At 47.6% G+C, this 143,722-nt stretch overlaps 1 protein-coding gene across 1 annotated transcript; it reads left to right on the plus strand.

The window, feature by feature from the left end:
- The first annotated feature begins 27,756 nt into the window (after positions 1-27,756).
- Nuak1 (NUAK family kinase 1) lies at positions 27,757-94,320 on the plus strand. Its single transcript, XM_051172694.1, has 7 exons — positions 27,757-28,373; positions 57,312-57,432; positions 74,108-74,259; positions 76,111-76,176; positions 87,478-87,597; positions 90,113-90,245; positions 93,137-94,320. Exons 1-7 carry the CDS (start codon positions 28,131-28,133, stop codon positions 94,291-94,293), a joined length of 1,992 nt encoding a protein of 663 aa, XP_051028651.1. The 5' UTR covers positions 27,757-28,130; the 3' UTR covers positions 94,294-94,320.
- The last annotated feature ends 49,402 nt before the right edge of the window (positions 94,321-143,722 follow it).

A 143,722-nucleotide genomic window follows, 5' to 3' on the forward strand; every position in this document is an offset into this window, starting at 1 on the left:
TCTTCTTTTCTTCCTTCCGTTCCCTCTATACCCTGTGACCTCTTGCTGGGGCCTGCCTTCTCCTCCCCAGCCCCTGGCCACCGCCAAGGCTCTGCCCTCCCTGTCTTTTCCGGATGCAGGATCCAGAATGGCCACCTTGCCTCTTACTCACCATCAATTGGATCAAATGCCAACAGTGAGGAACCAGACTTCTGGAGTGTCAGCTACCAATCTGAAAAAAGAATATCCGGCCTAGTTTGGTTTAGGGGTCTTGTATTTGGGGCCAGAGTGACGTGAATCCAGTGCATGCATAGGGTGCTCTTAAGTCCATGCTGAGTCCAAAACAGGGCCTCCACTTGGAATTAGAAGGCTGGTGTGTGTCTCCTCTTTGACTCTCGGCAATTGTGGGACCTTGAACAAGAAGCTCATTAACTTCTGCACCCAACCCCTGAACCTCTCCTCTGTGATTAAAGTAAGGGTGCAACGAGAAAAGGTGTGTGCATTGCTTGGTACCCCACATGCTGAGGTACTGTTTAATCTCCTGCACTTCTCTCCTTCAGGTACTCTTGAGAAATGCCTTCTCTGTCCTGAGTCACCTCCCCCAGGAAGCCTGCCCAGTTGCAAGTCAGAGTGAGGACGAATTTCTTCTGTGCTGACCACAGCTTATGTACTGTCCTTTCGTAAGGGTCCTCTTGGCATGAGAGTCTAAGAGAAGTGTTCTTTTTGGAGGGGGTGGTGGTACAGGCTCCTTGGAGTGGTTCACTTAGCTTTATTCATGACCCCAGCCTTCAGTAATAGAGCTTTTATCTGGCCCCAGGGCTGCTAAGTCTTCTCTCACGTGGGTGTGGGTGACATGGGAAACTTCTAGGCAAGAAGATGTTCTTCTCTTTCTCCTTTTTCTACCCAGTTGGAAGTCACACAGTAGCAACCCTGTTGGCCAGTGTGCATTCCTAGGCAGAATCTGTGGAGCTATTTGCTGGGGGTTCATCCATAGCAAGGCATCACTGTTAGGTCACAAGCCGATCTGCTAGCCTGCCTCTAGGTTGCCTCACCACTGCCAGGGGCCCAGGATAAAAAGGAGAAACCTGCCCACTTGTCTCTCTCTCTCTTGCACTCTCTCTGCCCTTCCCTCTGATTCCCTGTCTCTCTCATGGCTCACTCAGACTCTATGTCCTCATCCTCTCTCCTTTGCCTTTCTCACGAGAATAAACACACCACACCTGGTTGCACTGCGTGTAATTTCATAGTGATAACAATCACAATGTTGGGGTTTACCTGACAAACATGTGTTACCCTACAGCCCATGAGGTTTCAAGCCAGCGATCATGGCTATTCTAAAGGCTGCTGAGGATGTGAGATGCTCGAGGCCTCTCTCATTGGATCTCAGATGACTATCATCTCTCTGTGGCCTCATGTCATCCTCCCTTTGTAGGAGTGGGTGTGTAGATATTCCATCCGTATGGGGACACTGGTCATAGGGCATTACAGGCACATCTGGATGACTTCATACTTACTTACCCGCATCTACAAACGGCCCTGTTTTCAACTAAGGCTATGTTCTGAGGCCCTGGAGGTTTGGAGAAGCAATGTAGCTGCTATAAGCCTTGAAAACAGATACTCTGCCTGGATACCTGGATTACCTTTCAGGACTGGGTGGCTGCCTCTGCAGCTGCCAGCCTGCAGCCCTCAACGCGAATTGCTCCCGGGGTAGCCAAGTGTCTGTCTGCGAGTGTACAGTCTTGAACATGGACAGCCCTAAAGGCCACCCCGGCTTCAAGGTACCCCTGGCACTGCGGCATCTTTATCTGTAACCGAGCTCCTTCGCTGCAGGATGGCTTTTACTCCTGCTTGATTGGCGCTGATCCGAAGGCCAGTCTTCAGTAAACTTGAGGTCAGCTTGAGTTGCCTCCCTAGATTTACCACCGAGGACCCAGAGCTGAGAAGATGCCTGTGTACCTGGCACCACCGAAGAGAATTAGGGTCTCAGACTGCCTACAGCTGGCTGCTATCCTCAGACTGTCACTGCATCAGAGCCTGTGCCCCAGGGCTGCAAAGGAACCTGCTGAGAGTAATTTTCCAGATCTCCAAATTCTGTGGACCCAGCATAACACACGCTGCAGCCCGCCCCCGCCCCCCCCCAGTATGTCTACACACCACTAAAACATGCTTGTTTGCGCGTTTTACCCAGGATGTTGGAAAACTAGCTGGTTGTGTTACATGCACTGAGCCCAGTGGCGTGCAGCTGGCATTTGAGGTTCACCGGTGATACAGAACACACTGAGCTTTGACTGAGAATACCAGTTCAGCTATAAGTCATCTCTTCCCATCGCTAGCCTTCAACTCTAAAACATCACCGGGTTATCTGAAATTCCCTTGTTCTGTCGGTTTCAGAAAGTTGCATGAGGCTCAGTGGAGCCCAGACCAGGACAGCAGAAAGGTCAGTAGCGTACGTCTAAACACAAGGTGCCATCACCACCACGGCTTTTGACATTAAAAGGCTGTGTTGGTCGCATGCAGGTTGTGAGGATAAGCTTGACAGATGGCACTTCCTTCATGCGCCAGGGGCCTCTTTACCCGGGGGGGATTTTCCACTGAATGCAGCTTTCTTTCAAAGTTTTGTTTTGAAACTGGAGAGGCAGTGAGGCGTCTGGGCTAACCCGAGATGGTGGGCTGAGCCACTCAACCAGCAGAGCGTGCAGGGCAGGCCTTTTATCCCCACTTGAATCAATTGAACCTTCAGCTGACCTGTGAGGAGGTAGCTTTTTCAGTCCCTAACACAGCTGGCCCTGATAGACCACGTGCAAGAGGCAGGCTTACAGCATTTCCCAGTGATAAACGTGATCGAGGTGCCGAAATGAGCTAATTTATGACAAGTTAAGTATATAGATGCAGGTTTATTGGCAGCACCTCATTAGTCTTTGCACACTCAGTGAGAGCAAGAGAGCGAGGAGAGAGAGGAAATGCCAAATGAAGGAAGGGCGAGGAGGGAGGTGGGGTGGGAACCAACAAGGTGAAGAGCCTCTAGGGAAGGAAGCCCCACCTCTGGGTTGGGGAGGTCAGGATAGAAGGCAGGGTCTGTAAGACGGGCCCTACAACAGGTAGGGCCCAAGGGATGCAGGGAGAACCTGGAAGTCAGGTCTGCCTTGGTTGAAAAGGCACTCCAGCTGCTTGTCCGGGTCTGAAGGCCAGCATCCCAGCAGTATTAGGACTGAGCTGAGCAACATAACTCCTGATTTTTATCTCAGTGTATCTTTGAGAGGGCAGATTTGGGGGGTGGGGTAGGGTGGAGGAGAGGGAGAAGTAACTGAGAGGATCATAGCAAGACTGGGCTTGGGGAAAAATAGTTATCCATCTAAACCCAACCTTCCCTATTGCTGTCAAGGCCCAGAGAGGTTTTGGCGCTTACAACCTGCACCCAGCGCTGCTCTAGGGAGACCAGAGGACTTCTAACCTCTTAGCTGCTTGGTCTATTTACCACTCCTTAGGGGTTGTTGGGGGCAGCTACTGAATGGTTTTATCGGACTTGGTGTGGGAGTGGACAGGTTGGACCCTAATTTCACACTTCAGTAACAGGTGTGGCCAGGTCTTCGGTAGATGGGTCGATTGGTGTATAATGGGACAGCGGGGGTGGGGCGGGGCACCATGGCGGGCAGTGCCAAGGTGTGCCTCCTGAGGGATTACATGCCGATCAACAAACAGATCTGGTATAAAGGAGGTTTACTGTGGTAAAGGGGGAAGCACTCATGACAGAAAGAGGGCAGGGAGAGAAGGAGGGAGGGAGGGAGAGAGGAAGAGAGAGAGAGAGAGGGGAGGGGGAGAGCACGAGCAAGCTGGGGCAGGGTGTCCGTTTATCTGTCACACACCTGGCGGCAGCCACAGCTGCGGGTGATGATGTAAGCTGTTGCTAGGACCCTGAAGGCAGGCTAGTGTGGTTGCCTGTGAACTAACACTGATCCCTAGCCATTGTTAATGGGCAGTGATCTCAATGATCTAACTTGGAAGTGCTACAGCAAGTTGAAGTCAGGCTTCTTACCAGAGCTCGGGTGAGACCTTGGGCCCTGATGCTTCCTAACAAGCCAGATTCTGTCCCCCACCGCCCACAGTCCAATTTAAGACACAATTACTAATGACAAGCAGGGAAGGGGAATTTATTCAATGTAGCCACACTGGGAAGAGGAACAAAGAGGCACAGTGAACCTTGGGAACCCCATCTTGAGTGTCATGAAAGAAGTTTAACGTTTAAACAGAGGGCAGGGGGTCTGTACAGCTATGCAGACCTGGCCAAGGTGTGGCCTCGCCTATCACCATTGTCTAGGCTCCAGTTTCTGCGGCAAAGCAGTCTGACAGGTGTCAGATCTGTGTGACACATCTTTCCAGGAGACAAGTTCCTCTTCTGGCTGACCCTAACCAGGCTTCTTTCTGGTCTTTTCCTTTAGCCATTACAAAAGTCCTGGAGAATTCTAATTTGTTGGGATCCATTGCTTCATTAGTCTGATAGCCAAAGGGAGCAAGGACACAGGTGCCACTCTGTAATCTCTTCATTCTTGCCAGGATGGTCACAGTCAACAGACCACCCGAACCCAGGGGAAGCATCCCTCCATGAGATCCCCATCTTGGGATATCCTTCTAGAATCTTCTAGGGGAAAAATTGTAAACACTCCTGGAATGCAGTTGAATTCTGTGACAGCTGGTGGTTCTGTCTGCCTGACGTTGCCTTGGGGGGAGGGACATCTGTCCTTCTTGCTAGATGATCTTAGCTTGGCTTTCAGCTTGGCTTGGCAGCCTGGATAGCTGAGACTAGCCTTAAATCTTCCTCTGACTCCTCTTATGGATGAAGGAGTGAGCTGGGCAAGGGGTGGGGGGTGATGGAGTAGTGGTCCTATCCCTCTAGAGCTGAGATGCTGGCTTAGACAGAGGGCCGGATAAGTCTTAAGGCCGTTTCCAGGCCACAGAGGGTGCCAAACAAAGGTGTGGCTCTGTTGTGTTGGTCATTTGGGGGAAGGTCTTTGCAAAGAGAGGTGGGGTTGGGGTTCTGTTTCAGGAGGTGGATCCAAGGGAAGGGGAGTACCAGTACCGTGACCCCTAACTGTGTCCTCAACTGCCTCCTCACCAAGGGAATCAGCATGTATTGATAAAACAAGGGCACTGGGACAAAACCAAGCACAAGATTATCACCGAAAATGTAGGAATTCCCAAAGGAATTAAAACCAGGCTCCTGGAATCTTGCCCCAGAGCTAGCTGCTATAGCTGCTGGGCTTGTGCCTTCTCGATATTTGGCATTTATGTGCATGCACAGAGGCTGACCTAAAACAACCCTCTTTCCTGTGTAATGTTTGAGCCTCCTGAGAGGTCAGGCAGGGTAAGTGCAAATAAAGACGAGTGATGCCGGCATGGTGAAGGTTAAGGACCAAAACAAGAAATGGCTCCACAATTAACAATAAAGGATTCAGCTTCCTGTGGGGATTCTAGAAGGGCAGAGGCTCTTGGAGAGGCTGTGGCTATAGGGCAGGATACCAGGCTATGAAAGGACCCAGAGACTGCTGGAAAGAGGGCACGTACTGCCCTCTGCTCCCTGCTAAAGCCTTTCCACTGCTGCACCCAGCTGGAAGCTAAAGGTCAGCAGAGCCCGGATGGAAGGGACATGCCACAGCCGTCAACCTCTGGGGTAAGAGAAGGAGCAGAGAATGGATTCAGAGGAAGGAGGTGGCATGTGACAAGTCTTTTTCTCCTGGGAGAAAGGAGTGAGTTTGCAATCAGAGGGGGCCATGGAGATATTGTGCAAAGAAGTGAAACTCAGAAGTGAGAAAAGCCATTCCAGTCCATTGTGTGTATGTGTGAATACATACATACACCTAATATCTATTTATCTACATTTCTGTCATCTATCTAATTTATCTGTTTATCATCTATTTACCTACCATCTGTTTATTGATAGACATTAACTACATTTCTACCATCTATCAATTATCTACCTATCATCTATCTATCTATCTATCTATCTATCTACCATCTATCTATGCTATCTCTCTCTCTCTCTCTGTCTCTCTCCCCCTCTCCCTGTCATGCTATCTGTCTCTAAATCCTAGGAGACAATGAGAAGCAGTGTAGATTAATATCAGTGCAGTTATAGAACCAGAGCAGGATGGTTTGAGCTGAGCGCTAAGGGGTCACTTACCATCTGTTCAAGCTTGAACTGGTGAGTTACTTCCAAGGCTCAGTTGTTTGTTTGTTTGTTTGTTTGTTTTTCATGTCACAATGAGACTCATAGTGCTTAGGAGACCTGGATGAGTAAATAATATTAGAAACATTACCTGGCACACACTAGGACGCCACACCAACAAGTCACCTTACAGAGAGTGGTGATTTCCCCATGCCCCCTTACCCCCACCCCCCTACCCTTACCCCCACCCCCCTACCCTTACCCCCATCCCCCTACCCTTACCCCCACCCCCTACCCTTACCCCCACCCCCCTACCCTTACCCCCACCACCCTACCCTTACCCCCACCACCCTACCCTTACCCCCACCACCCCCACCCCCCAAGACAGTATTTCTCTGTGTAGCCTTGGCTGTGCTGCACTCAGACTAGTGAATATTTAGATAACACTTTTTGGCAGAAAAAAAAAAAGGCCAGTTGTGTATATGTGTGTGTGTGTGTGTGTGTGTGTGTGTGTGTGTGTGTGTGTGTGTGTTCTTTTCCAGTTCAATCTTTAGAAAGATCATCCTCCAGGAAAGAAAAGATTGAGTGATTCTCACAGAGGGGCTAAGAATTCACCAGACCCTGGCAGGTAGGAAGGTAAACTATTTGTTTACCAGACCTAGAAAAGAGAGAAAGAGAGAGAATGGGGAAGCGGGGGGGGGGGGGGGGGGGGGGGGGGGTGGGGGGGGGGTGGAGGGGATGGAGAGAGGGGACCGGGGGATCTCCAAAGGGAATATTATATTGGAGACATGAAGATCAGCTTCCTGGGCCACGTGTCCTCTAACTCTCTCCCCTGTGGCTCCTTTCCCAGAGAACCTGCTGTCTGAACTGCTGGGTGACTTCATGGGGCCAGCCAAGCCTGCCTCAGCTCTTTCTCTGCCCGACTTGGGTGTGCACTGGGGCAAATCATTAAAAAGTCCTCAATTTCATTTGCTAAAAAATTGGAACAACATTCTTTACTTTATTTTAGAAAATTTAAATGACTAACGTCCCCATGGGGCTGCCGAGGAGCCTGACAGGAAGTCTGAAAGCAGTATGTGGTCATAGCAAGTCAAGCCAAGGAACGTTTCCTCACAGAGAAGTGGCTGTGTGTACAAGTGGCCAATGAGGATAAGGTGTAATTGTTATAGTATATATGAGGAATTGCATGCACACAACAGGTCTGATCAAGGAAGTTTATTTGAGGGAAAGGAAGGGGAGAAAAGTTAGAGCCTGCTTGGACCATGAGAGCAGAGAGAGAGAGAGAGAGAGAGAGAGAGAGAGAGAGAGAGAGAGAGAGAGGAAGAAGAGAGAGAGAGAGAGAGAGAGAGAGAGAGAGAGAGAGAGAGAGAGAGAGAGAGAGAGAGCGCACAAGTGGGTGGGATGGTGAGCAGGCTCTCATATAGGACACACATCTGCCGTGCACCTGGCAGCCAGGTGTGTCAGAGGTTGCTAGGTTCCTAGGGGGTGGGCTATTGGGGCTGCCTGTGTATTAACAATAATTAACCATGTGTGGAATGAAAAAAATAAATGGACTGCCATTTCAAATCCATTAGGATAGCCATTATTACAACACTAACAATAAAGAAAAAAAAATCAGAGAACAAAAGTTGTTGATGACAACATAGAGGAATCAGACCCTCTGTGCCCTGCTGGTGGGATAGTGAGATGGTTATAGCCATTGTAGAAAGTAGAGTTGGGGGAAATCTAAAAAAAAAAAAAAAAAATTAAACAGAATTAGCACATGATTCGGAAATTTAACTTTTGGGTATAGATGTAACTCAGAAGTGACAGCAGGAGCCAGAAGTGATATGTATACACAAATATACAAAGCAGCATTGCTTACAGTAGCCAAAGCATAGAAATAACCTAAATGCTGACAGAAGGATGGATGGACAGATGGACAGACAGACATGTAGACAGATGGATGATGGACAGACGGATGGATGGATGGATGGATGGATTGACAGATGGATGGATGAACAAGATGTGGTCTATACAAAGGCCATTGTTAAAAAGGAAGGGCATCTGAAAACTGCTACAATGTGGGTGAAACTTGAAGTCAAGCTTATTGGAATCAGTGGCACAAAAGCCCATGTCCAAACTGAGGTCACTATTTCAGACACACAGTACAGCCAGATCCACAGAGACGAGAACAGACTGGCCCTTGCCAGGGACCAGGGGGTGGGAGCCAGATGCCGATGGTGGGTGTCCAACGATACGAATAAACTTCCTGAAGTTACACTCCCAACATGGCTAAGATGGCAAATTTTGCTATATACATTTTATCACCAAAAGCAAAACAGTGGCACTGTTACTTAGAGCAATTAATCTCATCTTTCTGTGGTAGGTCCCATTTATGGATGTTTCTGAGGTCACCTTTGTGTTGAGCTTTTAATACATAAAACCTCAAAACTTTCCAAAACAAAGCCCACCAGTCAAAGAACCACAAACCCAGATGCAGGAAGACTCTCTGCCCCTTGGGTGTGTGTAGGGGTTTGTGTGTCTCCCAGAAGTTGCACCCTGTATCTCTTTGTCATTTTATTTCTGGGGTCTAGCAGTAGGCCAGCTTGCTAGAAGCTTTTCAAAGAATAAAGGAAAAATGCGGTCTAGCTAACACAAGGTTGGTCTGTGCCCTCCTGACTCCAGGGGCACACACCTCAGCGCTACTGAGGCTGTGTGACTACAGCTGGGAGAAAGAAAATAAAGGAGCTAATAGAATACACTGTTCCTCTTCTCCCTGAGCCACCAGAAGTTTCTCCTTCAGCTTTTTGAGACTTCCGGGCAGAGAAACCGGAAGTTCTGGGCTGGCGCGTCAGTTTGAGAGGGCTGCCGTAGAAGTCAGAGTCCTGATTGCTAAACAGAAAAGCCGTCCTCTCCAAGGCCCGAATCACTCCGGAGGGGCTGGCTTCATGGCTTTCCAATTACTCAAGAGCCTTCCGGGTACTTTCCTTTCTTCACTGAACATTTCTTTGCTACATTCTAATTCTGGGCCATACAGTAGTCACTTCCTGGTAAAGCAAGGCCCGTCTCAGGTTGGAGGTCTGCTGTGTTAATACTTTTGGAAACTGGAATATTCAAATCCTGGCTCACGTGTGTGGCTAATTTTCCAAATGTGTGTGGGTGGAGGGTCGGGGCAAAGGGGGTAGGGTTGGCACACAAAGATGGTCCTTTCCCATCCTGGTGGTCAAGTGACTGGCCCCCCGAGGATAAGCAGAGCGGAAGAGGCCAGACTGGGCTCTATAGCTTTCTAGGTAAGTAAAGTAAGTGTCTGTCCACTATATTGCACCCCACCTCATCCCTGTTGCTAGCAATCAGGCATCTCCACTTCCTGCCCCAGGGGACCTATTGACAGCAGGATAAGTCATCACTAGCGGCCGAGATGTGACACATTCCCACTGCGGCCACGAATTGAGCATCCTTCCCCTGCATGTACCTACATCCCCTTATAAAAGGCTTCCCCCCCACAACTCTCTTCTTCCTTCCAGGTTTGCCCAGAGGCAGCCTCTGTGTACCCTGTCCCTAGTAAACTTCCCATGAGAGATCTGTCACATGGTGTGACTTTATGGCGTCAGTCGCGTAGATTGTAACACCTGTTCTCCCGCATCTTGTACAAATCCAGGCTGCCTATGGCTTTAGTAAGCCCTTGTACGCAAAGACGTTAAAACACAGTGACTAAAATCAGCGGCCATCCATTTAGCTTACAAGATTGCAGTGTTTGTTTCTGCTATCTGGGGTGAGATGGGACTTCTGTCTTCTGGGCTCATGTATCTGAGGTCAACTACAGGCTGACCCAAAGTTTGGCTGCAATGCTGACTCATTTGATTGTCCACCCACGTGGCCGCCCGGTCAAGGTCATGAGCATAAATTTAAGTAGGGGAAGCTAATACTTATGGGAGAAGTAGGAAGTCAAAAGCACTGGGTTGTTACTGTTAGCATACTGCCCTAGTTCTGCCTAGCAACCCATGATGTCACTACCTGCCTGCCACTAGGTGTGGCCCTCCCCAAGATTATAAAAAGGGCAAACCCACCCCCCTCTCTCTTGTTCCTCTCTTGCTCTCCTCTTCCTCTCTCTCTCTCTCTCTCTCTCTCTCTCTCTCTCTCTCTCTCTCTCTCTCTCTCTCTCTCTTGGGTGCCCTCCTACTTCCATGATCATATAAGAACCTTTTCCATGACATGTATATTGTGCGGTGCATATTTTATTTTTCATATTGAAAAGTTAACACCTCCCCTCCCCCATTTATTTTTATTTCCTGTGAATTTGGTGTTTTGCCTGCATGTATGTCTGTGTGAGGGTGTCAGATCTCCAGGACCTGGAGTTACAGACAGTTGTGAGCCTCCTTGTGGGCGCTGGGAATCAATGCTGAATCCTCCGGCAGAGCAGCCAGTGCTCTTAACCACTGAGCCATCTCTCCAGCCCAACCCCCAAATTTACCCAAGGGATACCTTAGAATATATACCCATGGGGTTGACTATTATTATTTGTGTATGTGTTTGCATGTACGTATACACATGTTTATGCATGTACAGGTACATTTGTGTGTGTGTGTTTGACTGTGCACATGCATGCATGTGGAGGTCAGAGGACAAACTTGGCTGTGCTTCTTCAGGCACCCTGTGAGCTTGGGTTCTATGAGACAGGGTCTCTCACTGGTCTGAGATTTGCCTGATAAGGACAGGCTGGCGTGCCACTGAGCCACTGGCATCCACCTGTTGCTCCCTCCACGGCCCTAAGATTTTAAACTTGTGCCACCACATCTGGCTTTTAAACCATGATGAGGAGAAATAGAAAGATAAAGTCATGGAACTGGGGCTCTGAAACTAGGCTGATGGCACACTCTTGTCTCAACCTCCACAGTACTGTCTCCTCTGTGTTAGTCTAGTCACACCGCTACACAGCCCCAAGGAGGACCTGGGAAGCTAGTCTTCACTCTGAGTGGACATTCGCACAGTTAAAAATCAAGACTTCTAGTAGGACAGAGAAAAGACCCAGAATGGTGGCACACACTTGTAATCCCAAATACCTCAGGGGGCAGAGGCAGGAGGCTCTCTGTGAGTTGAGGCCAGTTTGGTCTACATAGAGAGTTCCAAGCCAGTCAGGTCTATATGGTGAGAGCCTGCCTATGTCAAAAACAACATCAACCAACGTCCTTTCTATCTGTTTCACTATTTCTTTTCTTTTCTTTCTTTTTTTTAAAAAAGATTTGTTTATTATGTATACAGTGTTTTTACCTGCCTGTTCCCCTGCACGCCAGAAGAGGGCACCAGATCTCATCCCAGACGGTCATGTGGGAATTGAACTCAGGACCTCTGGAACAGCAGACAGTGCTCCCAACCTCTGAGCCATCTCCCTAGCCCCCTTTGCACTATTTCTTGTCTCTTTAATTGGTGACAGGAGGCCAGGCTTGGCTTTATTAGGGGTTTCAGATAGGCTCTCACCTGAACAGCACCAATAACACTACCACAGAGCAGATGGCAATAGCTGTGGGACAGACAAAAGTCCTGTGGGAGCTTACTATTGCTTCAGTTTTTGAAAATTATGAATACTTATTTTATTTGTGTGTATGTAACTCGCGTGCTCTGGGGACTCAAACTCAGCTCCGTAGACTTGGGAGTAAATATACCCTTAACTGGCTAAGCCATAGCTGAGCCACAGTGCCCTGGAGCAACCGGTCTTACAAGCTGTTCTGACACTGCAATGGCTTGAGGGGATAGGAAACTGGAAAGCTGAATCCAACTGTCAACCTCCTGTCAACCTCCGCCTTGGATATGAGCCAGGAATGAGATTGAGAGTCTCCACTGAGCTGTCCTTAGTCTCTCCCTTGGATTAGAAGTCTTTCTTTGAACTCCACGAAGGGCTTCATCCTAGAGTGAGTGCAATTTAACCTTTCTGGATCTCAGTTTCCTCAAAGAGGGGGGAAAAAAACGAGGCCCACAGTGTGGCTGCCCTGTGATGCTGAGTTTAATGATGGCACTGCGTGCTAGGGATTTGTAGATAATCTGGTACCCAGTGTGCTCTGATCATTTAGGATGCTCACTGCCTGATTCCCTCCTCAGCCTCAAACTGGAGTTTGGTTTCTGGTAGAGTCATAACTGTGAGGAGCGCTGTTCCTTCCCCGGCAGGTGTCTCCTGACCTTTTTTTCTCCTTTCCTGTCTTGGATTGTACAGTCCGAGCGAGCCACATCCCCAGCTTGCTTTGCTGGGCAGCTGTGTGGCCAGATGGCACTGATCCGTGGTGGGGAGGCATTTATGAGCCCTCGCTCCCCAGGCCGATCTTCTACTCTTGCATTTTAAGCTGATAGTATGAGAGTGTGATGTCTGGAACCTCGACAGCTTTCTGTGACCATGAGATAATAACCTAAAGGCTTAAAATGCAAAAAAACCAAAAACAAACAACAACCCACCCCCCCCAAACAACAGCAAATCAAAAAGCTAAGAAGACTAGGAAGATGCCTCCATCCTTGATGTCACTGCAAAACAATTTACCTCCAGGCTGCCTCTCCTTCTGTGGCAACAGGACGTCCATCCTGGTTTCAGGCTTGGTTAGTTCCCTGAGGTTGAAAACTCTTCTGTAACTCCCTTTGTGACAGGAGGAAAGTGCACCTTCCCCGAGGCTATTCCAACAACTTCTGAACACTAAAAAGGCTTCACCCCCAAAGGTTTCTCCCCCACCCCCTCCCCCGCCCTTTTTTGCTGGCTAGTTTGAACTGGACATGTTAAGATTGGAGTTTTGAGTGTTTGTTAAAGGAAAAAAAAAATAAGCCTTTAGCTTCTTCCTCTTGTTTGTGTGTAAGCAACTTAGCTTAGTTCCTATTTACTTAGTGCTGACCTAGTCAACGGCTGCCATAGCTTCATGCAGAGACCCAGACCCAGACACGGTGACTTCAAAGGGCTCAGCATTTAGGAGAAAGACAAACAAGCTGAGCAGATAACCCCGACAAAATCGAAGAGGGCAGAGGCACATGGAAATATGAAAGTGGTGCCCAAGTATGCTACAAACCAGCCGAGAAAAAAGAATATTTGTTGCCCACTCTGGGATGTATAGTTTGTATGGACGCTTTTGTTTTTTGTTTGTTTGTTTGTTTGTTTTAAGACGGGGTTTCTTTGTGTATCCCTGGCTGTCCTGGAACCCATCCTGTAGACCAGCCTGGCCTCGAACTCACAGAGATCCACCTGCCTCTGCCTCCCCGGTTCTGGGTTAAAAGGCCTGCAACCACTACACCCAGCCTGAGAGCTCACTGCTTTTAACTTGAAGTCTTAGCTCTATCAGCGTAAGAGGGTTGCTGGCGCCACACCGGGATCGCTGTATCTTATTAGCCTGGACACTGTAAGATAGCCAGGTTGGACTCTTCAAGTCCGCCCTCTGAAAACAGCCATAAGAGAGCGAGGCATGGGCGGGCGGCTGGGCGGGGATAGCCTGCGCGGCAGACAAGCTTTGCTTATTTGCATATGGCCAATCAGAGGAAGAGTGTGAGCCATAGGAAAACCAACCACGGAAAATTAAAGTCCTCAGTACAGAGCTCTAGACCTCGGTGATAGCAACCACCAGTTAGGGGGGAGGGGGGGGGAGCTATGCTCACCCTTTACCCACTCTCCTTTTGCCCTGATAAGATCTTGGAGTGCAGGGCTCTTGTGAGTGCCTTCCTAGATATTAACGGATGGATAGAGCCTTTGATCCCAAGGGAATATAGTCAGCCCTCAACCTGTAGATTTGCATCTGCAGATTCAACTGATCACCGAGTCCAAATGTCTCAAGATGATCTGTTCGGACCAGCTCTCTCGCTATCTATCAGTCTCTAAACACTAGTATGATGGCTGCTTACATAGTTTGATTACGCCTCAGTAAGTTATCTAGAGGGGACTTCAAGTTTATGGAGCATGGTCGTAGACTAAATGCAGACTATGCCTTTTTTCATAAGTCACTGGAGCATGGCTCAAGGGACTTTGTTCTCTGTAGGAGGTCCCGGAACCTTGGAGAACACCGAGGGACGTGTGTGTGTGCGTGCACATACTAATGAGAAGGCTTTATTTAGACAGCTTGGATAATTTTTATATTGGATGATTTTTCTAATGTTAGAAGATCGTGTGTGTGTGTGTGTGTGTGTGTGTGTGTGTGAGAGAGAGAGAGAGAGAGAGAGAGAGAGAGAGAGAGAGAGAGAGAGAGAGAGAGAGAGAGAGAGAGAGAGAGTTCACTCAATAGATACCAGCCTCACAAGATACCTAGTAGCATGCTTGCCACACACCTCAGATCCCTGTGGCTTTGTAAAAGGGATCTTTCCAGACGTTTCTGCTAAACTAAGATGGTTTCTGTGGCATTTATTAGGGTCTCTGGAGCTCCCTTGTCTGGAGGGATCACTAACCAGAGCAGAGCCAGTCCAGGTTGGATTCTGCAGGTCTACCTTCAGACGGCACGTGGCCTTTTGCCTGTGCTTGCTTTCAAGGGGCAGAGAGTCTCCTGCTCACCCGCAGCATCGACGTCTCAAGCTTCTTGGCTCAGTCCCAGTTTTACATCTTCTTGGTTAAGCTGAACAAGAAGTCTATCTGAGTCTTACTAAAACATAGGGCCAGTGGGACGGCTCTGCAGGTAAAAGTGGCTTCTAAGCACTGCTGGTGACATTAGTTCGATCCCTGGAACGGACATAAAAGTGGGTGAAAAGTACTGACCCCGCAAAGCTGTCCTCTGACTTGCATGTGTGTGCCATGACAAGCACGCTCTCACACATGTACAATCGTGTGTGCACACACAGATAATAAGTAAGATTTAAAGAAAATATTGAAATACATTCCTGCCTGGAGAGTGTGCCTTTGCACTGAAGCAGGAAAGGGACGTTTCTGCACTCCCATCCTGTCATCAATGCCCCAGATAATGGCATCTGATAAATGCTGATGATTGTAGCTTCATTTCTGGGAAAAACAGAGGCCTCCAAAGAAACTAAAATGCAAGCCCTTGACTAAAGTTCCAAATTTCTATGGATGATATAAGTTCTCAAGCCTGCACTTTGCTCATCTGCAAGTTGGACACAGCGATGTGTCGTCTTCCTAATGGCCCACATTTCTCTTTGCTTGCGAGTTCATTCATCCATCCATCTGTCCATCCACCCATTCACCCATTCATCTACCCCTCCATCCACCCACCCACCAACCCATCCATCTATCCATCCATTCACCCACATAAACATGCACACATTTCTTTTTCTTTTTTACTTTTATTGAATGTCTATGATTTACACATCATGCATCAAAATCCCTCTCCTCCCCTGAGTAAAATAAAACAAGCAGACAAACAAAAAATCTTGTCACAAAAACTGTAGTGTATCATGCAGTATAGCCTTTAGTCCACATATGTTTACTTTCAAATGTTCCTTGGGTCTGGTTGGAGGCCTACACTGTCATTACCAGATCCTCCCTGGGACTGCTGTTGGATATCCTGTTGTTGCTGTGTGTCAAGGAGATCTTTGAATCATCTTTGAATCTGCAGGTCTGGCCCCTTCATGTGTTCCAGCAGGGCATACATGGGGCAGATGTTGCGGTGAGGTTCACTCAGAGCCCTGGATCAGGGCCCACTCCCTTGTCCTCAGGGCAGGGCCAGCTCTCCTGCCCCCATGTCCTCAGGGCAGGGCCGGCTCTCCTGCTCCCGATGCACACATTTCTTCATCCACATTTAGCTAGTGGTCTTCGAAGCCTTGATTTGAAGTGCAAGGGACTACCAGGATGCCCAAAGAGAAATCACTGCCTCAAAACAACAACAACAAAAAAACATAACAAGCCCCTTTACTTGAGCTTTATATTTTCCCCAAATTATCAGATTTTATTAGACATCATCTCCATTTTCAAAATATATATATATTATTCTATGTATGTAGGGGGCACATGCATGCCATGGTTCCTATGTGATAGTCAGAGGGCAACTTTCTGGAGTCAGTTCTATCTTTTACATGGGTTCCTGGAATCGAACTTAGGCCATCAAGCTTGTACAGCAAGCTCTTTAAACACTGAGCCATCTCACCAGCCCGCCACTCCCATTTTGTAGATGCAGAAACCGAGCCCCCAAAAGTTAAATGATTTTGTCCAAAGTCACACAAGTAGAAATGGATGGCTGGGGACTGGACTCATGTTTCTTTCTCAGTATCCTGCAAGCTTTTTCACATTGGAATTCCTGACAGTCTTTCAAGTTTAGGCAGCTGCAGCTGCAGGTGCAGGGGCGTACGCAGTCATGGGAAGGTCTGAGATGCTAGCTAGACCTAGAACTGTGGCACTCAAAAAAATCTTGAATATTAAAAAAGAACTCTTATAAGAAGATATTGTATGTTGAACATATCTTAGCCCTGTTCTTTTCCCTCTACCTTTCATTTTTCTCACCTCTTCCCCCCTCCCATTCATCCACTTTGTTCCTCTAGACAACTTTGCTTTTACTCTGGATATATACACACGTGACTTTATGTGACTGCATGAAGTCTAGAAACCACCGATGACAGAGGGGGCAAAAAATCCATGAATTTGTCTTTCTGAGACTGGCTTCATATGATCATCTCTATTTGTATCCATCTTCTCTCAAAGGACATAATTTCATTTTTCTTTGAGGCTGGAAAAAAAAGGGCCACACTGTGAACATGTATATGTTCTTTAAACAAAATATGGGTTTATGCTTTCACATGTATGAATGTTTGCCTGAATGTATGTGGACCATGTACGCATGTGCACCATGCTCGTGTCTGTTGCCCACGCTGGTCAGAAGAGGGCTTCAGATTCCTTGAAGCTGGATTTAGGAATGGTTGTGAACTGCCATGTGGGTGCGAGAATGGTACCCAAGTCCTCTGAAAAAACAGCAGCCGCAGCAACAACAACAACAACGATACTCTTAACCACTGGGCCATCTCTCCAGCTTACACCCTACGCTTTGCTTTTCCATTCCTCTGTTGTTGCCGGACACTAGTTGCTTCCATAACTTGGCTAGTGTGGACACAGCAGCGGTAACATGGATGTGCATGTATCTGTGATATGTTGACTAGGAGTCCTTTGGGCAAATACACAGGCGTGGTATAGCTCCGACCCAGGCATTTTGATGAGCCTGTTTGGGACATTAAGGTTAAGGAACAGAGGGATCCAAACTCCGGATCACTGCTGCATCCGAACTGTGGCTAGGGCTGATGAAGGGGTTGCTCAGCCTCCCGTCTTGGCAGCAGACTCTCGCCTCTTCCCCTGGACCACTTGGGGATGTGCCCATGTGCCCTTTAGCTCAGCATGGGGACTTGCTCCTTGGGGACACAGTCTACACCTTACCTGCCATGTCTCTTATAGGTGTGGCTGGTACCGGCTCTGAAGATGGAGCCCAAGTTAACTGAGAAGATCAGTAGTGAGGGCTGACTAAGGAAGAAGGGACTGCTGGGTAGAAATACCTCACAGGAACTTTGATTTCCCGAGTTCCCTTCCAGGAAAGCAAAGGCCCCATGAATCCAATCAACCTCTTTTCAAAAACAACAGTAGGGTAAGACAGTTCTTCTGGCATAAGCAGGCGTCAGGCTGAGCCAGGCTGAGCCTTCTGTCCTTTCCTTTTTTTCGGCCCCCTGGCTCATAGTATTCTAACCTACCGGTTGAACACTCATTGTATTCCATTTCATTGTAAAAAGAATATTGGGGACCCAAACTAGACTGCTCTCACCAGGGCTCATTATCATTCCTGCTTATATGGAGCTGAGGCACAAAGAGATTGTATTATAAATTTGGTGGAAGTGTTAGGAGACCCTGACTCTCACTTGGCTCTAACCTAATAGTGGACTCGGACATGTAGTCCTGCACTGTGGGTGGAGTGCTTTATTATATGTGTGTGTGTGTGTTTATATTAGATTATATATATATTTTTTTTCTTAACCTACCACTCAACAAAGCTGATGGCTAAGGCTCTGATCTTGAAGACCACGTCGTGCTGGGTGTGGCCACCCTCCCCTCATATCACTCTTTCCATCTCAGCATGCCTTCATGGTTCCACAAGCTCTTTGAGTCTCCATCCCAGGATTTGGACATTGTCCCCCTCACTGTGACGGACACATTCTCAGGCTCTGTGAGTCTATGCAACTCTGCTCCTAGAACTCAGAAGCAGGCACAGACCTGCGACTCAGTAAGTGTGCACAGTTGGGTTTCTGAATACTTTTCGTTTCTGCCTCTGTATTGAAATCTGCCTCTGAAATCTGTATTGAAGTCATCAAAGATTGTTCTCATTTGATTTGCCAGCTAGCAAAGAGAACAGCGGTTTGTTTGTTTGTTTGTTTTCTTGTTTGTTTGTTTGTTTTTTAGCACAGTCAGGTAGTGAATCCTCTTAACTGCAACGCTGGAGAGCTAATCTTACCTGGCCCCACCTTGAGGATATCACACCCCCTGACTTTCCACCCATTTCTATTCTGTCAACTGCTTTCTGACTATTGTCAGTTTTGTGCCTGGACCCACCGGGGTTGGGGGTGGGGTGGGGAGGGAGGCGGAGGAGCAGCTCCTTTCTCTCTCTCTCTCTCTCTCTCTCTCTCTCTCTCTCTCTCTCTCTCTCTCTCTCTCTTCTCCCTGTAACTGGGAGTTTGCGGTGTAAAAAGGCTCAGCCACTGGGTGGCACTGTGGGAAGACATTTGTCCTGGTAAAGGCATCTGAATACTTCTCTGAGAGAATCTCGGCTTGAAGAGATGGGGTGGTGGGGGTGGTGTGGTGGGCGTGGTCAGAATTGGTGCAGGCTGAATAGAAAGATTGTGGGTTGTGGTGGAGATGTAGGGGCAACGTGGCATTGGTTTTCTTGTGTGCTTTCACGGTGTTTGTTTGTTTGTTTGTTTGTTTGTTTGTTTTACAACCTGCTAACTTTGGCAGTCCATGCTCTTAAGTCAGATGTTTCATGAAGTTTAAGAACACTTGTGTTGAAGGAACCTGGGAAAGCCAGAGAGGTGGCTTCATCCATCACACTTCTGGAAGTTTCTCAGTTGCTCCCATCTGTCCTGGAGAGAACTTTTCTCCACACTATGTATAACCTGAGATTTCTCTTGGGGTCACTATTATACAACTCAGTGGCCCGTGTGAGTTTTGAACACTTTTCTATGACCGTGTGAGAGATATCATGTATGAATGTTAAGTGACAGAGAAATAACTGAGTCCCGGCTCCTCCTTTGTAAGCTGCAAGACCTCAGGGTGGCCGCTCAATTTCTTCACATACCTATGAGAAGTAGGGAAGCTAAAAATATCAAATCCCCAGTTAAATACCCTTACAAGTGTTAAAAGATCACTGGTAGTAAGGTGTCCTACAAACTGTAAAATATTCCCCCAGTGGAGGTGTCAGAAAGCCCTGGAGGGCAGAGATCTGCTCTTTTTATGCCAGGCTTGACATCATGAATATCACCACCAACACTTTTTGTTGTTGTTGTTGTTGTTTTTGGCTTTTTGTTTGTTTGTTTGTTTACAGGGTTTCTCTGTGTAGCCTTGGCTGTCCTGGACTCACTTTGTAGACCAGGCTGGCCTCGAGCTCACAGTGATCCACCTGCCTTTGCCTCTCAAGTGCTGGGATTAAAGGCGTGTGCCACCACGCCCGGCTACCACCACCGACACTCTTCTGTTAGGTGAGTGAGTGAGCAGGAAGGTCCATAGCTCCATGCAGCAGGGGACAGACTGGATCCGTGCCTGGCAAGTGAAGAGCATCTAATGGTGAGGTTGGGAGAAGGAGGCAGGGCAGCAGGCCCTTGAAAGGAATCTGGGGCTTGTGCCTCATCTGCTGGGAAAGCATTTAGCACGTCCCCAGCCAGTTGGCCCCTGGATAGCCTGGCTCTGCGGAGGCCCAGCTGCCAGGCTCAGGCCATCTCAGACCACAGTGGCTTCTCTCAGAACAGGTGGACCTAGAGTTTTGTCATTTATCATGGGCACTCTGATGACCGGCCTGGAATGTCCTTCGTCTCTTGCCTATTTTGAAGGCCTTAGTCCCTGGTGACCGTAAACATATTGGACGCAGGGCCTGACATTGAGACGCCATGGATCTTGGCTGGTTGGGTCCAAGAGACCTGTCTCCCAGTGCTAACAAATATAAACAAAACAGCATAGGTAAACACATACAGGCGCGTGTGGAGGAAAGCTACGTCTGAGTCTATTTTTCCTGACCTAGTTTTTTATTTGTTTGGGGTAGAATTACTTGAGAAATTGTCACTGCCTCACGCGGTAGTCATGGGCCTAATAGCACGTTTATTATGTAAATAATAATAACAGCAACTGTATTTTAGCAATATATAACCACATAGTTACTATACACTTCATAGGCATTAACTTAATTAGTTTCATAAAATGATTATAAACTCTATAGGATTCTTTCAGGCTATCCCAAAGGCATGCTACTACTGTAGCTACTTTATGGATAGGAAATTTAAAGCCCAGCCACTTCCTGGGTCATAGAACTAGTGATTAGAACTCAGACCATCCATTTGTCCCATTAGTCATTCCACAGAGTATGACTGGGTTAGTACTCTGTGCTGGCCACCAGGGGCCTCGCGCACAGTAGCTCAGTCAGATCCCTGCTCCGCGCAGGCAGGATAGTAAGTAAGCAAAGGGGAATACAGCCATGAAGAATAAAACATCCATTTGCCAATCTCTCTATCCATCTATCCCTCTGTCTGTCCATCCAGCCATCCGTTTGTTCATCCATTCACCCATCTGCCAATCTCTCTATCCATCTATCCCTCTGTCTTTCCATCCTTCATCCAATGTTTATAAGGTGACCAACTAGCACTAGTCAGCTTTATGCTCCTGCTTGAAATAAGAATGAGATATAAGTCTATTTTGTTATCTAGTAACCAGTAGCTACATGTGCTTTTTCAGTCCTTAAAATGCAGCTATACAACAAAAGATCTTAACATTTTATATAATAGGCTATTTAATATAAATTTATATATAAGCTAACATTTAAATGGAGCAAACCAAACAACCAAACAGAAGCAATCTAAACTTTTTCTGTCAAATGTAATTTCATTACTTTGATAGGGTCGTATCCCGGTGTCCTCATTAAACATTAGCCCTGAAATGACATTTTTGTACACAATCCATTTTAGAAGACAGCATTAAAAAGAATAAAAACTATTACAACAGTGAGCCATTTATTTATTTATTTATTTATTTATTTATTTATTTATTTATTCACTTTACATCCCAACTGCAGCCCCAATCTCCTTTCCCCAGAGAGGAGGAGAGGAGCCATTTTAATAAATTAAATATTGAAGTAATGTTTTGACATACCTATTAATATCAGATACATTATTAAACTTTGTTTCTTTGCCTTTGATGTGACATCCATGTAGCTCACACTGAATGTCTACTGGGCTTCACGAAACCTGCCCCTTCCAGAGTGACAGGCAGCTGGGGGCAGCCAGGCAGGCACACAATGGGGGGCATTGGAATGTCATGAGCTAAGGGCTATAATAGACCCAGGAGCTGAGTGCTCTGGGGACAGAGATGCAAGACCAGAGAGGTGACGTCTTCTGCCAGTTTTTGAGATGACAGAAGCCTGTCACCGAAAGACAGGAGGCATTTCCCAGAACTTAGTGTGGCATGTGCAAAGGCCACTAGGCACGGGTCATGGAGAAGCGTGCGGGGCTTTGCTGGGAGGAGGCAGTGTGGCTGAAATCAGAACTGCCAGTGGCCGTCTGCCTGAGAGAATAAAATCCAAAGTGCTAACGTCATTCCACAAAAGCCACAGGGACGCTGTCCACTGTCCCCTCTCTGGACTCAACTCCTGCCACTTTCCTTGTGTTTTATTCCTTCCTCGATCATAGCAAAGATATCTGGGCCTCGGGGTCTTTGCTCACACAGCAGTCTGCTGGCCTTTCGGGTTCTTCCTCTGAGTTCTGAGGCTGCCCACTGGCTGATGTCTTTGAGGCTTGTGCTCAAATGTCACCTCGTCAGAAAGCCCTCCCTGTCCCACATCGTCCCTATCTTCTCCCTCTTACCCCACCCTCCTGCGCCCCTTTCATTGCTGCTCTCTGCAGTGTCCCCCACACACATCCTAGCACATCTCTGAATGCCTGTTTCAGCTCTCTGCTTCCTGCGGCTACTCTTCCTGCTTGCTCCGGTTGTCTCAGTGCAATGAACGCAACACATGTCCATTTCCTTCCCTCTTGAGAAGAGTGCTCTTATTTTTTTTTTTTTTTCAGTATAAAGTTGAAGCTAGGGAAATAGAGGGGGAGGGGGCATTCAAACCTCTTGCCCCACCCCTTTGTACATGCAAGGAATGTCACCTCTGAAGGAATGAAGACCAGCAGCCCTGGAGGATCATATGGGTCATCTCCTGTCCCACTGATTGTCCCTAAACTAAGATGAATACCTGTTTGCTCTTTCCAATGGACTTGCCTGCCTCTCCACTGCCATGTTCAGCCATGGGAAGGAAAACGCTAACCTGAGTGATTTGGTTTGACCTCCCTGGACTACCCTAATTCTGCATTGCTGACTTTGTATCTCTTACAGGAGATGCTTGGGACCAGGAATGTTGCGGGTTTTTATTTTATTTTTCAGATTATGGAGTATTTCCATATGTGTGACAAGATGCCTTGAGGATAGAACCCAAATGTAGGCCGGCCTGGCACCTGTCTGTTTCATGTTACTTTACACGCACAACCTGGTTGTGTAAATGCTTGGATGATGTAGTGCATGGCACGGAGCAGCCTCCTGTGGGATTTTCCACCTGTGCCAATGTGCTAGTGTCCATAGAGTTTCTGAATTTGGACTAGGGTAGCTCTCTGTGTATCCTTCTCGACTCCTACCTATGGGTCCCATGAATGGACCTGGTCGCTTATGTACAGAACATAATCCCAGTGGGAAGAGAGCAGAAAATATTACATCTGGTATCTATTGCTACTGCCTAGGGCTGACTGTTCTTACTGCCTTTTGTCTTTCTGCCTTAACTCATAGGGCTTATGCTTTCTGCCATTGTAACTTAAAATTTATTTGGGCTCACGATTTTGGAGGTTTCATCTCATGATTGACAGACGACTGCTTTGGGCTTCTGTCAGGGGAGCACACCACCTTTGGGCACTGGGAGGATGTTCACTCTGTGACTGACAGAGGCAGGAGAGAGGAAGGAGAGAAAGCCACAGTTTCCAGTGGTTGGAAAACTTCTCACTCGGTCCCACATCTTAAAGAAGACTATCCAGTGGTCCCACAGTAGGGACTAAGCTTTTCTACACCAGTCTTTAGGGGACAGCTGCCAAACTACATCTATCGTCAACCAAACCTTCTAAAACACCTCCACTTTTAAAGACGAGAAAACAGACATAAAGAGAAGGGGACCCAGGACCACACAGCTGGAAGGACTTGAACTCGGCTTTTGATTCTGAAGCCTGTGCCCTTGGTTGTCATGGTTACAGGCCCCACAGCCATTGGGGGAGGGGGGAGGAATAGGGCTTTTGGCATCAATTCATGAATAAATATTTGCTTTTATCTATCCTATATTCAAATAGCGCTTGGTCGCTGGATGCTCCATGCCCATACTGTTCTACTTACTTATCGTTCGTCCCGAAGCTGAGCACATAGTAGGAAAGCAATATTACTGAATAATTTCTTGTGCCATTTCAATAAAGCTACTGAATACTTCTCTGATTAGGTCTCTCATATAAGCAATGCTAAATAAAATCTCTAAAAAGAGGCGACTTAAGGGGAAATATGATTTCTTTCGGCTCATAGTTTGAGAGGCTCCAGTCCACGGTGGAGAAGGCACGGCAAAGTTCGCAGCAGTGTGAGTGGGCGGCCGGAATTCCTCACATCTCTAGGGAGCAGGAAGAAGAGACCAACTGGGACAGGTCCGTAATAACTCATTGGCTCTTCCTCTTCCTCCAGCTGGGCCTAGTCGCCAAAAGATTTCACAACATCTCAAAGCAGCACCCACCCGCTAGGAAGTGGGAGCCTAAAGGTTCACTATGGAAGAATATGAATTTCTGGCGGACAGTCAGATTTCTTCGGCCATAGCGGAGAACAAACATGTTTCCAAGTCAGTTGTCTATTCGCTCCCAGGTACAAGTTAGAAATGTCATCATCTTTGGTAACTTGTCAAACTTCATCTATCAGCACAGACCAACAACATCAACTTATGTGAGGTGCACTGCAGGCTACTTGGAGCCTTCGTTAGGTGGGTGGGTGAGTTCAAATCCTGACTTAGTTTGTTAGTTTGATAACATGCAACGTGGTCGACATTTGTTGATATTTATTTTTCTCAACATTGAAATGGGATCCCAAGAAAACACACACACACACACACACACACACACACACACACACACACACACACACTAAATGATAGTTGGTATTATTGTCCTTTCTGAATAAGGCTCTCTCAAGAAAGCAAACACACACACACACACACACACACACACACACACACACACACACATTCTCTCTCTCTCTCTTTCTCTTTCTCTCTCTCGTTGCTCTGAAACCAGCAATGTAATAAAGGCCCAGTGATGAGCCTTGTGCTACTATAACCTGTGAGAAGACGTGGATGCTTCTGAGGACAGATGTTGTAGCATCTGACCAGCATCCAGCACAGAAGCAGAAGCTAACACACAGTATGATCAAACTGCTGCTAATTCCTCAGAACTCCGAAGGAGCCTTGACAGAAGGCCCGGAAGCCTAACGGCAATAGCCACTGCCTACTGAGTATGCCGTCCATCCCTTGAAGCCACACCACCCTTGTGGAACATACTGTTACCGCTGGCGGTGACACAGAGTTGTTCCCATCACCACGGGCAGATCAGAGAAGTGACACAAAGACAGGAGGAGGTAACAGTTCAAGGCAGTTATGGTGAATGTCAGGAGAGGATTTGAACCCAGTCTGTTTGATGCTAGAATTCAAAACTCTGAACCAAGGAGCTTGGGCTTGGTTAGAAGAGATGGTCTCTGTGTGTAAAAATAAACCACACTATGGGCTGGCAACGACTCAGGAGATAAAGACACTTGCCATCAAGCCTGATGGTCAGTTTAATCCCTGAGGGCTGCATGGTGGAAGGAGAGAGCTGACCTCTCAATGCTATCCTTTTATCACCACATATGTACACGTGTGTGCATACATACCTACCCAGAATAAAAAAACATGTAATTTCAAAACCCACACATAGAGTCACACAAATATTTTTGTGTTCCAATTATCAGTGCTACAGGAAGTCAGGCTAGGCAGCACTTCCCAGCGTTGAGACATGACTGCACGCCGCACGCTGTGTTGTACTTGGGTCTTGCCTCCCTTCCCATTTAAGGAGAGGTAGCCTGTCATCTGCAGAGTGGGGACAGGTAGAGCTGCCTTGGTCACTCAGTAGAAGCTGAGTAATATTGGGCAAAGTTCTAAATGTTTCTGATATGATGACCCTCAATGGAAACCAGGGTTAACAGCAGCTACCTTGCACAATGGCATTTGCTGTTGTAAAATGGCTACCAACGTATGCATGGTAGGTTCTATCCAGTCAACAGAAAGGGGACACTGCCAGAACTGGCCATGTCACGGAACAAACATCTACATCATCTCATTGGCTGAACACATCAAAAGAATATTTGTTCACTCTGCTTTTCCAAGTCAGCCTTCCTGGGGACTGGTCTGTTCCCTTTATGGAGAGCCTCTGTCTTGCCCCCACTCTGCACTGCTAATGAAGAGGAGGACAGGATGGGGCAATTTACCCCCTAGCTGTTAAAGTTCCCAGGTAGAAGAAACAGTGATGATTTTTTTTTTTGCATGCATTCTATCAACCTATGCAAGTTAAATAGCCAGATATGACTTTGAGGGGGGTAGGGATGAGGTAAGAGTGTCCTACCACATCCTGGGGGAGAGAAGGGGCCAGAACAATTGGCATCTAAATAACTAACACAGACGCAATCTGATTACCTGAAAACCAAACCACACCAGACCAAAACCAAACCCAAACTAAACCCGCCAATGCGTAGCTTAAGAAGAACAACTTAAGAACAACCTGAAACTCTTAAGAGGTTAAGTCATTTGACCAAAGTCATCCAACTAATCCAGTGGGGACCCAGGACTCTACCTGCGTGTCTTTCAGTCTGCATGTACAACGTCGATGGGACTGTATAAAAGCGGTGTGCAGTTTCGGGATGGGGGCGGGGAGTGGCCTTTGCCGTTTGTCTTATATGCTCTTAAGGTAGGCAGGGACTGGCGGGCGGGGGGGGGGGGGGTTCGGGCATCAGTAAAATAAGTAAATAAAGTTTGGTGATAAGACTATCTGCAGAACAGAGCAGAGGTAGGGGGCGGGGGAGGGGCGATATGAGTACTGCAGTGTATTTCAGGCAATGACTCTGAGAGCAGGGAAGGGGGTCTCGCTGTTGCCCGAGTCCAGTGTAAGGTGATAAGCAGACAGGAGTGAAGACAGAAGGAATGCGCAGGGCGGGAGGAACCTGAGAGCCCAGGGCTTGGGGGATCAGCCGACTTGACTTGCAGAGCACACCAGATGTTTTGGTGTTCCTGTTCGCTCTTCCTACCCTAGTCTGAAACAATGTAAATGACATGAAATTACTTTAAAATTTTCCAAAGGCCTCTTTAAAAAAAATTTTTTCCCCTTCACGTCTTCTTATTTTTTCTCCCTTCATCTTAGGAGAACCAGGGCAGCCTAGTTGGGAAGCCTTCCTGTCTGATCTTCACCTGGTGGGGTGAGATCTGGCCTTTTTAGTCAAAGGAAAATTCCCATGGCCTGAGGGGGTTAAGAGGCCTGCAAGTGGCCTCTGGCTTGGGCAAGGAATTGCTCAGTAAAGCTCAGATTCCGGCCAGTCCTTGAGCTATCGTTTGTCCACCTCGGAAAGGGGCCTTCTCACTGGTGCTCGGCAGCGCAGGGGACCGAGCTCCATTCAGAGCCCTCCTCCCCTCCGCGTTGGTTGTCCCAGCAGGACTCCCGGACCTTATGGGGAGACCCACGCCCTGGCGAGTGGCCGAGTTCCTCCTTCGAGATCCTGACTCCGCCTTTCTCTCCCGGAGAACCGGGGTCCCCAAGCATCCCTCCCCGGGACTTTGCAGGGTCCGCAGTAGTCCTAGGACGGTGCTGCTCTAGCCTTGCCAGAGCTGGGGACCTGCAGGGCCTCGGCGGCGGAAGGGGACCGTGACTCACCGCCGGTAACCCAACACCGCTGGGCCTCCTTTTTTCCCCGGCCTCCCCCAGCTCCCGCGGGCCTGGCGGCCGCCGCCGACACCATAACAAACATGAAGGGTGGCGGAGAGGGTACAGCCCCCGGCCACAACGCGCGCGCCTGGGCCACACTGGCTCTGTACGTAGCCGCCTCTGCGGCCCCCAGGCCCCGCGAGCTTTATCCGAGGTCTACCGGCCCAAGCTAGCTGCGGACCGCACGCAGTAACTGCGGAGGGTGAGTGCGGGACGCTCAGAGAGGGGACAGGCGACCTGAGCCGTCCCCCCGCCCCCCAACCTCATCCAACCCGAGACCGTCTGTCCCCGCCCGGCGAGGACAAAGCGCCCTGGCCGCCGCCCGGGCCTGTGCCGCGCCGCACAAAGGGTGAACGACTACACGCACCCCGCCCCCTCCTTGCGCGGTGGCCCAGCGCGGAGGTGGGGACACCCAGGAGCCCGCCCCGCGCTCCCCTCTCGCCCCGCCCCGTCTGCGCGGCCTCTTGGTGCGGGGGCGGGGGGCGCGGCGCCCCACATAACACTCCCCTCTAGCACGGGGAGCCACCCTCTCCCCTCCTTCCTCGCGAACACCACCGCCTCCCCTGACACCGCCGCCACCTCGCCGGACGCTCGGCCGGCAGATTGCGGCGGCCAGCCGGGGGCGGTGCGCTGAGCGTGCGCGCCCGGGGACGCCAGATGTGCAGTCTCCGCCGCGACTAGTGCCCAAGAGGCAGCCAGAGCCTGATCGGGTCGTCTCCGCAATGCTGCGGGGGCGACCTTGAACGCACCCCTGTTTCCCGCGGCGGGGGACCACCCCGAGTCCCTGCGCCCGGTCCTGACCTCTCCAGCCCGGCTCGCCCCGCGCGTGGACATGGAAGGGGCGGCAGTGCCCGTGTCAGGAGATGGCCCTGCAGTGGAGACCGGGTTGCCTGGCTCTCTGAGGGAGGCGGTGGCCGGCGCGACTGCATCCCCAGCGGAGCCCAGGAAGCCTCACGGGGTGAAGCGACATCACCACAAGCACAACTTGAAGCATCGCTATGAGCTGCAAGAGACCCTGGGCAAAGGTACTTACGGCAAAGTCAAGAGAGCCATAGAGAGGTTTTCAGGCCGAGTGGTAAGTATGGGGAAATCCCTGGGGGTTTCTGGCTAGTTCTCTGGGGGATCAAAGTGGGGTCTGGGCACACAACACCACCGGGCTTCCCAGAGCCCCCCTCCCCCGTCAGACTCTTATTTCCAGCACCCCATGACTCAGGTGTGTATCTCTGGAAACACTTGTTACATCTTGTCTGCACATATTTTGGGGGTCCCCCCCTTTTTTTAAAAATCCCAGCTAGTAAAGTAGTGTTTGGGATTCACCAACGTTTTTGCAGCTTTGGGAACATGGAGTCTTCCCCGCAGACACACCTTCGGACCTTGCCCAGGAGTTCCTTATTTGTACAACGCCCCCCGCCCCCAAAACATATCCTTAGTCATGAAGCTAGACTTTCAAGTCGTGTCCTATAGTTGCTCCCGACACCTTCACTTCTTTCATCTACACACAGTCGCACTTCTCTGCATCTCTCCACTGGGATGCTTGGTTACCCCAGATGCTGCTGTTGCCGCGAAAGAAGACAGACTCCTGCCTCGAAAACCTAAAAGCTGCTGTTGAATGTCTGACGTTTTTTGACAGTTTGCATTCTGGCTGCTGGCAATACTGGCATGGCCAGGACATGGGTGGCCATACAGCTGACTTGCAGCAGGCCCGCTTGCCTTCCAGGTCCTGGCTGCAGGGCTACCAAATTGTTCAAAGGGTCTGGCTAGCTGCCCCCGTGACAGCTGAATCTGCCAGGCTGTGGAGGAGTTGCTTGCTTTGAGCCTTGGGGGCTCAGCATTGTCCCAGCTTTGATTTGTTGTCGGGTTTTTTTTTTTTTTTTCTGCCTTTTTTTTTTTTTTTTTTTTTTTTTTTTTTGCAGACCAGGCCCTTGAAATCCACACTGCTTGTGGCTAGAGTTGGGTTCAAAGTGACTGACTGTTGCAGAAAGAGTTTGTGTGGTGTATGGCAGATTTAAAGCGTATCAGATGTATTTTAATCGATTTAGGGCCAAAGTCAGAAACTATGAGACTTCTTGTGTGCAGTTTTGGGGGGTGGGAGGCACTGTTGCTTATAAACCTAACCAGTGGCTACAGGGAAGGGCAAAGTGATCTGTCAGCCTGTTGGTGTTGTTTCCTTTGTATCTGTATAGAGACAGTTCTGGGGGAAATGAGTGTGGTCAGCAAGGTTTGCCCTCGTAATTCTCAAATATGTGACCAGCTGCGTAGCACCCCCTATGCCCCCCCCATTCACTGTCCATGTTGACATAACTTAATCATTAAAAAAAAAAGTCTGTTATCAATGAATTGGAGATTAGGCTTTGTGTTCTTAAAATGAACTGCTCTGCCATTTGTGAAGTCTATGGCAAGTTGTGAAAAAAAAAAATTGGGCAGGTGCCCTTTGCTTTATGCGCTGAGAATTCTGTAGAGGAGGGTGGTTGCAAAGGTGTTCGCTGATGAAGGAAGAGGCTGGGAAGTGCGGTTCATTCATGCTTTTCCTCTGAGGTGCTATGCCCCAGGCTGGATGTTGAATAAGCAAAAACTAAGTGTAGCTCCTTTCTCTTGTTGTCTTAATAGCTGTTGAAGAATCACACTGGGAAGTTGGAAAGCGGAATAATGAAAAACAGACCCAGTTTGAGGTGCAGGTTGACGATGTGAGAATGTGCTGGGTTTGGGGGGGGGGAAGGGTGGGGTTTGTGGTGGAGACCATCACACCTAAGTGCTTGGGAGTCAGCCCAGATGCTTTGAGTCTTTGTGAAATATGCTTGTCTGCTGAGCTCCGCTGTGGCTTCCAGTCAGGCGTCCTTCTAGCTGTCTGATCCACAGATCGGGTTAGACTTGCATTGGTAGGCGGGCGCCTGCCTGCCTTCCTCTTTTGGTGGGTGTCTGGCTCTTAATTTGCACAAAACTGAATGTTCTGCCAGGATTTAGCCTCATGGCCACTAGGGGGCGCCGAGAGAACGAGGGAGGCTCGTTTCTCCTCAGCAAGACCAACCAGCTGTTATTGTCTAGCTCAGCCTCCCATTGTGCTATTAATTTCAGCGAAATCTCTCCATTTTTTTTTAATTCAAAAATTATGTAAAGATTTTGAAGCTGGCAGTAGATACAGGCCCGGGAACTGACAGTTCCCAAACTGCCTCACTTCTCCATTGGACCGTTTTCTACTTGAAAGCTGAGTTGAGAATGTTAGCAAGACCCTCTGGTGGACGCCTTGCTTTTTAACAGATAGGAAACTGAGGTTTGGAGAAAGAAGTCTTCCTGGGCCGTGGGTACGTTCTCCACCCCCACCCCCACCTCCAGTCTCTGAGTGCACTGTTTGCAGCTGGGAATTGGGGAATTGTCAGGTGGAAAATTCCTCATGTCTGGCTGGACAGAAATGAGTACAAGCAAAACCAAAACAAAAATAATTGGTCAGCATCGTGTGTGCCCATTCAGTGCCTGATCGCTCAGTGTCAAGGGCAGCAAAAAAATTTATGAGATTAGGGTGACATCCTCAACTGGCCTCAGAGCATCCGCTGGAGAGGGCTTAGGAAAACACTGCCTTACTTCTGACTGCTCCATCTTTGGGTAGAATTCTGACTGATGCCTCTGAGAGCAGTTCTCAGGGGCAGCTGCCAGGCTCACCTGTTCTGTGAGTGTGAATCAGGTCCTAACTCCAAATCAACCAGTCAGAAGTGCTGGGATGGGGGTGGGGGCGGGGAGGGGGGGGACCAGCATTCCTGCCTGAAGTAGGGGTGCTAAGTGACGAGAGTCATTTCTTGTAGTTTAGGATGTCATACCTGGAAGGGTCTTTGGACCGAGCCATAGCAAGGCACACACAGCATTACCTTCCATGCCTGGGAGAGAACTGCAGTCAGGAGCTTGCAGCCAGCTGGTCCAACCCTTTGCACTGGGGCTGGGCCTCTCCTTTTCCTCATCCCTAAATGTGGTCTCACAGCCACAGTTTAAGCATGCCTGAAAGGCAGGAACTCACAGTGGCTCGAGACGATAAGCCAACATTGGGGCAGTCTTACAGAAAGGCTCGGAGTCCTGGCTGGCATTCAAAGCCTTGACCGATCCCTTATTGGCACTGGAGCTTTAGGGGAAACTATTTAACTGTGAAATGGCAGTTTCTTCAGCTGGAAAGTAGGGTTCGGGCAGTACCAACTTCTCGGACTTTTGAGTTGCATAAGATAACTGAAGTAAAGTCTCAAACGGGAAAAGAAAACATTCTAGTGTTCCTCCCTGGTGGGTTGCCTCTCTTATTCTCATTTAGGATTTCGTCCACATTTTAACGCCACCAGAGAGACAGGTTGCATTGGCCAATTAGCCTTGGATCTTGCAGAGAGGGGGGAGGGGCAAGGGAGCTACTCACTTTGCCAGCACAATTAGTTAATTAGGGAGTCGAAGGCATAGGAGGGCAAGACAGTCTTCCAGATTCAGATAGCATCTGAATGTGTTTCTACATGGGTTGAATTTGGGCCCCATTTATTGCACAACCTTTGTTTGGATAAAGTTTTGGGCAGGCTGGGGGGATGAGCTCCTGGGTCATCATAGGGCATGTGCTTTTTGGGAGCCAATTCTTTGGACCTTCAGGGCATGCAAAGTATTGCTAAAACAAACACAACACAGCAACAACAAAAAAATCGAACCCAAACACACACACACACCTTTTGGGAGAGCATGTGACCCAAGCGAGTGCTGCCAAAAGCAACTCCCTCACCCCAGCCATGGCAAACTGTACATCCGAGAGCTATCTGAACAAGTCGGCTCGCCAAACTAAGGTTATATACACTCATCATGTGCACAATGGCTGCGTAAGGTTCAAGCCCAGTGCCTAGAGTGCCAGAGATCGTGGCCTCTGTGTCATCCCAACCCGTCCCAGAAATGTTCAGTGACTTAGGCATGCCTGAAGTGACTGGGATCAGGTAAAGGAAACCAATAAGAGTGTCTGTTCTTTGTTTAACTATGTGGTCCTCACTCCTTTAGGACTTAATGTCTAGTAGCAGAAACGAACTGCATCTGCAAATAAGTGAGTGGATTCGGTTAGACGGTGGTATACTGCCTTGCCATGTGCACTCACCATGCTAAATGTGGAGCCAGGCGTGAGCGAGGAGCTTACGATCTGCTAAAAAGATGGAGGAAACAGTTCTCAGGCTGGACCTCGTACTCCATGGAGGATTCATCAGTTCAGGGGATGGAGCTTAGGTCATTAAAACAAGAAGCTCTTGTTCCTGCTGTTACAATCAGAAGAGTGTGTATGAGCGTGTAAATGTGTGAGTGTGTTTGATTGTGTGAGAGAATATGTAAGAGCGTGTGTGAGTGTGTGTGAGATAGACTGTGCAATAGTGTGTAAGTGTGTGAATGTGTATGAGTGTGTATGAGATAGACTATCAGGAGAGTGTGTGTCAGTGTGTAAGTGTGTGTGACTATGTGTGTGTGTGAGAGAGAATATGTAAGAGAGTGTGTGTGAGAGACAGATATGTAAGAGTGTGCATGTGTGTGAGAGAGACTGTGTGTGTGTGTGTATGTGTGTGTGTCCCTGTGAAAATGTGGGACTACCTGTTCATGTGAGTGAACATGTGGAGACCAGAGGAAAATCTCGGTGTCATTCCTTTGGTGCGAGTGTCTCATTGGCACGGATTGGCAGGCCAGTCAGCCCCAGGGGCCTTACCTGACTCCACCTTCCCAGTGCTGGGATTATAAGAGCATGCTGCCACGTTGATCCTGGGGCTCAGACTCAGGCAACTGATTACCACCGGAGCCCCCTCCTGGCTGCCACAAGCTGATGGTTTTGAAATCGTGAGGTATGCCATGCTGAGCCTAGAACTTTACAGACATGCGCCCTCATTTTACCCTCACCTCTAGTTGGATCTGTTTTACAGATGGAGAAAATAACACGCCAGTGGGTAGAGAGTTGAGGGTCGCAGCTGGGCAGTGTCTCCTAAATCTATCTGTCTGTCTGTCTGTCTGTCTGTCTGTAAGAGACATCAGGGACCTTCCTTAGGTCACACAGCTGGTGACTCTGGTGACATTCCATGTCGTTGGTGACACCTGGTCAGCTGTGGGCTGATCCTTTATTGAGGCGAGTTCTTGCTGCACTTCAGGCAGTGGACATAGAGGCAGGACTGTGACAGCTAAGTCTTCTGGGATAACACAGAGCAAAGGACTATCCCGGAGGGGTGGAAATTATAGGTTACCTTCCCTGACCTCAGAAAGTACTGGAAGTTGTCGACGACAGAAGGCATGGCTGGTAATGGAAGCAGAAAGTCTGCGGACAGACAGACAGATAGACCTTCCCTATACTCTCCTTTGCTGTTTTATTGACTACCAGCTAAGAGGAAGGGAGACTGTCCCTGGATTTGGGTTTCAGAAGCCTGGACCCTGGGCACATCACAGGAAGGGCAGAGGAGCAGGTCAGATACTGTGGAATGTGAGGTTCATGCTGGGCTGAGGTGGGATGCAAGATTGATCAGGTAGACTGAGGGCCCATAATAACTGATAGTGGCAGCAGTTAATGCTTCTCAAGTATTGGGGTTCATATTCACCGATCTAACTCCCTGACACACTGTATCATCCCATTTTCCAGAAGAGCAAACTGAGGCCCAGTTAGGTTATCCAGCCTCGGCAGCAAGGCCAGTGTTTGTACCCAGAAACCTTAACCGTAACTCTCTTGGAAGTAAGCTGAGCTAGATAGGTCATGGTGGGGGGGGCTGGGAGTTCTATGCCTGGGGGCTTGGGGTGCAGACTTGGAGCAGGAAGGGTCTCGCAAGAGTTGGGGTGTGAGGAGAGAAGAACTGGAAACATCTCGGGAGAGACATGGGCTGAAGATGGTGAGGTGTTGCCTCTTAGACATTTTAACGACTCAGACCAAGGAGCTCTTCCTGTGGACACACACTGCATTCTTTGTCCTGACCCCCCCAGCCCCCCCCCAAAAGCTGACCCTGAATGCCTGGGGAGGGTGTCCATGGGTAGACAAGTTCATTTTCTTAGCCTGTAGTGGAAAAAAAAAAGCACTCACATTATGCCGGATTTCTTGGTCTTCCTTAGGCTATGGTAAGAGATAAGCAGTTCAGTGAAGGTTGCTTGTCCATGTTACAGCCCATCTAACTGTCTTGGACCCATCTCACACTGCCGCCCGCCCACCGGAGATGCCTTGCAGGATGGAACCGAGATGTATAAATCTAGCAAGGGCATATCGGAGAGGTGTAGCGACTGGAGCTTAACTTCCCTGACCCCGAGGAACGTTTGCATTAGTTGGCCAGGAAACACAAGCCTGGAGGTGAATGAAGGGAAGTCCGCAACAACGGGCAGACCCTTCCCTGCACGAATTCCTTTGCTGTTACAATTTGCTCACGTATTCTTTGGGGGGAGACGTATATATCCAGGGCTTGTCGGGTTCCTGGCTGTGGCTTCCTGTCCTTAGTGGCTTCAGAGTCAGACAGCAGAATTCTCATTCGTCTTTCCCACATGAAAGGCTGGGAGCGTCTGTGAGTTATGACTTGCGAAGTATCTGCTTTAAAGCTGAATGCATTTATCATTGCACGGGGCCAGACGACACTGGCAAGAGCAACAGTGAGAAGATCCCAGGCCCCAGGAGAAGGAGGGAGGGGCTGGGCCAGATGACCCACCCGTGAGTGGAGTCTGGGTGAATTGATAAAATTCCCTGGAAACAACCCAGGAGCAGCCAGATGTTGGCTTCATGGCGAGATTCTTCAGTAAACTTTTAACTGTATGTAAAAGCTAGGGCTGGGCAGTTTCACTCCTAGATCTACCCAGGAGAAATATAAACACATGTCCGCATAGAAACGTGCTCACAAAGGGTTGGAACCAAATTACCCATAAGCCTCCCTAAGTCAAAGGCACACATATGTTCCCCTCCCTATGAATGGATACATGAAATATGGTGTGTTCGCTTTACTTAGAATATTCTTAGGCTCTTCTTGTGTAATTTTGCTTATTGAGTATTTGTGGGGTGTTATTCAGCAGTGAAAACAAAGAGTTTCCTACATGCCGGACCACGGTGCAACCTTGAAGGCATCATGCTAAGTGAAAGAAGCCAGTTAGGAAAGACCTACCGTGCAATATATGATTCCACGTCTGTGAAATGTCCAGAGTGAGCAGCCAGTCCACAGAGACAGAAAGATTGTCAGGGCTGATGGCGGAGTTGGCAGAAAAAGGAGAGTGGCTGTTGACTGGTATGTTTCTTTGGGGGGGGGGCAGGTCCTGAAAATATTTTCAAACTGTAATGATGATTGCACAACTTTGAGCATAGGCTAGCCCTCACCGCTGTCTAACTGGTACAAGCATAGTAGGTACTCAGAGTGAATGGATGAATGGATGAGTGAGTGAATGAATGAATGAATGGACAACTGCTGCCGGAATAGTAAATCAACAGTCCCAAGAAGGGAAAGTGTAAGAAGGCCAGAGGCAGCAGGAAGTTCCCCTGCCGGCCTTGTCACCCTCTGTCCTCCTCACCATGCACAGGGTGGACCAGCCAGGATGGCAGCACAGCTCTCCGTTATGCGGCTGTGTGGCTGGAGAGAGGACAATGCAGAATTGTTCGTGGCCTGCTCCCTTGGCATCTGCTATTTGCTTCTTGGGAGCTCTGAGAGCTCCTTGCCTGGGTCAGTCCTGAGCTGTCAGGCTTCCTCTACCTCCCCCCACCCACCCACCCCCACACCCCGCCACTTCTACCTGAGGAGCCCTGCTGATCAGCTCTGTAGCTTGTACAGGCTCTAGATGCAGAAGCCATCTCTGAGGTTTCCAGAACACTCTCCCCCTAGATTGTAAATCAAGCGCTTGAGGAATTCTAAACTGGCTGGCTTGTGGAGTTAGTTTATTACTGGAAGGAAAAAAAAAAGTGCCGTCATGACCTGCCTTTTCGGCTCGAGAGAAGAATTCCACATCATTTGCTTTCATTGCTGACTTAGAGACGTCTATTGGGAAGACACTGAGAAGAGGCTGTGAGAGACTTTATTAGCTCCTTTCCTGGAGGGGCTGGAATTGGGACCTGGTGGCTCAACTTCCATCCCTTTGGACGGCAATTTAGAAAAGTACTTGGTACCTTCCATGGTCCTCTGCCCCTAACTGCCTGTGCCTGGCACTGACCAACAGTGCAGCTCAAGAACCACAGGAGCCTTTTAAAACTGTTTTTGAAAAATATTTATTAATTTTTAATCTTATGTGTGTGGATGTTTGTGTGCATGTGTGTCTGTATACTACCTGTGTGCAGTACCAGCAAAGGACAAAAGAGGGCGTCAAATGCCCTGGAACTAAAGTTACAGAGGGTTGTGAGCCTCCGTGTGGGTGATGGGTGCTAAACACGAATCTTCTGAAAGAGCACCCCGAGCCACTGCCCAGCTCCCACAGAGGCCAGAACGTACCCTTGGCTGTTGCCTTTGCACTGCGCTTTGGGACAAGCTTGATGAACCCACGGACACTCACATGGACACTCAGCATGGTGGCAGGGAGGCAGATGGCCCCACTCTCGAATTAAGAACTGCTCTTTGCAACCTGCAGAGTCAGGATGCGCTGTGACGTGGGACTAGCCACGCACGTTAAGGATGTGAGTGTGGGACTTCTGAGGGAGATCTGTGGCCTTTAGAGAGTGGCTGGTGTTTTTCTTGGGTGAGATGCTGCTAAGGATGCAAGGTACCAGTGGCCTCCATACCTTTGGCAGCCAGCATGCAATTTAGTGATGTGGTAGGCACCTTTGCATCACCTGTAAATGGAGGGGAACCCTTGCAGTGGTTCTCAATCTGTGGGTCGGGACCCCCTTGGGGTAACATATCAGATATGTATTTTATGATCGGTAACAGTACCACAATTGGAGTTACAAAGTAGCAGTGAACTAATTTTATGGTGTTGTGGGGAGGTGTCACCACCACATGAAGAACTGTATTAAAGCGTTGCAGGGCTAGGAAGTTTGAGAACCGTTGTGCTCTTGGGGGAAAAAAATCAGCTCTAGGAGTCCATCAGCGTGATGCTTCATGCTCTGTGGCGGGGCTACCTGCTTGAGCTCTCCTCAGTGGAGGGAGGACAGGTAGCTTCAGTGCTTGGGGGGCTTCCCTCCTAGACAGATGGTCCCACGGGACCTCCGACTGTTTCTCACTGCCCTGCACTCTAGTTCTGCCTTACAGCGTCCCCATGTTTCTTAGTAGGTCTACACTGAGATCTGGAGAACATATACCCTTCACTTCCCTCAGTGTAATGAAATTGGCAGTAGCGGGACTCACTTCCCCCTCGACATAAGAACTCATGACACTTTTCCTTGGGTGTGGTGGCGCAACCCTTTAATCCCAGCTCTCAGGGAGGCAGAGGCAAGTAGATCTCTGTGAGTTCCAGGCCAGCCTGGTGTACAAAGTGAGTCCAGGACAGCCAAGGCTACACAGAGAAACCCTGTCTTGGTGTGTGTGTTTGTGTGTGTGTTTGTGTGTGTTTGTGTGTGTTTGTGTGTGTGTGTGTGTCTGCTAAGATGCCTAGAAAGAATGCCTCTCTTGTTGATGTTCCTAGAGTTCAAGGGGTCTTTGGTTTGAGCTGAGTGAGGCTGGAGGCTGGTGGTTTTAAATGTGAAATATAAGATGCCACTCAACGTACATGGTATAAGATTCATTCTAGAAGCATGGAGAGAGAAGGAAGCGGAGGGGGGGGGCGCTCAGAGAGAAAGAGAGAGAGACTAAGAGATAGAGACAGTAAGAGAAGAAGAAGAGAACAAGGGAGGGAGAAGAGATGGGTTTGCCTTCTTTATAATCCTGGGCAGGGGCACATCTAGTGGCAGGCAGGTAGTGATGTCATTGGTTGCTAGGCAGACTGGGGGCAGTATGCTCAGCCCTCTCAGTGATTGGCTCTGCACTTGGTCATGTAGACACTGTTTCTCCTTAGGCTTCAGCAAGTGATTTGGGGTCAGGGACATTTGGTGTTCCAAGACAGCTTGGCTCCTTGGTCTCTGGTGACACATAGGAAGTGGGTGAGATACCCAGGGTTCCGTCTCTTTTCTGGGGCAACAGGTGTTTTTTTGGTCACCAGGAAGACTCCACTAATAGGCTTGCTACTATTTCACCCTGAGAGGTGAACGGATGGCACCAGTCATTGCTGCCCATTTCTCAATTGTGGAGCCTTATGATAAGTGCCTGACCCGCATCGCCACACATTCGGAACGAGAGAGATGTGGCCGCGAAGGGAGCTGAGTTGCGGGGTCACACCAGTCATCACCTGGATGTGAGGGAGAGAACCCAACCCGTGTTTACCTGAGCTCGGGACCAGGAACTTTCTCTGCTTCCCAAGAAAGAGTAGGACCATCGCTGTCATTTCCTTTTCTTGTAGCAAGTCTCTCCCAGGCAATAGGTTTAAAAAAAAAAAAAAGATGTTTATTCAAATGTTTGTTGATGGGCTTTTCATGTGCTGGGCACCAGGAAGAAGGAGCTAGACCTGAAGCAGCGCATTGATTCTAGAAGGTGTGTCTAATCCTTGCCATTTCTAGATCTGTAGCATTGTACCCTGTCCCAGTCCCTCCCTGATAGTCCACTTAAGAGGATAGATCCCCCCTTCTCTTTTAAATAATCTCTCAATCTCATCACTGCCTGTGAAATACCCAATATGCAGCCTTGGCTTCCTCAGTGTTAGTGGAATGCTGGCAAACAAGGAGTTTGCAGAGGGACCTCCAAACAGCACAGTTCCCTAAATGCATTTCCTACAGACTTGCAAGTAATGTCTTTGCCTAGCAGAGAGTGGTGGGCAGAAGATGGAACAGCCATTGGGTTGTCTGAGGAGTTCTGAGCCCAGCACAGGAATGCCTTCATTCTAAGTGATGCATCCACTCTGGGCGGCCAGAGCCCCACTTTGTGTCTTCCGGGGAGAATCAAGTGGAGGGGGATGTGCGGGCGAGCTGGTAGCAGGTGTTCTGGAGAGGAGAGGGACTAAGCGGAAATCTCGTTGTGTGATGGCCACTTTCTTGGATGTATAGACAGGTCCAAGGCAGAGAGAGAATCCTGGCAGGAAACTTTATTGAGTCACAAGCCTGTGCCACGCGCACAAACGGCCTCCCCCCATTCTTTTTCCATTTTATTTTTATTATTGTATTTCCTTCCCTTATTCCTTCCTTCCTTCCTTCCCGTTTTTATAAAATTTATTTATTGTATATGAGCACTTTATCTGCAGAAGAGGGCATCAAATCACATTACAGATGGTTGTGAGCCACCATGTGGTTGCTGGGAATTGAACTCAGGGCCTCTGGGAGAGCAAGCAGTGCTCTTAACCACTGAGCCATCTCTCCAGCCCCCTTCCTTCCTTTTTTTTTTTAAAGTATGTGTGTGGTAGGAGATGGTTGCTGGGTGTGGGACCCTGTGCAGCCTAGTTCTTTACTACTAAGCAACATCCCCAGCCTTTGCTTTTTTTTTTTTTTTTTTTTTTTTTGACCTTGCTTTCTTGTCTTTGAACCTGTGCGACTATCACAGCCCTGTCGTAGACAAGGATGTAGAGGCTTAGAGGGGGGTGACCAATGGCTCTCCTCGGGTCAGAGCTGGAATTCTAAGGTCATGAGTTAGAGGGGGTGGGGTACTGGCTGCATTTGTGAAGGAGCTGCAGTATCAGACACTGCCCCCAGCGAGAGCGATGTGGTGATGTTGACACGGACGGGTTTCTGCTTCTGTGCAGCTTACAGTGTAGCCTTTTGCGTGGGCTGTATGTTATGTGTCTTGTTCATACGTTACAACACAGCAACAAGAGCCAGTGTGCCTACTGCTCATCCTCTTCCACTGTAAGATGTGCTCCACTGCACAGGGCCTCTCCCCAGCCTTATTTTCCGATGCATCCCATGTGGCTAAGAAATATGGGCAGCGGGAGTATAGGATTGATTGCAGAATCTATTTTGCTAATTGAAGACCAAAGTCAGGCCTGGTCGAGCTGGCTTATAATCCCATCTATTTAGGAGACTGAGGCAGGGGGATTGTAAATTCAAGGCCTCCCTGGGCAGTTCAGCAAGCCTCTTACCTCAAAATCAAAAGTACAAGAAAGGGCTAAGGTTGTAGCTTGATGGGAGATCACTTGCCTAGCATGTACAATGCCCTGAGTTCAATCCCTAGCCCTGGTAAAAAAAAAAAATCCCAGGCTATAAATGTTCTGGAATTTAGCGAAGCCAAGGAAGAAAAGAATTAAGCTGTGTAAGTCCCGTTTTCCTGGAAAACACTGTTTCCGAAAGTTTTTAAAAATTTACTTTTATTTACATTGAGGACTGGTGTCTTTACAAACGAAGGTGCAGCAGGGTAGCTGGGGGTTGTTGCTAGGCGAAGGAGGAGGGGCCCAGGCAGGACCTTTGCTGTTCATCTGGTGATGCCATTTGCAAACCACAAACAAAACAAAACAAAAACACAATTAACCTCCCCCCCCTTCCCCATTTGCTTCAAGTCGGAAAAGCAGCTGCTTCTTAAAACAGCTCAAGAAGGAAAAAATTATAACAAATATTTAGCATTTCTCTGGTGGCGGCAGTCTGACATTCCTTCCAGCCCCACAATGAGTTCTAATTTTATGAAATGTTTGGATCGGCCACCAATTTTTCTGGAGGAATTTAAGAGGCTTGTGTCTGTGCTTTATGCCTGATGGCAGAGAAATGTCACAAATATCTGCCCAGTATCCCAGACCCGGTGGGCTGTGCTCGCCCAGGACAAAATGATCACCAATATAGTGACAGGGAAGACAGAGATCTCTCTCAGCTTTGGCTGACAGTGGGATGCTCTCAGCGTCAGTCCCCAGGGCTTGGCTGGGCTGCGTACCACTTCCAACCTTTCATGGGCTATAAAAACTCCAGCCCTGGCACAATGCCTCGTGCCTGACTTTGCCAGCAGACGGTACGGCCTCAGTAATTGGGTGAAAGGGATTTTGATAACACCTGTATGCCCCTTGCTCACAGTGCATGTTGCCTCCCCTGGCTCCCCATAGTTTCTCTCTCTCTCTCTCATCTGCCCCAGACCAGCACTATCAACCAGGGACACTTATGGCTATTAAGATGAATCACCATGAAATCAAACTAAAGACTTAGCTTCTTGGTGGTACAAGCCACCTTTTAAGTGTCCAGTAGCCCTGCATGGTTGGAGTCTACCACTGGATTGTGCCAAGACTGATCAGTTCCACCAAACCTAGTTAGTTCTGTTTGGCAGAACTTACTGGTTTGTAGATGCCGACTTTAATGAAGTAGGGACAGGCTGCCCCGCTCCCCACAGCTCCCAGTGGCCGCCTGTTAAGCACCTCTTCCACTGCTTTGCTGTATCTCCACCCAACTCCTCCTGCTCCCGCTGTGTCTAAACGGGGGCTTGAGAAATAGCATATAGCTAATGAGTTTTAAGATGAAGGAGAAAATGCCTGTATTAGCATTGTTTGGTGTATGCATGACAGCTTCCAAAAAAACAAACAAACAAACAAAAAAACAACAACAAAAAACTAAATAAATAATTCTAGGGTTCCCATTGGCTAGAATTAGATGGCATTTGTGACTGTGGTCCTATGTGTCAGGTAGTGCACCAGCCTCTGGGGATGTAGTGATGAGGCCCCTCTAGTCAGGGTGCTTTATCTAATCCAACAAGTTTAAATTTGGGAGGACAAGCCAGTCTATAGGATATAGCCGTGAATGTATACAGACTGTCATTGACAACCAACTCCCCCCACCCCCCCCACTGCTGCCCCCACTGCTGCCAGGGGTCTGATCAGCAGGATGGGGGGGGGGGAGCTCTCTCGGGAATACTTAGTAGCGTTTGCTTGTTAACCAGGGTACTCAGGTGAACAAAGCAGAAGGGAGATGACAACAGTTGGCACTTTAAGGACCAGCTCTGGACAGTGGCTGTACTGTCTGGTGACACATGACACAGTTTCTTCTGTCTGTGTTTCCTAACAAGCCGAGTAAGCTGAGCCCCTTGGTTCTCGCCTTGGGTTAGAGGCTTGCGATGCCTTTTCCTGTCATGCCAACATGATGTGATCATTGCACCAAGTACAGAAGAGCGATCACGTACCAGGGACGTTCCGAACGTGCCCGTGGGCACCTTAAGGGACGCACACCACTGTCACTCCTGTTTTTACAAATGGACAAGCTGGGGCAGAGAAAAACATTGCCTTTGCTCATGTTTATAAGTGGATCCGAATCCTGAGCCGCTGTGATACCAGCACTCAGGGCCCCTGTACCTACGCAAACTCTCCGGAATGCCACATGCGCGCTTCCTTCCAGTTGCTTAGAGACAAGTTCAGGTATATTTAGGAACGGCTTGTTTAGAGAAACAACACATGTAGACAGTATGATCTACAGTGTCCGCCTCTGGATCACTGTCTGTCCCCACATGTCTGTCTCTGTACCTAAAGAACATAATTCAATCATTTATTCAGAGGGTGTTCCTGTAGGCCTACTGTGTGCCAGCCCTGTTCAGTGCGCAAGGCATATAGCTTAGATATAGCTTTATAAAGACTGCTTGAGCAAGTGTGACCACAGGTCACCATGCCCCCTGGAGTGGAAAGCACCACTTGCAGCAAGGGGGGGCGTAGAGGCTCCTAATGATGTCCCCTCCAGGTCTGGTCACGCTAGCACCTTGCTCCTAGCAACATGACTCCCCCATACTTTTGCCTCTATAGGGACCTGGTTGTTCAAACCATTCCATAAGGCCCGGCCTGGGGCCTTTCGCCCTCTTGCATCACAGGCTGCCCGTAACTCGGCAGCTGGCTTGTTTTCTTTCTAGGCTCCAGTTGTAGTGACCTTTGCCTGTCTGTTTATTTCAGGGAAATTATTCCATCCGGCAAATATCGGTTCTCTCGGGGGGGTTGGGGGGAGGAGGGGTTGGGGCTGCAGAAGCACATCTGGAGGGACTGCTTTTAGTCGGGTGGCCTGGAACGGCCTCTCAAAGGAGGTGGCAGCTGCTTCCTTTCTCTCAGCCTGTTCTCGCTTTGCCCTCTGACATCTTTCTCTTGGGCTCAGAAGCCCATGGTACCATTCTGAGACATATGTCTGCATAGCTCTGTTTGCTAGCGGCCTTGATAAGAATAGCCGTAAGCATGCTTGGAACGTATACCGTGCTGCATGTATGTGGGCCTGTGCATTTCCCATAGCTTAGCTCATTGCCCTTTGCTTGTTCTTGGCAGTGTCAGGACAAGCTGGGGGTGGGTGGGTGAGTCTTAAGTCTAAATTCAGCTTTGGTAGCCTTACGAGGGGGGAAGTCATGATTGCGCATGGCTTAGAGGATGCTGTGTTTCATGACAGAGAGACCGCGGTGGTGGAGGCCGTTGACCTGGCATTCAGCCTGCCCTGAGCCCCAGTCAAGGAAATGTAGGGCCGAGTGAATCGGACGTTTAATGTGGAAATAGTAATGAGTTATAATAGAGTTCTGGATGCCTGTATATTTTTCCAGGTGGATGAAGCCCACTTGTAGATGAACGAGTTCTCTTAAACAAAACAAAACAAAACAAAACAAAAAACCAGAAAAAAAAAAACCCTGCAGGAGTTTATTGAGAAACTCTTTGTCAGGGAAACCACCCAGAACCTTCTCCTTGGTGCCCTCAGCTCACTTCTGAGTGCTCCTTGGTAGTGTTCAGGAATCTTCATGTCCGTTACTTACAGTTTCTCTGTCTCTGTCTCTCTGTCTCTGTCTCTGTCTCTGTCTCTCTCTCTCTCTCTCTCTCTCTCTCTCTCTCTCTCTCTCTCTCTCTCTCTCTCTCTCTCTCTCTCTCGGTGCTAGCACACGCATACATATGGGCGCGCCTGCGTGCACCTGTACATGTGGAGATGATGCTAACAAGTTGGTGTTAGATGCCTTCCTCTGTGTGTGTGTATGTGCATGTAAGAGCAGGTACCCAAGGAGGCCAGAGGCATCCAGTGTCTCCTGCTGAGCCTAGAACTCTTGGAATAGGTGAGGCTGCCTCCTCCCGTCTGCTTAGAGCCTCACTTTTGGTAAGAGCCCTCTTACTTGCTTCTTCGTCTTCTCTGCAGATGGGGCGCTCGCGTCAGGCTGCCTTCAGATGTCCGCTCCTGGATGCTTTAGCTGAACTGTATGAGTCCGTTAAACAAATCTAAGCATTTGAGGGGAACGTAAGAGAAGAGCTGTGTCTCAAACCAAATGTTTTACATGGAGAACATCTGGGGAACGTCCGCGTCTGTGTGTACATCAGAAAGCAGCTTGGCGGGGCTCCACTGGGATGGCTCTGGTCCCCGGTGGCTGGGTTTGGCCGTTGTGCTGTGAGGGCTTGGTTCTTCTGAAGTACTGCCTTCCAAGGCAAACGCTCGGGGAGGAGTGTCTCCTGTGTAGCTCTGCACTCCGAAGGGTTCTGGTTTGTTCCCTGGCCAGATCTCCACATCTTAGGAACAGTTTGATAGCCTGAGCCCCTCCCCCTGAACCCTAGTCTCCAGAGAAAAGCAGTGTTATATAATGCAGATTCCTCCCTTACCGGGTGGCCCTGTAAACTGGACAAAATGCAGACGTGACCCAGTGGAAGCAACATTAGCCCTAGATTCCAAGGGTCTGGCTTGGAACTATAGCGTTGACTACTACCTGTGGGAACATGAGGCCATTTTTCCTGGGAGTCCGTTGTTGGATCAGGTTGGTGACAGCGGGGTTGAATAGGAAAAGATTAGTTCTTGCAAGAGTGAAGCCTTAGTATATTCATCCTGATCCAGTCATCTCGACTCCTTCATCGACAGAAAGTTCCAGACTCTTTCCAAGCCTTTTGGGGGGGATGCGGGAGTCAAGACAGTGTTGATTCCTGCCTTGTAGCTTGCTTGCTATGCCTGAGGTACTGATGCCAAAAAACCGCGTCTCTTCTTTGGTAGGTTGTATTTTAACCACGGCCTGGGTAGCATAAAGACTGGTAAATATTTGTAGGCCTGAACAAGATTTGGCAGAAAATGTGGAATCTCGGGCTTTCACGCACAGCATGCCAAAATGGTCCCCTTTGATCTTCTTTCCCCTCCAAAGAAATCCCACAGTAGTTGACCATGGAATTGTTGTGTTCCCGAGAGCTATGTATGAGAGGAAGTTTGAAGAATCCAGAATCCGGAAGGGTTCCAACGGTGGCATTTTGACCAGTCCTGGCCAAGTGAACCAGTCACAGCCCATGTTAACAGAGACTGACCCGACGTAACGGGGGTGAGAGATCGTAAGACACCCAGAGGGAAGGGCCGGGGCACTCTGCAGAAGTGGATTAATGCTTTGCCCAGAGCGGTTTTCCCTGCAGTTGCTTCCAGAGGGAATGGACTCGCTGCCACAGTTTTGTAGTGGCACGGCCCCCAGGCCTCCATTTCTGATTGTGTCTGTGTCCACCTGCCTTCACTGGCCAGACAGACAATGGAAGGGGATACCTGTAGATACATATTTTAAGATGGAAGTGGCTTAAATGTGAGGTGGAGGGGGGGGGAGGCTTCAGGTAGGTCCGTCTTTCTGTTCAGAAATTTGGACTCAGCTCACTTACCAGCTGCCCACGTGTTGCCAAGAACCGTGCCAATCACAGGGTCACTGTGGTCAGGGTTTAAGAATATGGGCTTAGGCAAGATACATTTCTGCTCTTTCCCAGTTGTCCCTAACTACCAGGAGTTCTCTACTCTCCCTCAGGCATCGTTTCTATTCACCGAGAAAGCATCCTAATGCTGTTGCAAGACTAATGAGTGAGAGGCTGAGAGATTTAACAGAATGGTACCCGGGGCCAGGCATATAGTAAGACCTTGATAACTGGTAATTACCGTGATCATTGTTAGCAATTACTGTGAGTCACTCTGAAGCTTCCCTGAGCGTGCTCCATTGGAAAGACGGGAAGGTCACAGACAAGTGGTTTGGGAGCAACTGGGAATTCCACGCCTCGGAGACTCATGACAGAAGAAGACTCGGTGGCAGGAGGAATGAGGTGGCCCACTGGTGGCCTTTTAGGTTCCAACCTACCTTTTAAAATTCTTAGACTACATCTTAGCTGTAAGTCTTTGTATGGACTATGCGTATGGGTACTGGCTCCATCCTGGATGCGCTATACTTTGGTTTGCATATGCTGCAGAGGTGTTTTCAGTGTAAATAGAGTTTATGAATACTGGTGAGGGGGCTGATGAAAGGGGACCCAGAAGTCCAACCCAGGGCCGTGTCTCGGGAATCCGTGTAGAGAACTTGGCAAGACTGAAAAGATACCTGTGGATGTTAGAATGCAGGAGGATCCTCCTGTCAGAATATGGCAGCTGCAAGCCAGGCAGTGGTGGCACATGCCTTTAATCCCAGCACTTGAGAGGCAGAGGCAGGCGGATCGCTGTGAGTTCGAGGCCAGCCTGGTCTATGAAGCAAGTCCAGGACAGCCAAGGCTACACGGAGAAACCCCGCCTTGAAAAACCAAAAAAAAAAAAAAAAAAAAAAAAAAAAAGAAAAGAAAAGAAAAAGAAAAAGAATATGGCAGCTGCAGACGTCCACAGAGACACGATGACACTCGTCCACTCAGGCCACTCCTAGAGTCCCTAGGGTGATCACCAATGTGCTACTCAGTTTTCTCAGGGGGTGGGAAACCAAGGATGTAAAACTGGCCAAGTCTCTACTGAGTGGGGCTTCAGGAAATGCCAGCCCAAGAGGAGTGCACTCCATGGGGGTTGCCTCGTCATTGCTTGGGACTGTCTGTAGCCAGAAGGGTTGCTGTTACCAGCATCCTTAGGTAGACTTGTGCAGTGCTAATTAGGGGGCTGAGGGACCTGAAGGCCTTTCTGTCTTCTGACTGGGATCCTCCCAAATAATGCACAGCAAGGCCTTCCCTTTGCAAAGGACAAAGGTGATGGTGCTACTAGGGTGCTGAGGCCAAGGGGTGAGGCCAAGGTGATGGAACGAAGCCTGCGACATCTTGATTCCCACTGTACTGTGGCCTCGCACACCATAGCCATTATTTGTAAGTTTTCCTAAGAGCAGGGATTCTGTTGGGATTAAAAAAATAACTTCTGACGGCTCTGTCCTTGTCAGTAGAACCGTCCATGATAAAGATAGAAAATGAGCTTTACTGGAAGAAATGGCTCCATGAGCCTGGAAGGCTTCACCTGTCATATTCTCCGTCAGATCCTTACACATGGTAGCATCTGCAACTTGACTTGCTCGGCTGGCCAGCTCTTCTGCATCCATACCAAAGCATGGCCCATGCTGTGCTGTATAGCTCCGTGGCACACTGCTCCCCTTGTGTCATCCCCCTGCCTCTGCCTGTTGTATTTCACTGTCTCAAGAGTCTAAGCACTTGGTCCAGACCCCCCAGCCAAAGTCAGCTCAGTAGACTAATTTCCTTTCCCTTTTGGAATCTGAATTTGGCCTGAGATCTTTTGTGTTCTTTGCTCATTGCTTCTTCTCTAGCAGTTCCAGCTAGAACTTTCTTGGGTGTTCAGAAGTCCATAAATACAAGTGGTCCAGCCCTGACTTACTACAAGCCCTGCTATACACAGCGGGTTGGGAATCAGAGGTTGGGATGGAGGTCTTCCGGCTTATTGGCTCTCCCTGGCTTGGCTCATCCCTTCTACCCTCTTTTCAGGACAGTTGTCACCCGGGAGAAAACCAGCTACACTGCATGGGCTGGGGACATGTAATAGCGGGTATGAAAGTGTTTGCTGTGCAAGCGTGAGAAACTTTGGATCCCCAGCACCCAGATAAAAGGCTGGGAGGGTGCGTGAATCCACCTGTAATCCCAACACTCAGCAGGCAGAGATAAGCAAACTAGATTAGCTAATGCCATGGGCTCTGGGGTCAAGGGAGAGACCCTGCCTTAATATATATGATGGAGAAGACCGAGAAGGACAAAGGCAACCTCTGCCCTCCACATGCATCTGCACACACATATACAGGTACTCCCGCCCCCGAATGTGCCGCCACCCCCCCAATACACACCACATGAATACACACCACACACACAGTCACTAAAATTAATCAGTCGCGCTGCAGGATTGAGCTCTGCAATGTGCTTGGCTTTCAGACATGTGCATAGCTAAAAATAAACAGTAGTTTGGTGATTCTAGGCACAGCTCCCAGCCTTGCATTTTGAGTGCTTTGGTGTATCTGACCTGTCTGAGTTAGCATCTCTGATGGTACCAGCAGGTTTTTAAAGCCCCAAGGCTGTGTGCAGACCGTGAAGTCACCCATCCCTCTTTGGCTCCTGTGGCCCTGCGTCATTCACGGACTCACCCCGAGAGCCAGGACACGGGAACTGTTTCCTGGCAGCAAAGTTTCCTTATGCCAGCGGTAAATTATCCAGGCCACCAGCTTCCTGTGGGAAGCAGCTCACTTTCAATTGCCCTCTGTATACACGGGCAGCTCATTGCTTCTGTCGGTCATTTCGTGTGCAATGATTGTGTCGTATCTAAGGTATGTGATAATAAAAGCCATCAGGGTCAATGACTGTGGTTTAAGATGACAGTCCTTTTGTTTGTTTGGTTTTAGTTTTGGTTCCCTCACCCCACCCCGAGATAGGGTTTCTCTGTATAGCCTTGGCCGACCTCGAACTCATAGAGAGCCACCTGCCTCTGCCTCCCAGAGTGCTGGGATTAAAGGCTTGTGCCACCACCACCCAGCAAGATGACAATTCTTAAACCTCAAAATGTAGTAAACTCATTTGAGATATAAAGTCTTTGATATAGTGGGTTCTAGGCCAGCCAAGGAAACATAGTTAGAGCTATTCTCAAAACAAACAAATTTACCCCTCACGGCCCCAGAACCCTCTCAAAAATCAAAACCAAACCAAACCCTGGGATACCGGGTCTCCGCTGGCCCTACCCTCACTGCGTTTTAACACTGTTTTCCTCTCATCCAGTTTGGATGTCTACTGCCCATCCCTTGACAGATCACTGGTTCAGAGGACCTGCCTGCCTTTCGAGGCCAACTCACTACTCACTGTGCCAACACCACTTTCCACATGCTTTCTTTTCACCCCTCCTGGTTCTTACCAGGTCAGCCATGGTCACTAGCTTGTGTTTACAAACCCTGACACAATACAGGGAGTGTAAATAGGCCTTGAGATTTCTTAGCCCTCAGTTCCCCTTCATGTAACATTGTTACTGCAATTAGACTTTCTTTCTTTCTTTCTTTTTTTTTTTTTTTTGATTTTTCAAGACAGGGTTTCTCTGTGTAGCCTTGGCTGTCCTGAATTCACTTTGTAGACCAGGCTGGCCTCGAACTCACAGTGATCGGCCTGCCTCTGCCTCTTTGGTGCTGGGATTAAAGGCTTGGGCCACCACGCCCAGCCAAATGTAGACATTCTTGACACAGTCTTTGAAGGGAGAAAAGTGGGTGGGGGTGGGTACAGACAACTGGAGAGTGCCGGAGTAGATCAAGTTGTGCCCAATAATTGCTCTGAGCTCGTCCAGGCCAGACAGACCAAACCTTCACTCTTTAAAATCTGGAGCTAAACCACATTGTTTTTCATAGCAAAAGAGAAATCAAAATCATCCAAGGAATTGTTTTGCTTCTAATGGAAGTTTTGGGAAATACCGGCTTGAGAAGAGGCTATTGAGGACTGTGTTTTTCAGAATTCTTTGCAGTAGTGGGGCTGCCTTAGGGAACACACATACAACTCTTGGCTTTCCCCCACCCCTTGTCTGCAAAAACACCCATGTAGGAACATGAATAAACAGTCTAGGGAGGAAGTCGGCCGAGCCACCTGCCCTGAGGCAGAGCTGGCACAGGCCCTATGTGGCCTGTTGCATCCTGGCAGCTTGCTGCTCTGCCCAGAACTGAGGGTCACTGAATTGATTAGGGTTTGGGTTGCAACATAGGCTTCTGGGTGGCATTATGGTGACCCAGGCAGAAGCTTTCTGAATAAAGGGTGATCTGAGGAGTCTTGGGTGTGTGTGGCCCATATGGAGCAGGGCTCTGCCCTAAAGTCTGTTGAACTCCAGGGGGAGCAGCCCAGACAATGCCTGTGCCTCAGGGATGCCTGCTCCCCTGCTGTGGAGCCTGGGCTCCTCCTCTGTAAGAAGGGGAGACTGCCTCTGGTTAAGCATCTGCAGCTCCTTCCGGTGGCACGCGGAACTGGAACATGGCTTGTGTGAGATCACACCTCGTGAGTGGTAGAGGGGTTGCCAGCTGGCACTGCTGGGATTAGACACAGTCTTGTTCTAAATGATGCTTATGCCATGTTTATGATTGGCCCCTTCCTGTGAGGCTCGTCATCATCGTCATCATCGTTGTTGTTGTTAGTTCTGGTTTTGTTTCTATATTTTAAGAAAGGGGTCTCAATGTATAGCCCTGGCTGGCCCAGAACTCACTAACTCACTATGTAGATTAGACTGGCCTCTGCCTAGGAAGTGCTGGGATTAAATACGTGCACACATCACCATGCCTGGCCCTTACTAGTGTTCATCCTACCTGTATCCAAAGCCTCTGGAGTCACCAGTCTCCAGGCTCAGTGTCTGGCTATAAAATGATATTCTTCTTGAGACCAAATAAAAATAAGGTCTATGAGCTCTCGGCTAACATATACTAAATGTCTGCCGTTGCTCTCCCTAGGAGCACTATCAGGAGTTTGGCTTGACAGCGTAGACTGGTATCCTTGCCACCCTGGAAGCTGAGGCTGGCAGAACCCAAGTCTAAGGCCTGTCTGAGCTACGGTCCTATTCCTGTATCTAAGTGAATAAATAAAATAGGGTGGGTCGTGCAGCTCAAGCGGAGTGCCTATTTACTTAGCATCAATGAGGGCCAGGTTTCAATCTCCAATACAGCAAAAAAGAAAAAAAAATTCCGTTAGGTATTACAGATGTTGCTCTGTCAGGACCAAAGGTAAGCATCAAGAGCTGTCTCCTGAAACGTGTGGTTCCTTAAATAGCATTCTCACCTCACCGAGAAGCTCGCCACGAATGCAGAACCCCAGGCCCTACCCCATGCTTCTATTCAGAATTTAACATTTTAGCAAGATGCCCAGGCATGTCTTATTTAACAGGTGCTGTTTTAGCTGGGTGTAGTGGTGCATTGCCTGCAATCCCAGCATTCAGGGGAGGCAGAGGCAGGCGGATCGCTGTGAATTCGAGGCCAGCCTGGTCTACAGAGCGCGAGTCCAGGACAGCCAAGGCTACACAGAGAAACTCTATCTCGAGGAAAAAAAGCAAAAACAATAACAAAAAAGCATAAACCAACCAACAAAAGAAGGTTGCTGTTTTAGAATATTCTTTGCAGGCCAATATAGGACAGTGCATGAGTACCATCCTGTAAGGAGACTGGGGACCAATGAGGACCATCACTACTTTGGTTAGAGTACAGAGACTCCCTCATGCCCCAGAGCAGTGTCTACTGTATACTAGCATCCTTCCCACGGCCTCTTTGGAAATGTATTCAAATTCTGAGCTGTGTTTGCCACTGTATAAGGATGGAGGAGGACAGGGGCGTGTGGGCAACATCCTATGCTATCTATGACTTGCTGTAGCTAATGGTTCCTTGAGCATGGCTCAAGCCTGGTTTGTAAACACTACCATTCAGTGAACAGATGCCCAGGCTCATTAACCCCATCTACAGGTAAGGAAACGGTGAGTCTGGGATTGCCCAAAGCCCCCTGGGCAGGAGAAAAGAAGGCCTGAACAAATACGACTCTGCCTTTTTTTTTTTTCTCCTGCCCTTGCCTGGTTTGTCACCAGGCTGTCCACATCCATGGAGCAGCCGGGCTGCAGAGAGGGTGGTGTGTGGTGATTCATCAACAAAAGAAGATCTGCCAACCCCAAAGAGGACACTGAGCCTGTTTTGTTTAACAAGTGATGGGAATTGGCTGGGCCGAGTGTGCCTTTGACAGCAGTCAGCACGGGCAGAATTCACAGCTCCGTGGCCAAGCCTGCTGCTACTGCGTAAGGTTTCTGCATTAAACTGTAGGGTGGCCTTATTTAAAAGCAGACTGTTTTATAAGTCACACAGTGCTGTCTAGACTGGGGGAACATTTATGAACGTGCCTGCAGTGTGTCAGACACACGCACACCTGAGCCTCTTGCCCCATGCTTGCCCTCCGCCTTGTGCTGGAAAGAAGTGGAACCAGGGTAGGGGAAGATGTGTGATTTAAGACATTTGATCATCAGGCCGAAGCCCTCTCCTCTCTATGAACTTTTGTAGAATCGAGAGTTGAAAAACTGGAGAGACGGACTTTCTGTTAGCATACCTGCCCCAAGTCTGCCTAGCAACCTATGACATCATCACCTGCCTGCCACTAGGAGTGCCCCTCCCCAGAGAAAGCCTATCTCGTGTCTGTGTCTGTCTGTCTGTCTGTCTGTCTGTCTGTCTGTCTCCTCTTACTCCTCTTGGGCCTCTCATCTCTCTCTCTCCCCCTCTCTCTGTTGGGGTGTCCCTCCCCCTTCCCTGCTCTCCCACGCTCATATAATAAACATTTCCACATCAGATCTGTTGCCTGGCATCCTAGTTTTTAACCGTTTACACTTTCCTCTGTAATGCCACACACACTGCTTCGTAGTTCTTAGATGGCTTGGCCACAAGAGGAGTGACATCTTTTTGTTGTTGTTGTTGTTGTAACTGCCCCTTGCCTTGAGGACATGGTGGGCAGTCCTCCTGCATATGTAGCTTAGTCAGGAGCAGGTGCTCAAAAAGAAAAAGAAAACAAAAAGGAACATGAACGGTCCCAAGTCATGAAGGCTGAAGTCACGAGCATTTCCTCGTTCAGCTGACAGGCATTTGGGAGAAGGCAATTGGGGTGATCTTGGGGTTGTTTTCTGGGTTCAGGCTGTTTACCTTCCTGCCTGGTCTGAATCTAAGGATGCAGGTACCAACTATGCCAACAGTGGCTTCAGCTATTTTGAGCTTACCGTTTTTTGTTTTTGTTTTTGTTTTTGTTTTTGTTTTTGTTGTTTTGTATCTTAAAGTACAAGACCAGGATGGCGCTGTCCAGTCCTGCCCATACTTGGGGAAAACAGAATGTGTAAGATGCCTCCACTCGCTGTGTCTTGAGGAGCCAGGAGGAATTCACGTTTGATCTGAGTAAGGAAAAAAAAAGGGTCTAAAGAAAAATTTAAAAAGAATGCTGACCCCCGAGTAAAAGTGACAGACATTTACTGAGCTGTTACCTGGGCCAAGCATGGCCCTAAGCATCTGGCATGCAGTGTTTGCAGGGCCCATGACACAGCTTCTGTTAGTTCCTTACTAGTGGATGAGGAAACTGGGGCATGGAGAGGTCATGTGACCTGCTCAAGGCCACACAGCTAGAGAATGGTTTCAGCCAGGGCACTGAGCCACGTCTCTAACCTTTACCCCATAATGTCTGTGCACTGGCTCACTTTATCCTTCGGCTTCTATAGAGGCAGAAGCCCACTTAGGGGCTGTGGTTATGGGTCCCCGCTCTCAACAACCTTCAAAAGATGCTCTTTTTTTTTTTTTGGTCTGGGTCCTACACAAACAGGAAAAGAAGAAAGAGGACATGGTTGTTATCTAACAGCCTGAAGGCCATGGAGTGGGAGGGGTATAGAGCGAGCGATGAGGCTGTGCCGTTGGGAGGGGAAGGCACGCAGAAGAAGCCGACACGAGAAGGGTGCCAAGGGCCACTGCACACAGAGCTCTCCTCAGTATCCGCCCTGCCCGGAAGATGTTCAGTGAATGCTCACTCTTACAGTTACTGGGGTTGTTTCCTTGGTTTGCGATTAGCTGGCCGGCCGACCTTGGGAGGTTCGCCTGCGCAGTGGAGCCCAGCGTCTGCTTTGGCACGTGCACATCATCCAGTGGTTTCTAGCTTTTGTTTCCCACCCCTGACTTCACACCCAACCCTATTTGAAATGGGAATAGAAATTAGTCTCCCTGGCCTCTTCAGTGGAAGGCGCACTGCAGTCCCAAAGGCACTCTTGTTGGAGGGACAGTCTTCCCTGGTTTTTAACAGTTGTGGAGGTTCTGCGGTGCTGAGCAAGGCTTGGTTAGAATGTGGATGCTCTCCTTGTGGGCATGGCCTTGGCCTGCTGGTGGGCTCTTGCAGGGAGTGGACAGTGGGCGCCTTTGCTGCTGTGTTAGAATGTCCTTATTTCTCTGGACCTCCATGACGAAGGAATGGGGTACGATTGGGACCCGACAATGTGGCTTCCTTGCGGCCAGGCTCAGCTAGCTGCCTAACCAGAGGGCTGGTTTCTGACCTTGGCCGTTGATCTTTAGTTTTTGAAGGCATGTAGAAGTTACTCCAGCGGCCATCCACATCCTCCAATGCCTGTGGGTGTTCACTGTCTGCTTCATCCAGGAATCAGCTCCCAGGATACAGGCCTCCTCAGGCACGATAAGGCTTTTCAGTCATGGTTTTCCATCCGGCGTAAGCGGAGGGAGCTTTCCTGGCTGCACACTGAGTGGGACTGTCATGAGGGAATGGGGTAGCTCTGAGCTTGGCACTGTGGGTCCAAGAGGCCTTGAAGGTGTAGGCTCATTCTTTTCTGTGCAGTTTCCTTTAACTAGCCCCAACCAGGGTCCACCCAGGACCTAAGGGAGGGTGGTACCACCTTTGGGTCCGCAGCTGTGCGTCCTATGGGTACACCTGTGCCATTGTTGATTACCCCTGGGGACAGAATGTCAGCGAGGTCAGAGATCATCTTCATCATGTGTTTGTGTGGCCAGCATCCTTCAGCTCCTGCCCCCCTAAATAGTTTTATTCATCCATTCATTTTAGTGTGTGAGTCAGTGTGCATGTGTGAATATGTGTGTATGTCTGATATATATGTGTATGTGTGTGTACCTATGTGACGTGTGTATGACATGTGTGTGTGTGAAGTGTACAGGTGTGTATGTTTGTGTTGTGTGTATGTGTGGTGTGTGTACATGTACCTGTGTGTGCATGTGTGCATGTGTGTGTGCACATGTTAGTGTGTGTGCATGTGTGAGTCTCTGTGTGTGATCTGCGTATGTGTGTGCATGTGTGTATGTGTGATGTGTGTGATCTGTGTATGGTATGTATATATGTTTGTGTATGTGTGTGTACACGTGTGTCAGTGGGTGTGTGTGATAAGTGGGGGGGGGTATGTGTGCATGATGTATGTGTGATGTGGGGAGGGAGTGATCGCTCAATGCGTGTATGATGGTTAGAGACAACTTCTTAGGAATTGCTTTCCACCATCTACCTTGTTTTTTGAGGCAGCTGTCTTGTTTCTGCCGCTGCACTGTGTGCGCCAGGCTGGCTGCCTGTGACTTTTCCGGCAGGTGCTTTTTCTTGCATTCAGTCCCATGTCAACATAGGAGTGCTGGAGTGATAGACATGAGCCACTGTTTTTGGCTTTCTTGCCTTTCCCTCCCTCCCTCCCTCCCTCCCTCCCTCCCTCCCTCCCTCCCTTCCTCCCTCCCTTCCTCCCTCTCTCCCTCCCTCCCTCCCTTCTCCCTTCCTTCCCTTCCTCTCTCCATTTTCCTTCCTTTCTTCCAAACTCCGGTTACAGGAATGGATCTCCCACTACCAGGCCTTGCTTTGGGCACTTTTAACTGCTGATGCCTCTCATGGCTCCTGATTCCTTCTTTTTTGTCCCAATTTATTTTGACTTCTTTGGTCTAGCGCCCCTTCCGCTCTCTCCGTTCCCTTTCTCCTCTCTCTTCGCTTTTTTCTTTCTACCTAATACCTGCCTGTGCTGAGTGTCCGTGCAGGTCTATCACGCACCAGGCATAGGGGTTAAAGACTGGAGACCCAGGGGAGTGAAGGTCAAGAGCGATAAAGATGTGCATCCCGGAGAGGAGTAGAGTGGAAGAGTAATACAAGGGCAGGCTGTGCCATCTCAGCCAGCTTTCTGTGGGGCTCCCACGTCTTGATGGGTCTCGGGTGGAAGTGCTTTCTAGTTACTGTTGGTGGTACCTGGGCAGGAGTTGAAAGTGCTCAGGGATGTGGGTCCATTCCCACCGTGATGGGCTGGGGGGCCGCCCTGTGCTAGCCGTGCTAGCCACCATTGAGGCGGAGTCAGTTGTAGATTGCTTCTCGTGTGGGCATGGTCTTTTGCAGATAACATCATGCCTTTTTCCCTAGATGCATGGGCTGGTGGGCCAGGGGAGGGCACATTTGGGGGCACCGAGGAGAAGGCCTACAGTGTGGCAGCAGATTGGTTGGTTAGGCTCCCTGTTTTTGTCCCTTGACAACTTGTTTGTGAACAGAGGCAGGTCTATTGGCAGAAGCGCTTTTCCTTGTTAGACTCCCTGTTGCTGTCTGATGTCTTCTCCTTTGTTTGAGGAGTTTGGGTACCGGCTACCGGTACTGGCCCTGGCTGTTCTCTACACCTTTGGATGCACAGGCAGTGGCAGGGAGCTTTTGGAACTGCCAGGGGTTGGGCACAGAAAGAGGCTGTCATACCCTCTGCTTTGTCCTGGTTTGTCTCTGCAAGAGTCTGTCTGTCATATCGTTTGTCATGGAACCTTCCTTGGAAGGGAGGAGGCTGCAGGAAGGATTTGTAAGCGCAGCCTATAAGGATGCAGTCTTGAGAATGGGATCTGAAGGCTGAACTGGCTTTGAGATTGGCCACCCAGTGGGTTTTGTTTGTTTATTTGTTTGTTTGTTTGGGGTTTCTCTGTGTAGTCCTTGGCTGTCCTGGACTCACCCTGTAGACCAGGCTGGCCTCGGACTCACAGCGATCTGCTTGCCTCTGCCTCCTAAGTGCTGGGATTAAAGGATTGCGCCACCATGCCCGGCTTGTTTCTCTTTAAGTCATTGCCTCAGCTTCACATTGGACTAAGTGCTTAGAATTTCACGCTCCCCATGCCCTGCCCCATAATCACAGTTGCCCTGTGAAGCCACCTCACCTTTGCCCTCCCCCCTTCTCTCTCCCTAAAGGACCAGGATTCATAGATTAAATGAACGATGCTTGGTTAAACAGCCGGTGCTTGAAGGAGAAGGAAACCCAGACCCTGGGCTGTGCATATGAAAGGCATGGCGGCGGGGGGGGGGGGGGGGGGTGTTTCTCTGGAACTGTTGTGGTGGTTGTCAATTTGGCCAGCAAGCAGCATCTGTATTTACCCACCCTCCTCCACCCTTCCTCCAGCCCAGCCCCCTCTTCCCCCATCCCCTGCTCCAACAATGGCTGCCTTGCGTCTTATTAGTGCTCCAAGTAACATTTCATTTCCTGACTTTATAGGTTGCTATAAAATCCATCCGTAAGGACAAAATTAAGGACGAGCTAGACATGGTTCACATCAGACGAGAAATTGAGATCATGTCATCCCTCAACCATCCTCATATCATCAGTATTTATGAAGGTCAGTGACTCTTCCCCCCCCCCCCTCCCTTTCTGTATTCCTTAGCCTTTCACATACTACAGCGGCCTTGCCAAGACTTTGAGGTAATTGCCCTTCTGGGCAGGAGCCAAATATTTTGCTTCATGATATAAAAATAGCCAAGCATTATCTCCTATTTGGTTACCTTGAGTGCAACCAGATACATGTAGGGCCGCTCATCTGAGTCGTAAAACATCTTTGGCCACCACCATCTTTCCTCTTCCCGGTTCCTTGGCTTTGGCTGTTGCTAAGTGACTTGCTTGCAGGGTGGCTGTAACTGTGGGCACATTGTCAGCGTCAGCCCTCCAACCCAATGGCCACGCTGGCGTGAAGAGATCCTCCAGGTGGCTCTCTTTTAGTTGGAAAGAAATGCCAACAGGTGGAGGAGGCGCTAAGAAGGCCACAGAGGCTTCCCAAGTGGAGTCCAGCTTGGAGCTGGTGTTCATAAAATGTAGGGCAGGGAAAAGGTTGTAAAAACGCTGACGCTTTAGCTTAGCTTTGGTCCTTTATAGGAAAAAGCAGAATGTCAGGAGCCTCCCACACCAGTAATTCTTCTTCACACTCTGTAAAGGCATGTCATAAGCCATGACTGTCTGTTATGGCGGAGTTTGAAATCCAACATCAAAATCAACAAAGTTTTTCTTCTCGCTCACAGCTTGACAAATAATTCTTACCTATTCTTTTTTTAATTCATTTCTCTCTATTTATATATGTGGTCTTTATTCAGGGTTTGGTTTGCTCTTTTGCTTGCTTTTCTCATTTTATACCATATATCTCTGAGTCAATAAAAGTTTCTCATAAAGACATTTTACAAGGCTTTATAATATTTCATCTAGTGGCATACCACAGTTTATTGAATTTTTTTTTTTTTTTTTTTTTGCCAAACATTACTGTTACTTCAGAGTTCTGGTTGTTTTAAACACGACTGTATTGACCTTCATTTATATATTCATTTCTGATTATTTTTTATGAAAAATTACTGCACTGGGAGCGGTGGCACATGCCTGTAATCCCAGCACTCAGGGAGTCAGAGGCAGGTGAATTGAAGGAAGTTTGAGGCCAGCCTGATATACACAGCCAAGTCTGTACAGAAAAACCCTGTCTTGAAAAAGAAAAAAAGAAAGAAGGAGAAAAATTACTGTTTTAAAACTTATTGGGTCCAAGTGTTTTCCAATACATAAAGATATATGTAAATACAATATACTTTACTTTGGAATATACTTTAAATATTTAATATATTTATACAAATATACTATTATTGGTTGTGGGGGGGATCGAGACAGGGTTTCAACAAGCCTTGGCTTGTCTGGAACTCACAGAAATACTCCTGCCTCTGCCTCCTGAGGGCTGGGATTAAAGGTGTGTGCCATCACCCTGGCCTCCCCAGAATATTTTTAAATATGCTGTTAAGTCAGAAAAATAAACTTCCTTAAGAAAATGACCTTCCTTTCCATTTCTGGTCCATGAGAATGTGCCACGTAAGGGAGATAAGATGGCTGCTCTAGCTTTTCAGTTTGCTTTCATCCAGCTCCTTCATCTTTTCTCCCATTTTTTTCTCATCTAAAAGTCAACATCGGTAATGCCTTTTCTGCTTTCTCTCACTATCGGCTTTGTTGTTGTTTGCTTGTTTTTGATCTCCAGGACTGGGTTTTTAACTATTTTACTTTAATGTTTAATTATGCGGATATTATTTGTGTGGGTGTATTCACCGGAAGCAGTGCCCGAGGAGGCCAAAAAAGTGTGTCCGATCCCCTGGAGCAGGAGATACCTGGTGATTGTGTGTGTATCTGACATGGGTGTTGGGGATCAGGCACGGTAGTCTGCAAGGACAGTGTGCTTTCTTAACCACTGAGCCATCCATCTCTACTGCCTGAGGATGGGGTTATTTTCTTAAAGGGAATTTTTCACTATTCAACCACATGTTAATTTTCCAAACACCTCTTGCAGTGGCGTGTGGAGGGCTGTGACCGGTCGGCAGCCTCAGCATCATTTCAAGATCTGTGTGTCTGTGTGTCTGTGTGTCCTACTGCCGAGGTTATGTTTGACGTGGTCTATCCCCTCCTAGAGGATTCTGGAAGAATAGACTCCCTTGTGTTAAAACTTTAAAGATGGCTACCAAGGTGAATTAAAGTTCTACCAAGGCCTCAGGAGGGAGCTTGGCCCATTTGTCCCTTGAGAGCTGGTTTCAGGCAATCAGAGAAGAGCTTGGATTTACAGGATAGGCAGGATTGGGGTCAGTTCTAAATCCTCCACAGGAGCCTAGACATCAGCCTGGGAAAGATGGTGAATCTCAGTAATCTATCAGTCAAATAGGTGTGGCAGGGGTGGGCATGTAAAGCAGGGGTAGAGTATCTGCCTAGTGTGCGTGGAGCCCTAAAGTACCATAAAAAGGACTGTAGCCATTGTATCTCTCTTAAGGGGCTGTTGTTAGGATTAAAATGGTATGGCATACACAGGAACTCAAAAAAGATACTTATGATGGAGAAACAGTCATCCCATTCCATTAGTGACTAAACACAGCTACTGGCTACCATACTGGACAGTAAAAGATCTAGAACATTCTCATCAATCCAGAAGGTTCTTTTGGACAACACCGGTATATGTAGTTTATGTATCATATACCTGGATTACTTTTCATTTTATTTCTGAAGATAAATCATTCCTTTCATTGACTCTCTGGGGGATTCCTGCCTGTGAATAAGTTAAATGTGTTAAAAAAAAAATTCCCTGTGGAGAAATTTTAATTCAGAACATGGCTGCCCTGGTAAGCGATCACACACAAAGATCTTCTAGGTTTGTGTGATCTGGCTGGAATACAAACATGCCTTTAATCCAGGAGACAGAGGCAAGCAGACCTGAGTTCAAGGCCAGCCTGGTATAGAGCAAGTATCAGGGAAAGAAAAACTTAGGTCCAGGCATTGTGGTACATTCCTTTAATCCCAAACAATGAAGGTAAAGTTAGTTTGTAGAGGGAGGCACCCATGTTTGAAAGTGATGTCTAATTGAGTGGCAGACAGAGAGACAAATCGGAGAAAGATTTGACAGAATAGGATACGCGATACACCCAACTCTCACGAGAAGAGAGGAAAGGGAAGCTACTTAAGGGACAATGCAGAGAGACATGAGGCAGTTTTACCAGGAGAGTTTTACATAGAGAGGCTGAGTGAGAGAACCAGCTAGACACAGATGAAGACAGTACAAGCCAGAGAATGAAAAGGAGCCAGAAAATTAGAAAAGAGTCCTGGTGTTAGTTTGAGGCAAAGCAGAGCAATTCAGAGACTGAGAGAAAAGCCAGACTGAATCAGTCAGCTGGGAGAGGAGTATGAGCCAGAACAGCTGAGTTGAACCAGCCAGCCAAGAACTCAGTAAGAACAAGAAAAGGTGAGTTTATTAAGCAGTCAGTCTCAGAGGCTGAAACATTCTAGGGCTAGGTTAGATTGTACAGAACTGGAAGTTTCCAGGACTAGGCCAAGGGTAGCAGACAGAGGCTATAAGCCTCTGAGACAGCAACCGAAACAGGTGAATAAAAAGTTCCTTTTGCAAATCCCATTGCCTTCTGGTGTTTTGGACCTACACATGCTATGCAGATAAAATTCTCAGGGACTCCAACATGGTGCTTTTATTTTTATTTATTTTTTATTTCTCAGTGTTGAGGTCAGCTATCCCACATAAGGTCTGTTTCTCCTACATCCATTGGGGATGAGGGCCGTTCCCCACCTCACTGGGAGCTAGAAACAGGACTGCTAAGGCTATATTAGCCCTCACACCTCTCTCTATGACCTCCACTTTGTTTGGTTCCGTGGCTGTGTCTTCCTGCCTGGCATCCCAAGGCCTAGCTCCTAGTAGGACCTCCTAGTGCCCTCTGTGGAGTCCTTTATGGCTTGCAGAAGTCTCCTTGGATCCCCACCGCAAATCTGTGAGCTGCGCAAGGCAGGTGTTCGTTCGCCTTTTTTGTAGTTGTGGACACTGTGGCCCTACAATGGTGCTAATGACTGGAGGGGCCTGCTAGTTTTCTGTCACAATGCAGCACCACAGGCTAGCGGTGTGGAAAACACAAACCTGTTTCCTTTCCGTGTGAATGACTGGAAGTCCAAGATCAAGGTGATGGCAGTGAGGTTCCTTCTGAGGGCTGTGAAGGAAGGATCTCTCTCGAGCTTTTCCCTTGGGCGTACAGAAGACCATCTTCTCACTGTGTCTTCAGAGCATCTTCCCTCTAACTCATGTGCAAGTGCTGTCTCCCTGGTCTTACTGGATAAGGATCCATGCTAATGGCTTCCTTTAAACTTTATCATCTCTGTGAGGATATTTCGATATAGCCACACCTTTTTTTTGTTTCTTTGTGTTTTGTTTTTGTTTTTCAAGACAGGGTTTCTCTGTGTAGCCTTGGCTGTCCTGGACTCACTGTGTAGACCAGGCTGGCCTCGAACTCACAGAGATCCACCTGCCTCTGCCTCCCCAAGTGCTGAGATTACAGGTGTGCGCCACTGTCCTCAGCTTAGCTCCACATCTTCATGTACAGAGTACATTAGGGCTTCGACCTGAGTTCCGAGCAGGAGACACAGACAGTTTGGCTGATCACGCGGTTGGCTCGGGGCTCGAACACTCGGCCTCCTGACGGCCATCGTTATTATTTTTTTTTCCCCTCTGCAGTGCCTTCACTCTGCTTTCTGACCTTGTGCCCTGCCTTGCTGGCTCTGTAGCCACGTCCCCTGGCCTGACCTCTCCTGACCTTGTTGCCCACTCAGGCCTGGATGTTAGCTGAGGAGGGGTACTGGCCAGCAGGGGCCGGAGGGGGAGGGATTGCATGTCTAGGGGATTGTGTGTGGATCTCCTGTCACTCTCAGAGCAAGAGGGAGTCTCTCTGGAAATGACATTGCTAACCAAATGAATTGGTACTAGAAAAGCATGTGATAGTTTCATTTCCAGTGAGGACCTTTAGAACCCCCCCCCCCCCATGCACACAAAGATACACACATGCACACAGACAAACACTCACATGGAGACCTACCAACACCACTGACTTCAGTGTGATAAAACAACACCGTGCCTAGCCCTGAGTGTTTAGTGATTTTGGGTTCTCCTGAGGGAGGGAGCATCTTGTTTGGCAGCAAGGGTTATTTATGTTAGAGCAGTACAGTCCCAGAGGAAAATGACATGATTAAACTCTGCGTCCAAGGCCCCATCAGACCCTTATGATACTGGAGCAAAGGAAACGGACCCCACCCTTGCTTAGAGCTGACATGGGAGAACATACAAGGTGAGTGATGGCTGTCTGGCTCACTTTTAAGCTGAGTGAATTTTGACCACCTAGTTTTTTCAGATGGGCCCTGTGTGGAGCAGGGTCTAAGCCCTTGCAAAAGCTGGGCTTTCCCAGGAAAGGGAACCCATGTGGGTATGTTAGATGACATTTCTGTTCATATGTATCATGAGAAGAGGCTTGTGGCCCGTACCTGTGGATTGACAGTGTAAGCGTTTCCTAAGCTGTGTACCTTCAGGCCCACAAAGTGGTGACGTCACTGAATGGGCTCTGCTTTTCATTTCTTTCAAACGTGTCTTTCCGGAAGCAGGCTGTGGGGTGAGCTGTCCTTTAACCCTCTGTGAGGGTGATTTACCCTCAAATTTGTCAACCGTGTGTAGACACAAGCGGTCACCAACTTCTATTGCTAAGTCAATAGGGGAAGAGGCACATGCCTTCCAGTGCTTGGTGCTGGGGTAACCTGATCTGAGAGCGGAAATCCCAGGCAGCATCTGAGGGTGGACCCCTGGTTCCCACTCAAAGGAATTCCATTCCCTCAGCAGGGAGGCAACTGACAATATGGAAAAACAGCAGAAAAGGGAAGTACAGGAACTTTCAACTTGCTCCCCTAGAATGGAAGAGATAAAAAAAAAAAAAAAAAAAAGAATTTTGTCTGCTGGCTCTGATTTCAGGACTGAGTTCAGACATCAAAGGCGGGTGGTCTCACCCCCATTTCCCCTTTGAAAGCCTAGGAAACCCCATCCGCAAACCCTCTGGAGACTAAGCTAACGTCTTTACTGCAAGGCACAAGGCTTAGGAATTCAAGCCTTCCCCATCTGGTAGTAGTACCACATTTGAAAGCAAAAAGGGGGGGGGCGTGTTGGCAAGGCAGCCTGGGCAAAGCAGCCTGGGCCTTCACATGTGTGCCCTCCGTTTGGCGTTCTGAAAATCTCTCTTCCTGGCTCCGGCCTGATTGCATCTCTTTATGGGCTCATTGTATTGCGAGATACTGGGGAGGGGTGGCCCTTGGGTGAGGACAACCCTGACTCCCCACAGCACACAGGAAAACTTATATTGTCACCACTTACGATTGTTCTCTATTAAAAGTGTTTAAAACGTGATCTTAAAACTTAAGAAAGAAAGAAAGGAAAGAAAGGAAATAGATAAACTCCTCTTCCAATAAACAGGACAGCCTCCTGTCCTGCCTTGTGAACCCTTCAGCTGCTGCCCTTGAGAAGGTGTGTCCTCAAGTAACCGCTGCATTTCAACCACAGCGCACTTTGGATGAAGCTCCTGCTGGTGCCAAGTTCTCCCCACCTCTCTAGGAAGTGCACTAAAATAGGCGTCTCCAGTACTTATTACCTGGCCTCCTCCATCGTCACCAGGAAATTAAGGTCGGAAACTTGAAGCAGCTGGTCAGTCTCATCCATCGTCACGAGAGAGCGGGTGCATGAACACTTCCTTGTGCTCGGCCCCTCTTGCATCATTTATATGGTCCAGGACCCATAGCAGAGGGAATGGTACCACTCACAGTGGGCAGTTCTGCCCAATGAAGACAATTTCCCATAGACAAGGCTGCAGTCCAGCCTGCTCCTGAAAATCCTCATGGAAATTCTCTTCCTAGGCGCATGTTAGGTGCACGGGGACACTCCTGTGACCCTTGTGACTCTTAACTAGTCTGTACCTCAGCGCCAGAGCTTCTCTGATTGAATTGGTCAGGTTGAGAAATGTGGAGAGACATAAGGTGACCAAGAAAAACTGCTCTTGAAACCTGCCCTGGTCTAATCATCTGTTGTCAAGAGTCAGAGAGCATATTCTGGCCACAGGCACTGAAGAGCAGCAAGTGACACCTTTGGCCTTGGGTTGACTTCATACCCCATTTGGATGCCATCCTCCTTGGGGACCTTAGAGCGCCATGAAGCCCTTTGGTGAACTTGGCAAAGTGGTGTGTCAAGCTTATGTTTGCACAGCAAATTGCTGGGTATTGATTCAGTGTACCCCTCTGCTGCCACCCCCACAAGTTCCCAGTGAAGTCCTTGAAAACCAGACTCACGCACATCCCCTCCCCCTTCACAAGGCCCCCCACCCCCGAGGGCTCTCCTCACTTTTAACTCTGCAAGCGAGCTCCTCAGTTGTGTGCCCGGTGCAACCACATTTTAAATGAGTTTCCTGTTAAATTAGCTCTTTGACCTTCATGTATATTATTCTCACTTGATTACACCCAAGTCATTTTTTTTTTCTAGAGGCCGGAGATTAGAAATAAAACAAACAAGAAATTAATGTTTCTCTCTGATTGTCTTGCCTCGCCCCTCCTGGATTTCCTGGAATTCACTATTTTCCAGTCCTTTAAATAATGCCACTTGTACTTGAAGCTAATTTTTTTTTTTTTAAAGAATAAATGAAATTATGTTGTGTTTAATACAGGGCCCTTTGTGATGAACTGTGGTCGCTTAATTGTTTGCTTGGACCATCAACCACGTGCATTTAGGAAGAAAGGCTCATAGGACCCCCCCACCCCCAAAGAGTGGCCCTTATATGTCACTTCCTGAAGGAAGATGGGGTGACAAAGTCGGATCCTTTCTGCTTGGGAGACTTGTGCTTCTCTCTCCCACATCCATGAATCCTGACACAGGGCTCATGCTTCAACGTGTACAGCAATGTGCTCTTGTGGGTAGATTCTGGCTGTGCCGTCCGTAACGTGGCGCACTCCCAGGCTCATCTGCATTGAGACTTGCTGCCCGTTGTAACAGCTCACACTTCCTGTTCTGGCCCTCGTGTGCTGTCATAATCTTTACAGCGAGGCCACAATTGAGAGTGACAAGCTCTGCAGGATGGCTCAGTGGATCCCTCAATAGCTACAGCAGAGGGGTGGCTGATAGGAACCACCTTGGCTTCTCTTCCTTGGCCAGGTGGTTGGGGGTGAGCCAAGCCCCCCACAGCAAAGCCTCCTGCTGAGGTTTGTGGAAGAGGATCCAAGGCTGTCTGCACATCCGTGTCACTGATGGAGTCAGCCATGCTTGTTTAAAGAAACTGACTGTCAATCTGGAGCCCTTGCTTCTACTTGGGGTGGTTGTGAGAGTTTAGATCAGTTACCAGGGACAGGAGCTGACTGACACGCATTCCCTCATAGTGACTAACTGGTATGTGCCCCCCCCACCCACACCCCACCTTGTCTTCTCTTTCTTTGGTGTGTGTGTGTGTGTGTGTGTGTGTGTGTGTGTGTGTGTAAGGCTGTTAAGATCACTAGAGGAAATGACCAGTGTGATGACTTTGTGGTGTTACCAATGGAGCCCAGTTCACCTTAGAGCCCTGCTAAGTTGCCATGGACACGCCCCTCCCCCCACCCTGCCATGGTATGGTCTCAGGGCGGCTGCAGTCTAGTGGCTAGTCCAGGCTTGTGACCTTGAGATGCCTCCCTCCTCTTCTATCTTAGGCTTGTCCTCTGCCTTCCTAGACTTTGGTATTGGGCCACTCACACCATGTATGACTCTGACATAAGGGCAAAGCTCTTAGTGGGCCTTCAGCATCCCCATGTCTTGCTTTTTTAAAAAAGAGTTTTATTTTATTTTATTTTATTTATTGAGACTAGGTCTCTGTATCCCTACTAGCCTCCTTCCCTGGTTTCCTGAGAAGCAGGATTTTACAGGCTTAGACCACCACATTCTCACCCCTTTTCTGACTTCCCTGAAGTCTACCTCTGGCAGCGGGTGGGTGGCCAGGCCGGGTTCTCCTCCAGCCAAGATCCAGAACGAGTGTTGGCGTATTGTTAAGACATGTGTGAACCAAAAAGCCTTCCATTGTCCAAACTGGGAAGTGCCTGCCTATGATTTAGCTCTGACCACCCCACTGACTATGGGAGCCTTGAGTCTGGCTGAATTTTCTCACCCTCACTGCTGGGGGCTTCCAGACATCAGAGGACTGTTTTGTGAAGCCACTGAGCCCCCCAGAGGTATTTGCAATTTAGTTTTGGGGAATACACTTCTGAAGAATAAATCCATCAGTGACTAATTAGGTGGCAGCTGACTCTTTCAAGCAAAGATTCTGTGGTTCCGAACTAAAGAGCAGGCTACAGGGTTCTAGAGGTTTTCGTGAGAATCTTCCTTGTCATTAATAAAAGCGAGTTCCCCCAGGAGTAGAAAGGACTTCTGGCAGCTTGAAGACATCAATAAAAACACTGTTGCTGCCTGCTGTGAGCGGAGGCACCCTGGGCAGATAGAGTCCAAACTATACAGGGAGCTCCAGCCAGCCCCCTCCTAAGCCCTGTCCCTTTTGCTTAAAACCAACAAACTAGTCTTCCTCCTTTGTGAATCAGAAAGCTATCCTCCATTCCCATAGGAAGACATTGTAGATTTTCTGGAACCATCTGGTCCCACCTAGGGCATCCTGTAAATTGATCCGCACTCTACTTTCCTGCTAAAAAGAGCTTAGTGTATTTGGCTCAGAAATGGCTGCTGGTGGGTGGTTAAAACTCCCAGTGCATCCTCATCGTCAGCGAGTGTCCTCTCTAAGTTTATGCCCTTTCTCGAGCTACAGGAGTCACAATATTAACCTTGGGGGCAGCAGAAGGGAATCGTCAGGAGCCTTGCAGACAGCCAGAAGTCAGAGGCGAACTGTCAGAGTGAACATCTGATAAAATTCAGGTTTAGCTTGGAGAAGCAGCTGTTGCCATAGCAACCAGTCCCCCCCCCCTCCTCCCTTGAAATAGAAAATAAACAGAAAGCAAGAACATTAATCCAAGTTGGTTTCTGGGAAGAAGCGAGGCGCTGATGGAAGAGGAAGTGTCTGGGTATTCTGCGCTGTGCCGGACCAATAGCAATGGTGTTTAATGAGAGCAAACCCCTGGGCGTTAAGGCCTGTTGGGTTCCGTGCCTTTTTCTCTATCAGACTCATTCAGATTTACATCACTTGGGCCTTCTCCCCCTATCTGCTAGGTGCTAGAAGTCTGAGCCATACAGCTCGACTCATGGATAATTTGGTAGATTCAATTCCATTTCCAGGCAGGGCAAGCAGGGCGCAGCTTCTTAAAGGCAAAGACTGCCCCGCATATTGCTTTCTCGGCTTTAGCACATAGCAGAATGCTCAGAGACTTCCCGGGCTGATAAAGGGTGCTCCGGAAAAGCTGTGAGGTGGGCTCCAATCAAGGAGAAATTTCGCTGAGCGTAATGCAGGAACAGTGAATGGACTGGCTTGAGGGAGAGAATCATAATTAAGCCAGGCATTTTGTTGTCGTTAGTCACTCAAAGAGACCTTAATGAGTATCTGCCCAACAGCACGCATATAGCTATGCGGCAAAAGATGTGCGGCGTGCAAGAATGTTCCTAGTTGGGCCGGAGAGACAGCTCAATAGTTAAATGTGGGTGTTCTTGTAGGGGACCTAGATTCAGTTCCCAGCATGCACATGGTGACTCATAACCATCCGTAACTCCAGTTCCAGGGGAGCCAGTGCCTTCTTCTCACCTGAGGGTACCAGCCACAAACCTGGTGAGTATACATACATGTAGACAAGATATTCATAGGCATAAAAACAAAATCAGTTAAATATAACAACAGCAACGATAAGTGTTCTCAGAAACTGCTCAGCAGGATCCTCAGCTGGAAACAGCTCAGTGTTTATCTGAGATAGAGAGATTGGCACCACACCCCTTCATGTGTGATAGAGAATTCACAGCAAGAACAAAGACTCTTCAACGACATACAGCAATGTGAATTATTCCTGCATACACTCATGAGGTTACTGAAGCCACACAAAAGAATATGCCCTACGTGGTATATCCACCTGATGGGCATATAGTAGGCACATTACGGTAATGTCTTAATTATAAGTGTGGAAGAGAATTTTGGGCAGAGGGCACTGAGTGAGGTGATGGAAGCTGGAAACGTTGCTCCTTGGAGGTTCTCCCATTACGAAGTGGGAAAATGCTGACACAGGTTGAGCACCCCTGATCCAAACCCCTGCAGTCTGCAATGCTCTCCTATGCTAAATGTTTTGAGCACCAAGGTGGTAGACCACACATGGAAAAATCCCATACCACGAAACTTTGTTCCATGCCCACAGTTATTAAAAATACAATTATTGTTCTAACTTGGGGTTTTGGACACTATGATCAAAAAACAAAAAACAAAAACACCTGGGGAGGAAAGAATTTATATCAGCCTGCTTAGTACAGTTTGTCACAGAAGGAAGCCAGGACAGGAGCTCCAGGCAGGAACAGAGGCCGCGGAGGAATGCTGGCTGCTGGCTTGCTTTCAGGGTCTCTCTCAGCCATTTTCCTCGTACAACCGAGGACCACCTCCCCACCCACAGTGAGCTATGTCCTTCTCCATCACTTAACAAGAAAATGCCGCACAGGCACGTTAACAGACCAATATGATGGAGGCAGTTGCTCAACTGAGGGTTCCTCTCTTCAGTTTGTGTCAACTAACTCACACAGATCTTTTCAGCCTATTTGTTGTAGATGTATATGAAATATAAGTGAATTTTGTGCCTAGGCTGGGGTCCCTGAGGTATGTTTTATATGTGTGTGTATGTGTGTGTGTGTGTGTGTGTGTATGTATGTACACACACACACACACACACACACACACACACACACACACATATATATATATATATATATATATATATATATATAAATTCTGAAATCCATGGAAGTCACACCCTTGGTCCCAAGCTCCTGGTTCCGGTACTGGTTTCACAGGATCACTGTGATCAGCAGATAGATGCCGAGTGTGTGGCATGCAGTCACTGGTGAAGAGAAATTAACACATTTGGAGAAAAGGAGAGGTCACCGTCTGGGAGGAAGTGGCTCGAGCTGTTTCAGAGGTCCAGGGTTCCAGATGCTACTGGGACCTTCATTTCCCTCTTTCCTGTCGTCTTGGCAACGTTAACTCATCCGCCTGGCTGCCCAGGAGTTTCTAAGAGATATTCGCTGCCTTAGTATTTCATTCATAGCCCTCTTCTTGCTTATCCTTCCTTGAGTCCTTGCCGGAAGCTTGGCAACACTCCTGTTTGTTGCTTTTCTCATGCTGTTTCTTCTACCCAGTCATGTCTCCCTCTCTTGACATGGTAACATCTTCTTTAATTATCCCCAATGCCATGCACATAGTAGGTGCTTTCTGTGGCACTGCCACACACGTAGTAGGTGCTTTCTGCTGCCCTGCCACGCACATAGTAGGTGTTTTCTGTTGCGCTGCCATGCACATAGTAGGTGCTTTCTGCTGCTCTGTTGCTTTACTGAATCCCAGGCTGGGCACCAATGGGTCCTGGCACAGTGCTACAGGCTGAGTCAAACTGAGCTAAGTTTCTATTCAGAGCCTACAGTTTCCTGGTAGGCCTGGCATGTCAAGGGCCACAGTTTTCCTTACCATCGTGGAGCCACCGGGCTTCTGACTAAAACTGTCTGGCCAAGAGACACAGGCTTTCATTTTTCAGAAAGGAAGCCCTTCCCAACTGGTGGAAAATAAGCTTTTGCTTAGTGACTAATACTATAAACACAGACAAGATTTCTGGGCTTATAAATAACCAGTTGTAAGAATGCCCAAGGGGAACAGCCCATGTTGTGAGAAGAATGCCCACGAGTGTGCCCGCCACCTCTCCGACAGTGACTTTATTCGTGGGTGAGGAGCCTCGAGGTCTAGGGCGCAGAAGCCGGCTATTCCTCGGTGCTGGTTCCCAAGACCTTAAACTTTAGCCATTATGAATGCCAGGCTATTCTGGAAAAGTAATAGGTGGTCTCTGGTTCCTTCCTGGCCAAAGACCCCGAGAGACTGGGGCAGCTGAGCCATGGTACAAAACCCCGCATTGGCAAGGAACGTAACTAGAGTTTTTGTCTTGGAAGAGCGGCTCAAGAGAAAGGTGAAAAAAAAAAAACTTCAAGTGGCATGGAGGCACAGTGCTGAGGTCAGCTCACTGATCCTGCCCCCCCACCCCAAACTCTGTCAGTCTCATTGCTTGATGAGAGCCAGGCGGGGAGAATTGGTGTATAACAGAGACGGAGCTTTGAGCCTGCAGGCTGGTTGTGCAGTCTCATCCGAGCCCTGCCTGCGCCGCATCTAGTTATGGTGGCCATTCTAAGCCTCGCTAGACCAGGTGTTCCCCCCTCTATAAAACAAGAAGGCTTAAAGGACCACATCCATATGACATCATTCACACAAAATGCCTCTTAGCACGGGGCTGGTACATAGTAGACCTACAGTCCTTGGTACTAGTGTTAAGAAAGAACTAGAAGCTTCAGCAGCCTCCCTGACAAGGTGTTATGCTGCCCAAATGCAGAATTCTCTTTGACAGTTAGCTCATTTAATGTGATAGTCAAGTGTTGGCTGTGAACTTGGCCTGCCTCCTAGAGAGGGTGCAGATGATGTCCCATAGCCTGGCCTAACCCACCCCATGGTGAGTTCTGTGGCCCTGCTGACTACCCGTGACAGCAAGGGGTGGTCTTACTCAGACACCATCACAGACATCTCATGTTTCCTTACCGCTCCAGAACCCTTCCTCTGGCAGTGGCCCAGTTTACCTGCAGAACCTAAGATAAGAACCTACCGTCCAAGGACAGCCAAGCCCAGCTGTGAGCATGTTCCAAGTATTTCATCTGTTTAGTCACCCGGTCTTTTTCCCAGAGTGCCTTGCGGGGATCTGTACTCCAGGAAGCAGAGCCATGCAGCTGTTTCTCTTCTCAGGCATAGGGCAGTGGGGTGACAGAGAAGGGCTGGAAGCCAGTGAGGGTGTGGTGGGATGACCCAGGTGGATGGACCCTGAGTGTGAGTTTTCGACGTCAGAGCATCAGGCTTTGCCAGCGGAAGTTGCTTAGTGAAGTATCTGTCACTGCTGAGAGGCAGTGAAGTGCACAGTTGAAAAGGGAATCCTTTCTGTGGGAGGTATGTCCCTGCAGTCTCAGGCTCCTTAAGGATGCTCCAGACTTTGGGATGTGAGATCCTTGTTTATTTTTTTGTGTCAAGGCACTTTTTTTTCTTTCTTCCTTCTCCCTACCTTAAAAAAGCACACACAAAAAACAAAAAACTAGCAAACCTGCTGCTTCCTCAGGGTGCAGCGCCCCTTCATTTCGGCAGCTTGAGCCACACGTCCCAAGGCTACCCCCCACTTGCTAGTGCAATCCGGAATGAAATCCTGGTAGGAGCCAAAGTGGCTGGGTACAGAGAGGCCAGCAGACGTCCTGAGCAGCCAGTTTTATCTGGCCGCCCCCTTTCCTCCTCCTACCTTCCTACCTCCTTCCCCTTCATTTTATCAGAGAGTGTTGGCTGGACTGGAAGGAGCCAAAAAGGAACTGGGGCAGGGGTGGGGGGGGGGGGTCGGGGGAGTGGGGAGGGAGGGTGACCTTCTAGCAGCCTAGTGACAGGATGTGGGTGGACAAGGAACCCAGGGCTCAGGCAGGTCCCAGTGCAACTCAGTCACTCTATCAGTGTGTGTGTGCTTGTCTTGAATGCACACACAGGGAGGGGGGCGGGGGTGTCCAGTAATATTAAAATAAATAATAATAACAGCCAGTATTAGTGAATGCTGTATGTTTAGGCTTTGTTCTAAACATCTGCCAGCCTGTTATCAATATACCCTCCCAACAGTTCTAAGAAGTGCTTTCTGATTTCACTCACATTTTACATTTGATGATGTAACAGAGGCCCAGAGAAGGGGAGCAGTTCCCTAGAGTCACACAGCCAGCAAGGACAGTGTCCTAGGGTTTTAGGAGGCTAGGCAGAGGAAAATGGTCCCGTAACCAGGATACGAGGTGCAATGAACGAGGCAGGTAGGATGTAGGATGCAGAGAGCTGAAGGCATGTGATACACAGATGCCAGGATAGGTAGGGGGTGAGGGCAGGAGGAGAGCGGGGGAAACAGAAGCCACAGCATGTGTGTAAATGTGAAAAAAAAAAAAACTGTAAATGGCTGATGGTTCTGTGTTGTTGGCCATTGAGGTAAGCTAGGAACAGCTGAAGCTGGGAAGGTAGAGGTGGGTGAAGGGAGGGTCTGGGGTTCTCTCTGTCTGTATCTGCTAGGAACGATGTCCTTCGAGACACTTATACTTAGTCATGTCTTTCACTCGAAAGGCATCTTACACGACAGCCTGAAGGCTCAGGGTGGTAGGGGGTGGGAGTGAGGGTGGGAGGGTGGAGTGACTGGCTGGAGCAGTGCTGGGGATCCAGAACCTCCTCTCTCCCTTGCCTGTTTCTCTGTCCAGAACCCTGAGTTTGACCTTAACAGCTGGAGAACACCAGAGGTTGGGGAGAGAACCTTCACAAACAGCGCAGAGAAGATAACCTCATGGTAGATGAAGGTTGGGTGAGAAGGGACCGGGGCTGAAGGCAGGGACACCCAACTCCAGAGGGCTGCAGTGGTCCTCACTTCACTCCAGCTGTCTCGGGACTCCCTCATCAAGCGTGATGCCTAAGCTAAAGTTGGTTCTTCCTCAAGTGGGTCTTGATCTCGGAAGCAAATCTCACAACGGTTTCTTCCTTTTTCAAACGGCAAAACTTCAGAGTATTCCCTGGGTAGCGTGTTGTAAGATTGAAATGAGCGAAATGGGCCTAAGAAGGGTCCGTAGGATTGTGTAGGATGCCATGGGGGCATATTAAGGTTTATATGGAAAAAAAGATGAGTCCAAACTGTTTTGAGCAAAAAGATAACAGGACATGGGCCAGAGGAGAAGCGTTGTCAGTGATGTGGTACCCAGTCTGCCTCATATGGTTGATGAGTGATAGTGCGTGTGCATGCACGTGTGCATGTGTGTTTCCGAGTGTGTGTGTTCATATGCAGGTGTGGGTGTTCATGCATACATGTGTGTGTGTGCGTGCGCGCATGCGCCACGGTGGACATAGAGGTCAGTGAGCAACCTCTGCTGTCAGCGTTCACATTCTACCATGTTCCCAACAGTCTCTTATTTGATGCTGTGTAAGCTAGCCTGGCTGGTAGAGCTTCCAGGGACAACTCCTTGTCCCCACCTTCCAGTCCCCAAGCAGGGGCATTGGCATCACATACATGTCATGCTATTGCGTTTGGCTTTTACTTGGCCTCTAGGGTTCTAAACTCAGGTCCTCACATCTGGGTGGCAAGTGCTTTACTGCTGAGCCTTCTCCACAGCCCTTGACTCGTGTTGGTTAATTAGCCTCTGTCCATTCTGTGGGCAACTAAGCAGGGTGGGAGGGGGTGGGGGAGAAATGCCCTTGCTAATGGGAATGGGGTCTGCATATGTTTCTCTCAGCTGTACAAGGTGGGTTCAGGGACAGAGTGACGCCACCATTGTCCCAAGTCCTCCTAGTGTTGAAGGCACAGATCTGTGACCTGCTCCCTCCGCTCCTTACCCCCACATCTGACTCAGTGATGTCTCCGCGTTCTCCCTTGCTCCATCTCTGTGGCCATAGCGAATCCTGCCGGATAACGGAGCATTTGTTTCTTCCTCCCCTGCCCCACAGTGTTCGAGAACAAAGATAAGATTGTGATCATCATGGAATATGCCAGCAAAGGAGAGCTGTACGATTACATCAGCGAGCGGAGACGCCTCAGCGAGAGGGAGACCAGACACTTCTTCCGGCAGATCGTGTCTGCGGTGCACTATTGTCACAAGGTATGGCCTGTAAGTTTGGCTGTAGGTAGTCTTCTGGCACCTCGCGATACTTTTAATATTATAAAAGCCTTTGTTAGTTCATTGTGGAAATATACAGACTAGGAAGACAAAAATTCCCCTATTCAAGTTCCGTGCATGTATGTGTGTGTGTGTGTCCATGTGTGCAGGTGTGTTCATTAGTGCATGTGTGTGTAGAGGCCAGAGGTCAGTGCCAAGGGTCCTCAGTCACTTCCCACCTTAGTTTTAGAGACAGGGTCTCCCACTGAACCTGGAGCTTGCCAGTTCCATTAGATTGCCTTGCCAGTGACTGAGCCCTCAGAATCTGCCTGTCTCTGTATATTGGTGCTAGGGTCATAGATGTGTACACACAACCCTTTGGTTGACCTCTTTGTGGACACGAGAGACACCCATGATCAGCCCATCCAGTAGTCTGTGACTTATCCTCAAGAAACTCTGGAGGAGGGTGCCACAAACTACTTCTGGTATTTGAAGCTATGAATATGTCGGTTGTGTATGAATGGGACTTTCTCAGACTCCTTCCGTCTTCTTATGTCAGGCAGGAATGTGACCATGTGAACCAAACCTTTCCTGGTATTTAATGTAAGACCAAAGCAGAATCAGCTTCCCTGTTCTCCGTAGCTCTTCTCCGGGAGACTTGTTTTTATGCATTCCTGAACCTAGGACACCTCTGGAGAGTTTGGATTAGCAAAAACAGTAGTGTGAGCACATGCCATCTCTCTCCAGTCAGGGATGGTGGAGATGAGAAGCTGTCAAACAGAAAGAAAACAAGCTGAAAAACAAAACAAAACAAAAACAAAAAAAACCCAAGCAGGGCCAGGCTCATCAGGTTGCTCAATATAATAGCTTTTCTCCACAGAAGCTGTTTACCCAGAGTGACGTTGGGACCCCACTGCCTGATGCACATCCACACAGCTCCAGAGCCATTCTTTCAGCCTTCCCTGCCCACTGCCCCTAAGAGACTTGAGCAGGCCAGCTGGACAGAACTGTCACCCCAGCTCCCCAGCTCCCCAGCTCCCCAGCTCCCCAGCTCCCCAGCTCCCCAGCTCCCCAGCTCCCCAGCCCATTGGTGTTCTTTCCCCTTAAGCTGGCTGGCTGCTATGAAGTTCAGCATCCTGGTTGGCCAGCACTTTGCCTGAATGAAAAGGTCACAAGGTATAATAACAGTCCCCAGTGGCTCTGGGCTCACTGGTCCTGCCTCCTCCCTTTTCATCAGCCCTGAGTCCCATAGAGTGGGGAGGGGGCTTTTCAAGCCTTTCCAGCCGGCTGCTTAGGGAGCATCTGAGACAAAGCTTAGGAGACTGGGTCAGGCCTCTTTTTAGCATGAGGGATGCAGACAGACGTGCAGGCAGGCAGGCAGACAGACAGACATGCAGGCAGGCTGTTCCCAGAGCCCTATGCTCTGAGACCCCAGCTGAGATGTCAGCGGCCTCCCTGGAAACCCCGTCTCAGACAGGGTCTATACTCTCTGGGATTATATTGCTCTCATGCTGCTGATGTACATTACCACAAAGAATCCCCCCCCCCCCCGCTGGTTTACAGCCTCTGGAGGGGTGGGGGTGGGGAGAATGGATTCCAGTCATTTTTCCTTTAACCGCACACAGCAAGTGACTAATGCTCTCCTGTCGCTGGTTGCTGTCTGACAGCGAGCGCAGGCCTGAAGGATGGAGGTGAAGACCACCACCGGCGCGGGTGTATTTCTTTCATCTGTCAGACTGTCCCCTGTGCCCACCCGGCCTTCTTCCCTCCTCCCCCCCCCCCCCCCCAAGAGCTCTCATGCTGTCTGTCATCTCACCGGCTCCTGTTCACGTCTTCCCTGTTTTCTCATTGCAGAATGGTGTGGTCCACCGGGACTTGAAGCTGGAAAATATACTGCTTGATGACAACTGCAATATTAAGGTAAAGCTCAGGCAGAGCCTGGGTGTGGCAGGTGGGTGTGGCGGGTGGGTGTGGCTGGTGGGTGTGAGGCCACATAGGCCGGGATCTGAGGCAGCCACTCTGTCCCCTGGCAAGACTCCTAGCAATCAACTCATTCGGTTTAATTCAATAGGCAGGAAAGGGTCCCTACTACCTGCCAGACTCTCCCTGCCGACACACAGTCCCTGCCCTCGGGAAGTGCACAGTCTGGTGGGCAAGATGATGCTAGTTCAGAAAGGGTGAGGGATAGCCCAGCAATTAAGAATGCTCACTGCTCTTCCAGAGAACCCGAGTTTAGTTCATAGCACCCACATCTGGGCTGCTCACAACCACCTGGAACTCAAGCTCCCGGGGGATCCTACACCCTCTACTGGCCACCATGGACACCTGCACTCACATATGCACAGGTTACACACACACACACACACACACACACACACACAATTAGAGATTTTAAAAAAAAACAGTCTTAAAGAAAGGGCGAGTGGTGGAGTTCACATGACTGCGGCTGGAGCTGGAGAAAGCGGGACAGGGTTCAAGGGCCTCCTGGGGAGCACTCTGATTGTCCTTTCAGACCATGGCTGCAAAATAAGCAAACACCATTTCAAAATAAACGGTGCTCGCTGTGTGGGTTTCATTTTGCAATGCCTTCTGTACTCCCAACACTGCGAGAGCCCTCTAATGGGACACTCGTGACGTGAGAGGCTCCTCCCTGGTCCCCAGACAAGGCATAGGAACAATCTCACACCTCGTCTTGTTGTTGTTGCTGTCAGTCGATGGATGGGTGTGTGAGGGAACCTCATCCTTGCTTGGAAGAACGGCGCTGTTTTAGAGTTTGGAACTTGTTTCAGGGTTTGTAGAACATGGCAGTCAAGCATTAGTCAGGAGCATCCTTTGAGCAATCCTTGACAGATACAGCTCCCCTTCCTCCATGGCCTACTCACAAAATAGTCGAGACCCCTGTTACATATTTCTGTGTAGTCCATAGTCCGGTGAAAATAATTGGTCAAAGCAGTTTTCCCTAGGAACAGGAAGTGAAATCTCAGGTTCTCTTCCTTTCTGGCAAGTGGCTAGATTATTCTAGAAAGAGCACTATCAAGTTTTGTTTTGTTTTGTTTTGTTTTTTAAGGTATGGGTTGGAGATGGTGGAACACTTATTTGACACATATGAAGCCCTGGGTTCAGCTCCCAGGATTGAGAAAGGGAGTGAGGAAAGCAATTTATAGGTAGTGGTGCTTCCTAGCTCCTTGTCATTGGGAAAAAACAAAAACTCACATAACTAAGTTTCTTCGGTTACAAAATAAGTAACAGTAACAGCCACAGACTGTTGCTCTGGGGCCTTTACAATTTATCCTCTATGTTCAGAATTAAAAGTGTTGGAATCCACTGTCTACATATTAGCCGAATAGCTAGGTTTCTGCTAGAACTCTGTGTCTTACTGATGCCAGGATGTTGGATGCAGTTCTCGCCCATTGATTTTTTTTTTTTTTTTTTTAACCCTGTCAGGGAGGGAGGCTAGCTAGCTCTGTGTCCACCATTTATTTGTTCATTTTCTCCAGTAAAATGTTTTTCCCTGACAACTTCTGTGGACAATCCCCAATTCTAGGCAATCGGTAACAAATGTGAAATCCTTAGCTAAAAATAGGGTCAAAGGAGATGGCACTTAGCTGCGTTCATCATCCTAAGAGCTTGCCTAAGTGGCTGGGCCCTGAAGGAGGAAATGCATGGAAAGCCAGCTGCTGGGAAAGTGGGTTGGGGGGGGGAGGGGAAGGGCCCTGCTGCAAAATCGGACCCTTGCCTTCTAAGGGTTCTGTGCTATCCGCTGATCTCTGTGACCCTGTCCATTTTCTTCCTGCCACCTGTTGCTCAGAGCTCTCAGAACTAAATGTGTAGTCTTTACAAGGTCTGGAATGCGAGCCTCTCGCCTGGGGATTAGGTTCTGTGGTACAGTGTGACCTCTTGGTCCCGTGGTGTAGTCCCAGAAGTGATAAGGCGCATAGCTTCCTGTGGAGGCATATAATTCCCTAATGGCCAGGAAGAATGGCCCAGAATTCAGAAAGGTATTGTCTAGGGGACAATGGTGCAGCAGCCTGGAAGACCAGCTCGTTTGCAAATGGAATGGAGCTGTGGCTTTCCAGGGCCGGGTTTTCATCCTCTGTTTCTATAGCTAAGCAGGTACACCTAGTGCTTTACAAAACTCAAGTTTGGTTCTGTATTTCTTTTTGTCTTTGTCTTAGGAATCTATGCTCCTCCTCCTGTCATTTCCCAGGATGGGAACACACACACACACACACACACACACACACACACACACACATACACACACAAAATCAAATCCATCATTTAAAAAAGTCATCACTTATGCTTTCTCCACTATTTCAAAGAATTCAATCAAGACCTGTTATTCTACTTGAAATAACTTGTTGAGGGTCGTTTTCCAACCCAGAAAGTCTAAGGGACATGGCCCAAGAGAAGCAGTTGGTACTATCTTTGTTTTCCCTGTGGTGCCTGGCACATGGTGGCATTTAGAACTGTTGGATTTGGGGGCAAAGGAGTGCCGAACCAGGATTAGAACTCACGTGTTTGCCTTCCAGGCAAAGCCTTTTCATCATCTCACACCCACTTCCAAGGTTTTTTTTTTTTTAAATGTGTTTCAGCTGGTGTTGGTTGCTCTGTCTTCCGGCTGTATGGGCTCCACTCTCCCTGACGCAGCATTTTGCAGGAGCATATTTAGAAAGGACAGTTGCTGACAGGAGCAGTCAGACACATGGCCACAAGCTGGCCTCTGTGTGAATGAGAGGCTATCTCTGCCTGGGCCTAGGGGGACCATGGTTACCAATGTGCTACCAACCGACCCGGTTAGAGCAGGGGGACTGGTTGTTCCTTTGTGGGTCCACTTGGCCTGTGCCTGCGTTTAAAGAAAGTGGCATGATTGCCCCAGGGAGCCTCCATAGATGCTTCTAGCTTAAATGTGTTAGATGTGGCTTCAATTTCGGGTGTGAGCCTGTGTGGCTGGTTTTCCTTCCGTTCTCTGCCTGACATTGCTTTGCAGAGAGCACATCTGGTTTTTGGAAATTATTTATCTGGCCACGGCAAGAGGGTGCGGCTTCTAAAAATATTCATGCAGTCCAAAGGCAGAAGGAATGAGCGCAATGCTGCCGCCGCTGCTGCTGCCACCGCCGCCGCCGCTGCGGATCGCATTCCATCCTCTGTGGAAGCACGAACTAAAATAAGCACCCAGACCAGCATTAATTTGCAATTAATAAAAACAGGCCAGATTCACATCCCACTCTCTGGGAGAATGGAATGCTGACAATTCCCAGAGAAGGCTCCCGGCCCCCCCCCACTCTCCCCCCGTAAAACTGCCTCCCCACCCCACCTCCCACACCCCCGGAAGAGGGCCAGGCACCCGGGTCAGCTGACCTCCTCTAAGAGGGCTGGGAATCTGCTGAGCTCTCAGAGCTGGGGGAGAGGAGCAGAGGGGAGTGGGTCTGTTGCGCCTGTGAAAATGGACGCATGGTTGCTGTGGCTTAAGAAAGAACCTTTGGGGCTGGAGAGATGGCTCAGGGGTTAAGAGCACTGGCTGCTCTTCCGAAGGTCCCGAGTTCAATTCGCAGCACCCACATGGTAGCTTACAACCACCTGTAATGAGATCTGGTGCCTTCTTGTGGTGAGCAGGCACACGTGTGGGCAGAATGCTGTATAAATAAAAAATAAAACTTAAAAAAAGAAAAAGAAAAAGAAAGAACCTTTGAGTGGCAGGGACAAGATAAGATAGAAATCTTGGCAGCTTAGCAAGGCGAGGGCTCGGGTTCGTGGACCTCCGGGCTTTTGAGTGTGAGAACTTTATATTCTTGCGTTACCCAGCTCATATAACCCATCGTGTGTGCACACGTGTATACGCAGGGCTGTATATGTCGTGGTATACCTGTGCTGCCTCGAGCCAATCGTCTGTTCTCTCAGGAGCTGAGTATCTATGATAGGCAATATGTCTTTGATCATACCAAGACGTCGAGTGCTAGTCTTTAGTCCTGTGCTGGGTGTTGGGGAATTTAACGCCGAGTCAGATCGCCAGGTCTCTTTTGTCCTGGAGCTCAGAGTCTGGAGATCATTCAATTAGCAGTGATAATAAACCACCGGATGGCCACACACCCATTCTCCGCCCCCATCCCCACCCCCTCACGCCTCCTCCAGTGGTCTTGAGGTTTTAGCTGGAGCTGAGGGCAATAAACATGTGATCCAGTTGTCCAGTGAAGGGTCAGGGTGCGGACGGAGCCTGGCGGTGCCATTCTGTAGCCCCGGAAGGCTTCTTTGCATTGCACTTGGACTCCTCGGATCTAGGGAGCTTTCTCTGGCTTCCTGACCTTTGGGACACACAGTTCCTTCTGTCTGGAATGCCTTTTCCACTCCTCCTTGTCTGTCTGTACTTTCGGGGTCTTCCTCCAGAAAGATTTTCTTATCCTTTGGCAGGCCAGGTACTCCCCTCCTGCCCACCCCACCCGCCGCACCCCCACCCCTATCCCCACCCCATGCCATCTGGATGTGCTAAAGCAGGAAGGCGGTGAGTCTGTCTAGCCAGACGGAGCAGAAAGCCTTTGAGGAGGAAGTGGTGACAGGCTGCGTTCTGAAGACTGGGGACAGATCTGACAGAGAAAGGACCAGATGATGAGCTTGCAGAGGAAAGGAAAGAAGAGGAAAGTACATTTGCTGAACTCCTGCTGGAAGCCAGAGTCCTGGGCCAGACCTTCCACGTGGCGTCTCCTCTGGTCGCCTCTTTTTTTTTTTTTACAGGAAGGAAGATTCCTAGAGCTGATTGGCTACAAACCTCTTCCCACTCCATCGCAGAGTCTCCTCTTTACTACCAACCCGGAGATTCGCTCTCTGTCCCAAAGACGGTCACCCAAGGGTCCTCTCTTTTTCTCTCTCGAGTGCTGCTGACTTGCAGACAGCTGTCCCTGGGAGCAATCTCCGAGCGCTGATAGTGGCCAACGATCAGGCTGAGAGAACCCAACTGTGGGCAGAGCAGCCATCCAGGGCATTGGAGATGCCCGTGCAGCTAAGTGGCACCGGCTGTGCATTAGCAATCCTCTGCAGGGTGGCCCCTGTCACGCCTTCTAGTAAGAGTTTCCCAGGTTGCTCTTGGCTGGTTGTTTCTGGTCTCAAGAGATAATTCTTCTGGAGATGAAAGCCAGTTGATTCCCTCCCGCCCGTTGTTCTACATACTCCCTTCCGACTGCACAGGACAGTGGCCGTCCTAGGTGAAGCCACAGTAATTAACTCTGAGGCCGGATAGGAGTGATGGAGTGTGTCTTCCTGCTTGGAATTACTATCTTCCTGGACTCACAGAAAGTCCATTTCCTGTGAACAATGACTCTCCTTGACCTGGAGTTTAACAGCCAGGGTGGCTCTGCAAAGGCTCCTCTGGCAAGACACTTGCCTCAGTTTCCTTATCTGCCAAAAGGAATACCGAACAATATAGTAAGGCCTTTCTCCAAGGGTTGCTGCGAGGAGAGAGGAAGGTTTACCTAGGGCTCCTAGGCAGTGCTGTGCTGCTGCGATCATTACAAGTCTTATCCACTGAGTGTCGTTTTCGTAGCACCTGTTAGTACTTTTGCAGATCTGTTTCCCAGCAGAGACAACTGAAAGCTCAGAGTTGTAGAAGTGTCACCGCTTTACTATGGAAGGCCTGCTACACGCTAGGACACGGGCTTTGCACTTGCCACGTGCCTGTTAATTTGGGTTCGCAACAGCCCTTCCTAATGGACCATTCAGGCCTGGGGCAGGGCCTGAGAGTCTGCTCTCTTAAGATGCTCTGGGAGTGATACTGATGCTGGCTCAAGGATCCGGGTAGGAGTAGCGATAGACTGACTGGCATGCCTCAGAACTGGAAAAAGGGGGTGGGGGTGGGGATTGGAGCTAGAGTGCGGGAGCTCTACCTGCCCCTCCCCCTTTCTTTCTTTCCTGTGAGGTTGCCACTCACACCTGGACCTGCCTTTTCCACACATGGCTGAAGGTCATGCATCTCTCTTGGCTCTGAGGTGAGCTTCTAGGGCTGTCAGTTCTGAGTTGGCCTCTAGGTGTTAATGGGGATGCCTCCAGTAGTCATTTTTTAAAACAACTTTATGGGCAAGAGTGCTGAGTCTGTTTTTGCAGATAGACAAATGGAGTGGCTTGGTGGTACCCACCCATTTTTAACCTAGTAATGACAAGGTCAAAGTTCAGCCCAGATTCTTATGACTCGGAAGCCTCTGATCTTTGGTTTCTGAGTCATAAGAGTCGGGGGTTGGGCACTTCCTGCTAGATACTGCCAGGGCCTGGCTGCCGGTCTTAATTATCCTTGTCATAAGCTTCCTTCATTAGCTGTGAACACCAACAACCTGGTTCCTCTTTCTATCAAGTGAGCTTGTTATTCCTAGTGACCTTAGGGTTAATTCTTTTTGGATGGTGGCAAAATATGCATAATGTAACTTAAAGCCGACTGTACTTCAGTGTCTAGCACAGAGGCAGGAAGTATCCTCGGTATTCTAGAACCATCCTGGCACCCAGCTGCAGCCCACAGCCCTATTCTGCACCTGGTTCTCCACGCCCATTAAGTTCTCCCCCCACCCCCAACCAGCCCCCGGGCAATCCCTACCATTCTACTTTCTGTTTCTATGATTTGTCTACTCTAGGGACTGTGTATAAATAGACTGAGACAAGGAGTGTCTTTTTTGCGCCTGGCTTATTTCACATGGCACTCATCTTCAGGGTTCGCCTGCGTTGAAGTGGGGTTAATCCCGCTGACACGTGAATGAGCTCCCCCCCCCCCCATTAAATTTATCCTTTTCACTTCGATTCTCACTCTCTAAAGAGGCACACCTCTAAAGAGGAGTGAATAGTCACAGGGACGGTCCAAATTAAACTCACGAGACTAACCTACTCTGATGCCTTTCAGGCTGTAGGCTGAGCTATACGATAATAGTGTGAGTTCAAGGGTCACTCTGATTTAATTTGGGGGCAGGTCAACAGTTTAGCACCAGCAACAACAGTAACAAAACTGAACAAACAATCAGAAAAGCCAACCAACTCCGCCCGCCCCCCCCGCCCCCGCCCCGCAGCCCTCGCTACCACCACCAAAACAGGGAGGCCTCTTTCTCCAAGGCTTAACAGTGTGTCAGCAAAGAGTTACCCTAAAGGGGCTTGGGGGCAGAGCTTAAAGTCTGTCTTCTAAGATGCTATGAAGCGATGCTGGTGCTGGCCAGATAGGAACGGGGCAAGACTAAGAAATGGAGCTGAGGTGGGCGTGGTGGCGCACACCTTTAACCCCAGCATTGGGGAGGCAGAGGCAGACAGATCTCTGTGAGCCCGAGGCCCGTCCGGTTGGTCTACAAAGGGAGTCCAGGACAGCCTATTTCGGTTTCCCCTCCCCAGCCCACCTCCTCACTCTTTGGGATTTTGCTTTTTCTAGGCTGCTGGTGTTTGTATTTGGTTCGAGTCCCTCTGTAGAGTTGTGTTGATTTAGAAAGGAGGCCTTAGATAATGAATGGCATTTGGTGGGAAAACTAGTACGGCCAGCCAACGAAACGCTCAAGATAATGGAAGATAATGGAAATCAAATGGCAGTGTTGCATTTTATTTTGATGTTTGATGTTGGGTGCTGCTCCAGGCGGTGAGCCCGGTTGGTCCTCTCTGGTAAATGTGAAGATGCTTTAGCTAGGCCCACGTGGCTTACCACCTTCCTGACTCACGTCAAAGAAGAGAAGGACTCCTTCACTTTGTGATTCAAGCCAATTTACTCACATGACAGTTCGGGGCGGGGGGGGCCTTGAGCCTGTGGACAGTCCCTGGCATTACAGTGCGTGCTGTCTCACGCGTCCTGAAAGCCATTACCTATCAGGGTCTAAAGGCAAATGTGTCATTGTTGTCGTACACACTGTATGTATGCTTTATACCATTTAACTGTCATGACACCACAGGGCCCGGTGTTACAGATGAGAGAACAGAGGTCTGGGTGGATATGTACCCAGTGGTGTCTCCCCACTTAGCAATAGTTGATATAAGCTCCATATGACACTAAAAATCCTAGAGCCGAGTGGCTCAGAGTCTGAGAACGCTGTGTATGTATGTGTGTGTGTGTGTGTGTGTGTGTGTGTGTGTGTGTGTGTGTGTTGCTTAATATTGCTTTTCCACTCAAGTGCCAAGAACACGGGCTAATCTGGACTTGTATTAATCTTGTGTCCGCAGCAATGACAGTTTTACGGGGAGGCTGATAAGCGTCAGTCTGCAAGGACGGGAGTGGGCTGAAACATAAACACACTAATCCCGAGTAGAAAGCAGAGATGCCCAGCCCGTGTGAAAGCTCCTGGGGCGGGCTACAGTGTGCATGTGCAATTGGTGTGCTCGCACACATGTGTTGGAAAGCTCCGATGTGTCCCAGACGGTATTGGCACTGCTGAGTGCATTCCCCCTGTGCGGTGACTGAGCAGGACTGCATCTGTAGCCAGAGGGAGGCTGAAGCCTCAGGGCTCCTTGGAAACTCCAGAGTTGAAGCCGATCCATTCTTTTGATTGACAGGCTGCGCTTTGCAAAGCTTTCCACCGACTCCCTGCAAGCCAGTCAAGGGGCCTTGATAAGCAAGTGGAATTCAGAGCAGTTAAGTGCAATCTGAGCCCCAAGAATGCCTTTTCGGAGGGTGGTTGTGCACAGCTGCTTTGAATGACATTCCAGTCATCCAAGGATGACTTTTAAAAAAAAAAACAAAAGTAGCCTTATTGGAGGGGCTTCATTCAAAACAGCTTCTGTGGCATTCAGCCCCAGAGGCTCCCTGGGCATGTGGATCGCACATATAGAAATCAGGCTGCGGATGGTGGAACACACAGGGGGTTCAACTTGCAAGACTGGCAGAGACAGACGGAATCTGCAGACTCTCCCAGGGCAGTGTAGTTCGGGGGGTGGCGGGGCGGGGGGAGGGGGGGAAATGTGGGAGAGGTGCACATGCGCACTGCTGCCCAGTGCTCAGCTTTTGTTAGATAGGTAATTCCAATTCCTTAAACATATTTCCTTGTTTGGTAAGTGAAGTTCTTAAAACTGTGGTAAAACTCCCATAACATAAAATTGACCATTGTGAGCAATTAAAAAAATTTAAATCTATTTTTAAGTCGGTGCCCTTATGACATTTGACATGAAGTATATTCATATTTTTTATAAATATAGTTTTTGATAGAATTGCATTAGAGACTTCTCCAGCGCTGGATAACTGGGAGATTTTTGATAAATGGTAATTGGGATTATTATTTTATGTAACTATGAATTCCTTATGCTTTTTCAAGCTATAATGCTTACTGCAGTGGTGAGCATTTCTTGGCCAGGAACAGCTGCTAAAGAGAAGGTGGTACAAAGACGTGGAACCTTATGCAGAGGACTAAGAGACTGGTAGAGAAGTCAGACATGTATGTATGTATAGTACGTACAGATATGTACATGTTTATATGCGTGTACATAGACTATATGCATACAAATGAAACCGCATTGCTCTAAAGGACATCACATAAAATCCTTCACGAAGCCAAAGACTGCGCAATACGATGGACGCTAGTCTAGATCAAACATTTGCACTGAATGTGCGTGCTCAGGGGAGGGCTTTTGGGTGCTCCGTCTCATCTCAATGGATGATTTCCTCCTTCTCATAATAATCCTGGAGATAGGACAGGTAGAGACCCTGGGTTTCTGTCTTCTGCCGGTATGCTAGGCTTAAAGCCGTTCCAGCGATCTCCGTGTCACACAGATGGCGAGTGGGAGGGTTTGGGCTGGGCTGTAATGGTTCAAAACTCGGTGCTCTCTGTTCATTTCATCTTGAGTCACGTGCACGTGAAATGTAGAAAAGGTGGTGGTGTCCGCTGCATAAGTCAGCGTGAAGTGCATACCACTGTGGTCCCCCTCAGTCAGGATTGGTGGCACACCTGCAGGCCCAGAAAGTCCAGAGGTGATGGAGGAGAGTCACCGGGTCCAGTTCAACCTAGATTACAGAGTTAATTCAACGCCTTCCTGAGGAACTTATTGAACGCTTGTCTCCGATGAAAAATAATAATGAAAGGCCTGAGGCCCCGTGTTTAGCCCCTAGGGCTACAGGAAAGAGACTACACCAAATTCCCACCTCGAACCGAAATATTATATAAAACATTCTAGAAGCAATTTGTATGTTTTAAATCGTGAGCCATTCTGAGTGGTGGGGACAGAGTCTTATGTCATCTGTCCTGATGGGAAGTGAACCCAGAGTATCCACATTGTATATGCTACCCACCCACCTGTCACTTACCAGTTGCCCCATTTACCAAATTGACTGTTTTATTGTAGTACCTGTGTCCAGGTGACGTTATTTTACTTAACTTTGGCACAAAGTGCAGGAACAACGATACTGCCTGTTAATTTTATAGATTGTTATAATTGTTCCAGTTTGTTATTAAATATCATTGCTAATCTCTTGTTGTTTTGACTTATAAATTATCCTAGACGTGCATGTTTAGAGAAACACCATAGCAGGATAGTTCTCCTGAAAGTTTTAAGCATCCCTTTGCAACTTTGGAACATACGCCATCACTAAGGCCTACTCCGCACTTTAGTGTTTATTGGGAATGCCAAGTGGTGATTTCTGTGGAAAACTGTTATTATTGGGATGTTTCGGCTTATAGGCGAAATGTCCCCCAAGGTCTCATGTGTTTGAACACTTGGTCCCCAGTGTTAACATATAAGCAGCTTCACAAACCTGCGTCCAGGTTGCTTAGCAACCTCTGACATCATTGCTTGCTTGCCACCAGGTGTGGGTCCAGGATAAAATAACACCACCTCTCTCTCTCTCTCTCTCTCTCTCTCTCTCTCTCTCTCTCTCTCTCTCTCTCTCTCTCTCTCTCTCTGTGTGTGTGTGTGTGTGTGTGTATGTGTGTGTGTCTGTCTGTCTCTCTCTCTCCCTACCTTCATGGCCCACTCAGATCCCAATTCCTCTCCACTTCCCTTCTCCCCCCAAAAAAGTCTCCCTATATTCCTATCTCTTGTGTGCCATCTCATCTTTAACCCTAACACCCAGCTTGTGCTTTTGTTTGGGGAGGGAGTGGGTCACTAAGGGCCTTGAAGTGTTATAGTTAGTTACACCTGTATTCAGTGCTATTGACTGCACTGGGAGGCACTTTGTTTGAGAGACAGCGGTGGCCCAAGCATCCTCACCTGCCCTGAGTGGTTCGAGTCAGCAGTTTGCAGACACTAGTGACTCCACACTAACGCATCGCCTGTGGGTCTGTCTTCTCTCTGCAGATCGCCGACTTTGGCCTTTCCAACCTGTACCAGAAAGACAAGTTCTTGCAAACGTTTTGTGGGAGCCCACTCTATGCGTCTCCTGAGATTGTCAACGGCAGGCCTTACCGAGGGCCAGAGGTGAGCAGACTGCTGGTGTGGAGGAGCAGAGAGCCAGAGGGGCAGGGAGGGTGCAGGCAGGAACTAGGTCTCGGGAAGTTCCTAAAACTCCCAAAGACCAAACAAAGACAACTTGCCCTGGTTTGATTTATAGGAACATTACTATCCAGGCCTGGGGAGAAGATGTGGGAAACCTTAGAGAGGCCTAAAAGAGGAGATAAAGATGCTTGTTTCTACTACAAGGCATCTGCTTAAGAGTTCTTTATAGCTGGGTGTGGTTGCGCACGCCTTTAATCCCAGCACTTGGGAGGCAGTGGCAGGGGGATCTCTGTGAGTTTGAGGCCAGCCTCATCTACAAAGCGACTCCAGCACAGCCAAGGCTACACAGAGAGACCTTGTCTCAAAAAAAAAAAAAAAAAAAAAAGATTTCTTTGATATTTAGAGTTTTCAAAGGTAACACTTTAGAACTAATTGAGATCCAGCTGGTCAAAGACAAGCTATGCATACTGTGACCCACACAAACCCACACATGAGCACGTGTGCACGCGTGCTTTTTTGTCAATCTATAATTATTTTCTGATAGCGTCCAAGTTTGTTATTAGCATATGATTCGTAAGGACCACATAGCATCTTGCTTTTATGCATATATATTACTATGTTTTTAATAATTTTCCTGGCTTTAGAAACTTAAATTTCCTCCTATTATATCAAAACAAACAGAACAAAAGAAACCATCAGTGTATATCTCTTTTGCCCTTATTTTGGTAGGCTGTATATTTAAGAAAATACATTTTTTTCCAGGTGTGGTGGCACACACCTTTAATCCCAGCACTTGGGAGGCAGAGGCAGATGGATCGCTGTGAGTTCGAGGCCAGCCTGGTCTACAAAGCAAGTCCGGGGCAGCCAAGGCTACACAGAAAGACCCTGTCTCAAAAAAACAAACAAAACCAAACCAAACAAAAAACCCCCACATTTTTATGGCATCTTCCTTTTCATGAGAAATGTATTTCTTTATGTGCCTTACAGAGCTTTCATGGTCCTGTAAGGTAAACATCTCTCCTAGTTTATTTTCTATTGCTGCAATAAATACCATGACCAAAAGAAGCTCACTCAGTGGGGGAGGGAAGGGTTGATTTCACGTTACAGCTTACAGTCTGTCATGAGGGGAAGTCAGGGCAGGAACTCGAGCCAGGAACCTCGAGGCAGGAACCTCAAGACAGGAACTAAAGCAGAGGCCACAAGAGAGCACAGTTTACTGGGACTGCACCTCATGGTTTGCTTAGCCTGCATATAACTCAGGACTACCTTCTGAGGGTTGGTGCTGTCCCCAGTGGTCAGACCCTCCCCTGTTAATGATTAACTGAGGAAATCCCACAGAGTAGTCTATAGGCCAATCTGATGGAGGCCTCTTTCTCAACCGAGGTTCCTTTTCCCAGGTGACACTAGCCTGTGTCTAACTGACGAAAACTAAAGAGTTAGTATTTGCTCTCTTATAAGAACAGCCTCCCCTTACAGGGGTTCACCCATGCCTTATCTTGCTCAGCGTGTAGATATGTTTTCTTCCAAATATCTATCCATCTGAAAGTGTTTTGGTGGCAGGGCTGGGATGAAAAGAACGTCAAGAGTCATTAGCCACTAAAGTAAAGAGAAAGTCTTCAAAAAAATAAAATATAAGGGATAAGCATAGGGCTCAATTTGGAAAAGTGTTAAAACCCAGCCTGCACATTTACTGTCAAATGTTTCTTTGGTCTTTAGTGGTTACTGACTGTGATTGCAAGCTAGCGTTCAGATCTGGTCAGCAAACACACTTTCATTGGCCATGGTCATCTCTCTCTCTCTCTCTCTCTCTCTCTCTCTCTCTCTCTCTCTCTCTCTCTTTTTTTTTTTTTAAAGAAGAAACATTTATCAGCTGGGATATTCCACAGAAAAGCCACATTTCTCACTTCTCTATAAACACCAAATACTTTGAGACCACATTTGTACACGGTAGTGCCAGCCATGACGACACTAAGATGGGTGAATACACTCTACAGTTTGTCTCTGTCCACAGCTTTTCTCGTTTACGCCCCAAGTTCATTCTTGCTTTGTTTTTGTATTTGTTGTCTGCCCAGATTTGACCTTGAAACCCCTGAGAAGGTGAAGGGAGGGAATGATTCTTGTGTCAGGCACGAAGGACCCTGCACCCCAGCTTTATGTTCATTACTTGCAAAGGGCTTTCCTGGGGGCAAGCAATTTAGTGGTCTTGTGCCTCTTTTTCCTATTCTCATTTTTTTTTTCAAATTAAGCTGGAAGTAATCTAAATTCTCCTTTCCTCATGGGATCCTTATGAGAACCAGTGGCCGGTACCCTACTTCAGGGGCCGGGGGTAGGCTTGCGTTGTCCATTGTCAGGCTATGGTGGGGGACCTGCTTTCCAGGTGCTAAATTTAGTTCCTGGGGGTGCTATGGGTAGCGGCTTGCCCACAGTGATGCCAGGGGTCTGGAAAGCATCTGAGGTCTGTATCCTAGCTCCCATGTGTCCCGTCTCTCTGCTCCAGGTCGACAGCTGGGCCCTGGGTGTCTTGCTTTACACTCTCATCTATGGAACAATGCCCTTCGACGGCTTTGATCATAAAAACCTCATCCGGCAGATCAGCAGTGGAGAGTACCGGGAGCCCACGCAGCCATCAGGTACGTGTCCCCCACCCCCACGCCATCCCCCACCGCCCTGTGGAGGTCCGGGCTTGCTAGGAGAGCGCTTGGCTGATCTGCCCCAGCTCATGCGCTCTTTCTAGATTCATAAGGCATCTCCTGCTAGTCTCCTTTGTTCTTTCTTAGTAGTTCTTGAAAAACTGGCTCTCTACGTGAGATGTTCAAAGCAACTGCTCTTCAGGGCAGCCCAGAAGCCCTTCTTGCTTTTATATTCTGTATGACATGTGGCAAGCCAGTCCTCCACTATAAATTAGAGCTTTGGGAAGGCTTTCCAAAGCATTCCATGCAGACATACACTGCCCTCCCATAATGCTAAGGGTCCCCTGCCTTTGCTCTTGTGTAGCAACCATGCTGTACCCCGAAACAAACAAACCTATAGGTTTAACCAACCACCATGGGCTCTTATCTGTCAGTCCTTTGGGTGGGGTAGTATGCCTCTGGCCTCACTTGGGGTCTCCATTGTATCTACCTCCAGTCATCTGGCATTATTACTGAGGCATTGTGTCCCATACCTCTCTCTGTCACCTGTCTGTCTGTGTTGGCTCTGGCTCTTTGAGATGCCTCTCTACGGCTGGCCATTCTAGAACAAAGCCTGGCTCTCCTACTTGGCAGCTAGGGGTGTGTCAGATAGTACTGTTGATTGTGCTTAGTTAGCTACCGGGGTTCTCTGGCCATTGGGATGTTTTCTTGGTCCGAGCACCCAAGGTCAAAAGTTCTATCTCTTCACGGGAAAGCACCAGCTTGTACATACAAGCATGTGAACAGGTGGCTTAGCATAGACTAATGTTGGTGTGCATTCCATCTAATGTACGCATGGTTGTTTTGGGTTTTGTATTCGTTATGAGCAGTTGCTTTATAAAATTGTTGCAAACACAAAATGAGTGACAATTGAACTAGTCGCTGTCTCCAGGGGATGCACAGGCTTAGCTTTGAGGCTCAGAACCTGGAATTATTGTCCTATATCGATATGTAGCTTTTTTGCACATTAATCTTTAAGGGCTCCTTATTTAGTATGCAGTTTTGATCTATTAGCCCCAAACTCAGCGGCCAACGGCACTTTTTTTTTTTTTTAAACTCCTGTCTGAACAAAGTTTATCTACCAACATCTTCTCGCCTTGCACTTGAGGACAGCAGACAGAACTTCTGACCCTTGTGTGGGGCCATTTTAAGTGGCAGGTTTCTCGCAGGAAGAACGAAAATGAGCAGACGGAGAAGGGGGCTGCTTATTTCCGGCCTCAGAGTCCAGCCAGAGTGCCGCACATGCCCTCAATAGAGCCTGATGTCTACAGTGCTCCGTGGGCCACAGGATGCTGGCAAAAGAGCTGGGAAGATTGACTTGGGACTTGGAGTTTAGGTAAATTAGCCAGTGTATAAAGATGAGGGCTTGCATGGGTGGATAGGTAGGTAGGTGGTAGACAGACAGACAGAGTGACTTCTGTGGTGGTGGTCCTTTACTCACTAACTGCTAACTGGTCCCAGTAAAATTTCTGGCAGATTGTAAGAGTTCAGGAGTGATCATGTCCTGTCCCTTCTCAGGAGTGACATCACTTTGTCCCCATGCCTAGGCTCCTTCAGCCTCTCTTATCAGCCTTCCTAAGTGGCTGAGGGGAGGAGGGCAGCCTCCCAGGGTAGATGAGGTACAAGGTAAAGCTTGATAAATTGAGTTTATCAGCTGTGAGGTTGGCTCCTGTGGCTTACTCAGCATCCTCAGGGCCCTGCCCCTAGATCTCTGGCAGCAGGATTTACAAGGGGGATTTTTTTTAAAGAGTCTGTGGCCACCTGGGAGGCAGATAAAGATCAGCTCTCAGTGTGGTGGATACCAATAGGGCTTATGTCAGACAGCCACAGGAGATGAGCTCACTGAGCTTGGCTCCTGCTGGGCGTGCCTTTAGGATCCTGGCTAAGAAAAAGACCTTGGGAGTGGGGCCGGGCCATCATGGGTAGGGCAGTTCTCCCTGCCCAGGTGTGTCAGGTAAGAGCCACATCTGGCACAGTTGAGTGTCTCTCCATCCTCTGCCTCCAGCACTTTTTCCAGGTGACTGAGGACAGTGTGTTGACATGCGACACCTGCTTTTTGTTTTTTGGTGAGAATGCTGCTGGCCAAAGCAGCAACTGGAGTGAGTCTGAGTCTGCTTTCCCTAGTCCCTGGCCGTTGGGACTGGATGCAAATCTGGGATGACAGGGAGTCAGCGATTCCAGGACATCTCTTTCATCTGTGGGAAAGCAAAAGTCATGGCTGGGGAGACAAGTGCTTGCCTGGTGGGTGTGAAAACTTGAGTTTGATCCTGAGGATCCCAGACGCCTGGCATGGCAGTGCACAGTTATGATCTCACACTGTTGAGTTATAAATGGATGGAGCCCTAGGGTTTTGCTGGCCGGCCAGCCAGGCCTACTTAGAGGGGTCTGGGTGGAAGACCCTGTCTTAAAAGAAAAGATTGAGGGGCTTGAGGAAGGATTCCTGGAATTGTCCCCTGACCTCCACATACACACAGATGTACATATGCAAATGCCCATGTGTGCGCTTGCGCACAAATGAGGTGGCACCACAAACAAATGAGCAAACAACACAGAAAGGAAAGCAAGCTAGGATGGGACAGCTCTGTTGGTTGTGGTTCTGAGCCTTGGTTAGGTTTTTGTTGTATAGTCTAAAGACTTTGGCTTCCTCCTTTAGCATGAAGCGGGAATGTTCCAAATGGGTTTTCTTTTCCTTCCCCCTCTCTCTCCTTCTCTCTCCTTCCCTACCTTGGTCCCTCCCTCATTCCTTTCTTCCTCCCACCGCCCCCTCCCCCAAGTGAGCATGTCTCTTTAGCCGGTCAAGGAAAGTCACCCTGCCGTGCACAGCCTGATTCTTTCCGTCTTTCACGCCTTAGATGCCCGAGGCCTCATTCGGTGGATGCTCATGGTGAACCCCGATCGCCGGGCCACCATCGAGGACATCGCCAACCACTGGTGGGTGAACTGGGGCTACAAGAGCAGTGTCTGTGACTGCGATGCCCTCCCTGACTCTGAGTCTCCGCTTCTGGCACGGATCATTGACTGGCACCACCGTTCCACGGGGCTGCAGGCGGAGGCTGAAGCTAAGATGAAGGGTCTGGCCAAGCCAGGAGCCTCTGAGGTTGTGTTGGAGCGGCAGCGGTCGCTGAAGAAGTCCAAGAAAGAGAATGACTTTCCCCAGTCTGGCCAGGACTCCTCTGTACCTGAAAGCCCGTCCAAGCTGGGTTCCAAGAGACCCAAGAGCATCCTGAAGAAACGGAGCAACAGTGAACACCGCTCCCACAGCACTGGCTTCATCGAAGGCATTGTGGGCCCTACCTTACCATCTCCTTTCAAAATGGAGCAAGATTTATGCAGGACTGGCCTCCCCCTCGCCAGCTCCCCCGAGGCGGGTATGTCAGGGAAGCTCAGCCTCAACCAGTCAGCCACCATGCCCAAGAAAGGCATCTTGAAAAAGACCCAGCAGAGAGAGTCTGGTTACTATTCATCCCCAGAGCGCAGCGAGTCTTCGGAGCTGCTGGACAGTAACGATGTGGTCATCGGCAGTGGCCTCTCTTCCCCTTCCCCAGACCCAGCCCGGGGAACCTCCCACAGCCTGGCCTGCCGGAGGAAGGGCATCTTGAAACACAGCAGCAGGTACTCAGATGGTGCCGCAGACCCTGCCCTCGCCGGCCCTGAAATGCCCACACTGGAATCCTTGTCCGCTCCCGGGGTCCCCTCTGACGGCATCTCTCGGAGCTACAGCCGCCCATCTAGTGTCATTAGCGACGACAGTGTCCTGTCTAGCGACTCCTTTGACTTGTTAGATCTGCAGGAGAATCGGCCAGCCCGGCAGCGCATCCGCAGCTGCGTCTCTGCTGAAAATTTCCTTCAGCTTCAGGACTTCGAGACACCCCATAACCGGCCCCGGCCCCAGTACCTGAAGCGGTACCGGAACCGGCTGGCAGACAGTAGCTTCTCTCTCCTCACTGATATGGACGATGTGACTCAGGTGTATAAAAAAGCTCTGGAGATCTGCAACAAGCTCAACTAGCCCCTTCTGGGCACAGAGGATGGGATGGGATGGATGGGTGGGTGGGTGGGTGGGCCCAAGGGAGGAGGGGAACAGAACTCAGCTAGCAGGTTGGTTACCTCTTTGCTGGCCATGGCAACGGAAAAGGACTGGTAATGTCTGGCCTGGCCAGTTTTCGTAGCCTTGAGTCAGCGCCTGAAAGGGATGGAAACCGTTCTTTACCAATATCTGCCACCTGCGGGTCGGAATGTGGGTCCTAACTGGCATTCCCATAAAGCATCTCACATAGGATTGGCTCTCCAGGGCACGTGGAGTTGGCCAGCATGAAGTGGAAAGGGGGCATTGTGGGGAACGGGGTGTTTTCCTAAAAATCATCTAGACATTTCTGGAGGAAGGCCAGAAAGACTGAGACCATCTGCTTTGGATGGGTACATTAGGAAGCCTGGTCTGACAACATAGGGGCTAGCAAGATTTCAGCAACCTGAGCTTGAATTGGCAATCGATTGGTAATGTCTGTACTGTGTGCTGGATTGACTAGCCTAGGCACACCGCAGAGTGCTGTGATTGGGTACCCACGGAATCAGGAATGGAGGCAACATCATACCTACCATTACTAAGCCCTGGGAGTTTAAAGCACCCTGGTTTGTTCCTTTTTGTTTTGTTTCAAAGTGTTAACTCTTTCATGGCACAGCATGACATTTGTTAATTTGCTCCTGGACCTTGAGTAGAAGACAGAAGGGACTTGCTTAGAGAGCGAATGCGTTGAACTCTGATAAGGAAATAGGTGGTGCAAAGTTTTTGGTTTCCTAGGATCTGCCTCCTCTTTCTTGCCTTGCTCGTCGGTGTTAGCGTAACCTCCTGAAGGTGAGCAAGTAGAAAGATGGCAGTGTGAGAGGCCAGGGCTTTGTGTATGACAGGTCTTTGCACAGTTGGGTGGAAGGTGAGGCACACCAGCAAGGGGCAACTTACCTTTTTCTTAAATGTCTCGGTATTAACTGGAACCCTGCCTCTTGGCTTCTCACTATACAAGTGCAGAACCTCAGCAGTAGACAAGATGCTTCCAGGGAGCTAGTGCGTAGGTGAAAGACATGGATGAGGAAAAGTCCAGTTTGACAGAAGGTTCTCGTCTCCTCAATCCTAAGTTATTCTGTCTCGTGGTTTTGATCGTCTGCAGTCTAGGGGAGAAAACAAGTTCTATCCATCCACGGAACGAGATGTTAAAAGAGCAGAGTGTTGCGGGGAGGCTTAGGGACATTTCCTGGGGAGCCATCCAGACGTCTCTGGAGGAGGCAGAAAAGAGAGGTGTGTGTGTGTGTGTGTGTGTGTCTGTGTGTCTGTGTGTGTGTCTGTGTGTAGCAGGATGCTTAAAATTGTCCAAGCTAGTTATCTAATCCCTGCACACTAAGATTACAGGTGATGTCATCCCACAGTGGGCATCCTGGGGACACTGGGCTGACCTTGGGATCCACTGGCTTATGCAAACTAGAATCCTTATTCTAAGGTGGCTGTCTTCTGAGAGCACCTCGAAGAGGCATGGGGGAGGACACATCTTGGGGGAAAAATGTGGAATCTGTCACATCACTGAGGACAGTTGTTAGGGAGATGTGGAGATGTTGCTCTGTAGGGCAGGAGGTTGTTTGGCACCTGTGCGCCACCCGCTCCAGTGTTTAGGTCCGTCCGTGAGCTGAGCAGGATATGGTGGCAAGCCCCTTCAGTTCCTGTCAGTTTTACCTCCTTCCTGAATGCTGGGAGGGGCTAAAAGGGAGGAAAAAAATCTATAGGAAGAGAAATGGTTTTGAGGGTGTTAGAGGTGCAAAGATGGCAGCATGCAACCCTGCTCTTCCATAAGTTTGCTCCCTTTCGTGAGTAACTCCTGCTGCTGCATCCAAGCAGGCACCTGGTCTCAGGTACACCAGCCATTACTGGTTGATGGGAGTTTTCCCTTTTGCCAGGTGATGATGTCTGTTTGGTCTTTCCCACCATTCTCATAGGGAAGCCATCCCCCTCCGCTTCCTCTTCTTCCACATCACCAGTGTGTTCTCTTTTGTCCGAACCGCCCAAAGACAACGGGCTGCAAAAGGAAAACCAAATGCCTCTCCCCCCCAGAGCAGAGGCTCCAGGGCAGACACACTCTGAATGGAGTTCAGGTCCTGCAGTTAGATCTGGTGTTTCTCAGGCTCCCATAGTGCTGGGACTGAAGGCTGGAGAAGTGACTGAGAGGCTTCTCAAGGGCCTGCTTGATTCTAACATCTTCCCATGCTGCCTGAGATGCTTGCTGGCTGACCGACCGTCCCTGCGAGGAAAAGTTAGAATAGCGGAGAGGAAAGGTTCCCGATGACATCCTGTTATCCCTACCAGCCAATCCGCAGCCAGAGGGATATGCTTGACTCATCTCTATGGAGTCACCAGTGAGAGACACTGATGACCCGACGGGGCACAGTGGGAGAGTCGCTGTCTGCTCCCCTGGACTTTCCTTAGCTTCTGGGGCCCTTTCGTTGCCTTTGTTTACACATCTGCCAAAGGGGGTGGAATTGTACTTCGTTTTTACAGGTAAATTTCAAGGCGCAACCAGTTTTTGGGAAAGTGCTTCAAGACCCGAGGTGACATGGCAATGCTCAAATTCCCTCTGGATTTTGGTCTGTGTTACCTTGTGCTCTTTATGAGCGCTCTGCAGGGTGAAATTCGGGCGTGTTTTGCCCAGGCCTGCTGTCTTGAGTACAAATGTGAATGATGGACTCACTGCTTGTTGCCAAACTGGAAATGTTTTTGTAGGGTTTTACTGGCTTGGTATCATTCCTAGGAAGGAAAAAAAAAAAAAAAAAGAAAAGAAAAGAAAGAAAAAAAAAAAAAAAAAAAAGAAAGAAAAGAAAAACAAAGAAAGAAAAGGAAAGGAGAGTGAGAGAAACTTGACTGCACATTTTTTTTTTAAATCCATGTTGTGACTTTTATTTAATTTCTATATTTTTTTGGTAATAAAAAGTTGACTTTTTAATTTGAATTTGTCTTTTTTTTTATTTATTGGTCTGAAAGGCATTTCAAAGGTATTATAATAATATATTGGTGTAATTTAATTGGTGCAGCACGCTTTATGGCTCCAGCCAAAATTGGTTTTCACTTATTTGATTGGTCTGAGAGCAGCCTACAGGGAAAGGCAAAAAGAAAAGCTGGCTAATTACCCAAAGTGTTCATTTTTCCCATGGGAAACTTGATTTTTGTCATTTTTGTTTCTGTTTTTATTTTTAAATTAAATAAATTTCGATGAACTGAACTGGGGCTTTGTTTCATTGGTTGCTTTTCCTTAGTCAAATGAGTAATACTATGGGTACAGGTGCCAGAAGCCCCACCTGTTTCTGGTCTAAGCATTCTGGGGACGTTGGTTTTTGTTGCATTGGATCTGAGACCTACGAGTTGGATCTGGGATAAACATGCTTATTTTTCTGTGTCTCCGTGTGTGGGGGTGGGGGGGGGGGTGGGGGGTGGGTGGGTGCGCGCACGCGTGTGTGTGATCATGAAGGCCAAAGGAGACCCCTTCATTGTTATTCTTTAAGAGCCATCTTCCTGCCGGGCGTGGTGGCGCACACCTTTAATCCCAGCACTCAGGAGGCAGAGGCAGCTGGATCGCTGCGAGAGTTCAAGGCCAGCCTGGTCTACAAAGTGAGTCCAGGACAGCCAAGGCTACACAGGAAACTTTGTCTTCTTGAAAAACCAGAAAAAAGAAAAAAAGAGCCATCTTCCTTGCTGTGTTAAAGCAGGGACTCTCACTAGCTTGGGAATCATCAGGTATCTAAAGCTGACTGTCCAGTGAGCCTCGAGGCTCTGCACTTCACAGCTGTCATTAGACCAGATGAAGAGTGACTTTGCAGAGAGATTGCTATCGCAGCTTTTCCTGACACACTAGAGGAACTTGGGTGTAGCTGTCACCTTTGTATTTCTCCTCCCTGATTGTACAGCCCACCTTGCCAGGGCACAGGCTCTGAATTTCACATTTTAGCAGGAGTTTCTAAAGGAGATTGATGAGGAAGTTACTTCCTTCTGGAATGGAGAAGTCACCAAGGGCTAATTCACATTTTCCGGTGTATAAGACGACCCCCCCCCCCCCGCCAACCTTAACTTCTACAGTTAAAATATAGAGTTTGCAGCCTGGGTCTGCTTCACAGGATGTGCATTGGAAGAGGGGTCGTCTTATATGGAGAGTATATACCAAACTATATTTTAACTGGAAAAGTTAAAGTTGGGAGTCGTCTTGTATGCCAGAAAATATAGTAGCTATGATGCTCCCTCTCTCTTATTCAGCTCCCCAAAGGTACCCCTCCCCTGACCCCAATCTCACACAAACTGCTAATCTCATTGCTCAGGGCCAAGGTCAATGGACTACTGTTTTTTAACGGGATAGGCCGTTGCCCTGGCCATGGCATCTGCTTTTGCCATGGTGTCTTCCGTGAGCAGACACCACCCCTGCACACCTATCTGACAATTCTTGGAAAGAGAGAGGAATAATACGGTAAAACAGGAATTCCTGGATCCTGGCCATAGATGAACTAGAGAGGCCAACAGCTGTGTCAAAGGGTCTATCCGTACAAGAAAAATCTGATTTTCCAGAGAAATAAGAACTCATACTGATTTCTGACCAGGGACAACCTCAGGTAGACCACGATCGCACTTGGCAAATAGAACAGGTTACCCAGTTAAATTTGAACTCCAGATAAACAACAGGATAAGTTTTAGTATGTGTTCCATGTGATATTCGGACCATGTTTCTATCTTTAAAAACATGTTGCCTGAAATTCAAATTTAACTGAGCATCCTGTATTTTATTGGCTAGGTCTTCATTGGCTAAACTGACGGTGTTGGGTACCATAAAGGTGGGCGAATGGACGTTTCTAGCCTATCAGATTTAGAATGCACTGCTGCCTCTTGTCTTCCACTCTCTCCTATTGCTGTGATGAAACAAACACTATGGCCAAAGAAGCTCATAGAAGCATTTAATTGAGGGCTTGCTTACAGTTTCAGCCCACGATCATCACGGTAGGCAGGCAAACAGGTGGAGAAGTGGAAACCGAGAGCTCACATCTGATCTGAAAATTGCAAGTAGAGCTTAAGACTTGGTCCAGTGTGGGATTTTGAAAATTTAAGGCCATGCATCCTGATCCTTCTCAAACAGTTCCACAAACTGGGGACCAAGCATTCCAACATATGAGCACATTGGGGCCATTCTTACCCAAACCACTGCACGTGTGGACTTGATCGTTGTTACTGAGTCAAACTGCTACCACCACTGGGCCTCATTTTTCTCAACTGTCCAATGGCTTTCTTTATTTTGTGTGTGTGTATTGCATGTACAAGTGCGTGCTTGTATAGGCAAACGTGTTTGTGTGTATGTGTGAAAGCCAGAGAATCTTAGGCACTGCTTTTGCTTTTTCTTTTCTTTCTTTTTTTCTTTCTTTTTCTTCTCTCTCTCTCTCTCTCTCTCTCTCTCTCTCTCTCTCTCTCTGTCTCTCTCTCTCTCTGTTCTCTCTCTTTCTCTCTCTCTCTCTCTCTTTTTTTTTTTTTTTTTGAGACAAAGGTCTCTTGCTGGCCTGGGGCGCTCTAATGACACTAAGCTGTTGTATCCTTCTGTCTCCAGCTCCCTAGTTCTGGGATTATAGACAAATAACCGACACCTGGTTTTCTTTTTGTTTTTTGTTTTTTTTTTCTCAACGTGGATTATGGACCTTGAATTTAGGTTCTCTCTTTGCAGGATAAACATTATACCAACAGAGCCATCTCTCCACTCTCTAATGGCTTTACTGATAGCATTTTTGTATTTTAAGACCCTGGTGACCTGCCAGCCATAAAAATACAGACACCAAGACCTTTTAATATTTTAAAACTAAGGCTTTAGCTGGGCAGACTCTCAATTAGCTCGTCTAAGTTAACCTGACCACATAGGCCTGTCCCACCAAGTAGCTACCTATACCATCTTGTCTCCCCTTGTATCTCCTGGCAAAAATGCCCTCCTATTTCCTCTTCCCAGAGTCACCTTCTCCCTACCAGGAAGTCATGCCTTTCACTTCCTGCCCAGCTAGTGCCCTCAGATTTTTGTTAAAGCTAATCAGAGAATGCCTTGGGTAGGTGAGAAAGGTCAGAGGCACACCTTCACACAGTGTACCTCAACATTCTTACTTATGTTGGCAGCTGTAAAGGAAGAGTCAGATAATTCTTATGAGGCTATACTGAGTGTGAAACTCCATGGGAAACAACAGACTCCCCCTCACACACTCACACACACACACACACCATTCTTTACAGAGTAATATTCATTGGTTTTTATTCATCTCTTCTTCAAATATATATATATATATATATATATATATATATATATATATATATAAATTTTTTGAGACAGGGTTTCTCTGTGTAGCCTTGGCTGTTCTAGACTCACTTTGTAGACCAAGCTGGCTTCGAACTCACAGTGACTCACCTGCCTCTGCCTCCTGAATGCTGGGATTAAAGGTGTACACCACCACACTCGGCTATTTAAGATATTTTTTAAGTAATATTGTGGATATTTTAGCAGCACCAGGGCGTGGTAAGAGTGAAGGATGGGAATGCAGACTACAGCTTTGCAAGCTCTTAGTTAACATTTGCTGTACTGTGCCCCAGCCCTTTAGTGAGTTTTAAAATAGGACATTTTAAGGCAACATATTTGCCTTCTTCATTCTTGATTCTCACTGAAGTCCTGACTCCGTTAACAAATGCCAGGTATCGCAGAGGAAGGCGCTAAGATGAAATGTACTTAAAAGTGGGACTTTTTGGAAATACGTAAGTCTGTACCCACATAGCCATGGCATGCGCATGGCTGAGAGGCTGGAGCAAAAGTGACATAAACAAGCTAGTGAGGAAGTGCAGGGTGACCAGCGTGAGGTGTCAACTATCCTGGGATACATAAGACCTTATGGAGAAAGAGAAAACAAAAAGAGCTAGCCACCAGAAGTGAGATCATTCATATTTATTCCAGACAGGGGAACAGTAGATGATGCAAAGGCCCTGGGGTCTTCAAAAGAAACAAAGGGTTTATTTCTGGCCCATTGGCACAGGACGATCATGGGCTAGGATGTGTGGTGTCTGTTTAAACATGTGTGCCCATATTCTAACAAGGACCGGCTGTGACCATTTATGACTTTGTATTTCCTTAATTACAAATGACTGTACCCTTCAACAGGTGGTCCCCAGACATGACACGTGCTGTGACATACAGTTTAAGATGAGAATATGTTTCTGGTGCAGAAATCAACTGTCGCTTTTTTGAAACCTTTGGAAAAGATGTTTTTAATCCACAGGATCATGCAACACTCTGGGTATGGAAATTGAATGGCTATGATGTTACATCCAAAGACCACGGTCTACACACTCAGGTTTTCCTGTTACTAGACCTGCCCCCATGCCAGGTTGGCTGTCTGGTTCCAACAGAAAATGATGCAAGAAGTTAGTTATTTTTGCTTTAAGATGCCAACGATTACTTTCCTCTTGATAAAAAAAAGTGCACTGACTTCCACAGCAGTGGCCCCATCCCCAGCAGAACAGTCTAAGAGGGGAATTGTGTATTTTAGCTTAGGAGTTCCAGTCAGTGTTATGGAGAGGATGTTGACCTCTGGCAGACAGGATGCAGAGAGGAGAGGAAGGGACCAGGGACTGGGGATAACCTTCCTTTTGCTAGACCCACCTCCTAAAGTTTCTACCACCTACCCTAGTAGTGCCACCAGCTGAGGGTTAGTCATTCAACACAAGCCTGGGGGAGGGAGCGTTCCATATTCAAACTATATCACCATCTCTCTCAAACTAGGAATATTCATCGTGTCTTGACTGACCTGTTCCTTGGTCCATCTCTGCTAGTTTGTGTTTCTCGATTAGTCTGGAGAAGCTCTGATATGCTGAAGTAACAAGAGAACCCTGACACGTCAGTAGCTCAATAAAAGAGACTATTGGCCAGCACAGGTTGGGCCGTTGGCCTTCCACGACCTCTCCAAGCTAAGATTCTTTCATCCTGGGGCTTTGACATCGTCACTCCTGACTATACATAAGAGAGAGAGAGAGAGAGAGAGAGAGAGAGAGAGAGAGGATTGAGGAGAGGAGAGGGAGCGACGAGAGAGAGAGCGAGAGACGAGAGAGGAGGAGAAGAGAGAGACAGACAGAGAGGAGAGAGAGGAGAGAGAACAGACAGAGAGAGGAGAGAGAGAGAGAGAGAGGAGAGAGCCCGAGAGATCGAGAGAAGGACGCGAGGAAGAGATGAGAGACGAGGGCGAAGCAAAGGTGAGAACCTCTAAATATCAGGCCTGGATACAGGCTTCCTGTTTTGAGCCCACAGTGATTGGTCAGAACTCAATCACCTGACCTCAACCTGCCATCATGGGCTAGTCTTTGAGTAGCAAGTAGTTTAAAGGCAGAAAGTTACACAGGGTCAGATGTATTCTTGGCAATGTTTCCATTTATGCCAACTTATTTCTGCTTCCTATGAGGCGTGGCGCCCCTCCCCCCCCCAAAGAAGAAAAGAATTATAAAGTAACATTAACCAAGAAATTGTGAGAACTATGTTCTCATCTTTCATCTCTATCATCTTTTAATGCTTCTCATGGTTCCTAGTCTCCATTATCACAGAGAAGGAAACTGTTTTGGAAGAAAAAAAAATGCAACGACTTGCCTGATTCACCCAACTATGAAATATAAAGCTGGATTCAAATGCGGGCCTGGCTGCCTAGCTTCTGAGTGCATGCTGTTTGCTCTGTGGGTTACTTACAGTGATCCTTCTGAACCTCAAGACTCCTTACTACCTTAGTCACATACACGGTATTTCCCTGCAGGGTCCCAGTCAATGTCATCAGGAAGGAAGGAAGACGCAGGCCAAAGTCAGAGTGTTTTTCAAATATGAAGAAGAGAGCAACCCTTGCCCCATTCCCCATTGATGTCAAGTTCTAGAATATTCAGTCATAGCAGATTGGAAGTAGGATGTGTCATGAGCCCTAACTCTTCTAATGTGGACTGGGGACAGAAGGATTCATCTCCTTTTCGCTGAGTTGCTTAGAACTCTGGAGTGGGGACAGGAGGCCTTCAGAGGCCAGGTGCGACCCACAGCTGTCGGCATATGCATTAGCAGGGTTCCATGTGCTGTTTCCTGTGTTGCTGGGCCTCAGGAGGTCCCTGGAGTCTTTCTAGAGGCCCCAGAGCTCAGAGCAAGGTGCCTGGAGCCATGTAGGAACCCAGGATGTCTGACTGTGCCTCACAGATCTGCCTGGGGTCAAGCACTGCAAAAGTAACTTCCTGGTGTCATCCCGACACCAGGGCAGAGCGATATCTTCAAAGTCCTGAGGTGGAGTTGGGATCAGCACAGGCAAGCTAAGAAAGTCGAGCCTTCTGTCAGATAAAACTGGGCCTGGACGACGCTGCATTTTAGAAGCAGCTAAAGAAAAGGGGGCTTCAAAAAAATAGCTACCCCAAGAATGTTCTACACGTTGGAATTTGTGAATCACTGAAGCTGAAAACCATCTGATTCAGCAATGCCTAAGGCATTCCAGAAGCTTCAGCCATCAGGCTTTGGAGCCCAGACAAAGCATGTGTGTAAAGCTGGAAGCCAGATGCAGACCTCAGAGCAAGCCAGCTGGTTTGCTCCAAAGAAGTCCTGGTTGTGGGTTCACTCTCTGTGAAGTACCTATGGCTCCTGGAAGCGGGCCCAGCCAGAACTGGCTTCTCAGTAAAGAGGTGGGAAATTAACTCCTTTTCTAGAGAAACAATCAATAAGCACTCGCTCCAGTATTTTGCATACTCAGAATGATGGATCGAGTCACCCATGAGACTGCATCGGCTCCACACAGAAAAGAGGATTCTAGAGTGACTCCGTCTGAGGGTACAGTGCAGCTACCCACCCCTGGGGGTCCACCTGAAGTCGCTCTGGCCTTTAATTTTCCATTCCAGCTGACTTCATATTTGCCGCCAACCGTGGTGCTCACAGCCAACACCCAGAACCTCCATGCTCTGTTGTTTTCCACTCCCCACCTGGCAAACCACTTCTGCCTTTTCTCAGCCCTGAACTTTGGCCTTGCCTTTGTTTCTGGCCTCATGGCCATTCCTTGGGTGTCATCCTTTTTACGTGACTTCTTTTGCATGAACCTTAAAGGGATGAAGTGCATCCTCTGGTAGCACTGGACCACACCGTCTGACCCAATGCCTCGTTTGAGAATTATCCTTTCAAACTCAAAGAAGTCATGGTATGTGATCCAACATAGTTTGCCTGTGCAGGAATAAAAGCCAAGAGCTTGCAAGTCTGCTGTGCGTGACCGTGATCTTTTGTTTACCCTTTGTGGACTCCAGTTCCTCATGCACGAAGAGAGGGGCTGCATTGGAGCAGTGACATTCAAATTATATCCTCTTAACCTGAGCCAGGAAGAAAGCTTTGAAGAACCCTGTGAAGTTCACCAATTTCTGTGGTGTAAATCTCCCCACCGCAGCCAGTTTCAATATGACAGCAAACAGGTGCTGGAAACGGTCTGGAAATCTAAACCCGTGCTATTGCATGTGAGCGTCTTCTGCTATTGTGTTGGTCTCCAAAATTGCCAGGCACATGGGTTAGGGGTACAGTATAGCAGCAGAGTGCTTGCCTCGCATTGGTAGAGCCCTGGGTTTAACTCTTAGCACCTCAAAAATGTAAAGTTGGTTTTCCAAGTGATGCAAACACACGGAGAAACACCTACAGTATGCCGTTTGGGTTTTCCCTGCCTCGATGTATTGGATAGGTTTCATAGCACTGCTCCCTTTTGCTTCTAGCGTCAGGAACGCTCTTGACAGGAAACACCCCTTAATTGATTCACTGAATGAACGCCCACTGCACGCAGCAGCCAGTAGAGTGGCCAAGCCGGTTCTACAGCCTTTGATAGGATGTTGAGATTGAGACAAAAATCTTCAACTGTTTCTGAACTAAAGGGATAGCGTTCAGATCTTTTTTGTCGTTACTAAGCTTGTTGGCTCTGGATGCTTTCTGTAAGACTGAGCATGCTCCCTTACCTTCCCTTCCAGATAGCCAGATAGCCTTCCTGTTGAGCACTGGGCAGGACTGGAGGGAGGGAAGCCTAGTGGGGTGGGTGGGTGCAGGCAGGGTCTTGGTGAGTGCACCGGCAAAGATGCATGTTCAAGAACAGCTGGGGGAGGGATATTTATGCTCCTGGAGAGGTGCCCCTGGGACATGGTTTGTGTGGCCCTGTATACTGTATAACTGGCCAGCACAGGGCCATTAGAAGATACTTCATCTTCATACTGAGGGGCTCAGCTTGGGAGGGAGCACTTTATAAAGTCAAACAAGGAGTGAAGTCTGATAGCTTCACGGTCAGGATAATAAATTCTTACTAGGGCTAATGGTGGGGCAACCTACTTTATGGGTTGGGAGAGGGGAGAGAGAGCCAACTCCTGCCACCTTCACCGGGGGTATGAGGCGTTGAAACTCTCCTGGATCCTTTCTCTGTAGTTCTAGCCCACACTATAGTCCTTCATCCTTAGACTGCTGAGCAGAGTTTTGCTTTTGTTGTTATAACTGGTTTCCAAATTTGGTGAGTATTTTTTTTTTTAATTTATTAAGGTAATCATGATTTTTCTCCCTGATTATCTTAATATGGTGACTGCCTTGTTTGTTTCTTGAATATCAAACTAGCCTTGCGTCCCTGGCATAATTTGCTCTTTTTCCATGCTATATTGTTCTTTCTCTGTATTTATGAATTTAGATTTGCTGAAAATTTTGAGAGAATAATTTCTTCTGGTTCTCGCCTCCCTCTGCTTCTCCCTTCTTGATTTCTTTCTCTGTCTTTCTCATTCTTTCTGTGTGTGCTTTCATCTGCTTTTACTGTTCAAGTAGCATGGATCATGAAATATGTTGTGACATAATCTCCTCCTTTTTAATACCTAAGAGTTTTGTATAGGGCAGCTATCACTAAATATTTGACTCAGTTGTTCACCAGTTGTCATGGTTACTATTGGTTGATAAGGGAATCATAAGGGAAGCAAATCTTTAGGCTTGCCTGTGAGGGATTACATAGACTAGGCTAGTCTCTGAGGATGACCAGAAGACATCTTTCTGGGTTAGGCTTAGTGAAGTGAAAAGAGCCACCTGTAACTGGACTGAACAGTGAGAGGAACGAGCTGAACACATGCGTCCTTTGTATCCCTACTGTAGCTACAAGGCGAGTGGCCACCTCCTACACCGGCCACCACAGGCCCTTTCCAGGATCGAAAACTATGAGCCAAAAAAAAAAAAAAAAAAAAAAAAAAAAAGCCCCTCCTTCCTCACGTTGCTTCTGCCAGGATTTTTGGTTTGGTTTTTTTTTTTTTTTAATCACAGCAGTGATATAAATAACTAATACATCAGTGAAACCTCTTGGGCTTGGAGTTCCCTCTCTCTAGAAGAGTTTCAAATTTGTTTAATTTCTTCACCCAACACGGGGTTATTTAGATTTTTGGCTTCTTGAGTTACTTTGGAAAAGTTACTTCTTTCAAGGAATTAGTTCATAGCATCTAGGTTAACCTTTTTTATTTTATTTTATTTTTATTTTCTTGGTGTGCTATTTGTCCCTAATAGCTCATTGTTTTTAAGTTTTATAGGAGTCCTAGCAATGATTCTTCTTTTAGCCTTAATTTTTGTATCTTCTTATTTTCTCTTATCCTCTCCCTTTCTGTTTTCCTAATAGTTCATCAAATTTATTTATTATTTTTTCCTCAAACAATAAAGTTTTGGATATATTTGTCTTTACATCCTGTTTTGTCGAGTTTTTTGGGGCACAGGGGTAATCTCTTTTTTTAGTTATTTTCTCTGCTTTAGGTTTAATTTGCCTCAGATCTTTAGAAGGCTTAAACAATGACTTTTGATTATTTATTCTTTTCACACATTAACAATGAAAGCTGTGTGCTTTGCTATAATAACTGCTAACACCCATCTCACAAATTTTGATATGCTATGTTTTTTATTTTCAGTTGGCTAAACTTGTTAATACACTCCCTCATTGGGTTATTTGTAATTACATGGCCTAATTTAAAAATATTTAGTGTTTTTCCCCAGATAACTTTCTGTTTCTAATTTTTAAACTCAATTTGACTATAGTCAGGGAACACAGACATATTTCCAATCCTTCTAGCTTCATGGAAACTAGTTTAATGCGTAACGCCTGGTCTAGCTCGGTGGATGTTCCAAGTACAGCAAAAAAAAAAATACTCATGTGGTTTTGTATTGATTGTTGTACTTAATGTTGATGAAGTCAAGATGGCTGATAACATTGTTCAGGCCTACTATATCTTTACAAACTTTGGTCAATTCCATCAATACAACGAAAACTTTTGAAGTACTTGTTCCTATAGATTTGCCCACTCCTACTTTTGTTTAATCAGAACTTTAAAAAAAAAAAAGGTAGTCTGAACCTCATCTGTTAGGTGCAGAATTGATCGTGTTAGTGTTGCTTTGTTGCCATAAGAAATCATCCTTCTTTCCCCTAATACTATTACTTAGAATAAAGTTAAATAATAATACAGCCATTCTAGGACTTACTAGTGTTGCGCTAACTTTTCTGGTCTTTTGTTCATATTAGATCTGAGTCTTCATATTTAGAACAGGCTTCTATAGATGCTACCTACTTGGGTATTGGTATTGCTTTTAATCCATCTGAAAATTTGGTTGTATGATTTGAAAATGGAGAGGGTGGTAGTGGAGAGTAAAGGTTTAAGAATGAATAAGGCTAGGAGGAGGACAGGAAGAGGAGGGGGAGGGGTAGGCTAACCAAAACTAAGAATGTATGAAAGACCATTATGGAAGCTCTCTACATTGTAAACTAATTAAAACATATGATAAAAGACGACTTTGAACACAGGTCCTCTGCATGGGCAGACAATGCTTCCCCCAGCAGAAATGGATTATGAAATTCTACATCTCCCCAAGTTGACAATTGAGATCAACAAGATGGCATTAGGTAAGGCCACCTTCGTCCCTGAAAGTGTCATCATTGATTAAGAATAGAAATCGATGTTGGCCTCTTAGGAAATGGTGATGAAAGGGACACTGGGACAAGGAAAGTCACGAGTTCAAGCCACTTAGCTGGTAAGTACACGGTCAGAATCTGAACTTGGGCCTCCCAACTTCAGAGTTTCTGGTCCTAATTCTATTCTGTCATCCAAGCATGTGAAGTTGCTTGCTGTGACCAAACGGTTTTTGTCTTCATTACTGTTGCCATCAATTAAGCATTCTGCACGTGCAACCCCTCCACAGAGCACCAGGGTTTGTGTCGAGGCCATTTGGACTCTTTGCATGTCACCCAGATGTTTGCTGCCAACTTTGGGAGTGATTTCTTTCCCCTTTGTGGTTGGTTGATTGGAATTGGAGTCAACAAGAAGTCAGGCCAGCTACTGCCTGGAAGACCAAGAAATGACTAACATAAAGGCGTGGAGATGTTCTCTTAAAGCTCTGCACAGCATCTGGGCAACCAAACTGCAAAGAAAAGGGCTCTTAAGGAGAAACAAGGCTCAAATGATGATCTGTGGTGAGGTTTATTGCTCCTGGAAAGAGCGGGCCTGGAATTAGTGCTAGATGGGCTAATGAAATTACCACGTTTCCTGCCTTTCCATGACTTTATTTCTAAGGTTGTAACTAGATAATAATTTGATAAAGCTGAAATGGCAAGAATGTCTGGCAGATTTAGTTTTTTAATTTTTGGAATCGTATTCTTGGCTTGTTGGGGTGGTTCCGTTCCAGGACTGGGATAGTGTGAGGAGGAAAGGTCAGTATGTATTTTTCCTCCTGTAGAATCCACCACTCCAGCACAGCCTACTCTTCCACCACCCCTCTATTCATGTCACTGTAAGAGGACCTGATGACAGCTTCCTAAAGTGTAAGTCCTCTTTGAGAATGATAAGGTTTTACTGAGGTCGGCATAACACAATGAGGAAGCTCATGCCTCAGTTAATGGTGCCTCTTTTCCTCTGAACATAATGAAAACCGTTATCTCTTTCCTTTGAGCATTGCTGGGATTAATGGTGATGGCCGTTTCTTTGGTTAGGGCCTACTTGATTCTTCTTCCAGATCTGTCTGAGTGTGGGTCTCCGAGCTTCCTGCCAGTAGAACTTTCTATTATGTCCTCAGTTATCTCTGTGGTGATGGAAATGTGCTGGTTTTCTTTTTTACATTTTTTTTTTTCAGCTATGTGCTCATATCCATAGCTGTCTCGTTCTTCCCAATGCAATGTGATGCTTGGGGTTGGAAGGTGAGGACAGCCTTCTGCACCACAGCAAAGCAGTCTTCATCATCCTTCCATCTTGAATTTCGCCTTCTCCTGGATTCACAATTGGCTTAAGAGGTTCAAGCACCAGGGGCTGGAGAGATGGCTCAGTGGTTAAGAGCACCACCTGCTCTTCCAAAGGTCCCAAGTTCAATTCCCAACAACCACATGGTGGCTCACAACCATCTATAATGTAACCTGATGCCCTCTTCTGGCCTGCAGGTGTACAAGCAGACAACACTGTATACATAATAATAAATAAATCTTAAAACACACACAGACACACACACACACACACACACACACACACACACACACACACACACACACAGAGTTCGAACACCAAAAGAGATGAGTTGAATGTGAAGTCAAAGAGCGAGTGAGCCGAGAGTAAGGCCAGAGGGCAGCGTGTGGTGCAGCCTCCTTGTTTCTCTGAGTTCATCCATCCCTAAGGCAAGCACAGAGGCTTCCTGGTCCAGAGGACTTTCCCTTATTTGGATTCAACTTGTTTGCTTTGGCTGTCTGTCACCTTGTAACCGAAGGATTCCTAACTGTCAGGGTTTCTGGACACAGAATGAAGTTAAGGCAAGGAAACTCAGCAAGCCTGGCTTCTGCTTTCATCTTGTTCACGGTCCAAGAGGGACAAGAGGGACATCACTTCACTGGCTGTACCATTCACAGTTCTTAGCCCCAACTACTGGGAGAAAAGTTGGAGTCCCTTCAACAGAGACAGAACTTATGAAGAGTCGTCATTAACACAGAGCCTTGCAGCAGGGCAAGTCATTGAGATTACACGCGTAGAACCGAAACCCAGCTGCACACCTGATTGGGTGGAGACCTCAGGGCCAGCACTAGCGGTCACAGGCTTTGTCCCATGCGCTGCCAACTTGGGATGGGGTGGTGTTAAAGACTGAATGCTAATAATGCACATTTGTCAGGGCTGCCTCTGAAAAACTGACCTTCCTAGAATGGACTTCCTGTAGGATTGCATTTGTATCAAAGGTAGACAAGAGCTTGTCTAATTGGAGTAGATTTGGGCACATGTCGGTATGCCTATGACACAGTTAGCATCATAACTCCACCTTGTAGTAAGCATCCTAAGATGGGGACTTGTTTAGACATAGGAAAGGCATTCAGAGGATTGGCATAGGATGAAAGCCACTATGTCGAACATAGTAGAGGAGGCCAAGTTTAAGACCATAATATCATGAACAAGGATATTGACACTTGGGGACACAACTTGGCCAGGGTTTATCAAGAAGGCTGGTGTGGCAGCTTTCCCAGGAGACCAGGCAATCAAGCATAAGCTTTTATTCAGGCTAGGTATAATGAATCTGTGTTCAGACTTGGGTCTCTCTCCACAGACAGTTCAGTATGTTTATGTAAATACTACAAAATCTGTAAAAAAAAAAAAAAAAAAAAATTTACAGTCCAAAAATCTTCTGGTCTCAAGCATTTTGAATAAGGGACATTGAAGGTGTAGCCTCATTTTTATAGGAAACCAGGGCTGAAAGGGTCACATGATTAACTAGCCTAAAATCATACCAGTAAGTGGCAAAGCCAGGCAGCAGTTCTCTCTTCTTGACTGACACTGTACTCCCCCAAATTTGGCAATATTTGTTAGGTTCTGAGAAGATGTCTGCAAGTCTGTGTGCCTAAACTAATGTCAATATGGCTTTTGCTTCATGCCAAGCACTGAAGTAGACATTTTACTCACAACAGGACTATTGGTATACTATTACACATTGCGTTCTGTATGTAATGAAGTATTCAGAACTTTAGAAGAGCCAAGTAATTAGCCTAGGTCTATAGGATTCCACAGCCCCATGGTCTTTCCAAGATATTCTAGGGCAGAGGCCTGAGGTATGTGCTGATGAAGAGGGAGAAAGAGGCTGTGGTGGTCTCTGTTTGAGAAAAAAAAAAGCAGAGAACACCCCAGGTGGCTGTGCCCTTCTTGGGCTGAGGAAGCATAAGGCATGTGGGCACAGAGCCCAGAGTGCCATCTGGAGTCTCCTAATGTTGCCAAGATGCTCTATCTCTGCAAATTGAGGACAGCAGGCCCATGTGGGGCTGCAGACTCACAAGGAGGCATCCATCCTATGCCTTGGAAGCTAAAGCTGGGGCGGATGATTCCACAGCAGATGGGACCTCGGGAATCACGTGCTCGGCACAGAGGCAGCCAGACTCCGACTCTCATTGCGGGCTGTCAGTAGGGACTGGCCTCTCCTTGTATTTGCACCCCGTGGGTACTTTCCACTCTGTCTGCCTTCCTCCTCCTCCTCTCTCTCCTTTGCTTTCCCTTTTAACTTCAGCTTTCATTTTCTCAGATTCCCTCTGCTTCTTTGCTGGGCACGGGGGATGAATGATCTTCAAGTCCCCCAGGGTTCAGGGTACTGAAATCAACATCACTCCCTTCCCGCCCAGCAAACCCACTTCTTGTTTTCTCCTTCTTTTCACTTGCACCAGAGGCAGAAATGGACAACTGGTAGGAGCCAGCCTTGCTTCAGGCCTCCTCACTTCCGTCCCCTCCCTCCATCTTCAGCCATCTTCCCCACAGCTCTCAGCATCTCCTTTGCTTCCCACAGGACTTGTCCCTTGAGGTCAAAGACTTGCCAAGTGGAGTTTCCTCTGTGTCGTGCCTCTCTTCCTTCCTGCCCCTCTGGCACATCCTGGTAGACTGCACTTTAAGAACGTCTACTAGGCAACACCATCAGACTTAGCAACAGGAGAAAAGTCAAGTCCTTTTGGAATATGCCTTTTGGAAGGAAAGTAGTGACTGACTCACAGCCCCTCAAAGTTCCCAGCCCTTTCAGCTTGGCATGGTTATTTTCATTGTCAACTTGACTCTATTAGGAATCACCTAGGAGACACACCTCTGAGTATGTGATCAAGCACACTCCAGAAAGGCCCAATTAAGGAGGGAAGACCTAGCCTGTGTGTGGTGTGTGTGTGTGTGTGTGTGTGTGTGTGTGTGTGTGTGTGTGTGTGTGTGTATGTGTGTGTGTTGGGGGCACCCTCCCATAGATGGAACTTCTGGCCTGAATAAAAAAGGAGAAAAGGAGAAAAGGAGGTGGGTACTAGCATTCGCGTCTCTGCTTCTTGACTGTGGTTATAACGTGGCCAGCTCCCTTAGACTTACCGCCATGCTTGCTTTCCCATTTTTATGATGGTGCTTACCCTCAAACCATGATTTGGGAGAACTTCTTCCTTCCTCACCTTGCTTTTTTGTCCTGTTCAGGACTGGTCTTGCCTACTCCCAGACACTGGCGTGTATCAGTTGCCTCTGCAAACACTGCCATAGTCACATGCCTATATGGTTCACCAGGCCTAAGCATCTGTTAATGCAGTCAAGTTGACGGCTCACATACCCCCCCCCCCAGGCATCACACAGCTCCCAAAAGTCAAGGGAATGAGAGTCTCAAGTCCTACTGCCTCCAAGAAATGAGTTCTGCCGATTTCTCAATGAGCTTAGGTGTGAGCTCTTCCTCAGAGGCTCTGTCAGTGACTGTAGCTAGTCGTGTGCTGGTTAGTTTTCTTGTCAGCCTGATGCATCTAGGGTCATCTGGGGAGAGGGGATGTCAGTTGAAGAATGAATCACCTCCATCAGATTGGCCTGTGGACAAGTCTGTCGGGCCATTTTCTGGATTGAGACTGCTATGGCCAGGCGGTCCTGGGGTGTACAGTAAAGGTACTGAGAAAGCCACGAGGAGCACACCGGTAAGCTAACCCCAAGAACCTCTGCTTCTGTTCCTGTCTCCAGGTTCTCAACTGGAGCTCCCTCCCTCCATGATCCTTCATGATGGAATGTAAGATGGAAATGAACCCTTTCATTCCTGGGTCGCTTTAGTTCATGGTGTTTATCACAGCAATAGAGAGCAAATTAGATTAAGCTGTTACCACCTCTTGACTTTGGCCTTAAGAGGTGACAAACAGAAGGTTTAGTTATATTGGGTTAGGCACAGGAACAACAGAACTGTGAGCTGTCAAGCGTGTGTGTAGTGTGTGTGTGTGTGGTGTGTGTGTGTGTGTGTGTGTGGTGTGGTGTGTGTGTGTGTGTGTGTGTGTGTGGTGTGTGTGGTGTGGTGTGTGGTGTGTGTGTGTGTGTGTGTGTGTGTGTGGTGTGGTGTGTGTGTGTGTGTGTGTGTGTGTGTGTGTGTGTGTGTGTGTGTGTGTACCATGGCACACATGTGGAGGTCAGAGAACAACTTTTGAGAGTTGTGGGGACCGGATTTATTCATCAGGCCCGCGCAGCAAACGTGTTCACTTGCCGAGCCTTCTCACTGGCTCAAATGTGTGGTATTTTTTAAAGCCTGTGAACTTGTGGTGCTTTGTTCTGGCAGCCCTGTGGCTTCTTTAATGCAGATGGAAGACTGATTGGGAGAGACATTAGCATGTACTGTCCCCTGTTGCTGTTAGACAGTAAACATCTATCAGACTGCTCTGCCCAGAGTGGCCCTTTCGTGCCAGCAACATGAAGCCACTTTTACTTACCCAAGCAGAAGAGAAATGCAAGTGAGATGTGGTCTTGCCTGCCTAGGATTCTACTTAGATACACAAGACACACATCACAACTGTGGGTGAGTCAGGGGGCCTACCTGGTACCCTCTGCTCTCGCCTGATTTAGTATCCTTGACCCATCTCCCTTCTCATCTCAAGCCTCTTCCCAGATTTGAGCCAGGCCAGAGAGAAAGAACAAGCCCCGCCCCAAGTCATCTTTCTCAGGTTGTTTCCAAGGATGATAAAACTAACTAGCGCATCACATCTTTTAAGCTATTGCTATCTCCTGTTACCATGGAAGAAACTGAGCCATAGGCAAAGACCAAACAAGTTCACCATCCTATGGCTGGGAATTTGCATGCACGCTGGCAGTTAGACTCCAGACTTGGCCCTGTTCTCTGTATCTTAAAGCTTGGGGAACTGTTCTTCAAGAGAGAGGGGCAAACTCTTTTTTTTTGGGGGGGGCAAACTCTTTTTCCTCCTTTTGGCTCTTCACCTTTCTTTCTCGATGAGGCAAAAATCAGTTTGGCCCCTGTTCGTAATAATTAAATGCAATTTATAGCTGATACGCATCTATTTAGTAGACATGTAATAAGCACCAGTTATAAAAACAGAGACTGTACTCTGTTCTGGAAACAAAAGAAGCTCAGCCTATGGTCTTCTCAAACTTTATTGAAAACTTAAAAGTTAGGCGGACCCTTAGCAAGGCCTCGAATTGATTTATTTATTTGTTATTTATCTGATTACTTTCTCGAACTGGGAGACAAAGCTAACCCTCTCTCCTTTAAGTCTTTCCTGTCAGAGCCAGAAAAGTAGCAGACGCCCCCGCAGGGGCTGTGTCATGGATGAGATGCATGTTTATGCATGTCTGCCAACCGAGGGAAGTAAAACTGTCATACTTTTAGCAATCTAACAGGCAAGGATAGGTAGCTTGGCATAGGTTTAACTGGTGATCTTGTTAGGAATGCTTGTTTTGCGGGCCTCCACGTCTGTCTAGTTCACCCCTCCTCACTCATGCATGATGCTGTCCATACACAGCAACTGTTCTGCTTAACGTTGTTGTGTTTCTAGCGTGTCCCAGTATCATAAGTCATGGGGAGAGAGGAGTTCTCTGGCACGCACATGCAGATGAGCAGATTCAATTCACTGGCAGATTCTTTGCGAGGGCTACAGTTGTCTTTCCACTCACATGGCACAAGATTTCTTGATTTGGATTTACTTATTTCACAGATAAGGGAATGAAGACTTTAATGGGGAGGGGGAGGGGTCCTATGGTGAAGCAGTGAGAGTCAGGATTTGAACCCTGGCCGTTCAAATCCATTTTAGTCCCTTTAATCATTGTTGAACAATGTTCTATTGTATAAAACGTATCAAGTCAATCTTTACAGTGTGCTGTGCTCACTGCATGGCAAGATGGGTGGGCGGTGGGCCCTGGGGAGGCAATAAACAGGTCAGCGTATTGAGGCATGAAGCTGAGAACAGCAGTTCATACAGCAAGGGCCAGGACTTCCCTTTGCTTTCTCTTGCAGGTATGCACATGTCACACAGGCTGTGTGCTCTGGTCAAGCCTGTCTTTCCCACGCTGGCCAGCTCTGAGCAGGAAGAAGTGAGCTGGCACTGGCACTCCCTCTTCAGCTGTTTCCTACTGGTCACAAGCTCATTCTTTTTTTCTGTTTTTTTTGTGGGGTTTTTTTGTTTGTTTGTTTGTTTTTTGTTTTTTGTTTTTTGTTTTTCTTTTTTTGAGACAGGGTTTCCTTGTGTAGCCTTGGATCTCCTGGACTCGCTTTGTAGACCAGGCTGGCCTTGAACTCACAGCAATCCACATGCCTCTGCCTCCTGAGTGCTGGGACTACAGGAGTGTGCCACTGCCCGGCCACAAGCTCATTTTTACGAGTCTTGGAGGGAGTGTTTCTAAATCTGAAGATGTTAAGCAACCATCTGGTCTTCTGAGTTGTTCTCTGCAAAGCTCAGTCCACATAGAGTCAGTAAAAACCAACACAGCTCCTTCAGATTCCTTCAGATGTTGTCCTCGGGGCTATTTCTGATGGGTATTGAGGGACCAGAGCTGTTCTTTTTATAGCATTGTCCAACTTGTCTCCCACGCTCATCTGCCTTTATTGAAAGCAACTAAGTTGGACTGGAGCAAGGCCACACACCTCTCAGTCTATTCTTTCCTGTCCATGTTCTCAGACATTGTCTTCTGAGCAAAGCATGTGTTAAGTAATAACTTTCTTTTCATGCTAAGTGTGATTCAGACATATAAATATTTTTATTGCATAACAAAGTTGTATTCTTAGGGAATTCTTTTAAAAAATGGTGGCTTTGATAGCCAATTAGAGGTTCTAGTCAGCAAATGCTCTAAGCAAGGTGGGATGGTTGGCGCTCAGGATCAGAGCCAATAGACATTTCCAATACTGAACACCTTCTCAGAACTCCTATTTCTGATTCTCTGATTTCTGACACCCCTCCCCCCCCCGCTATAACCAGATCTGTAGCCCCTCAGGTCTCACACTTAGAAGCTGGCTTGGTATGGGTTGGGAATATGGGTTTAGTTGGTAAATTGGTTATTACACAAGCATAAGGGGCTGAGTTAAATCCCCAGAGCACAAATCAAAAAAGACAGGTGTGATAGCATGTACTTGTAACTCAGTGATGGGGGCGGGGGGAGGGGGAGCTGGGGACGCCTCCTTTGTGAGCACCAGCCCAGAGAAAGACGTTGCCTTAACAACAAGGTGGGTGGCGCCCGAGGAACAACACCAGAAGTTGTTCTCTGGCTTCCGCGTGCAAACACGCCCATACACCTCTGCACACACATGTACCCACATGGAATACACGCACACACACAAAATAAAATGCAAATATATATATCTTCCTAAAGACAACCTTCTCAGTCTACAGTGTTACTTGCATGTATGTTTTCAGGACTGACCATTTGGTACTGAGTAACCAGTTGGTGTACTCTTTCCAGAAGAAGACTGTTTCTCCCACTCTCAGCATCCTTGGTTGCCTATAGTTCCCTGTGTAGGGTTGAGGCCTTGTAGACGTTGTCTAGTTAGCATGTTTATTGCTGTCCTTGTTCAGTGTATGCTCAGTCACGTTGGTGAGACTTTATATTATAATCTCAAAACATAAAAGGTGTAATAAATTTAAAAAAAAAAATATATGGACCAACCATTAAAACTGAAGTGGCACAGTGTTCACACTTAACCTGTGACTCGTTCTTCTTTGGACTTCATTTAAATCATCACGAGATTGTTTATAATAATAACACCCAATTCAGTGTAAATACCATGCAAATAGTCAACATTTAACATTATTTTGGTGGCAAGGACAAGAAAAAGGCCTGAACTTCCTCAGTTTGAACATAATCTTTTTTTGTCTTTCTTGAGTACTTTTCCCACAAACCAACACTTCCCCGGAAATCTCCACACTATACCTTACCAGTATTATCCAATAAAGCGTCACGTGACAGAAACACAAACTCTTACAACACGATCCCCTTCCATGTACAGCATGTCAGCCATTCTATCTGCCTTGTGTGGTTACCATGGAGGGCAAAAACAGTGTTCACAAAATGCCTGGAACATGATAGGTGCTCAACAAATGACAGTTTTGAGCAAAGTCCAGTCCCCTCAACATGGTTCACAAGTGCTGTGGGGGTTGGCTTATCCTGTCTTGTCTCTCATGCTCACCCTGCACACAGCGCAAAGTCCCTTTTCATCCCTCTGCTCCTCCATTGCTCCCCATCCAGAGCCTTTGGCTATGCTGCTCCCGTCTTCAGGGAAAAATCTTCTTCCCCAGTCATTGTCCTCAGGGCTCCTTCTTGCTGCTTCCTCCTCATTTCTCCCTTCATTTCTCAGTGGTTAAGTTTCCCAGAGTCCTCCCTCATTTTACCTCTTTTGTTTCAGATACAGCAAGATCTGCCTACATAGCCCAGACTACAAACGCCCAATCCTTCTACCTTCACCCCCTGAATGCTGGGATCCCAGCATTATGACTTGAAATTGTTTAATAGTCTTCTCCTGGGATGGAGGTCCCCCCAGAAGGCAGAAACCTCTTGCACGAGGCTCCAGTTGCCAGCGCCTGGTACCCTGTGGACGTGCAGCATTTCCTAAAGGAGTGTGATGGCGGTGATGGTGATGCTGGCTATGGTGCTGGAGGTAACGAGAATTCATTGATTGTCTCCTTCTCAAGCTTCAGAATTATTTTCTTTTCTTGCCTTCCTCAGCTCCAGAGTTCTCCCCACACCCCAACCCCAGGCCACGCAGGAGTTAGAGAAACAACAGCCTGGGTAGGTTGCAAAGGACCCAGCAGTTGGTCAAGCTTGTAGAGAGCCTCTCTGTATCCTGGAAGCTACGGCCAGTGAGAGATGATGACGTGGGCAGGGTTACAGAATGCTGCGCAGCCACAATTGTATACAATCTCTTTTTTTATCAAGTTTTCCAAGAGCTTCACAAAGTCTTGCTCATTAGCCACGCATCGGTAACCTGGCAGGATTGCACCTGCGTCAGAAAAAGGAACCATTTGCATTCTATGGGGACTGAAATGCTTTGCAAGCTCGCATGTCCAGCCTTTGTTTGCTGGGTGTATAAATGTCAGTGCAACCCGGGCCCTTCCTGTGACCTGGGAGAGGGTGAGGGCTGGGGGAAGGGCATATGGTCTCCAGATTAACCCAACATGCTGGGAGCTCTTGAGGAGAGTGTTCTTGCTTAAACAGCTGGTAATATCACTGGACGTGCCACAGATATATCAAGTCATTTAGCATTGTTCTAGAAGCTTCTGGACAAGATTTGTGGGTCGTGTATCCTGTTACAAGGCATCTAGAGATGATTGCATATGTTGGAAGTTATGTAAAAAACATTGGACCATTATGTGAGGGGCTTGACACCTGAAGGTGTCATGGCTGAGCTGACGTTTTGTTCTTTGATATTTATAACATCCTGAGAAGGAGAGGAAACAAGACAGCTGAGAACAGATAGTATTCAGCCTCACAAAAGAAGGCATTCTTCTGGTTTGTTTGTTTGTTTGTTTGTTTTACTTTTTTATATTTAATCTTTGAAACAATTTATATGTATATATATATATATATCTTTTAAAATATTTTTATTATTTGTATTTATGCTTATGTATGTGTCTGTGCAAATGAATGCTCTGTGTGTGTGTGTGTGTGTGTGTGTGTGTGTGTGTGTGTGTGTGTGTGTGTGAATGCTCACAGAGGCCAGATGCAGACTTCTAATACCTTGAGCTACAGACAGTCATGAACTTCCCAGCGTGGGTGCTGGGAGCTGGATTTGGGTTCTCTGGAACAGCAGCTAATGTTCTCAACTGCAGTCATTCTCAGTCCCTACAATGTATCATGAACACATCCATCATTTTTTGATGAAAGTATATCTCGGTTTGGCTATCATTATAATGAGCCCATCTCCCCACAAATATTGTATTTAATACTTTTGTTTGGTTTCTCTATGTATTCTTGGCTGTCCTGGACTCACTTTGTAGACCAAGCTGGCCTCGAAATCACAGAGATCCACCTGCCTCTGACTCCCTGAGTGCTGGGGTTACTGGTGAGCACCACCTAGCCTGGCTTAATACATTGTTTAAATGGGTATGTAAGTGTCAAGGTTATAAGCAAGCGAATCGCTGAGACCTTGCTCACACACAGATCCAGTAAGCAGAAATAGGCTCTACTCAGCTCAGCCACAGACAGAGCTATTTTTCTCTACCTGAATCCTACAAATGCAAACTTGCAGATGTCACTAGCCTGTAAATCTGAACCCAAACCCCGGGGTGAGAATTTTGTTAGCTGGCCGCCAATCAATTCCTTATGGACCACTGTGTTGTAAGACAGTTGTAAAGATGTCAAAAAATGTAATATTTCTAATGTAACAACAACAACAACAACATTTAAAAACCGATTAAACAAGTAACAGAGGGCCCTCCTGTAGTAGCTCTTGAATATAAACGAAAGGAAAAAGATAGGAAACCATCTGTGATCCTACTCCTCAGAACGAACCATGGCTAATTTTCTAGGACTAGGCTGTTTTCAGTTGCTGGCTATTATTAATAAAGCTGCTATGAACATGGTTGAGCAAGTGTTGTGGTGTGGTAGAACATCTTTCGGGGGTCTGCTCAGGAGTGGTATGGCTGAGTTAGGAAGTATTCCCAGCTCACTATTAACATTTTAATTACATTGTTCATCTGCCTTTCCTTTTCTGCTTCTGTTTTATAGAACACACACACACACACACACACACACACACACACACACACACACACACACACACACTGCTAGACATAAATATACATATAATACCCATGGATATATATATATAGGCAACCATGGTATCAAGCTAGCACTGTTAATTGCAATATTTACAGGGCCTCCCTTGTGCGTGTATTAGTCTAATTCCTTTGCATTCTGCAGTTCACTTAAGCCTTGTCATAACCCCAGGAGGTTTCGTTGTGAGGTGGGAATTGCTATTATTATTGCTTCATCTTAGCCATGAAGACACTAAGTCTCGGAGAGGCTCACTCAGGCGACACAGCAGGAACACCATGAGCACTGGCACCTAGTCAGGTTGACTCCAAACTTTTTTTTTTTTAAACAATAGACTAGAAAAGCTTGTTTGATTTTGCTCTACAGTGGTAGGCCCCGCATCTCCATTGTACCACAGTGCATTTAAACCAGGTTTTCAGAGTTCAAGTCACATGTAGTTAGTCATAAACAAAGGTAAACGGCCACATCGGATTAATGCGCACCACAGCAACTGCATTAAGGCTGTCTTCAGACTCACTGTAAGGTCCCAGGTGCTTGGCGTTCAGTAGCAGTTCTTAGGGTGGAAAAGACACAGTTCAGTTCATAACCATTCATAATCAACACTGTAAGGACGTTTGCTCGTATGATTGATGTTTTTATGTCTCTTAATAGAGGCACTGGTGTTTTCATTTTTGTGATTGTAGACTACGGTGTAAAACAAAACAAGTGATATGCATCATCGGCTTCCAAAATTGGTTACTCTGTCAGAAAGATCCAGTGAAATAAGCATGTTCGTTTTAGTAAAACATACTTTCACCTCCATTCTTTTTTCTTCTTCCAACTTCTATGTCCTCCTAACCCCTAACCCTAACCCTAACCCTAACCCTCACCCTAACTCTAACTCCTAACCCATAATCCTAACCTTAACTCTAATCCTAACCCATAACCCTAACCCTAATCCCTAACCCATAACCCTAACCCCTAGCCCTAACCCTAACCCTAACCACTAACCACCAACCCCTAACCACTAACCCCCTAACCCTAACCCCTAACCTCTAACCCCTAACCCTTAGCCCCTAACCCCTAACACTTACCCCTTCCTGGAAAAAGACTACTTCTCCTGTTCTCAGAATCCCTTAGCTGTCTATAGGATTGTTTTGTTTTGTTTTGTGTTGTTGTTGCTGTTTGTTTTGTCTAGGGGTGGAGTCCCATGAGATTTCACCCTTCCCTGTTAACATGTTTACTGGTGTTGCTCCTGGTCAGGTCCTGTTTAGGTAGTCATGTTGTTGAGGTGGGAGAAGTTTTCCCTATCATTCCTAGGCAACGCCCTCACAGCAGACTTGCTGGTGCTCTGGGTTTTACCATCTTTCTGCCCCCGCCCTGCTTTTTTTTTTTTTTTCAGGTGTAGGAGTTACATTGCAGATGTATCAGCTGGTGTTGAGAATCCCATGACCAACTAATCTATGTATTTTAACTGATTATGGTTGTCTGTAATTGTCTCTGTGGCAGAGAGAGGCTTCTTGGATGAGGGGGGTGAGAGCTACACTTAACTGTGAGTGTAGTGCTACGCATTTAGAATGCAATTAGAAATCACGCTGGCTTGGTAAAGTGGCAGTGATAGGTTCTCCCGTAAGATCCATGACCTCCCTGGCCCCAGGGAGTTGACTAGCTTTCCAATACCAGGCATGTTTTCTCTCTTGTTGGATGGGCACTAAGCCCAATAAAAAAAGAGAGCTGTTGGTTACTGCCAAGATCTGAATGCCACTGTTGCATCTTTAGGAACACACTGCCGTGCTAGCTGTTGCCTTCTTAAGCTTTATAACTGGGTAAGACTATTGGTGGCTTCCTTCCCTTGGCAGCTTACATAGCTCCTCCCAAGACTATGACAATGATTTTTCAGGGAGGAGGGTTTTAGGTCAGACTCAGCTTGGAGCCTCTGAGTTCTGTGTTCAAAGTGCTGGTGTCTTCAGCAACAGGATAGCTGCAACCTCTGGGTGACAACCAAGGGCAACAGCGAGAGCTTGTGTAGTTTTTAGAGTCTCTTCGACTTGGCCTGACCAACAATTCAAAATGGGGTTTCTCACACCGGGCACTGAGGTTTTTTGCTGGTAGTCTATGGCTCTTGGGTGATGCATTGTCAACCCAAGGGGCTTAACTTCATTTACATTTTTATATGCATATTTATAGTTATACACTTACATGTAATTTGGAGTAAACAAAACCAGTTCTCCTCAATTTTCAAGTATCCTTAGTGTTATTTCTCCCCTTCTTTCCTCTCCTACACTGACTTCCCTCTTTCCTCCCCAGTTGAAGCCCCCCCTGTTTTTCCCATTCCCCCCTTTATATCACATATGTCCTGCTATTCCCTTTTATAGTACCCTGCTCCCACAGCCTCATGCCCGCCACATAGTTCCTTTCTTTTTTCCTTTGCTTCTTTCTATAGTTATATATTCACATTTGAATATTTTGTGTTAGGGACCACAGGTGAGAGAGAACACATGATGTTGTCTTCCTGGGTCTGGATTATCTCAGGCCATGGAACATTACCTCTATGTCATTAGAGTTAAGTAGCACTCCACAGTGGACATGTGCCGTGCTTTCATTATCCATGCTTCAGTTGAAGGACATCTATGCTGTTCGCATCTCCTAGCTATTGGGACGAGAGGGCCAGTGCACGTGGTCGAGCTAAGTTCTCAGTGAGGGAGACAGAATTTTTCTTTTTTCTTTTTCCTTTTCTCTTTTTCTTTTCTTTTCTTTTGTTTTTTTTTCTTTTCTTTTCTCTTTTCTTTTCTTCTTCTTCTTCTTCTTCTTCTTCTTCTTCTTCTTCTTCTTCTTCTTCTTCTTCTCCTTCTCCTTCTTTTGGTTTTTCAAGACAGGGTTTCTCTGTGTAGCCTTGGCTGTCCTGGACTCGCTTTGTAGACCAGGCTGATGTCAAACCCACAGTGATCTGCCTGCCTCTGCCTCCCCAGCACTGGGATTAAAGGCGTGCGCCACCACACCTGGCTTGAGGCAGTATTTTTCAAGGCTGTGGTTATTGTTAGCATTCTGCTTCAGTCCGCCTACTTGTGATGTCAATTGCTTACCTGCCATGGGGGCGTGGCCCTGCCCAGGGCTACATTAAAGGACAGTCCTACCTCACCCCCTCTTACTTTCTCTACTTCCTCCCTTTCTCTCTCCCCCTCTCCTCTCTCCCCCTCCCCCTCTCTCCTTCTTCCTCTTCTTCTCCTCCCCCTCCTCCTCCTCCTTCTTTCTGTCCATGTCTCTGTCTCTCTCTCTGGGGTACCCCTTGCCCTTTCCTTCTCTCCCCATGCTCATTTAATAAACCCCTCTACAACATAATATTTGCTGCCTGGTACTTTATTAGACCTTATATCTTACTGCCTTAATTATTAAACATAAGTTATACTTTATTATTTTTCCTCATGATGATGTGGCTGGCTCCTCTTAGGAAGACACTATTCGTTTCAGTGTGGGATACATTTTCTTATTTTACTTCATATTTTTTTTTTTTTAAAGCATGAGTTGATGTGTAAAATAGTGCATGGGATATACTTAAATTGAAAGAAAATTCTTTGTTTGAAATTCAAATTTAGGTAGGCATCGTATGTTATACTTTTATTTGCACACCAGGACCGCCTCCATGGATTTGCACCACAAGAACGAAAGCAATATTTCTTGTGACTCGAGTGGGACTTCTACAGCCACTAGGGACTGTCACCAGCTGGAGACCTGGTACTGAGCGAGTCTTTCCCCAAGGAAACCTGAACATCCGTCACTTTCGCCTGTCCCTGCAGTCTCAGGCAGCTGCCATTTGTTTGTTTGAGGACTTACAAAGTCCGGGGGCAGCTCACTGACGTCATTCCTAACCTTCACAACACAGGAGGCAGATAAAAAAAAAAATCTCGATTTATATAGCTAACGCTATTGAGATCTGAGAAGTAATTTAACATCCCAGGTCACGTGGAAGTGAGTTTGGCCTCCGGTTTGCAGCTCCTGACTCCTGCTCTAGGCTGCCCTGTGAGTGTGGGAGAGTGCTGAGGGGCTGAGGCCTGGGGTTAGTCTTTTGTCGTTGTTGTCCATCACTTCTTTGTGAAGTTCCTACTGTGTGCTCTGGTGTAGGACAATACCAACTTCCTACGCTTTTGATGTTTGCATTTAATAGACCGGACAGACAATAACTGAACAAGTAATAAAATTGTGTATAGTACCAGCTGTTTTAAAGGAGAACAAAGTCACATCAGGGGAGAGGAAGGGGCGAGAGTTGAGGTCTTGGGGCTTGTGGGACCCTTCTCCTCCTGCTGGGCTGCCTGGTTGATGTGATGGTATATGTGCCTGGCCTTATTGTAGCCTGTCATGCTGTGATGTTTGGTTGAGGTGCCTGGGAGAATGGCCCACTCTTTTCTGAGAAGAGGCAGGTAGGGGGGTGGGTCTGGATCTGGGGAAAAGGAAAGATGGTGGGACAAGGGGACTGGGGAGAGGAGAGGGATGGGAAACTACACTTGGGATGTAATTTATCAGATAATAATAATAATAATAGTAATAATAGTAATAATAATAATAATAATAATAATAATAATAATAATAATAATAATAATAAAACATACAAATAAGAAAGAAAATTGAGGTCTGGGTGGGCCATGTTTATAAGAGAAAGCTAGACTTTGCTGGGTTTCGGGGAAAGCTTTTGTTTGTTGCTAATATTTCTTCTCCGGGTGGGGCGTGGTAGGGGGACATTAACAACCACTTCTCCTAAGGCCATAATGACAGACAGAGACATAATTCCACCACAGTATTCACTCTGGGGGGATCAGTGAGCCTATCGGCCTTCCTTACAGAGCTTAGGGGAGGGGCTACTTACAAGAGGGTGGATAGCCACATAGATAGAGCTCCCGCTCCCCCAACCCCCTACCCCCATCCCCCGCCCCGTGTTGTGTTCCCTCCTCCACCTATATACTATAGCCCAACCCACAAGGCCACGTGGGATGAAGACAAAGTTGCATACAGTAGGTGGTGGGAGCAGCTAGATACTCAGATAGGACCCTCCCGCCAGCCCTCCATGAGGCAATCAGCAAGCCCAGCTCCTCGGAACAATCCTTTTGCAAAGTGGGCTCTGCTGAACTCTGCAAGATGGTGGTGGCCTGGCTCAGAAGACAGTCACTCCTAAAAAACAAACAAACAAACAAACAAACAAAAAAAACAGCCTCCTTGGAGAAGGAACATGCATACCCTTTCTAAGGCAGGCAGAAGTGTAGGAGGCTACATTTGGGTGTTCAAGAAGCCGAAACAAACCCCAAGTCTGAGGCTGAGTGAGGTGGGGGGTGAGGGGTGGGGAGTGAGATTAGGTCGGAGATACAGACAAGAACCGTATTGTGAGGGACCACCACAACCTCGAAGGGCAGACCCATTAGTTGTCCTCATCCACCTGGACATAAAGCTGTATTTCCCATCATTCCTTGTATCCACATATGGCTATGTGATTGACTTCTAGCCAGTGGTACCCCCCCGCGCCACACCCCCTCCCCCCGCATCTAAGCATTCCATGTTCTTTCTTCAACATGGTCCCACTAACATCTGTACATTTGAGATGATGGAGTCACAGATGGAAGGGGCCTAAATCTTTGTCGTTACTCTGAGGTGAGCTGTCCTTTGACCAGAGAAACCTGCTTGGTTGGACGTCAGCTATGCAAGGAACAAACATTAGAATTGCAGCTTGATACAGCTGCAGGCATCCCCTTAACCCTTTTTGAAGTGTGATCGAAAGCCATCAAGATTTTTTTTTTCAGTACAAGCATGCAACCATCTGATGTAAGTTGCAGCTAGTTTAATACTTCTAATATAGGTTGTTAGCTGACTTGGGGCGTGGAGGGCATGAATGACGTCAAAGAGAATTTCGTTCACCGGTGCATCCATCTGTGCTTCAACTGTTTCCTTGAGCCAAAAGATCCAGAGGCCAACCTGCTGACAGCCAGGCTCCACTGTCTCCCCCCTTGGATTAACTTTTGACTTCATCTCACAACCTTTCTCCACCACATGAGGAACTGTGTTAAAGGGTCACAGCATCAGGAAGGTTGAGAACCGATGACGACGACATAGTGGGATCAGCCCTCCTATGTGCTGGGCTTTCAAGGTCCGACTCGGCTATGTCCTTGTCCTTTCTTGACAATAGGCCTTAAGAGGTTGATTTCACTTTTGTTTCACTAGCCCCCGGGGGGGGGGGGGGGAGACACAGGGAGAACTAAAAATACAGCAGTTGGACAGGGGGATCAGCTGACAGCTATAATGCTGCTGTTGCCTAACTGGAGAAGAGGGTAAATATTCCCGAGCAAGGGGATTCCTCAGATCTCAGCCCTCCCTGACCTCTGGGATGTCTAGTAGAATGCGTTGTGACAGAGTCGGTAGTACTTTGCTGCTGTCATGAAATAGGTGACACCAGCAATTTAAAAGAGAAAAGCTCTGTCTGGACTCATGGCTTTAGAGGCTTCGGGTCAGTATATGGGGAACAGCTGGAGGGCTGAGCCCTGCTCAGCGCTAGGCTAGGGCACAGCTCTACACAATGTGAGTGACTCTGTTATTGGGATTCTGAGGGAGCCTGTATCCTCCAGACAGCCTGAAAGGAGAGAGGAAAAGGGACAGACACACATGTCCAGGGCTTTCTCCTAATCTAGCCAGTCAAGTCAGGCCCTTCCTATCTCTCGGAGGACAACTCAATGGACAAAATAGAAGAAGTATATTACTCTCAAATATTTCTGTCTCCTGAAAAGTGGGACCAAAACTCTGCCACTTTCTTCCTGGGAACCGGAAAACCACAAGGAAAGTTTTCTGCTAAAGTCCCGTAGGGTCGAAGGTTCCAATTACTCACGGCTGAAACAAGGTTCCTACCTATGTCACCACACACTGATGAGAACAAATGCCCTCATCCTGGCAGAGATCTCCTCTCAGAAGTGGCCCACACACAAAAAAATAAGTAAATAAAAATAAAAATAAAAATAAAAAAATGTCCTGCGGGGCCGGCACAGTGTGGTGTTAGCCTTCTTTACATATCTCTCTGTCTCAGTCCAGTTAACCATACCCCTCCACCTCTGAAGAGTAATTTTAGCAGCAGGTTTCCCCCATACCCAGTACCAGTACTAAAAAGAACCTCTGGCTACTCCACAGCACACCACGTGTGTGACCAGGAAGCTCAGCTCTCAATGAGATCTAGAAGGCCTGGAGAGCTGCAGTACCCTCAGCAATGTGCCCTGCCAGCAGCCAGGCTCCCCTCCCCCTTCCCCTCCCCTCCCCCTTCCCCTCCCCTCCCCCTCCCCCTCCCTTCCCCTCTTCCTTCTCCTCTTCTTTTTCTTCTTCCTGTCCTGCCCCAAGGGAGATACATAAGTTATCTTTCTTATTCATGTAACAAATAGCCTCGGAAAAGACATCTTAAGGGTGGGAATATCCTTGGCTCACAATTTGGAGCCTTGCTTGTGGAGGCTGCTGAAGTGGGAGGGGTGTTGGGTGAGGGGGATTTTATGGTAAAACTCCAGTTAGAATTGATCGCTGGCTTGACATTAGACTCCTAGATCTGGCTCTCAGGCTCTCAGGTCCTTTTCTGACTTGAATGTGTGTTCCTTCCCCTTGGCCCTGTCTGGGAGACAATGCAGAGTGCAGAGTGTGAGCAGGGCCTGGGCCACCTACTAGCTTAGAGATCCAGACACTTAGCTAGCCTCTCTGTGCCTCAGTTTCCTCAGCTGGAAAATTAGGACCATTATTAATTTGTTGTAAGGATTAAATGGGCTCGGTTGTGGAATTTCTTTCTTTTCTTCTTTTTTTTTTAAGATTTATTATTTATTATTATGTATACATAGCTCTGCCTGCATGTACATCTGTAGGCCAGAGGAGGGTATCAGATTACATTATAGATGGTTGTGAGCCCCCATGTGGTTGCTGGGAATGGACCTCATGACCTCTGGAAGGTCAGTGCTCTTACCCGCTGAATCATTTCTTCAGCCTCAGTTGTGGAATTTCTTAAACCATCTGCCGGGGCACATAGTATGTCTGGGTTAGCTAACATTTGTCTGTGTTTGAGATTTTGCTGATGATTTGAGTTCTCCGAGAGACACCAGGCTGCACACACCACTGCTGCTAAGCAGTCAAAATATCCACTCTGCCTTCTTGACCTTCAGTGTCTGCTCAGTTTCTGGCCCCAAGTTTCAATGCACCTTACTGTGTGCGATTCTTGTCTCTCTTCTTCTTCCCCCATTCCTGGGCTAGAGCCTCTAAAATGGGGGTTCTACTGGCTAGAGTGGGGTGTAGGTCTTTACAGTACAAATCCCTCACTGCTAGCTCATGGGTTATTGTCTTTCTTCTTCTTCTTCTTCTTCTTCTTCTTCTTCTTCTTCTTCTTTTTCTTCTTCTTCATCTAGATTTATCACTCTTATGAAAATAGCTACCACTATCTATTTTCACAGGCAGTGGGAGATGGAAGCTTCTAGGCATTACATGTGAGCATCGGCTGTGGCCCTGATTCAGTAAGCCCTGGACGCCATGGTGCAAGAGACCGTGACTGTGTTGGAGATGAAATCACGTTTATTCTGGACTGTTATGTAGGCCTGGGAGTAAGCACCACCACACTTGCAAACCCTAGGAAGCTCCACGGCCAACATGGTGTTATCACAAGGGTAGAAGAGGTCCAGCTGGTAGGCTATCTCTGCTTGCAACAGTGCGGTGACTCCATCTCTCTGGGTCCCAGTTTCTTTACACGCAGGGCATGACTTTATGCAAGATAGTTAGCTTCATCGGGGGCTAGTACAAATGTCAATGTGATGACGTGTTTAAAGCTAAGTGTGTATTTTTCGAGGCCTGGTTATAAACTGTGGGCTCTTAACAGTAGTTACAACTTATTTGACTCAGTCATTGTTATAGTGATCGAGGCATGTACTATTGTCCTCTGTGTGTGTGTGTGTGCGCACGTGTGTATGCATGTGTGCACATGCTTGAGTATATCCATACACCACAGGGAACATTTGGAGGTCAGAGGATAAACTCACAGACCTGTCCTCACCTTCTACCTTATTTAAGGCAAGATTTGTCTTCTTTTCCACTGGGCTATGTACCCAGGCTAGTTAACCCACGAGCTTCCGGAGGACTCTCCTGTCCCTGCGTTCCATCTCACCTTAAAAATGTGGGGTTGTGGACACGTGCCACCATGTCTGACTTTTAAATACAAGTTTGGAGGATCCAAGCTCAGGCTGTCACTGAGCAATCTCCTCAGTCTCTATCTTGTGTTTTGAGACACGCTCTCTCACTGGCTTGATAGCCACCAGCCAGACCAGGTTGACTAGTCAGCAAGTCTTGGAGACCTACCCATCTCCTTCCCCATGGTGGTGACACAGGACCACATCATCAAGTATAGCTTTAAAAAAAAACACACATATATATATTCTGGGGCTCAAACTCGGGTCCTTACGGTTGCAAGGCAAGCACTTTGCTGACTGAGTCATCTTCCCATCCCTGCTGTCCTATTGTCTGATTATGATCATTTATGTAGTAAAGATTAGTAATTATTTGTGTCCCGGAAAACATTTGGGATACCTGCAGGGCTCCACTGCATCACTCCTTGAGTTAGTTTTAATTGCATCACTCCTTGAGTTAGTTTTAATTTGATAAGATTTTAAATGGCAATGCGGTTGCCAGTCTACCCTCTTCTGGCTCCTGAGTTTTGTGGCTTGCTGTGGAAGACCTTCTTCCTCAAGGCATTTAAAGAAAAATCTAGCACTGTAAAATCCCACCATACTGCTAGACATGAGGCCCAGCGCAGGCACTGTCCGTTTCAGTGTTACCCACTGCTAAGGTGGAGAGCCACCAATCACACACTGGGCATCCCCCTGCTGAACGTGCCTGCATGGTGTGTCTAGTTTTGGTTTTTATATTGAACTCTAGTGTTTTAAATGGCAGGAAGTAGCAATTAATTAGCTTCGCCATTACAAATGAGCAGTTTTATCGATACCATGTACTGGTGGATTTTTCTTCCCTCTTCTTGCTGTAAGCCTTAGCTCTTAGTGGCTAAGCCATCTCTTTAGTCCCTTCCTTCCTTCCTTCTTCTAATGGGATGGGCATCTGTGTCACGAAGCCTACCCCTATTTACAGGCCTGCTTCTGAAATCCCCTTCCAGATATTTGCAGGCCCCATTGGATCATCTACCTCTGTTCTATCATTCTGTACTTGAACTAGCTCTATACTGGCAAAGATTGAATGTTCAAATGACACAAAAAATACTTCTGAATGAGTTAATGTGGCAAATTGCAGCAATGTATGCCTTGCTTCATGATTCTGGTATTGCTTTAGTATATCACTAAAGCTGATCTATTCCTATTTTCCTGGTGTTCTGCATTTAGCACGGTGAAAGCAGAGGTGGGCTTTTAATTTTGTTCTTTCCTTGTTCACCTATGGGAGCACTGAGCAAGGGCCAATGTCTTTCCACTGGATCATGTGCACACTCTACGGCATTTACACAGATGTTAATTACAGACTTCACTCCAGATGTTAATCTCAGGACACCAACAAGAGGTTATAAAGCAGCAACAATTTAGATCTGGGTCGTGGAAGACGTTTCTGGAATCTGAAGGTTCTAGGTAGGATTCAGGAGTTGGCAGTCGAATGGCACAGCTCAGTGGACGCCTGTAAGCAGTGTTGTGTAGTTAAGAGTGTCTGGAACTGAAGTCCACAGTATGCAAATGTAGGTATGTGCCTTTACATGGGGCATCTGCATGTGTGTTCCTGAGAGCGTAGTTTGTGTGTACATGCATATAACATGTGAGTTCATGTATATGTATATGAATCTGTGTGTGTTGGGTGAGGGGTGCTGTGTGTGTACTGAGGACATCTCTGCCTCATTATAGAACAGGCCAGGACACTGTAGGGATCACTTCAGCCTTCCTGAGTGTGGGAGGTTGAGTGAGAATGGCCCTCATAGATTCATTTATTTGAATACTTGGTCCCCAGCTGGTGGAACTGTCTGGGAAGGATTAGGAGGCATGGCTTCATTGCAAGAAGTGTGCCGCTAGGGCAGGCTTTGAAGTTTTAAGACTCATATAAGTCTTAGTTCTCTCTCTCTCCTCTGCCTCATGGTTTTGGATCAAGATGTGATCACTCGGCTGTTCCTTCAAATTTCCGTCATGGACTCTAGCCCTCTGAAACCATAAGCCAAATTAAATGCCTTAAAAAAAAAAAAAAAAGAAGGAGCCGGGCGTGGTGGCGCATGCCTTTAATCCCAGCACTCGGGAGGCAGAGGCAAGTGGATCGCTGTGAGTTTGAGGCCAGCCTGGTCTACAAAGCGGGTCCAGGACAGCCAAGGCTACACAGAAAAACCCTGTCTCGAAAAACCAAAAAACAAAACAAAACAAAACAAAACAAAAAGTTACCTTGGTTGCAGTGTTTTCTTACAGCAGCAGAAAAGTAACTAAGAAGGTGGTACCAGGGAGTGGGCTATTACTGTGACAGGGATGCTGCTGCTGATTTTAGAGAAACATCAGTGATTCTCAACCTTCCTAATGCTGTCATACTTTAACAGTTCCTTGTGCCATGGTGACCCTCCCACCCGTAAACTTATTTTCACTGCCACTTCATAACTGTAATTTTACTATTGTTATGAATTGCAATGTAAATTTCTGTGTTTTCCTGTGGTCTTAGATGGCCCCTGTGAACAAGTCAGTGACCCCAGAGGGGTCACGACTCATAGATTGAGAGCCACTGAGGAATATGGAATACTTTGGAACTTTGGATTGGGAGAGTGGTTGGATGCTGTAAGCAGGGCTTAACGGGCCATTTAGTAGAAATTTGGAAGGCAGTGCAGAGAGCAGTGTGGACTATGGAGAGCCAGCTGAAGGGGTTTTTAGAAGGAAACAATATTTAAAAACTGGACTAGAGACCATTTCTGTGTTATATTTGTGAAGAAATGTGACCGCTTTCTGCCTTGTCCTAAGAATCTGCCTAAGGCTAAATTGAAGAGTAAGGGACTAATTTCCTTGGCAGAGGAGATTTCAAGATAAACTAATATTGCACCTGCTACATAGTTATTAATCACTCCTGTGCAGGTCTAAAATGAAACTAAGCAATGTGTAGCAGAAAAGACCCTGAGAGCAAGAGGCTTTGAAAAGCCTTTGCATGAAGCCATGTAAGCGGAGCCTGAGTTGTTTGAAGACCCTACGTGCCGGAGCTCTGGGGTTTCTGCCGAGGAGAGCTGTACACAGGGAGAGGGACCAGTCCAAGACAGGTGTGGGCAACAAAGCTGGAAGGGTGGAGCCATCTAAGCCCTTGATTGCAGACATGGAGCTTCATGATTTTGAGTTTTTCCTGCTCGATTTCAGTATTAACTGTGGTCCAGCCTATGCCCCATCCCTCTATTTAGAATGGTAATGTATCTTTTGTCCCATTGCATAGCAGAAGCTTATAATTTGAATTTTGATTTTACAGGGGGTTACTATGAAGAGATTGCCTCGAGTCTTACTTTAGAGTTTTAAAGAGTGTTGTGATGGGGGCTGGAGAGATGGCTCAGTCGTTAAGAGCACTGCCTGCTCTTCCAAAGGACCTGGGTTCAATTCCCAGCACCCACATGGCAGCTCACAACTGTCTGTAACTCCAAGATCTGACACCCCTACACCGATGCACATAAATTAAATTAAATTAAATATTTTTTTAAAAAAGTGTTGTGATGACAGGAGTATGTGGACTTTTGAAGTTGAACAAAGTGCATTTTGCATTATGCTATGGCCGTGAAACTATGAGGGCCAGGGAGTGGCATGTCATAATCTGAATGAAAACAGGCTCTATAGGCTTACATATTTGAATACTTCGTTGCCAGTTGGTGTAACTGATTAGGAAAGATTAGGAAGTGTGACCTTGTGGGAGGAGATATGTCACCGGGGGAGAAGTGAGGCCCTGCTCTGTCCTGTTGTCTGGCTCTCCGGCTTCTGGTTCAGAGCTAGGAAAGCTTCACAGATGAAAACTGAAGGAAAGGCCATCCAACTCCAGCCTCCTGCTTCCAAACTGGGCAGGTGACAAAGACGGTGTTGTAGAGTCTCTATTTCATACGCTCTGGGATTGTAAGCAACATGAGGGGGAGTGTTTGCCCCTAGGAGTTGTGGTCCTCCCTCACAAGTCATGGGACTTAGATACAAGATGCCGGGCTTGGATACAAGCAGAAATCATCCCATTGAGTCTGTGTATTCCTCCTACCTTAACCCTCCCTCCCTCCATGAAGGGAGTGAAGGCAGACAAAGTTCACCCCTCTCTGAGGCAAACACCAGATAGGCGGGACTGGCCTAAAACACTGTCCATCACATGACAGGAAGTCTTCAGTTATTCTCTCTTGCTGAATCTGTCCTTCAGCGTGCCTGCTGATGTCCCCTCTGATAATTAATTTCTGTTTGAAAAATGCTTTGCGCACACACATAGCAAAGCTGCCTTGACTGTCTAGTGCACTGAGTAGGCGGGTCTGCAGAAGAGGTGCACACTTGCTGCCAAGCAGCTGAGGGCTGGAGGGCCAGAAGATGGCGTGGTCAGCAAAGAGGGCCTTCTGGGCACCGTGTCCTCCACATGATGGAGACCAAGCTGACACTGGTGCCTCTTATAAGGAGACTTTTGTCATTCTAACAGCCTCCCAACCCTATTTTTTTAAAGACTTACTTATTGTTACGTCCCCTGGCATTTTGCCTGCGTACAGTGTCTGTGTGAGAGCAGATCCCCCATAAGCCCTCACTCCCCACTGAGCCCCATCTCCTGACACTGGAGTCCTAGAACTACACATGGGTTATGGGGCCACACTCACACTACAGCAGTGACAGCAGTGGTTTTCATATCAAGTGTTGTTTTGCTTTTTCCTTCAAGAGGGATCCCCAGACTGTGTGAGCTTCAACCCCGCCCCCTTTACTGATATGGTGACACAGGTCCTCTTTCTACGCAGCTGGGTGTCTGTGTGCAATCAGTAAGACAAAGATCATAATGACTCTACCTTCATGTCACCCTCTAGATCCATCTTGGCTCTAAACACAGAGCCAGCATCCCACAGAGGCAGCCTGATCTGGGGGCCTCCCAGAAATGAGTCTATTTTCCATTAACAAGCCTGGTTATTTTATGGACCAATTAACCAGGGAAGCCATGGAGGAGAAATTCTGACATTGTGAAAGTCTACCCCTCTCTGTCCTCATCTCTCTGTTCTCCCCTACTGTAATCTGGGGCTTTGCCACTGTTTAACACTCAAGCCAATTTGGCTCTCCCAGCATCTGCAGTTAGATCCTTTGACTATTGCCTGGCTCTCTGTCAAACCACAGGGGAGCCCACTAGCCAGTGATTAAACCTGTGCCATGATTATAGTGGTTTTATGTGAGTTGGGCCTCTGTTTATGGTCCCACTGCTATTAGAGCACAGTGTTGTTGTAATGAGGTATAAGCCCCATAGACATAATCATGAGAAGCATTAGACTGATAGAGTTGGTTATTCGGCCCGTGCATCTTTCCCTGGTCATTCATAGTGTTGTGAAAGACGATGTAGAAAGGGAGGTGAGGGAATGGGCTATTGATGAGTATAACCAAGGTACATCTTCCTGTTAGGCACTGTACTCTGAAGTGATCTAAAAGACAGTATTGTTAGATCACAGATGTTTCCAGAGGAGTCACAGAGAAATGGAGGAGATGGCCCTTGGTCACACAAGGACGTTCTGAATGTGATGTTTGCTGGAGCGATGCTCGGTAGTGGTGGCGTTTAGCAAACACCTCTAGGTCCTGTGGGGCCTTTTGCTTTGTGTTTGGTCCCAGTTTCCCACTGTAGGAACTGTTCTCAGGTGATTCTCCTTGACAGGAGGTGCTCTAGGAGATGAGGCATCAGGAGGCACCCTTTCTTTGAGTGGAATATCGTTAAGATTGTGTTTTTAGGGTAGGGAGGGATGATGGCTTAGTTGGCAATGTGTTTGCTGTAGTGGCGTAAGGACCTGAGTTTGAGCCCCCAAGACCTACATAAAAGCTGGGTGCAGCGGGGTGTGTCCGTAACTGCAGTAGTGGAGAGAGTAGACAGGTGGACTCCAGGAGCTTACTGGTCATCTGGGGGCCAATTGATGAGCTTTTGCCTTAGTGAGAACTCCTGTCTCAAAAATAAGATGGATTGGAATAGAGAAAGACACTCAACACTGACTGCTGGCACACACACACACACACACACACACACACACACACGCTGGCACACACCACACACACACACACACACACACACAGAGAGAGAGAGAGAGAGAGAGAGAGAGAGAGAGAGAGAGAGAGAGAGAGACATCTATCTAGCTATCTACTATCTATCATCTATCAATCATCTATGGCTGCATCTATCTATCTATCTATCTCTATTTAGATCACATACATAAATGTTCATTTCTACACACACAAAGATAGTTTTCTGGAAAGGTACTTTTGTGATTGTCTTAATCCACTTTCCATTGCCGTCACAGAATACTGGAGACTGGGAGTGTTTGTGAAAGGAGTCTACTTAGGCTCTTGAATCTGGAGGCTGAGAAGTCCAAGAACACAGTGAGAGCATCTGTCAGGTTCTGGTGAGGTTCTCATGTCACCTTGACTTGTGGCGTCGAAAGGGAAGTTAGCTAATACAAAAGGGACAAAACACTAGGGATGGCCAGGCTGTGTAATAGCTCATATCCTAGGACAATCTGAGAGAGCTCACTCTCTCTGAAGAGATGCTGTTGCTTCCTTCATGATGGTGGAGACTCCACAACTCAGACACCTCCCACTGAGCTCCACCTCCTGACACTAAAGCACTAAGGCTACATGAGGATTAGGGGGATGCACTCAAATCACAGCAGTGACAGCAGAGGCCTCCGTCTGCTCAGCTTCCTGACTATTCTATGGCCTCCTTGCCTGTTGCCTTCTGTCTCCCTCACACTGAGCCTCCCAGAAGGCAAGATGTTTACTTGGGAAGGGAAATGTAAAAGGGAAGAACATGAGACAACGAGAGAGGAAGCCAACAAAGTGTGACTTTGGTACGCTTGTCCACGGACAACTAGAGTTTAATGGTGCTCTGGGCTCTGGGATCCAGTATAGCGCATCCTTTAGGGTTATCCTGCCCTAGGGCAGAGTGGCCTTCTTCCTGTGACTTTGGTGAAAACATTCGAAGGGTTCTAAGTCTAGAAGTAGAAAGCCTGGTGCCCAAGATGGCGTAGGACTATCATTGTACGGCTGTAGCACTAGGCCTAGTCTTTGCTCAGGCTTCCTCAAGCACAGGCCAACAAAACCTTCCCAAGACATTGTCTGCTAGTCCCTAACTAACAGTCATCTCGGAGCCAGGATTTCTCACCTGGGAGGTGAGTTTACATCAGAGCGGGTGTTGGCATAACTCATTCTGTCCCTGCTCTCTTCACTGACTCCTGCCTGGGAATCCGAGAGCCTGGCTGCTTGCTGCTCTTGCTGTGAAATGGCCCAGGCCAGACTCCTACTTCTGTCATCTGGTCTCTGAGTAGAGAATTCAGAGACCACACCATACTCTCTCTGGCACTGGGGCCGGTACTCTCCTTGGAGCCCGCTGCCCCCCGTCATTCTGTTGTTTCTTTGCCCAGAGTATTAATAACTCTCATAGTAAACTCCTTATTTCACTCCCCACTAACACCGTAACTCATTTCAGTGTCTTTTTGATCACTCCACCACCACCACTACTACTAACTACTAACTACTAACTACTAACTACTACCACCATTACTAACTACTACTACTAACTACTACTACTAACAACAACAACTACTACTATATGCAAAACCTAACAGTTACCCAATGATATTTTAATACAGTGCGAAAATAAGTCCCAATTTGTATAAACTGTAGCTTTGGAAACCATGGGTCATGACTCCACATGGCACTGTGTATCCGGATGTGGAGTCATAAGAAATGTTAACTGTGGAGGGTTTCTGAACCTACTATGATCACAGATGAATTCAAAACAAAGCATGCAGTGAGGCTCTGGTGTTCAGGCAATGCCCGACGTTGTTGCGTTTTGGGACTTCCCTGCAGCTTTGGGCCCGAACATCCAGCAGGAGCACTTTGCACTGTGTCTGACATCCATGCAGCAAACAGTGCCCGCACTACCACTGCTCAGACTGAAGATGTTTTATATTAGACATTGCGACGAACGCCTGTTATTTTCTGCATTCAGAGAAACGAACGGCTTAGTCACGGCAGACAAAGACTTTCAACCTCTCTGCCATTACTCCTTAGTGTGTGGCCATCACATCCGTCTTTTTTTTCAGACTGCATTGTGCTTGAATGTTTGATTTTAAAAATTGCTGTTTGAGTTGCTGATTTGAATTTCATTTAAAAAAAAAAAAAAAAAGTCAGGCTGGAGAAATGGCTCCGAGGTTAAAAGCTCTGGCTTCTCTCCTAGAGGTCCTGAGTTCAATTCCCAGCAACCACGTGGTGCCTCACAACCATCTAGACTGTGACTCAGTGGCCTCTTCTGCTATGCAGGTGTACATGCTGGCAGAGCACTGTATACATAATAAATAAAATCTCAAAAAAAAAAAGTCATCCAGTGAAGCGATTAGGATCCAGTTTCTGAAATGCCTTTAAAAATCCTCCTGTCAGCCAAAACACTAAGAATGTAACATTTCTATAATTCCTGATTGTTTCATGGTTCTTCTTGCTGTAGGTAGTTTATTGTACATATGTGTAATGACATGATATGCATATGTAAGAGATAAAAAATATTTAATTATAATTAAAAAATAGTTTATATTCAGCAGAAGATGGCCAACACAAAATAAACTGGTATTTCTATTAAAAAAAATTTCCTGTCACCTGTCAGGGCTTGAGAGATGGCTCAGCACTTATGATCACTGTCTGTTCTTCCAGAGGTCCTGAGTTCAATTCCCAGCAACCACATGGTGGCTCACAACCATCTATACTTGGATCTGCCGCTCTCTTCTGACATGCAGGTGTACATGCAGGCAGAGCATTCATATGCATAAAATAAATAAATAAATACTTTAAAAATTCCCCTGTCATTTTATTCTCCATATTTATATGAAGTGACATTCTCAGGACTGATGATTAATAAAATAAAAATATCAATCAATTCTGAAAAATATGGAAGATACAGGGCATCCCGCAGTATTGAACATTCAGAAAAGACTTAAATTTATTCAAAAGTAAAAATTACATGCATCTCATTAGCATGCAAATTTGCCTTTGTTTTTACTAGATAGTAGGCATACGTACATAGAATAATTGGTTTAAGATTAATTTTTTATGATGTTTGATTGTGTAACTGTTTTATGTACCTACATACCCCAACGTCATGTAAAAATCTTTCTTGTGTAGAAGGGTCCCAAGAGGAATAAAATGTCTAAGGGGCCCTGTCTTAAGCCATGGGAGTGGGGCTCTTCTCGGCAGCTAAGGGAGTCTTAAGGATGAGCTCTTGCCACATTTCCCTCCCATATCCCCTTTCCTTCTGCCCCCATAAGGCAGCTGCTGATAGGAGGGGCATCTACGAACCCAGCCAGCAACACGATCCCTCCTGCTATTGGAGCCTCCTAGGTCTTTCCAAGTTCAGAAAAGAACAAGACCCAATCTAAATTATCTTTTTGTTTTGTTTTGCTTTGGTTTGGTTTTTGTTTTTTGAGACAGGGTTTCTCTATGTAGCCCTGGCTATCCCAGAACTCACTAAGTAGACCAGGCTAGCCTCAAACTCACAGCGATCTCCCTGCCTCTGCCTCCCAAGTGCTGGGATTAAAGGTGTGCGCCACTACCACCTCTTGGCCTATTTTTATCTTTTTAGTGGTTAGATTCATCTGGCATTCAGTTAGGCCATCAAAGGCTTCTAAATACTTAGTCTCTGTTTCCACATTGAGCTGTCAGGAAGTAGGAGGCCGTTACATCAGCCTGAGTTTACAAACTGCAGCCTAACTTAGTAGGAAATCAATAGAAACTAGAATAAGAGTGCAACTTAAAAAAAATCTTTTTTACTATTGTTTGTGGATTGCACTTTATGCACCCCAATCCATCACACACTCATCTGCTTCTCGCCTCATACCCACACTGCACCTTTGCAACGTTCCCCGACCAACAGAAGAAAAACAAATCTCCTTGTGGAGGCTGCAGAATGTCACCATGTGTCCCACACTTCCGTCCACACTTATTTGCTTGCAAATGTTCCACTGCAACGAGTTCTTGGTCTGGTGTGAGGCCTCTGGCTTCTGCTACACCACCAATGCTGGAACCTCACTGGGACTCCTCTCGGACATCCTGTTGTTGCCCTGTGTTTTGGATCTGTAGGACCAGCTCCTCTCACTAAGAATTTAACCTTTTGGGCACACAGAGGAAGGGGAAGCAGGCTATCCGTATGAGACCTGATAGGCTGCGGTCATATGGTGGGGGAGGAGGTCTCCTTCTGTCGGAGTTCTAGGGGAGGGGAATAGGGCGGAAGACAGGAGGGTGGGTAGTAATGGGAAGATACAAATGAGGAGATAACAATCGGGATGTAATATGAATAAATTATAATCAATTTTTAAAAATTAGAAGACTAAGCACACACACACACACACACACACACACACACACACACACACACACACATATATAAAGAGTAGCTAGATTCCAGCCAATTTTCATCAACTGAGCTTCTGCCCGTGGCAGGCCACGCTCCCAAAGACAAACCCCTTACTGTAACCAGCCAAGTAATAGGTGCTTTTTCACTTCTGTCAGCTGACTGCCTGTGCTTAGAAGTAGAGCTCTTCTGTTTTCTGGTTCTGGGTGCTTCCCACTTCATGAATCAGTGTTGGCTCAAATAACCTGTATTCAACCTAACAGGGCCTATTGCTGCGTTAAAAAAAAAAAAAAAAAACCAAAAACCAAAAAACCATGCAATCATTTCCTGGCTTAAAACAATGATTCTATTATCCTTGGCTGGAGAATTTGGGAAAGGTGATGCTGGTGATCTCTGGTTTGGTACCTTTTACATGGTTGTAGCCTGAATATTGAAGGGCTGGGTTCGCTGATGAGGGCTAGGTAGACATCTGTCTCTCTCTCTCTCTCTCCTCTTCTTTCCTCGCTTCTCTCTCTCTCTCTCTCTCTCTCTCTCTCTCTCTCTCTCTCTCTCTCTCTCTCTCTCTCTCTGCTCTCCTCTCTCTCTTCTCTCTCTCTCTGTCCTCTCTCTGTCTCTCTGTCCTCTCTCTCTGCCTCTCTCTGTCTCTCTGTCTCTCTCTCTCTGTCTCTGTGTCTCTGTCTCTCTGTCTCTCTGTCTCTGTCTCTGTCTCTCTCTCTCTCCCACCCCCCACCCCGCACCCGCCACCTCCATCCCCGCTCTCATAGGGTACTTCAAGTTGGTCTCTGGGTAGAGACTTAGCTTCAGATTTCTTCCAGCAAGCTGACCTAGGGAAGTTGAATGCTTCATGGCGGCTTAGCGATGAAGAGTGAGTATCATAGCGGGCTGGTGGTTTTTGAACTGCCTTTTAGGAACTGCTCTCAGGAATCATGTGGTTTCACTTCTGCGTCCTCCGCTAGTTGAAGCAGACAGGAATGTAAACCCATATTTAGGAAGCGAAGGGCGGGGAAGGGGGCGGAATGCATCCCTGCTTGAAGTCGTGGCAACATTCCTGAAAAGCACTCGAGAGGGAGACAGGACGTAATTGTAGTGTCCCCCCCGCCCCGCCCCCACTCCCCAGTGTTGACTCTCCCTCCTATCTGCGGGTGGCTGGTATAGGCCAAGAGCATAGAGAACGAAAGCAGAAAGTGTTGATACTACGGTTGTCTTGGTGAGAAGTGGAGGGGGTGATGCTCTCAAACCAGAAAGAAGATGACGGTCTGATACAGCTTATGCCTCTAACTCCAGAACCCAGAGGGCGGGGGGAGGGGGGAGATGGAGAGGATAACCTGGGCTACATAGTGATTTCCAGACTAGTCTAGGCTCTCCAGTTTGACTCTATACCAGGAACAAACCAAAACGCAAGTGACACAAGAACTCGTTAGTAAATGTTTTGTGAGTGAGTGAGGGATTCAGAAGATAAGGAGCAGATTATGTTTCACAGATTCTCGCCCGAGGTGTTTGGTAAACGGTGGGGTTAGAGAACGTGGGGAGATGAGCAAGGGGCAAGGAGGGGGTCCATTTATAAATTTGGAGACGGCTTCATACAGCGGGAGTTGTTGATATTCTCCAGGAGTAGGATGGAATCACGGCAGAGTGACTGGAAAGCAGCTCCGCCCAGCTGTGTAGAGCATCCGCGTGAGAACGGTCCAGACAAGATGCACTGAGTGCTGGGTCATAGCGAAAGGGCTGGGTTATAGGGGCAGAGTAATAATAACCCGAATAAGGAGGCCGGAAGAGGAGGCACAGTGCAGTCCGCCAAGCTTGCCTGAGCCTCATAAGGACCCCGCCCCCAAGTTGTCTTCATTAAGATATTGGAGGCTGGGCTGGAGAGATGGCTCAGAAGTTAAGAGCACTGACTGTTCTTCCGGAGATCCTGAGTAGAGTTCCTAGCAACCACATGGTGGCTCATAACCATCTATAATGTGATATGATGCCCTCTTCTGGCCTGCAGGGGTACGTACAGCCGGAGCTCTGTATACATAATAATAAATAAATAAATCTAAAAAAAAAAAAAAAAAAAAACCCGCAGATGTTGGAGGCTGGTTTGATGTATTTTGATATTAATTACTGTTTGCTGTCTCTGTGCCCCATCTGTACCTTGCCTGTTTGACCAAGAAAAGTCATCACACCTGGGCAGGGCAATTGGGATAGGCATGGCTAAGGTTCCAGGCCTTAGAGAGACACAGAAAATCTTGGGAGTAGAGACTGGAGGAGAGCAGAGGAAGAAGGCTGTGTCATAGGTTAGGTGGAGGAGAAGCCCATGGCCCGCATGGATGGACATTTGGCCCAGATGACGATAATTAGCAAGTATATGGGATTATGGACGGGAGGTAGCTTGATAGAAGTTATTAGAAGCAGATGGACACCGGGCGGTGGTGGCGCACACCTTTAAGCCCAGCACTTGGGAGGCAGAGATAGGCAGATCTCTGTGAGTTCGAGGCCAGCCTGGTCTACAGAGCGAGTTCCAGGATAGCCAGAGCTGTTACACAGAGAAACCCTGTCTCGAAAAACAAAAACACCAACCAACCAACAACCAAAAAACAACAACAACAAAAAAGAAGCAGATGGGACGGGATTGGGACAGTTATTCCATACCTGCCCCACTATGGGAAGTAGTTTAGGCAGTTAATATCTGCCCCATCCCAGGTTAACTAAGGCTATTTTAAAATATAACCGGTGTCTGTGTCTTCATTGATTGTTAGCAGATCGGAAAATACCGCCGCAATAATACTTTAGGTCTAATGATAAACATTACTAGGCCATACTGGTAAATTAACCACAACATTAAGGGGCCCAGGAAATTCTCTTTTAAATAAATGTCTCGGGGCTGGAAAGATGGCTCAGTTGTTAAGAGCACCGCCTGCTCTTCCAAAGGTCCTGAGTTCAATTCCCAGTAACCACATGGTGGCTCATAACCATCTGTAATATGATATGACGCCCTCTTCTGGCTTTCAGGAGTACATGCAAGCAGAGCGCTGTATAGGTAATAATAAATAAATAAATCTTTAAAAATAAATAAATAAATGTCTCTAACGTATGATGATTAAGCAAGGCTGGAAACACCGGGGAGGTGATGACAGGCAGGACGCTGCATTGCCTAACACTAAGCCTCACTCCCATGCGTATGGAGCTGGTCCTCTGCAGTTCAGCACATCTGGGTGTGGATTTGGCATCTACTACTTTCTACTAGGCCACTTTGAGAACGGGCAACTTCTCTCAATCTAGGTCCCCATCTGTAAAAAGGGGTTAGCGATTGTCTTATAAAGGCAACTGCTGTCTATGTGTGCATGAACACATTTTAAAGCCAGCTTCCCTACAATTTTGACACTGTAATGGTTTAAATCTAATCTATCTCCCCAGGGAAGCCATGGAACCCACAGGGAACAAAGCCTGGCTGGCAGAAGCAGATCACCAGGATGAGCCTTAGAGAGTCATCACTCCCCCCCCCCCCCCCCAGTTCTAGCATCCTCTGCTTCCTGGTCTGCCACCATGTAGACAATTGCTAGCCACACTGCTGCCCCTGTGGACTAAGTCACTTTGCCATGCCCTTTCTCAGCTGTGATGGGTGACACACTTTTTAAACTCTGAGTCTTCCCACCCACGTGTTGGGTCTGTTTGTCGCAGTGACACAAAAGGAGCTAATATGGAAGAACATTGGTAACAGATGCCATTGGGAGCCCAACGGAAGCCATTGGGACTGATCTATAGGAGAAACATGACAAGGGCTTGGAGATATCAGGTTTATAGAAGTGCTAGGGTGTTGTAATTCCTCTGTAATGGTGACTCTGGTGGACATGGAAGACCAGACTGCGAGGGGTGGGGGGCC

The sequence above is a fragment of the Acomys russatus genome, chromosome 31 (genome assembly GCF_903995435.1).
Source record: "Acomys russatus chromosome 31, mAcoRus1.1, whole genome shotgun sequence".
Classification (NCBI taxonomy): domain Eukaryota; kingdom Metazoa; phylum Chordata; class Mammalia; order Rodentia; family Muridae; genus Acomys; species Acomys russatus.

What these genes read in the sequence shown, in the direction of transcription:
- Nuak1 (XM_051172694.1), top strand. Translation starts at nt 28,131, where the DNA reads ATGGAAGGGGCGGCAGTGCCCGTGTCAGGAGATGGCCCTGCAGTGGAG. An exon ending in TATCATCAGTATTTATGAAG is followed by an intron (nt 57,433 to 74,107) that starts GTCAGTGACTCT and finishes CCTGCCCCACAG; the next exon opens with TGTTCGAGAACAAAGATAAG. An exon ending in CGGTGCACTATTGTCACAAG is followed by an intron (nt 74,260 to 76,110) that starts GTATGGCCTGTA and finishes TTCTCATTGCAG; the next exon opens with AATGGTGTGGTCCACCGGGA.